Raw genomic sequence first — 121,115 nt, 5'->3', positions numbered from 1 at the left:
TAGAAGCAACTGTATTGCTACCCAGTCACTTAAAGCTGGAATAAAACTTTACTCTAAGGAGAGCAAATCACCCTCAGTGGCAGGCAGAACCACCACGGGCTGCTCCTCCAGCTAAGGGAAGGATTTTGAAAGGATGTTGTGGGTTTGAGGCTCAGGCCAGAGGGAGAGGACTGGTCCCCACAGGGCAGTGCTCAGGGTTGGGTGTTTGCTCAGCATCAGCCTCGAGAGGCCAAATACTGCCCTGAGGGAGGGCACTGGGCACTGCTCTGGGGCCAGGCTTCTCATGGGCATTGCGGCACCTTCCAGGCACAGCGTGGGGAAGGTGATCCATTAGCTCCTGTTTCTGTGGAAAACATCCCCAGGGAAATACTCCTGTTCACCTTCAGGCCAGCAAATCTCTGCAGGCTCAGCAAGGGCTGCTTGACAGTGTCCTTGGAATAAGGAATCAATGCCTTTATCTCACATTTTGCCACGGCGCGTGGATAATTTGATGCAATTGTGTAGCCGCCCACGCCTTTAATTAATCAAAGAGTTTTTCACACAGCACTGTGCAATATTTTATTTCCTAACATCCCTGCTACAGTGTACCAGGGTCTGTTGTAACATTTCTTACCCAATTCCAGCACTGAGGGCTATGCAGCCAAGAAGAAGATGGATCACATGTGTGGAAATCTCCAGCGTTGTCTCCAGAGGCAACTGCCAAGGAATCAGAAGCTGAATTAATCAGAGGCTCACAAAGAGATTTGGGAAAACAAAACAAAAATAAAAAAGAACCAGCCAACAAATGAAAACAACCTCAGGAAGAAAACAGGAAGAAGTCAGCAGATTTCCTGGGGTTTCACTTAGGAATCTCAGGAAAAACTGGAGGACATCAGAAGTTCTCCTAAAAAACTGGGAAACACTTTGCTAGAGTTCACTAAGGGGCCACCACAACACCTTCACCTTCACAGCTTCTTCTGCCCAGCTTCATGTTGGTGCTGCTGATGGGGAAAAGGGAAGTGCAGGTAAAGCCTGGAGATGGTTGGGCTGAATGCTGAACACCTGAACAGAAGTGTCTGAAAAACGCCTGTCCACACCTGAGAGCTGAGCAGCCTTCCCACACCTTTCAGTGCAAATGGGCACTTCTTGCCAGGCTCCCTGAAGACTGTGGTGACCCCAGCCAGGAAAACTGGGCTGGGACGTGGAGACCAAGGCTGGGGTGAGCAGTGGGGTTGACTTGCTGCAGAGCAGAGAGATGACCCCACAATGAGCAGTGCCCATGACTGCCAGCACAGCACCGCTCTCCACCTGCCAGCCAGGGTGGGGGCCATCCTCTCCATCCTCCCTGGGAGCTGCACACCGTCTCCATGGCACAGCCCCGAGCTGCAGCAGGTGCCTGCCCAGCTCTGGGGGCTCTTCTCACACTTGGCTTCCCCAGAGCAGGACCCAGGTGTGCCGGGGTGAGCTTTGACAGATGCACCATCGAACCGAGGCGCAGGCAGCTCACCCACAGCCTGCGAGCTGTGCCAGCAGCCCCCGGGAGAGCCCCTGGAGCAGCCCCTGGAGCCGCACAGGTGCACAGGGGGTGCCGGGCGGGGTGCCGGGCTCCCCACCCAGACTGGCTGAGCCGCCTGCCGTGGGAGCTGCGCCTGCCGCTGCTGCTGTGGGAGTTCCTGGCCGCGGCGTGCGCTCTCTGCAAAACACCCGGTGGTATTTTCTCAGCTGGAAGAAGCGATGTGTATCGTTCTGGCAGGGAACACTTGTGCAGCCAAGGCTCTGTGTGTGTGTGTGCGTGAAGGGAAGGTGGAGCATCCCTCCTGCCCTCGGGCAGGGCACGCAGGGCGCTGGGAGCTGCTGCACGATGGGTTTGGGTGTTGCAGCACGGGGCACCCATGCAGGGCTGCTGCCTCCAGGGTGCCTCCTGGGGTGGGTCGGCTCTGGCTCTAGAGGCATCTCTGGGCAGAGATTCACCAACGGAGGGCACAGCTTCAGGCTTCTTGCACCTAAGGCCTGCCTGCAGTGAGAGAAGTATCTCTCCTGATTTGGCAGCTGATGGGGTTTGATCTTCATCTTCTGAATTTCTCATTTGTGCTGGTTTGGGTTGGGATGGACACAACACTGCGGGATCCCCGGTGTGCACGGCAAAGGGCAGATCAGCAGCTTCCCCAAGAGGCGGCCGCGGGAAGATTTGTTTTGGAGCATCAACAAAAAACTCGCTTATTCCGCCCATGTAAAATAAACAAAGAGGAGTTGCTGCTGCCGCTCTCGCCCTCGGGGTGCAGGGGGTGAGCAGAGGACCCGGTGCCCGGCGGTGCCGGGGGGACAGGCGGGTCCCCGGGGCGGGAGCGGAGCCCGCACCCAGCCCCGCCTGCGGTGCCGCGCGGGACCGCCAGGGGGCAGTGGCTGCCCGGCAGCGCTTTGGGCGCTCCCCTCTTTTTTTTTTTTTTTGATTTGTGTCATTTTTGGTTCCCAAAATCCCCTCGACAGGGAACCCACGCGGCGGGAGACGATGGACACGGGAGAGTCCTGGCTTACGTGCAGCCAGATCTCACCTAGTCTCAATTATTTTTTTATTTTTTTTTAAATACAAGTTTGGATCTCTTCTCTCCCTCTCTCTTCCCTTCTCCCTCCTCCCCCCCCCCCGTCCCCTTTTTTTTTTTTTTTTTTTTTTTTTTTTTTAAGAATGCTCCAAGACACTCACTTTGAGGCTGCTGGCCGCTGACCAGAAGAGAAAAAGCACCATCTCTTCCCTAGGCCTGCTGATTTGTTTCATTGTTCCCCTTCAACCCACAGCAGTTTCTTTGCTGCACATGGCTGTGCCCTGCCGGTGCAGCCACAAGCTTTCAGAACTCAGCAAAGCTGATTGTACTGACAGAGATACCCTGCTAAATATTAATAAACAAGCTTAGTCTTCCCTTGGCCTTGATGCAGGCAATAACGAGACTTCATCTTCCAGGGCAGTGATGATTCAGAGTGGGAATCTAATATGCTCTGAATGGGTCCCCAGGGACTTTCTTGCCACTGATGATGCAGAGAGCCTAATCTCCTACCCTAGGCTGCTGGGAGACACAATGTAAGCATCTCCCTTGCATGCTGTAATGGTTGGTATCAGCCCAGCTGCTGGTGAGTAATTGCTGAGCGTGCCAGCAGGCACACCTCCTGTTGGAGCACGTATCCCCATCACCCAGGGAAGTGGCACAGCCAAAAGGCCACTGCTGTGCCCACAAAGGCACAGGGCAGTGCACTGCAACAGTGGTGAGAAAATCAGCTGAATGGTGCATGGAGACCCTCACCAAACAATCTTAAAGCACTCAAATTGAAATCCAGTTGTCCATGTGTCTCTTAGGGATATTGCTGTGGGAGCAGGTGGGGCATGGCACTGCTGTGACTGCAGTCACCAAGGCACAGTCAATGTCCTCAGGTGTAGTAGGGACCCTTCAGGCCTTGGCTTCATTGCTACAGGTACACAGCCACTGTATACCACTCTCAGTAAGGTCTCTCAGTGCTCATCCATGCCCTGGACCTGTAGCTGCAGGTCCTTTGTCCTGCCCCAGTTCCTGCATCTCCTGCCCCCTAATCCCACAAAGTCTTTCCTTCACTCACCTGCGGCCCCAGGCACCTGGTTTATCTCATGAAGGCAGAGCTGATGTTCCTAAGAAGAGAACATACACCACTTAGGAGTGCTTGCGAGGAAGTCAAAACATGTTAACAAAACCAGTTAATCCCCCAACCTCTCCCCCCCCCAAAAAAAATTACTTTGACCTGAGCCAAGGATGTCCATAGCAACACTCACCCAGCAGCAGGGCAGGGCTGCTGTGGGCAGCATCCACAGGCAGACAAATGGGGTGCAGAGGGGCTCTGACTCCTCACTGAATTAAAGGCACCTACTAACACTGACTAACTGCTGCTGCAGTGCACTTAAATGCAAATCTAAAATCGCCTGGCTTCACGGTGCTGATGTTAAGACCATTGGGAAGGAATCCATATACAGTTGGAGAGGTTGGGCATGTATCAGCTGATGGGGCTCAGATCAGGGTAGAAAATCTTAGCAAAAAGCAACTACCACACACCTCTGAATAAAATTTTGGCTCCTTCATCTTAGAGAAGCAAGCTGGGAGAAAGCCACAGCCAGTCCTTGCCAACAGAGCATAAAGATTATCTTCCTTCCTGTTTATTTGACCTTCATGGCCAGTGTATCCAAATATCAACAATAAGGCTCTGAAACTCCAGCCATCACCTTTTGCTATGCGCTCAGGAAGACAACTCTGCCATGGGTCACAGAGAGGCAAAACAACTCAGAACCCAGAAACCACCAGCTGGAGCCTGGCAGGCAGAGACAGATGTTTGCCAAATCTCCCCTGGCACGGGCTCAGCACAGGCACAGCCCACAGGGGGCCAGGCAGGGCAGCCCTGCAGGGCTCCCCACTAACCCCCACCCAGCAAATGACAAGAGGTACACATGCCACAGCTCAGTAAATCAGAAGGGCAAACAGCCCAAGCTCTGATTGGGTGCAGGGCTGGGCTGCCCACATGGTTTTTCCCATGGAGGAACAACTTGGGAAGAGGCAGAGTGGGAGGCCAGGTCCTGCAATCCTTCCCCCATGGCACAGGCAGCTGCTTTGCCATCAGGAAGGGGGTTTGCTAAGGCACACAGGACAAGAAGAACATGATGAGAAAGACACCCTCCACAGGCTCCACTGGGACACTTGCCAAGCTTTGTTGTGCCTGGCTAAGTTTCATTCCAGGGGACTGCTAGCCTCAGCACACTTAGGACTAACAGCAGAGAAGGGCATGCACGTCTTCAGAGGTCCACCCAGGCTTGCAGAACACAGCTGGAAGCTCCTAATGGATCCCTGCCCTGAAAACTTCGTGCTTGTATACGAAGCATCCCAATATCCAAAGATGAAATTCCAATGGGTATGGGTGGAGGGGGAAAGGGAGAGCAGCAGCTTGGGATTCCTCAGCACTGAAGCCTTTGCTGAAACCTAAGCAAAGTAGAGGTTCCCCACTTCAGCAGTGGATCACAGCAGTCAGAAATTACAATCATATTTGAAGCCTACCTGTTCAATGGAAACTGAAATTTTATTTGATCCAATTCACTCATCTAGAGGGATAGGATCCATCAGCTGAAACAGCAAATTCTCACAGCTGTTCTAGTAGCACTCCTCTCTTTTGAGAACAACATACCAATTTTCAATACCACATTCAGGCAATCCCCAGTGGCCACAGTGCAACCAGGGTGCTGTTACCTCTGGATATTGATATCTGGAGTGAATTACTTCTCTAATCATTTGGGAAAAGGGAAAAGCAACAGTGACCAGAACCAAAGAAATAAGGCAGGCATTCCCTACCCAAATTAAACCAGCTCCTAAAGGAGGTTGGGATGGCCTCTTCTTTTAAGACCGTTGTGGGGTTTTCTTTCCACTCTCCCCATTCCTAAGCATCCTCCCCCAACAATAACCCATGAAAACTGTAAGACAGAGCCATGGGGCCCCTGTCAGAAACCACTGAAGAAGCTGGGCTGTTAATGTGGTGGCTCGTGAACAGAATAAAGTCCCCAGCTGATGGAGGCCACTCCCACCTCCTTCAGGACAGCCACCCCACTGGCTCTGAGCTGTTTCTTACTTCAGATCCTTGGAAGCAAAAATTGAGATGCAAAGGAGAAGGAAATGGCTTTGCTAGGATGGATAGGGTGATGCACAAAGCCTTTGGTGTAAGGCTCTTTCCCAAGTGTGGATGTCAAAGGGCAGCACTGACCCTGCCTGCTCCAAACACATACTCCCTCTCTCCAGCAGAACATGGAACGTGGGGCACTAACTGGTGCCCTGCTCAGAGACAAAATAAGGAAATCTGATGAAAGGGCAAAAGAAGAGCCTTTCTAAAGGCTGAAGACTTCACAGTTCAGCAAGAGGCCTTTGGAGCTGACCTGCTGCACCTGTCAGAAAGGCAGTAGATGGATGGGTGGTTGCACCTTGGACCACACCCTCAAGACATAGATTCTGTGGGGACAGAAAACTGCACCCATGGGCAAAGGTGACACTGCCTCAGCTGCTCAGAGGAGGACATTTCTAAGAAGGCGCACAGGGAGGAAAATAAGTTGTTTCAGAATTCAGCATCATTTTCAGTTTTGGCTTTTATTTTCATTCACTTCAACAACAAGGTGTTCCAAAACACATCGAGGTCTTGGTGCAGGCAACACTGTCATTGCTACAAGCACTGGCAGATTCTCAGCTCAGTAAAGCCATAACACTTTGATGCATCAAAACAAAATCACAGCTCTACAGGGGAGGGCAAAAGCTACAGCAGTTCAGACTCTTGCAGATCCCAGTTATGCTCCATAGTGGAATACAGTTGAAAGGAGGTTTTCACAGCATATATTTTAATCATTAGTGATGCAGCAGAAAGCTCCATCTCGCTTCTGAGTTCAAAAGCAGATAGTCAAGTTCTTGTACCAACTCCGGGCACAGCATTAACTGCATTAACCTTTATAGTCAGAAGCTCCCTAGGATCCTAAAAATGACAATGTCTTTTGCATCAATGTATGTACACAATACTGAAGCAGCTCAGAAGGACTAAACAATGGAGATGCAAAACCTTGGAGGTGAGAAGGGCACAGCCTAATTCACCTCCAGGGATTTGTAAAGTATCTGCACTAACATTTTCCCCACACTAACATTGCCCTGCTGAATTAATCATTGCATCAAGTCAAGAGCAGAATGACTCGCTTCTTTTGTACAATATAGAAAAAAAAATAAAGAGATACATAGTAAGTTCTCACACTGAGCATGTTAAATACTTTGAAATCTAGGACACTGCTCTTTGAAGTGTTACAAAATAAAATGAATCCACAGGCTCTCAGTAACGTGCTCACTCCCCCCTCCACTGCAAAGTAACACAGTAATCTCAGTATGAAAAATACAAATATATTCATCCAGTGATTTGTTGTCTCCAGCATAAAAATAATAATTAAAAAACAGAAAAACAAACAACAACATTTTATTCTTGTTCTGTAAGACCTTGTAGCCCAAGAGGAAATAAAAATGTTCATGTTACACCATAGGAAAACAAAAAATTACACATACAAAAACATATTTATATACAGAATTGACAGTGTAGCCATCTGGCATTACCATTTACAGCTAACCAAAATAGGCTTGCACAGCTACCAAAAGGCAGTCTTTGAATGCAACACAGTCCTGGCATCAGGCACAGATCAGACATCTGGCACAACAGACAGATGGAGGATTGTAACCATATTGGACTTAAATGAAATATGTGACACAGAGCAGGGCCCACAAACAGCCACTGCATTGAGACAGGGATATTCAGCTGTAGCAAGGTAGGATAACAAGTAATTTAAGCTGCTTTTTTCATCTTTCCCCAGCCAAAAAAAAACCTCAAAAAGTCAGGCTTACTGTTAAAAAGAGCAAGCCAGCTTGAAAGCAGCTGTGCTGAGCCTTGCTCCTCAGCTTAAGTTAAGGCCTTAGAGTCACGGTATCTTGGCTAACAAAAATGTGAAAACACACATTGTTCAGTTATTGTCCACAGGACCACTGGCAGTCAGAGGAAATGCCTCAGAGCACAACTGTGGTAGAACCAGTAATGTAAAAAACCAGAGAAAAATCAATTTCTCATGTAAACATGGCTTACTGAAGTAACAACACCCATAGTACCAGGAAATGATCCTTGATTTAAGGCAGCTTGTGGTTATTTTTTTAGTATCCACTTCCAGTTGCTTGTCACTTAACTTACAGCAACAAACACAAGAGGTTCCAACCCATTACAGATATATCTAAAGACAAGTCTGGTTTCCTCCCAAGTAAAGTAATCTAGCATGGTCTAAACAAAAGGTTGTCCGAGTTTAGGATAGCTGAAGCCCTACAAACCAACGTGCAGCTCTCACTCCTCCATTTAACTGGAGGGCAAATCCTTATGCTAAACTAGCCAGGCTGCATGTGTGGCAAAGCCTAATTCTATAGCTTAAATGTCAGTAGTATTACGGCACGGTTAAAGGTTGGGTGGGGGCAGAATTCAAGAGTGACCAGTAGCTTTATTTACACATCCAAGCCTGAAAGGAGCAAACCAGGACATACATATGAATGCATATCCAAAACAAGAAGACAGCAGGCTTGGTTTTTCCAGAGAAGGCGAGGGAAAAGGAAAAAAGTAGGATGCAGGTGCTGTGAGCGCTGGCCTGCCCAGCAAAGTGCATGTGCCGTCTCCGCTGGAGAATATTACACATGAACAGAGCACTCAGCTCCATGGGAAGAGGCTGTTTAAGTGCAACGTTCAGCAGACTGATTCCCATTTATTTTTCCGATAAACTGTCAGTTCAGGGTTGGGTTGCTTTGGTTTTTTTGCATTTGGTTTTGTTGTTGGGGTACATTTGGTTGCTTGGGGTTTTTTTTCAGGGATTTTTTTTTGTTTGTTTGTTTGTTTTTTTAGAATTTTATTTTAACCTTCCTGCTTTTCAAAGTGGGATCGTCGGGTGAGAGAAACATGTTTGCAGGTCAGGGCAGCCACAAAGGTGTGTGAAGATTCAAAAGTCAAGAAAAGAAGCCCTCTCCCCAAAAGGAAAACTCAAAACAAGTCGGCCTTCTTAAGAAGGTCAACGGTTGTCAAGGAAATACCACCCACCTTCCCCACTTTGCTCAGCTCTCCCTTGCAAGAGCTGTGGTGGAGGCTGCAGTCCAGGAGCACAACCCAGACAGCACCCAGGGCATGACCTAGCAGGAGCACACAAGAAGGTTCCCTCCGCCCTCTGCCCGGGGGTGCAGTACCAAGCAGAAGGAAGACAAACGAAGGGCTGAGCAGTTCGTGGCCGGGGCGGGGTGGAGGGGGTAGCCCGGGGCTCTCACTCCCCCTCCTCTTTGATGCGTTGCTGTTTGTTGCGCCGGGCGTCCATGTCAAAGTTGAAGTCATTCCACTCGTCGCGCGGCGGGAAGGAGATGGTCTGGCGCAGCGTGAAGCGCACGGCGTCGATCACCCGCTCCCCGCGCGTCTCGCTCGAGCCCACGCTCACCGTGGAGGCGCCGCTGGGGGTGCGCAGCAGGTGGGGAGGGGAGGAGAAGTCATGGAGCTGCCGGTGGTCCAGGATGCCCTTCCAGATGGCATGGCGGAACTGCTCCGGGATCTTGAGGCTTACCAGATCCTGCAAGGCAAGGTGTGGGGCTTAGCAAGGGAATGCTGGGGCAAGCTGGGCTCCGGGAGTGAACGCAGCCTCTGGGCCACTGAGAGCCACCAAAGCTGATAAAACCCAGGTGGCCACGATGCACAGCAGAAGACAAATCACTACTCCTGGGAGTGGTGGTTCACTCTGGAACAGGCATGTGCAGCCATGAGGCAGCAAAGGCACAAAGTCTATCTTTAAGTTGCACAAAACACTTGTTCATGCATAAGATGTGGTGACCTAAAGCTAGAAGCTTAACTGGACTGCAAGACCTCCATGGCAACCTCAGGGAGATCTGCTGGCTGTCAGTGGTGGGGGATGCTGGGCTGCTGAAGGTCAATGGCTTTGAAAATGTCCATGTTTATTTCAAAGCCCGCAAAAGGGTTCTAGAGTCCAAGCCTGAGCTCCAATATTCAGAGCTCTCCGTGTGACTCTATAGGAACTGTCTTAATTACTGTAACATAACCAAATTTAGTAACAGACACATAGCCTTAGAAAACTTTTACTTTGAGGCCCCATCATTCCTGGTGCAAAACCTGAGGATTGCATTACCTAAACTCTGGGACACACAGTATCAGCTTCTGAAAAAATCAGCAACCAACTTCAGTTAATTTGGGTCAGCTTTTCTAATTAGAGCAGCAGCAGAAAGAAGGCAGCCCATCCTAGGGAGCAAAATCAACACAGTCTCCCAAAGTCTCCAAAGGGAAAATATATGGGACAGCCAGCTCAGAAGTGAGCAATGGCCCCAGAGAGGAAGCAGCAACCCTGCAGCTAAAGCCATGCAAAAGTAAAAAAGGGGAAAATAGCAAACAGGGATGAGATGCCAGTGACAAGGGAAAATGATTAAGCTAAGGCCAGAAAACAGAAGCAGGAAGGGGGAAATGCAGACCACTTCAGGAGAGCCTACTTGTCTGCAGGCAAGTGAGGTGTAAACTGAAACCGAGCCTTGCAGAATTAACAGGCACGTGGGCTGAGGCCACTTCGGGGGCTCAGACAGACAGAGGTGGGGAAGGGGAGATGCTCCTTCTCTGTGCCAGGCAAGGCAGTTACAGTGCTGGCCTTAAGTGCAGCCTCTCTTCACCTCACAACATCTCTTCTCTATGTGCAACAGCCTTAAATCAAACTAACCAGGTAAAAATAAAAGTATACTGAGTCTGATTTCTGACCTATTCCTAAAGCAGGGCCAAGAGTGCAAACAAAGGAAATGGTGAGGAGTTACTTACTTCCATGGAGTAATGCTCAATCTGATAGATGGTGGTCAGCCCCTGGGTCGTGAAATAATCCACACAGGATGAGCAGCCCAACCTCGCTAAGAAGCTGCAGAGGAGGAAGGAAGGAAGGAAAGAGAAAATAGGATCACCCTGGCTGCAACAGCCCAAACCACAGAAAAACCAAACACTCAGCCAATCTGCAGCAACAGGAAACAAAGCTTTCACCCTTGGCTTGACCTTGTCCAAGACATCCCAGGCCAGCAAGCCATATCACTGCCACATCAAACAAACGAGGGAGTCCTTCAGCTCAGCACCAGCAGACAGCCCTCATGGCAGCATCTGGCCTTAGTCAAGAGCTGGTGCTGCACAGCCTGGGTCTTGAGGCAGGAGGGCTCACACAGATCCTCCTGCCAGGTCACATCATCCAGAAGGTGGCTGAGCCCATGACAGCCTGGTGCATGCACAGAGGGCTTCAGCAAGGCATGGGGTCTAGGGCTCAGACACATCATGCACTGCCAATCAGCACATTCTTCCCTAAGTGAAAAGGATTCCTCATTTATGGGCAGCATCTTTCAACTGGTTTGACCTCACAAAGGGCAAAGGGGCTTCTGACCCCAGCCATAGCTTGTCAAGTGGCCAGAGGGGAAAAAAGAAAACCAAGAAATGTTTGCAAGACAGCCTGGCACCCTCAAACTCCACCAGTCCAACAGATGCTGCATCCCTCAGCTTTCTTGCAGTCCTAACATCCCTGTTTCTCTCAGCTGCTCAGAGGTGGGGATTTGAGGCTCGGTGCCCAGAGGGTGCCAGCCTCAGGACTGCCAAGGGCCCCATGGGATCCGAGGCTCCAGGACCATTCAGGCTCCTAGCCCAGGGTTCTGCTCCCCTGGTGTGGGCAGTGTGCTGGGCAGCCTGCTCTGCTCACCTGACGATGCTGCAGTCTGAGGGGTATGGAGGAGGGGGGGTGCAGTGGGACGTTGAAGGCATGGAGAGGGGAGGAGGCAGCGCCTGCGTGGGGCTGAGGCCATTCATGTCACCGGTCATGGCCATGTGGGTGCCCATCATGGGAACTGCAGGAGAGAAGGAGGAGCACATTGTTACCCAGGCATGCCTAGACCTCAGCTTTGCCCCCAGCACAGCACCCAAGGACAGCACCCACAGCAGAAGCAGCCTGAAATGCCCTGTAAAACCCTGCACAGGGCAAGCTCATGGGAAGTTTCAGAAAGGGGCAAGGACCAGATGATAGACAGTCCTTCTGGAGCTCTCCCCTCACAGGAGAAAGTGCCACCCTCATGTCACCTTCCCTCCCAGACAGCCTGGATAGAAACCCTGGCTTGCCCTGCCACAGGAGAGGAGCAGGACAGAGCCAGCAGAGTAACCTAATGCAGCAGCCAAACAGCTTTGTTTTCAGAGACAGCAAGAGCACCAGAAGGGGCTCAGCAACAGGTGTGGGCAAGAGTACAGCTGTTTTGAAATAAATTAAAAAACAAAATACAAACCAAAAAAGCCCCAACAAAACTCAGCCCCCACAACCATGTCTGTCATCCTGGATTTACAGGGCTGCTGAGCGCACAGCAGCAGCCAGGAGGAACAGAACTGTGAGACATTTCCTTTGAAATTAAGAACTGTCTTAATTGAACCGAGGGAAAAAAATGTTGCCAACGTTTGCATCTCCTCTGCTGGGAAAGGAAGAAGAAACAAGTCTTGAAAGCCAGAGGACAGTGAAGCCAGCTAGATCTGCAGCAAGAAGCAGCTCTGTTCACCCTGTGAGGCTCTGAGCAGGATGCTGAAGCCTTGCCCTGTGGCACACCAGTGAGCAATATTCATTTGGCTTTGTAGGTTTACAGCAAATGACTCCAGGCTCTCCAGCTTAACACCAGCCACGTGGAGATGCCAAGTCTCCTTGTCCAGACTAGCAGGAAGCAGGCAGGGAACAGGAGAAGGAATTAGAGTTTCTTACTGTTGGTTCCCATGCTGTCGGGGATGGTGGTTGGGGTCAGGGCATTGCGCTGCTGGGGGTTGATGAGCTGGCTGACCGAGGGCAGCTTGTTCATGCTGTTCATTTTGCTGAGTGGTGGAGAGTTGGAGCCATAGGAGGACTGTGACTGCATGGAGGTCCTGCAAACCAAGGAGATGTTAGGACAGGGATCACAGCAGCTGGTTGTTGAGAGTGTGCACCCAAGGGGCTACATGGCCAGTGGGATCACTGACAGTGTAGGAGCATCACAGATAAAGATCACTGGAGAATGAGTCAGCAGGAAATAATGGGTTTCCCAGATATTCTCACCACTTTAAAAGAGTGAAGTACCAAAAAAAGGAAAGCTTAACTTTTGGTTGAAACTTTTTATTTAAGGAGAAGTGTCTGTACAAGATTTTCAGTTGAAAAGAATATATGGAAAGCCAGCAAACACCTGCCAAGATTTGAAGAGTATTTTTAAGTTAAACTCTCCTTGAGGTCAAAGACTTTTTCATAGGAACAAGAACCGAGGAAACTATCTCAAACCATCCTACACACCCCTATTACCTGACTGCAGAAACAGTTTTCAGATTGGGTCATGCTTATCACCTTGTTTTTTCCAAAATTCCTAGTGATTCATATAATCAGGCCATTCTCAGGTGCATATGTAACAGCCAGAGGCTCCTTGCTCAAGACAGATTCCATGCACCATTCCAGGAACCACTACTGAGATGGTCAGAGCTGCCTGGGATGCCGACAGGCAGCTTTTCCTGGTGTTAAGGCAAATCTGGTATCCAAACTCTGCAGGCTGCTTGCAAAAAGGATCAGGTTCCTGCTACCACCTGACAACAGCACTAGCCTCCCTCAAGTCCATCCAGCATATTCATGGAGTGGGCCAGAGAGGCTTGCCAGAGCTCCCTGCTGCCCAGCCCCGAGGGTCCCAGCTGCACTCCTGCCATGTAAGTGATCCAGACTGCCAAGACTGGGCTGCTTCTGAATGCCAGCCCAGCTCCCAGATCGAGTTACGGCTGTGGCATCCCATCTGGAGTGGGGTCTTATGTGGGATATGCAGAAAATTATCATTAAAGCCCGTCCAACAGCACAATTGGCACAGCCCCACCATGCCACAAGGGAGCAGGTTTTTCTCTCTCTGACACCAGGGGCATTTGTAGGACTGAGCAAAGGTTTGGGAAATATGCCTGCTTTCCCAGGCACAAGTACCCTCTAGCCATGGTCACCCTGCAGAGCAGAGGTCGCCCAGCTTGCCACAGAGCCTGGCACTCATATCACACTGACCCCATGGTGAGTGTCCAAGGGCAAATTCCCATCTTATTTCCCACTGGGAAACTTGTTCCCATCTGGGTATAACTGGTTACACCAATTCCTGGGAACTAGCTTTTCTTCTATGCAAATAGAATAATTATTACTCCAAATAAGCAAAGTGTAAAAGGAAAGAAAAGGCTTATTCCTAGACAATTTATTAAAACCTTCAGCACTCAAGGTCAAGTTCCATACAATTACATTGTCTCCTGCTTCCTGCACTTTCAAGACTTGCAGTGTTGGGTGGAGAAAACATCTATGCTAACAGGCTAGAGTATCTAAGGCCCTGAAGAAATGTTACCTAATTACACAATTACAGGAGGTACAGAAGGGTGTGAACCGTCCTTTGGCAGTGAAGATGCAGGACAAGATCCAGCAAACTTCACAGACTCAAGGAAGTGGAAAGCACAAGAAGCTTCACAAATTAATATTAACAATGGCAGCAACTCCCAAGGGGAAGTGAAACCAAGCCATGAAGTTCAGACCCAACTTTTCAGAGTGAAGGGAATGATTCAGATCTGAGATTTCAGTTCCCCAATTATGAAAGTTGAGGCCAGCCATGAAATTCAAGTCGACATGGCCCTTTAGCCTAAAAGGCTTCTGGATTTAGGACCAATGAGTATTTCTGCTTCATGGGTTCAGGCACTTAACTGAGCTTCAGGTAAAATTAATACACACCTGAAGGGTTTCTTATGGCAAAATCTGCATGATCTGCAAGTCAGGAGGTCAATGAACACAGCAAAATTCCAAATCAAATCCACAACGGCTTCCCAAAAGACACTGAGTTGCATTGTTTGAGGGCAGCAGTGGGACCATCTTTGCCCCCTCCACCACCAAGAGTGATCTCAGCAGAGCTAATTAGGAGACTACAAAATACTTGGGGGGTAAAAGAAAAACAAAAAACAATCAAACACAAGCCAACCCAAAACTTTAGGAAACAAATGTATACTTTAACATATAGCTTAGGGACTCCACTCTTATCTCATTCACACTCATGACAGCCAAGACTAACACAATCAAGTTCAAGGGAATAAAACAAAAAACAAAAGCATTGTTCTTTGTACCTACACTAGTTTCAACTAAGCTATTCCATCATATGAACAGATGTTTAAAAGGCCTACAGAAAGCCATCTAGCCAAAGAGAAGTCGCAAGATAAACCAAGATGCAAAATTTTATTGAAAATTAATGTCACACATCAATATAGCAAGAGCCTTTGAAACACAAGAAAATGGTTTGGTATTAAGCACAAGGACTACATGGTATCTGAGGAGCCATTTAAAATATATTGCTTTTTTTCCTTGATTTTTTAAAACAGATATAAGAATGTCATGCACAGTGATTTTTGTTAAAATTGTACTTACGAAGTCTCAAGAAAGATTAGAAGTCAGAGCATTAACATTTCTTTGATATCCACGCCAATGAAATGCATTTTAATATCAAGGTAAGGACTTCAATTAAGAGACTATTATACTTCTTGGAACAGTCTGATACAAAAGGCACTGAGTCACATTCTGCAACTGAGTTTTCTCTCTTCAAGAGGCTATGTAATTATTTAGCAAATAACATTTGTAGTTATGCAAGCTCATACGAGGGCAATCAGTCTCTCATGCTTCAAGGCATATACTGATCATCTCAAGAGGTCAGGAAGGAACTTCCTTGTCCCATATATGAACAAAGTTCAGATCACAGGCTACCTCGTATAACTCTGCATTTTCCCAGCTCATTGGATACCAGCCCTTCACCAGAGGCAGCAAACTGCTGGGACAGACCAACTATCTGATTGAGCAGACCAGAATCCTCGAGGACTAGAGGAGCACACAGCCATGTAAGCAGCCTTAAATGACATCAAAGGGTCATTAAATGCAATTGGGCAGTTCAGGCTCAGAGTTAAAGATTTCCCCCAAGCCCCTGTGCCTACAGTTTGCTGACCCTGCAGACCCAGAGCCAGTCAGTACAGAGACACTCAAGTAGAAGCAGAGCTGTCCAATTCTGTGTCTGCCCTCCGTTTCAGAAGCCACACCAAGGATCACATTCCAGGTTCACACGAGGCCAGTGTGCCCATGGATAATGGTTTTTAAAGCAAGGTTTCCCAGAGGGCTGCATAACGCTGGGTGTCACTGATGCAGTCTAATAAACGCACACGAGTGACACAAGATGACAACCAGTTTCATCCATCTGCTTTGAAGGCCCATGGAGCAGAAGGATACTAAAAAGCAGATAGATGCCCTTGGATTCCCACATCCCAAAGTGCTGCTATTCTAAAGCTAACAACAGTGCATCTTTTCAATCACTCCTGTGGTTTGAAGGCTTGGTACCTCACTGGCAGCATGGAAAGGAGGAGCTCCAGTAGTTACTGGGCAGACAGGAACTACAGCACAGGGACAGGGGTGGCAATAATGACTCCCCTTAGATTTCAGGTATGGGAGTTTCTCAAGGCAGGCCATGGATGCAATCTGCTCTCCAGGGAATGGAGCTGTAATAAAGGGAGTGTATATATCTCAAGTAGTTGACACAGGCTGATATAATTTGACTACCTGATAAGACCCAATTAGTCCACTTGGTTATTCCTTGAAAGGAAAAGGCTTACATTCCTGAAGACACAGACATGGCAAAGAAACAATGAAGAGAGAGCTGGGAAAAAGTTTTCATTTTATCTGCAGAGGACAAACAACAAAGCAACTCAAATTGCTTTCAGCTCCAGGTATTTGATAAAAGAAAAACAGAATAGCACCTTCTAATATAACCACCTGGTAGTTGGAAAGCAAATCAAGTCACCACTAGGATCAGCATCACAATCATCATCCTCTTGTAGCCAAGTGGGACAAATCAGAAAGGTTTTCCAGAAAACAGCAGGATCCAAATAATTTACATTCTTGTTTAGAAGAAGTCTGAGATGTTGTATTGCCCATTACAGTACAAGGCATTTCCTAGAGGCCACATCAAACGATTAACTGGAATCTTCCAGTGCAGGCTGTGGATGCCTTCTATCTTCTGGTGGGCTGCCTCCTCAAACTTGCTGGTGGACAGGCCCAGGAGCAGTGCTCTAGATATAGATCAGTATTTCCCTGTTACAGTGCTTCCATATTGCCATCCAGAATCAGACAATGCAAAAATCCAGGAATAAACCTTCACTGGAAGAACAGAAAACAGTGCCAAACATAGTACTATGTCTGGGCTGCATCAACAGCTCAGGTTCCCACCTCTCACAGGGAAAGGAATCACACGGCCTTTCTTTTCCCAAATAAAAAGGCACAGAACAATAGTGACCTGCTTTGTGATCTCAAAGAACTTCCTGGAATTTCTAGGCAAGTAACAAGGCACTTGATTTTGATTAGCTCTACACAAGGAACAACGGTAGAGCTGCAACTGTATGAAACAGGCACTGCTAGTGTTTAATTAGCTGTTTATATACTTAACCCCAGTTTTGGGGGCTCTTTTCCATCAGCCCTCTTCCACACTACTATGGTAGAGCAAATCTTGCTAAGACATTGGAGACAGCCAGAGATGGGATACGGCTCCCAAAGGAGATATCAGTACGAGTCATCACCTGCTCAGATCCCTGCTCTGCTGCCTGGAAGCAGATGATGTGCTGGTCAGAGATAAGCATCTTCCCTGACTGCATCAGGCTTTTTTTCCTTGGTGGGTGGCCAGGAGGCCTGCTCCTTTGGGAGGCACCTTCTCTTCACACTGCTTAACCTCAAGTTTGTTGGAGCTGTGTATGCATCTGCCCTAAATAAATCCAGCAGACTGCACTGCAGGGCACACAGGTCCCCAGCAGGATTTATACAGCCTTCTGAGTTTTTCAGGAGCTGCTGATCACTTGCATTTGCAACCAATCTCTGCTCCCCAGCCATTGTTCCTGGTGTACCTTCAGTACATTCCTCACGTTTCTATGTCTTGCTGCTGTGAACATCGGAGGGTTCCTCAGAAGCAATGCCTGAGAGTGTGGGTTGGAGAACCCTTCTCTCCCAGCATCAGGGGTGCTCTTCATGTAAAGATGTTTGAGCACCTCTCAGCGGGCAAAATGTCCACCCTCAAATCTCTCTTCCCTCACTGGAAGTATCCACATCCACTGCCATGCTCAACGTGGCCAGCTTAACTCCATGGCATGTCATTTGCCTCTTGATTGTTCCTCTTTTGTGACAGTCTGGGCTTGACACAAACCCCTCCTAGCCAAGCCCTATATGAATAGCTTTCAGAGACAGAGTTTGATAAAAGCAGTGCAAGAATTTACAAGTCCTTGCTGAGAAAGAGTCTTCTGTGCAGGAGTTGCTAAACCCAGATGCACTTCATGGACACAAAGACCGTCTGGTCACAGGATTAATGGGCAAGGTGGACACAGTCTGAGGTCACTTGGCTGAGTCAACTGCAACATGTGATGGGACTGCTTTCCTTTGAACTATGAAGCTTGGAGAGAAGGGGCAAAAGACAGGGTTGATGAAAATGGTAAAGTAACATCTAATAACTTCTGAATATCTGTAAGGAAAGGGGAAAGCTCCAACCCCTTTTCACAGGCAGGGCACTAGGGATTTTTGGACCCTCTACCCTTTACACCCTGAACTGCAAAGGGACAGGGACACAGGGCACATGGATATTGTTACAACTCTACCACACGTTCAACCTGTGCAGTTCAGCCCAGCACTTGGATCGAGTCCACAGAGTCGGGAGGAACTCTCCAAGTTCAGTAAAGCTGGATCAATGCCAGCAGTGCTGGTGCAAAGTCAAAGTCATACAGCTTTCCTTACAATTTTGATGTACTTTACATCAGATTCTTTAAGGTTGGAAATAAGTGGAAACAACTCATGATGCCAAAGTCGAGGGCATTTCTACAGAAAAAAAAAATTGATTTCTTAGCAGTGCCAGTTCATATAATTATTACCTCTCCCTGTCCAGCAGTACAAATACATCAGCTACTTACACTATTTGTGCATAACCCGCACCGAAACAGGCCAAATTGACTATCAGAGACCATTTAAACACACATCCTCTGCTTCCAACGCCCCAGTCCATGGACACACTTTTTAACTTAAACAAGACAAAAGGCATTTTAAAATTGAGACCTGCTCAGAGAAACCCTGCCCAGTTTCACAAATACAGAAGTAAGAAGAAAAGAGTATCAACACATTACAAAAACAGGGGAAAAAAAAGTTACACCAAGACAGACGACATCATGGTTCCCGACCTCACAAAGCTATGGGCTACAGCTAAGAGGTCTGTAGAAGTGTCTGTTGTTTTTGCAAAGTTTGAGTCCCTTCAGAGGTTTACTCTCACTATTCATTCTGCTGCTATCAGGCTGTGTATTTGCCCCACTGTTCCTAGTCCTGTCAGCTGGGCAAAGTGACCCTGCCAGCTCGGTTTATGGATATACTGATGGGTTTGGGGGGCTGGAATGTTTTAGGATGGCATCGGTCTGTTTGGGAGGGTCTCTCCTTGAGTCCATGAGTTCACTCCTGAAGCAGGCCGAAAGGAGACTGTAAAGAAGGAACCAAAGAAAAGAAAAAGATGAATGTACAGGACCCTTTGCCAGCCACCAAGAGAGAAACAGTCACTTTCCACCTTCATGATCACAGTATGGGCTTTCAGAGAGGGAAAAAGCAAATGTCTTAGCACCTACAGTGAGGGCATGTAACGGAGATTTAGGAAGCTGGAAAGCCCCAGGCACAAGTGAGTGCTTGGCAAGGAAGGGAAAACAACAATTTGATAGGGAAATCTGATTCTGTCCTAGCCTCATGGGTACAAGTAAGGCCCTGATAATGTTTCCAGTGACAAATACAGGAAGAACAAAAGCATTCAACCAAAGGGGAAGAGGAGTAGCAGCTTCCATTGAGTCCATGTCTAACTACAATCACTTCAAAACCAGAAGCTGGTGCTAGAGAGGGAGAACAGTGACTATTGGCCATACTGATTACAGCTCAACTACTGCCCTTTGAAAAGCTGAGGGGTTCCTGGGGACACCAGCTGATGCAGAGGGCACCATATCCTCAGAGCCCACACAGCACTTCTACTTGGTTCTTTCATCTTGGCCATTCTGTAGTGAGAACACTATCCAGGTGCCTGGAGTTCACATGCAAGCACAGCACTACAAAACCAAACCAAATCATGCAAAAATCCACTATTAGCTTTCACACCAAAAGCGAGATTAATGAGGTAAAGGTACAAAGAATACCTTCCCCAGCAGCCCCTTCCCACAACAGCAAGCACTTGGCTCCTTGCAGCTCAGCTGGAGCACTCCAGGCACTGGATAGCTCAGTTCTCTCACAGGTTACTAATGAGTGTAATTCCCTTCTCATTTGGAATAGGAGTTGTGCTGCTCACTAGACTGAAAGACAGGCAGTGGGCTCGTAGCTGCAGCCCTGCTGATAAGAAAGAAATGTTTGCTGGGGTTCAAGATTCCACTTGGATGTAAGAGCTCTCTTCTTGGCAGCCTTTGAAAGACTTTGTGAAAACCCTTCGATCACAGGAGTTGGGCTTGATGAACCTTATGAACTTTATGGATCCCTTCCAACTTGAAATATTCTGTGATTCTCTGCTGTAGGAAAATTGCAATACAGATAGTTCTGAAAACAGTGCTCAGCAGGGTGAAACCCACAACATGAAAGTATTTTCTAGAGAAACCCTTAAAATTGTGCAGGTAGCTCCCTGGGAATATTGATGGTAAACATATTTCACAGCAGGGTAATGAGGAAACATTGCCTCCCCAAAGCATGAGCCACCTCTGATATCTCTTGCAGAAATAATCATCTGGCAAATCTATGTTTTACACAAACGGTAGCAGACTATGAACTCTCTAAAATAAATGTGTGTGCTGCAGTTCAAGTACAGGCCCCAGGAAAAAGGAAGAATAGAAACCAAATGAAAAAAAACCCAACAACTTCCCATCTATGATCATGAAGGTATTATCTTGGCATAACAGTAAATAAGAGAAAACCATGCATAAAGGAGCAAGCAGAGAGAGGAGATGAGACAGAGAAATATTGTAGTCTGGCATGATGTGGAGCATTGTAGTTTTAGAATTCTTGTGTGTTCCACTAGATGACCAATTGTCACCAGATTTGTCCTTTCTATTCCAGAACAGTCAGACAGCTGCATCTGCTGGCCTGCCAAAGGCAATGCTGGTCTGTATGTGCACTAGAGCCATTATGCAGCTGTTTTCCAAGATGATGTTTATATTTTTAAAACTACCTTTCACCATAATCATTTCAACCTTGCTTTTGCTACTCTTTGAAGCTTTCCACATTGTAGGAGTGACAAGGACACCTCTTTCCACACACCTGGACAGCTTTTCCATGTTAACCACTGCCCCGAAAAGTAAACTGAAGAATCCAGCATTCCTCCACCAAGGTGTGACTCTGGAGCACACGTGGATGCTGCTCCATTTTGAGAAGGAAGAGCAAAAGGCAACTTTCAAACATTCCATTCCCACAGAGCCCTGCTGGGACCTACAGCTTCCAACACATTCCACCTTGGTCACACCACACACACTTTCCCAGCTCCCACTTTTCACACATGCTTTGAACTAAAGGGGTGAACTGAGACCAACATTTTAAAATACATCTCTGCATACAAAGTGAAGGGTCAGAACAGATTCAAAAATGAGTCTCTGTGCTCCTGAGTTTGGCCAGTCTGACAAAGGAAGCAGTAGCAAGACATTTCCCAGTACCCTGCTTACGTGCAAGGCTGCCCTTATCCAAACCATTCCGTAAAAGCAGTTGCTCTCCCTATACTCACACTGAAGCTCCTTCTTTGGGATGCAATTGCATCTTAGAGTCTTTTCAGCGTAAACATCCCTTTGTTCTGAACACAATTCCTACAGATACTAAGTCATACCATGAATTATTGAGGAAAAAGCACCAAAACCCAAAGTGCACCTAAGAAACTGTTGTCTGAGTATGAATTCAGCACAGAGAACCCTGCTTGATGGCAGTCTGTTGGCAGAGACAACTGCAGCAGCTCTGGACAAACACTAGAAGTTATTTTTCTGCATACTCCTGGCACCTTTAAAAGCTCTTAATCTTTCTCCCCTGCATCTGAGCACACTAGGCAACAGAGAAAAATGAGTATATACCTGGACAAGTGCCAGGAGACATGCCAAAGGACGTTTCATTAAATTAAATGGCTGGACTCCTACATGCTGGTCTTAAAGGTAACACAAATACCAACCACATTTGCTAGGAACCCGTCCTACTGATATAGAAAGAATGAAAAAAGTAATTATGGCAAAGCCAACTGTCAGCACCAAGGGAAAGCTGTCATCTGCTGCTGTCCATTTCTGCTTACAAAACCATTTCTCAGCTGAAATGGCTGTGGTTCAGGTGAAGCTTTGAAGACAAGCAGTAGAGCACACAAAGGCCACAATGCCTAGGAGCTAGTAAATACAAGCTATACTATATACAAACAGTGCAGATGACTGATAAAAGTAAATAATAATAATTAGATTTTTAAGTGCCCCAAAAGAGTCCAGAGCCCCTGGATTCTCCAGACGTTTTGGCAGAAGGCTTTTTTTCACACCTCCACAAGACTCCAGCTGACACTAAAAACACACAGGTCGAAATGTGAACACATGCAGAGGTCTGGCAGAAAGCTGGGGTATTGCAGAAGTCCTGAGACAAGGCCAAGGCACTGAAATAAATCCCTACAGGCTCAAGTGGGACTTATGTGGTGCCTTGGCCCCATGCTAACCTCTGCAGAGGAATGAGTTATACCCACAGTCTCCTGACGTTAGAGCTTCCCAGCAGGAACGCTCGAGATCCGAAGCACTACCGCCGGCAGCCACCGACAGCCCGGGGCTATTTTCTGTCACCCGAGACAGCAGGTGAAGCAATGCCCATGAATGACACTGCTCACGGCCGTCTGGGAAGTCATTCTCTGTCCAAGCCTCTGATTGCAAAGCTTTGCAAACCCAGATACCTATTCAGCCTGCCTTCCCCCCATCCTCCTCACACTTACAGCACCCAGAGCAATCCCAGTGCAGCCCTGAGTTCAGAAGGGATGGAAAACTTCTCTTGAGCAATGCAAAGTGTCATCTGGCAAAGTGCAGTTTTTGACAAGACTTTAAAAGCATGTACAGAACCTTGCTCTGAAGTCCCCACTAGCCACAAAGGAAATTTTTTGTGTTTCAACTTTGCTCTCCACTTTCAGCTGCCTGTTTTACAGCTGAACAATCTGAAGTATTGTTGTACCACTGAGACACCAGCCCTCCAATGCATGAGAGATGCACTGCAGTGGGGCCCAAGCACTTGGCTGACTCCTAGCTTTCCATACTGTTAGCAAGATGGTCAGATGGATACTCTGGAGAAGGTTCCATGTTTGCTGCCATTCCCATGGACTGATGGGAAAGGAGTACACCCAGATTGTTCTCCCCACCTTGGATGGGCGCACACAGCAAGTTTCTGAGCATAGGCTGTCAATGGCTCTGCCTCACTGTGCTGTGGACTCTGGCTGGAAGTCAGAAATGAGGCACTGAGCCCATCCTCATTCACCCTTTAGGAACAAAAGTTGAAATATGTGGGATGAAAGACTAGAGAGGGACCTTGCAAGCAGCCAGGACATGCACCTGGGGAAGGAGGACTGCTTTGTCCCATTGCTCAGCCCTCAACTGAGCACCGTGTCCCAGTGAACAACTGTGCAGAAGCTTTCTGTGTCTCTCTCCTCTCTCCCCACTGCACTGACACTGCAGGCACACTGGTACTCACTGCTTCTGGAGCAAGTGCTGGTGCTGCTGCTGTTGCTGCTGCCGGTAGGTCTCAATCGTGTGCTGGGGAAGGTACTGCATCAGCTCCAGGGACTCCTTGATCTTCAGTAGCATTTCGTACGTCTCCCGGCCCCTCACCTGGATCATGGGAAAAGGAAAGGGGGTTGGGGGGGAAAGGAAAGCTTTAAAGGATTGCATTTATAGACTTCATTGATAGTCACCTTAGAAAGTTTTAGGTAATGTCAAGTAAACAACCAGAGCAGGATGCAAATACGCTGTTTATACACTATGCTCACACAATAAAACTGATAAGCCTTGTTCTAGAGGTGCAGCAAATAATGTTGAGGAGTGATAATCTCACACTGCAGGCTGATGAACATCTTGGTGTTGTCATATGGCTCAGTGTGAATCTATGCCAGCCAATAGCAACATTGGGATCCAACCTATTTAGACAGAAAATGTGTTTACTTGCTTCAGACATAAGCAGATCTAGTGCTGAATCTCACATGCCCTCAGAAAAGACAGCACATGAATCTAGGAGCTGTGTTTGGCTCTCCCTTCTCTTCCAAGCACACCATGATTTATGATTTATCCAACTAAACAAGGCTCATGGGAAGGAGCTAAATGGCCAATTAGAGATATTTCTTGCTCTTTCCAAGTCTGCACTTAACACAGTCTATTTCACTTCTACTTCTGCATTACAACTGCAACACATATAAAAGACACCGAAGCATCCACCTATTAGTAAGGCAACGCCCAGTTTTCTAGAGAGAGGTCATGTGCCACAGACCCAGAAATGACCTAGTTGAGATCTAACCTAGTTAGATCTCAAAGACAGTGTCTCTACAAGGACAGAAAGATCCCTTGAGATATTCTCATATCCATTGCATAAGCCATTCTTAGCACCAAGTGGGATTTTAAATATTTTTTTTATTTGGAGTATCTATTTTAAATCAGTAACTGATAGGATTAAAGAAAATAAAAATTATTCTTTCACACCCCAGCCCCTTCCTCAGTTCTCTCTGAAGTCTAGGTGAGCCTTGAGTCACCATCTAAGATACTAAACATAGGGCAAATAAAAAGATAGAGAGAACTCACTGGCAAGTACAAGAGCTCATCATCTGGGGAACGTCTTTTTTTGATAGATGTCATCTGTATGCCATGAGTTCCTTGTCGAAAAGCTGGAAGAGAAAGCCCAAAGATATCCCATTAAAAAAAATAAAGAGGGGGAGAGTGAGGGGAGGAGCATACAAAGAAGGAAAAGGCAAAAAGAGAGATACAAAAGAGATATGAAGTGCATGACCAGCTCAGATCTGTAGTGCTCTGAAGGGAACTCTTGCTGAGCCACTCCAGAACTGTCCTTGTAGCTCCTGGCTCTGTAAGACAGACACAACTGCAGATGCTGGCTGGCCATGTCACCTGGGGAAACACATCAGCCAAGGAGTGCTGGATGTATGACAAAACCCTGGCAAGCCACACTTAGAACAAGCATTGGCTCTTTACAGGAAAGTGTCAAAGTTTTGGTATTACAGGGCTCACAAGCTGTTGGTGAATCAGTGATCCATGAAGGTGAGACCATTGGCAGAGAGCAGAACTCACTGAAAAAAAGCCCCACTCCAGTCTGTCTCCTGTCATAACCTGTGCCCCACTGTTCAGCCTGCTGCCTTCACTGAGTACAGGGGAAACCAAAGGTGGATTTCCACATCCTGCATGTCCAGCGAGGACTTGGCTCTCTTCAGAGCACAGAGAGGCCGCTTGCCAGGGCATCTTTGATGCACAGCAGGGTTTGTGTGCAGCCTCAGCCTAGATCCCTGTGGCTGGAAGACACCTGCCACAGCACAGAACACTGGCTAGATGAAGCGAAGAATAACAGCATGACCCCAAACAAGCAATAAAGGTTCAGAAGGTCAGAGTTCCAGACATACAATTGGAAGGTGGCAAATAAACACCCCTTCCAACCACTGCTAGCAGGGCTAATCTAACACCAGCAATGCTGCAAGGGAGCCCACAAACCCAGACTGTCAAACACTGCTTTGTGAACACCAGCTCAATTTTTAGGCGGATTCACCCTGGGAGAACAGACATCTAATGCCCTCCTGCCTCCATGCACAGCACCACTGTGCCCCTGTGGCACAAGCACCCAGACAGCCCCATCTGCCCAGCTCTGCCAGCTACTTACGGCGCTTCGTACCATCACCATTCTTTGTGCTGTCGGACACTTGCTGCTTGCGGATGCTGTCCTCATCTGCCTTGCGGTCTCTGCCCGGGCAGGCACAAATACGGGCTTCGAAACACCGGCGGCCCAAGACCTGCCCACTGGAGAGAGAGAGAGGGGAGGAGAAACATCAGCTGGCATCATGGACACAGGCCAGCAGCTCCCCTCGACTTCACACCTCACTGTGTGTGTCCACCTTCCACTTCCCAGTCTGGATTTCCCGGATGCTGGGCAACTCCCACCTGCAAAGATCTAAAAAATATCCTATAGCCCCTGAAACTAAGCTGTCCCTAAGGATATGGAATGTGCCCTAAGTGGAAGGAGAGCCAGAAGGGTTACACTCATGATGCACAACTTACTCTCTGGTTTCCAGGGTCACAATGATGAGGATGGGGCGGCGGTTCATCCCTCCAACGCAGCTGCTGTTGCACATGAAGTTGTACAGGACTGTAGTGAACTCAGTACCAACCTGGGTGAGACAAAGGTGATGAGCAGAAGAGTTGGTGAATGGAAAGCTCTGCTTTTTCCAAGTTCTCCTTTTTTATTTCCCAAGCTGGGCTGCAATTGGACCAGCATAATATAGGTCCCCACTACAAAGTTTCTTTAAAAGAAATTAAGAACTCCTGCTCTCAACAGATAACGAGGGTTTTTCCACAGCTCATTTCTGACACAAAGGAAGAAGGGATTTATTGCGATGAGGATAAGGAAAGCCCAAAATCCCACCTCCTTTGACCAGGGTTACAAACCCCACCCCTTGCATGCCAGGATTCCACCAGCTGGAGCTCACAACATACCTGTGGTGGCTCGTAGGGGACCAGCACACTCTGCCTCCCTGTGATGGGGTCTTCTACATACTGGGCATGGCTGTTCCCTTCCACTCTGATCAGGTGGCTGGGAGGTGCAATCTGACCTGCAAGGGCAAAGAGGGAGAAAACAAGAGACTGTTCAGTGAAGTAAGGTCATGCACAAGGTGGCAAGATTTGCCATCAAAGGAAATGCACATGGCCCCAGAGGTCCATCAGAGCACACACAGGTGCCTCCCAGCCCTTGAACCATCTCTTCCCAAGATCCCTGCTGCCAGACACTAAAGGCAACAGGCTTTCTCAAGCTCACTCTGGATTCCTGTGGCTAAACCTGAAGAAGGGCTACCCAAGATCCCAGACTAAGTGAGCTGAAATGTGAACTGAATGGCAGCTCACAGCAGTTCTTCCAGCAAAGCACTCCTGCTGGATTTTCACACCAGCTGAAAGCCTTTATTTTCCTCCTCTAACACATATACAAAGCAAATTTCATCAAGTCTCAATTCCTACTCTTTTTCCTATCAATTGCTAGCCCTCTTCTGCTCCCTTCCATCAGTCTTGATCCTTAAAAAACAGATTCAAGGAGCAAGAGAATTATGCATTTAATTAATGGTCATCTTGAAAAATCATGCTTGCTTACAGCAGCAGCAGAAGGGAACATGATCTTCTTGGTCCCTAGGACACTTTCCAATAATTAAAAGCTTCCTTCCTACAAATTTTCTTCAGTGTTTCTACAACATACAACTAAATTCTGAGGAGAGGAGCCTACTAAGGGTTCATCTCAATAATTTGTTTTGTGTATTAACTGTTCATTTCTTACTCAAAATACAGCCTACTTCTGTAGAAATAGAATTAATTATTTAAAACAGAAGTAATTATTTCAGAATAAGAATTTATAGGGGTTTTTTTCCCTTTTTTTCTTATAAATAAGAAAGTTTTCCTTTCTTAAAACTCCATTGTTGAATGGTGTCAAACCTCAATAAATCCAGTCCTGTCAGAAAAGCACTTTTTAATATAAAAAACTGTTCTGAAGAATTAAAGTGGACTCTCACTCCACTCTGATTTTACACTCCCAAGTCTTTGCTTATTTCTGGGGCTTGTCTAGCTGGCTGCACTGTAACCAGCAATGGGATCCAGGCTCCTAAGACATCCTGCTAACTGACACCAACCAGGTTTTTTTTACAGTAGGAGATAAATAATGTACACAGAATAAAACAGATGCTCATCTGAACTTACGTGAACTTAAGTGGCCAAGACAAAATGGAACCCAGCCCATGAGCTTGCAGAAAACCAAAGGCCGTTTTAAAAACAGCTGCTACTTCACTAACATGAGGAGAAGCAAGTAAAAGATTAAAACATTAATACTGAACTGAGAGTGTTACATGTAAAAGAACATTGCCTGCAGTTGATGCTGGCACTTAGCATTACCCTGCCAGAGATAAACAGCCCCTCCGTCTTTGAGGCGTGGATTAAGGACTGGAGATGATATTGCATCCTGTTACTAGATCCCTGTCCCAGCGACATGGAAGCTCATTCCTGAGCACAAGAACAGCTGCTTCTCATTGCAGGAGCAAAAGCAGAGCAGAGAAAGGCTGCCAGAGGGGCAGTGCCTGCCATGAGGACAGACATCCATCCAACCTGGGCACGCAGGAGGTTTATTTCAGTGCTTTCCTCCCAAGGACGAGCTTGCACAGGGACAACTAAAGCACTGCATGATCCTTCCTGCCAAGCACGGGAAATAAAAAGCTGCATGAGATGTCACAGGGAGATCTGCTTCCAGAAGGTTTGCTCTGAAGCTGCTGTCACATCCCTCAGTGGCCTCTCATCAGCCAAGCAGCCCTGGAGAGGGATTGCCAGCACAGCACTGCCCTCCTTACCCTCGTTGAACTCCCGGCTCAGCTCGTGGTTCGGGCAGCGTTTGACCACTTCAGTGACGTGTTCAGCTTTCTTGTAGACTGGCATGGCCCTGATGACAGCGCCCTGGGGTGGTGGGGTCATCACTTTGATCTGGATGGGACACGTCTTGGCGATCTGGCAGTACAGCTTTTTCAGCTCGGTGGAATACTGAATGGGGAACAGACCAGGAGAGAGTCAGAAGTTCAGCCAGGGACGGAGGCACATCAGGAACATGGAAAGGGCCTTGCACATGTCACTGAAAGCACCAGAGCACCAGCCACTGCATGGGCACTGCGTTTGTTTGCACAACAGCCACGCTTCCAGAAAAGTGACAAAACCCCTAGACTTTACCTGTTGTAATATAACAAGAGCATAAATCTACATTCTAGTCCCAAAGGCAAAAATCTTCTGATAAAGAGCACTTCATTTACTCGAACAAATAAAGCCTTTATTTCTCTTGAGCACATACTCCCTCTTGCAAGGGACACCCATTACCCACCTAACAAAACAGATGGTATTCTTTTCACAGCATCCTGTAATCCTGGAAGCACTCAAAACCACAGACATAAAAGTGTTTCATCCTGTTTTCTAAGAAGCCCTCCTACTCTTGCAGAGGGGATTAAAAAAAAACATGAACCTTGGAACTGAACAATTCTTGAAAAGAAGACCTTGATAAATTTGGGAGTTATACCAAATCTGACATTTCAGCCATCTTTGCATTACATCCAAAAATGAGGTTAAAAAAAAAAAACAGATTTTTTTTTTTCTTTTTTTCAAATGCAGTGTTTTCATGGAGTGTGTTCACATCTGGAAACCTTTACTCAGCAAAACATCACCGTTGAAGTTGGTGGTTTCTTTCCAAAACCCCTCACCAAAATAAAGGCTTAGCAGGGAGGATGACAAGAGAAGTCCCAAGTGGTTCAGTACTGTACAACCTACACCCGTTTTCCTGGATATCTCACATGAAGGAGACTCTCCAGTCCCTCCTGCTCTACAAGGCTGTTCCAAAATACGTCAGGTTTTTTCAGTACCCCAGTCCAGAGGTATTCAGTTTTCTCCTAGTATTCAGACATTCATGAGTACAGAGCTCTCCCCACACACTCTAACCCACAGGAATTACTGGCACTTCCCCATCTCTGTGTCTTCAGTTCTTGCAGACAAAGAAAAGTGAAAGCCCCAGGGTGGCTGTTTCCTCACAAGAAAAGGTCTCCAGCAGCCACAGGCCAATAGAGCCCCACTGGCAGCTGTTCAAACACAGCAGTGACAGGATCATTCTGGTGAAGAGCACCCTGTGGCCATGGACCCCACGGGGACAGGGAGAGCCAGCGCGTGCACGGGTGGGTGGCAAATGACGCAGCAGCAAAAGGATTAGCTAGTGATAGTCAGGGATTATTTGCATTTCAGAGTGTACACACTGCTAACATAGGAAAAACCAAACTTGGGAGAGACACTGGGTAGAAGAGAGAGATTAAACATAAGCCAAGCCAGTCCCTTCCCTCCTCACTCAACACCATCCGGCCATGTGGCAGGGAAGATGCTACAGGTATTTAAGATACGAAAAAAAGATTTCTTTAAAATGCAAAGGCCAAATTGTGCAATGCATTTTATGTGCCTGCAGGCTAGAGATTAAACCCACAAAGGATTTACCCAGCCCGCGGAAACGGGGAACATGCCAAATAATTACAAAAAAAAAGTTGCGAAACAGATCTAGATGGTGATTTATATCGTACATCTTTTAAAGCTGAAACTCCTTATTGTTTTTTAAGAAAAAAGCCAATCCTTACTGAAGGTAAGAGTGAGCTCACCATGTTGTCTTTTCATCTCAAGAGGTAGAAAAAGAATCACTCCTATTTAAAAAGGAAGAAAACCTGTAAAGCATTGTTTCCTTCAACACATCAGTTTGCTCATAGCACTGTGAAGGTTTCAGGGACAGAAAGCCTCAAAAATCTCAAAAAGCCAGCTAATCACTTGGATGCCTTAACATCACTGAAGCATAAAGAAATTGGGCACCCAAAGGTGATGGGCTGAAATGCAAGCATAAATATTGAAGAGCAGTGGTGCACAGAGGGCATGGCACATGCCAGGAGGTAATGTGTCCAGTGTCTACAGACATCCAGAGAACTGAACAATGATTCAGTCATTGATCAGAACTCGTGGTGCTGACTGTAATTTTATGTATAGTATTTTCAAAGACAGAAAGCTGGGGTTACAAGAAAGGGGGAAAACAAAAAATCTCTGCTTTTGGAGGGACCGAGATGTACCCCAAACCAGCACAAATACTGAGGCTCATGATCAAACAGCACAGCCCCTCTGCAACCAGAGAAAGGATCTGCTCTTCATCCCACCCTTTGGCACCCCAACTGTTGGACCCCTTTGGCAACAAACAGCAAGGAAGGCATTGGTCCCACACTCTAAATTCACAGAAAACAAACAGTCAAGAGCTAATGGATTATGATGAACAAGCTTATCCAACAAAGAAACACATGGCAGACTCAAGAGCTGCAGGTTCTGCCCAACAACTCCAACTTGGCATGTCAGGAAAGGAGGGTAACCAGGAGCCCACCTCTGCTTCAGAGCACAGTCAGGATGTAGCAATATTTAGTGGCAGTGCCCAGCAGAGTCAAAAGAGACAACAAGGGGCTGAGATGCCTTTTTGTCACCTGATTGCAAGAGGAGTTCAAGCCTCACAGGCACTGCACAGGGCTTGGGGACATGGCGTATAGCCACGATTTCACATCTACCCCAGGCACAGCCGCCTGTGAGCGTGTAGTCACTGAAGGGACAGTCATTTAACACCGGTGTAAATCTGTCCACGGGGTACCTGCTGTCAGACAGAGAGGGGCTCGAGTTTCCCACCCCGCCAACTTTGCTGCAACCAGGAGTAACCTGATGCACAGCCATTTACTGGCATAAATAGATGCCAACAACTAGGTCATGGTGACTTCGTCCTGGATCAGCGATAATTGCTGTATCCACAGAGCAAGACAGGATATTGTATATAGATTTCAAAGCAAAGGCACTTCAGAAAGAAAACCCAAGGCAGGAGCTGTTTGTGCGCTCAGATAGTGCCTGTAAGCAAGGATCATCCTCTTGGCACAGGTGCTGCTCCTCAGTGGTCCCAAACCACCCCACCCTGCAGGAGGTGACAGTCCCCCTGCTCACCATTTTGCTGTGAACTGACGCTTGCTGTATGAGGGGTAAGATTGGGAGCAAATCCCAGAAATCCAAAGCACAACTATTAATCAACACACCTGAGGAGGAAAACTGAATTAATTAGTAGTATAAATATAAAAAATTAGTTTGACCAAAGTCTATCAGTTAACAAGATGACAACAACCATTATCTAGCTGTAGGAACAAAGGTTGTGCCAACAGCCTGGGGAGGGCAACACCACTTCCACCAGAGTACAGACCTGAAAGCCATTTAAAACAAAAGAGCTGAGCCTGGAAATGTGTTATCTGCTCAAGAGGAAGAAGAAAGAGCTTTGGTTCGGACTCTTATTTGGAGTTCAACTGCTGCCTGTCATGAATTTAGCTTTTTGCTTAATAATACATTTTAGAAAGAAAGATGAAAACACTCCAATGCCTGGAGCTCTGCTCTCCCCACCTGCCTGTGCAGACATACTGTATTACCCACTCTTGGCACCCTGGCTGGTAATTCAGTATCACAATACGCACACCAGCTACCATCAGGCAACACCTGTCTTGTTTTTCATTAAGCCCCTTCTACTGAAGGTGTGTCAACAAAGGGTTGAAAGGCAAAAACAAAACACTTCTTGACTCTCAAATGGAGAATTTTTTCTAGAAAGGACTGTAGTCTCCTGAAAGTAAGTGCTCAATGCAATACAAGCCACAATGGCTTTTTACTGAGTATTCAATTCCTCTGCAAAACTCTGATGCAGTGAAATCCCCCAAACACTACTTTCGAAATCTGCTCTAATATCTGTTTTACCATCTGATCCAGCAGAGGGATTATGGCTCCTAAATCTTTAAAAGGAGTGGGGTTCAGTCAGCTCTACAAATGCTGATGGATGTCAGCTTGAAGGTGATCCCAGAGGTTGGCTTAAGGCATTACAGCTCCCTGAGCCCCTCCTGCTCAGATCAACAGGTCTTTCAAATCTTTTGCAAGCTTCTTTCAAGTAGTCATGTTTTAGTTCAACTCAGTTAACTAGATTCATTTTACTTGATGTTTTCAAAGCTGTCAATCAGCTATGCTTTCTCCCCTACCAAACTAACTCCCTAAAAAGGAGGAAAAAAAGAACAGGTTAGAAGAGTGGAAATGCAATAACTACCTGCACCAAAGTATTCACAGGTGAAAGCAAGGAAAATCACAAAGAAATAGAAAATAATTTGAATGTGTTTTAATTATTTAGGAGAACAAAAGGCAGCGGGAAGAAAGGAAGCTACCAAGAACAAAAAAGTGAAATTTACACAAGCACCTTAAATATTTTTTGCTATGCTACACCATGATTTAACTTTTCACTTACAAAAAACCGCTGGGAGCGTGTGGGGGCACATCAGAAACACACGTGTGCACATGCACACACACTCTTAGGAACAACTTGTACCCAGAGGACACTCAAAGGAAGAGGAGCTGTACCAGGAGTGCTGCACACACAAACATCTCCTTCCAGATTTAACCTTCAGCTCAGCATAGGCTCAACCCCATGGCTCGTGAGCTGACTTGTTGCAGCATCAGTTTGAAGTTCTCTGTCTCACCAGGCTCCAGAGCAAAGTGGACAGACTGTTGATAGTGGGCATAGCTGGCATTCAAACCACGGGCACAGCCAACAAGTCCAGCGATACAGATCCACCAGGTGTGGCCACAAGCCCCATCCTCACAGCCTGGGGCACAGGACAGACAGACAGGCCTGTGAGCATCCTCCATCTGCAAGGGAAGCCACCGGGCGATGCCCGGGGGCATCGGAGTGGGAGGAGATGCTGATGCAGCCCCATCAGCGCTTTGCAGGCATTTACCAAATTTCTGCACCCCGGGGCAAAGGAAAAACCATGTCACACTGTTTTCCCTCTTGAGGAAGGGCAGTGAATCACCCAAGGACGTCCGCCTTCACAAAGACTTAAACTTCATTTTCCCCTGGGGCTCTTCTGCCCCTTCTCCGTCCCCACCGCCTCGCCAGGCGCTCACGAGTTATTAAAATCCTTCCTCCGAGCGCTTTTCCCCGGGAGCCGCAGCCAAAGGCCGCCTGTTGCCACCTGTCAGTCGCGGGGATTAATTACCTGCGCCGAGCGGGGAGCGGCACATTCCTGCCGGCCTCGCCCGCCGGGATGTTGACATCAGGCAGGTGGGCCCCGCGTCCCCCGGCCGCCCGCGCCGAGGCGGGACGGGACCCACGGCTGTGTGGGGACAGGGACACGGGGCACGGGGACACAACGGGACACAGCGGGACATGGGACTGCCCCGGGGAGGGCGGCGCCCCCAGCTGCTGCGCCCTGCAAGCCTTAGCGGAAAAAAATAAATACATGGGTGCGTGTGTGTGTGTTGACCTGCTTAGGTAAACGGGGAAGGGGAGGGGTGGCAGGGAGGAGAGCGGAGAAACGTAGCCTGCGGACAGGGATTCAGGGGCCGCTCCCCGGCCGGGGCACATCCCTCGGGCTCCTCCGCTGTGCCACCCCAGTGCAGGGGAACGAGGTGGGGAACAGCAGCTCTGCCCCTCCGGCTGAGGCACAGCCGCCCATGGCCCCGGCAGGCTGAGAGCCCCGCGTTCCGCCGCCCCGCAGCAGCCCCTGCCCGCCCCTGTGAGCGGCGCTCCCGCCGCCTGCACACACAGCCCGGCTCGGATGGAAACGGGACAAGGGACATCCACACGTGGCCGTGGTATAGGAGACCCCCTGAAATTCCCAAAAACACCGGAGTGAGAGCATCAGCTAGATTCTCACATCTTTATGGTAATAAAGGTAATTCCTTCCTATGACAATATTCAGCATCTCACTCGAGGCTCCCCAGGGCGGGTAGCTTTAATTCAAAGCTACCTCCATCAGGATGGATCATCTCCACTTGACACTGCCAGCAAAGCCACGATAATAACAGAAATAACACCGATAATTTCCCATACTGCTTTTGCACCATGAAAGTATTTTAACTGTGAAAACCTTACGCATGTGGGCTTTCACATTTCAGTTTCATATCACAGACTTACTTCATCAACAACTTAAGACCTCTTGAGGTTCAGCTTGAAAACCATTTTAAAAACAAACAACAACAACAAAAATCAACTGAAGAGTATCCTGTATCAAGAGGAAAAAACCTCAAATGGAAAACTTTGGAGGCAAGCTTTACACGTTTTTTGATACAAAGTATAAAGGAAGGCTCAATCTTTGGTTTTTTGAGTTAAGTTCTCTTCCCTTGCTAGTCTATTATTTAAATATTTTTGAAATTAATTTATTTAAAAACCAAAATCATAAAACTCCTGGAGTCAAATGGCCTTAGCTTGTGCAGCCAGCTCACACACTGCCTGTGTATTGTATCCAGTTTCTGACAGTTTCTAAACTGAAACTTTAGCAGTAGCAAACAGGTTTCAGATGCTAACAATGTCTAGTAGTTTACATTTCCAATAGATTGCTTTGCAGCAGAAATTTTGTAAGGTAGAAGTAAGAAATGAGAGCAAATCTGCTGAAAGGCAAGCTGATCTGATGCTGAACAACATCTTCCTTGATATCTACATCTGTCAGTGAATTCTCCACTATGAATGCACAACAAATAAGCAACCTATTTGCCTACCACAGAAAATATAACATTAAGAAACATACACTATAGAAGGTTCACCCTCATTCTACCCAAACTCATCTACAGGCTATGATGTGTTAAATTTCAGCAGACTGGTGAGGGCTGATCAACCTAGTCTAAATAATTAGTTAAAGTTGGATCTGGAAAACATATACTTCAATTATTAAGCATTAATTAGTAAGCCAACAAAATTCAACAGCAAAATTTTTTATCCTTATAATGACTGCCAAAGCAGCTTTGTGAATAACTCCACTGCATTTCTTCCCTCCTGCCACAGCCCTGCTACTCAAAGATACGCAGCTACTTCACATCCTCCTAGCAAGAGGGTAACCCACTGCTAATGAAACACTACTAATGAAAAACTGGAGTTACAAATATTTGCATCTCTATAAAATACACACCTGCTTGCAGGTAATGCAAGTGAGTGGACAGTACACAAATGACCACACGTTTGCTTACATGAAACTGAGTTGATTGTATGACCTCAAGGGTCAGAGCAGCTGAACACTGCAACAGTGACATAACCAGCAATAGTCCTTCCAGGCAATTCTACTCATTACATCAGAATGTACACTCCAATGCTGCAGGCAAAAGCCTTTAGGACTTGATTTAGCAAAAAAATCTTCAGCATACGCTTAATGTTTAGCAGCACTGTTAACCACCACCTGCTCAAGTCAGTGAGCCTCTGTGTAAGGGAATTTGTGAACTAAACCTGAATTTAAGATCTGATTCAACCTGTACTTTAAATGAAATCTGATTTCTGTTACAAAGGACTCCAGAAACGAACTGAAAAGAACATACTCAGGCCCCCGACAGCAAACCCACCCCACCACAAACTGCTCCTGACTCACGTGCCTTGGCCCTCTGATACTGAGCACCAGAACCTGTTCTGCTCATGGACTACTTTAAGTAAAGTCCAGGTTGACCATTTCAAACCTCCTTCTAGCTTGGTGTGAGGGATTCAACTTTCTTACAGTCACCTGTCCCAGACTCAGCAAAAGAGGAAAACTGTTGTGTGTTTCCTATTAGCCTCCCAGATCTCACTTGTTTCAAGTTCACATGCTGCAGCATGCTCCATCCTACCAGCCACACTCCAAAAACTGTACTCAGCTAGAGGAAACATCATCTGGAATAACCAGACACCAATTTTTAGTGCATTGCCCCATCATTTTTGTCCCCTGCTGAAAGCCAAAGGGTGATGAGCTCAACTCTTCCCTCTCATGAGGGAAGAAGCACAGCAATACATAAAGGATGCCCAAAATAAACAGCAAAGCAAAAATTCCAAAGCTCTCCAAAATTAGTCTGCTCCCACCAATTCTAACCTGGTTTCAAATACATGAGTCAGCAGTACAAGTCCCAAACAAGCAGGTCAAATCCTGCAGCCCCATAGAGAGATTTTGGGTCCTTTGCAACTTGTGACACAGCAACGGGTTCAGGTTGCTCCACACCAGCTAAAGATCAGGGGAAGAAGAATGTACAAGGAAACGACCAAAGTAAGACATTAGTACAAAACTCCTTTTAATTCCTGCATCTGCAAATAAGGGGATTTCATTAATAACTCAGAGGAAAGTGAATGAGTCATTCCTACAGTATCTGTTACACCAGACAGAAGCCAAGCTGGACTAGAGAACACATTAAAAAAAACAAAAACAACATAACAAAGTTGGTCTGGCAATGTAGTCTTATCAATCAGCAACATCCTAAGCCTGCATATTAGTGGCAGAGTCAGTCTCAGAACTATCAGGCACTCTGCCACAGACTGCACCAGCCATTCAACACCCTGGAAAGCAGGACACTTTACTAGATGGTGACAGATTTCCACCCAAATTCTGGCTCATGCCAAAGGATTGGCCTACTTGTAAAATACCACAGGGTCAGCACGTTGCAAGGGTGAGAGTATTTACGTCAAATACTGGCGCATCTTCCTAGCTGGGGCATGAAGAGGCTCACAGGAGATGCAAACCAGCCTCTGCACATTCATTCTGATACAGGAAATAAAGTTCAAGCTATTCAAAGCTAAAACCAGGTTTAATGTCTTGCGACCTCTCATATTAAACACCTTTTGCCCAGATACATTATCTATCCTGTTTGTCCTTTAGTGACTTAGGTTTCAGATTCAGTGGACCCTACAAAAAGGGCAAAATAATCCCCAAGGAACTTCACATATAAATCATTTGTATTTTTTTCTTTGCCTTCCTTCAGCACTACTGCTGTTGTGCTGTGACCAAGTGCAGGACTGCTCCCTGACTCTTTCTGGAGTGGGGAAAGAAACACAGGGCCAATGCACCCCATGGAGCAGGGCTGGTAGCTAACTGGCAGGCCAAGGGGCTCAGCTGTGAACTGAAATAAATCAAGGGGCCACCAACCAAGTCAGTAAATGAGCGCTCCTCTGGATGTGCACTCCCAACAAAGACCAAATGGCTCAGATGGACAAAGGTGGTCCCCCTTTCTCCTACTCACTTTGCTTCCCCTCCTGTTCATTCCACCTGAGGGAAGGTGCAGATACCTCTCACTTCATCCAACAGACTATTAATCACACCAACAGGAGGCGATGGAAGGGAAGACAGAAAGTATTAAATCTGACAGGCTCTTAAAGTGGCAGTGCCAGTGAAATGCATCATTAAAGTGAGTAATTTTCCTGTTTACTTCATAGGCTCTGAGCCCCCCCGCTCCTTCCTCCCTGCCTAGATGTGGGCAGGACCCATCAAGGCAAAGCTTTGGAAGCAAGCAGCAGCGTCCCCAATTTCTACATAAATGCTGCAGGCCAAAGAGCAAAGGCAAGTTCCAACTGAGTCCTTGACAGTAATCAAGCACTGCGGCGCCTCTGGTCTTGTCTTGTGCATACCTTGCAAGTAGCATCATGTCTTCCCAGGGAGATTTCACTGGCACAGCACGCAAGCGCCTTGTTCCTTGGCTTCTATCTCAGAAAAAGAAAGTCCTGAAAACACACACACACGCCCCTGCTTTTCTGCTCCAAGGCAGACCATTTCCCTCTAAATCTTCAGGTGTATTGTTAGAAGCCCTTTCAGAGCAAATTTATGAATTTGCCAGAAATTTCTTTTGTTCCCGTGCAGAAAGGATAGTGCCAGTACCTTGCCAAAGTGGCATTGAGTCTTCCCTGTTAACGTCCAGGAAACTATCCTGAGTCAGACCTTATTACATTTTAAACCAAGTGCAAGTACCGTCAAGTCTCTTCCATGATAACAGCCAGGGCCTGTCCCATTTCCTGATCACATTACGCTCAACTTCCAGAATTACATCTATGCAAATATTGTTCTCCTGCTTGCTGAGCATTTCATTGATAATTAAAGTGAAAAGCCAGCAAAGCTTTTCTGACCAGGATGGTGAGCATGGCGACAAACTCACACAGAGACACCAACCAGGGACAAATGTTCTGCCTCTCTATGAGGAGCACCAGAAAAGGGCCTTCTCCTTCTCCTAGACAATAGAGAATCCAAACTGAACTAAACCACTTCTGGAAACATCCCTCTGTTTTCTGGAATTACTGACCCAATGAGGCCACACTGTAGTTCTGAGTCACACTGAAAACATAAGGATTAGGAAAGACAAAAATTACACCTAACTGAGTAAGTCAATGTTTTACTGAGAACATAAAGATGCAGTAACTCAGATCTAAGTTAGATCAATAAAGCATGACAGCAGCTCCAGCATGCTTAGGATGAATGGTGATTAAGTCAAAACTTTAAACCTTTTATTGATACAATTAAGCTTAGGGGATAAATGGCGAGAAAGTCAGACAAAAGCACAGTCAACCACCTATTACCAGCATTTGCAGGGTTCTGGGATCTGTATTTTACCCAGACCCTCCCCCTTCCCTGCCTTCTCCTTCCATCCTCAATGACCTAGGCAAGCACAGTCCTTGAGTCAACTCATGTGGTTTCACCTGAGCCTACTTTCAAAGTCAAGACATGATTCAGCAAGGTGTTTAAGCAGATGCCTACCTTTAAGGTTGGGAGCAGCCTTGCTGACTCCAACAGAACCCAAGAGATTTCACTGGGAATATTCACGTGCTAGAGGTTATGCACTCACTCAAGTGCCTTACTGAACTGAGACCTTGATTTTCCTACGTACCGTGGGAAACAATTCATCAAGTTCCATGCTGAGGAACACAGCAGAGCTGCTGCTGCAGCCATCAGGACATTCCCTGCTCAAAAACACAGCACCTCACCCCCAGCCAGCCAGTGAGGTCAATGCTGTGGCATCTCTGCTGGGAAGATCAACAAGCCCATACCAGGTTTGGGGTACTCCTTCATTTTGTCTCATACTCCCTGGAGCTGTACAACCGCAGCAAAGGGAAGAAAGGTGTTCCACAGAGCAGCATTCAGAAAGGGAGGAGGGTTGCAATGATGACTTCATAAAATGTTAGCAGCAGTCCTTCCTATCCCTCAGAGAAATAGCAAATCTTCAGTTTTACATCTCCTGCCCCCTAAGAGCAGAATGTAAGCCCACATCCCAGTGGACATACAAGCCAAAGGGAATTGTGCAGTTACACGCCACAGAAAAAAAGGAAGGCTTATGGGCACAGCATAGTCCGGATCTCTGATTTTTGGGTTGCTTTGAAATTTCATCAAGAAAGCACAAACGTAATAAAGCGAGCTTGCAGGGACTGGACGCACTTCACAGGCAGATCTACAAAAGCCTGCTAGGTAAACTCAAAAGGAATGACTACTCAAATATTCCATGACATACTAACAGATCCATAAATTATTGGAAATAGATTACATCAAGTCTCTCAATACCTAGCAATTGATTTATTTCACTTGGTAGCAAAGATAATAATGTCATCTGCATGCTCTAACTGGAAACATAACAGGAATTAATGTGGACTTAGATGCAAATCCTTGCAACCACAACCTGAAGATGGCTTTCCAAGGAAAACACCAAACAACCCTTTGTCCCTGCAGACCTCACTATTCTGCACTGCTTCATTTGCAAACTGCAAGCTCTGAAGACCCCAAGCAACAGATGCCTTGTGAGAAGACCTAGCCCATTCAAAGCAAGACTGCTTTCCCAACCAAAAAGCAGTCTTTGTTACAGGATAACAGTGAGAACAGGAATAGTTCCCTGGGAAACATAATTTTAAAGTCAGATTTCCCAACTAACCACACCCAATTAATAAGTAATGCCATGTTTTTGACTGATTAAGGAATTCCAGCAGATTTTTACCAGTTTCAATTTTGGGATTTTCTCTATCGTCACAACAACAAAAAAAGAGAAACAAAACCCCCTCATGATCTTATACAGGTGTCAGGTAACAAAAGGCAAGCCTCTTCCTCACTAAAAAGGAGTAAAACAAAATGGAACAAAACAAGACAGAGTTGCAACATCAGAAGTTATTCACTCGCACTGTCTGGCACTCCCATTTTCCTTACAGCTCATACGTGGTGCATCAGAGAAAGGTGCAAAGTCTCCATGGGCAGAACAGACTGTTGTCCTGGACAATGCTGTGCAGATGAATTCCTGACCTAGCAGAAAGCAAGCTTTGTTCTGAGATAGCTACCATGAATCTCAAAAGCCTGCACCACTGCAAGGGCAGCACTTAAAAGCATCTTCTTAGCAGCTCTGAATGTAATGCTATCCAAACGAAAAGGCAGGAGAGGGCTGGGACTAACACCAGCAAGCCACTTGCAAGTGTAGTCCAGGGAAGACAATCAAGTGGAATCAAAGAAGTCAAGGACTTGGAACCTGCACAAGTTCACTGCCTCTCTAGAATTTCACCAGCCACTATGTAGAGGAAGACGCCATTAAACAATCAACTCTTTCCATCCACCAGCAAAAAAGTTCACAGAGGAGTAAATATTTAGCTCTCCAGCTGCAGACATCAAAGGACCAGGATGCAGAAAAACCCTAGATCAGAGATACTATGAAACACAGAAGGATATGACCATGCTACTGCTATGACAGACAGCAGTTCATTATTGTGTAAGGCAGAGTGCAAGGCTTCTTTGCACAAAGCAGTGGGTTAGAAGAAAAAAACCCACAATTTTATTAAGTGTGGAGGCAACAGACTGAAACACTCCAGAGGGAGGCATTTGGGAAGAAGGAACCTGGTGAGGGAGGAGAATCCCCAGCCACAGGACACCATCTACCTGACCCTGAAGGACACCAAGGAATAGAGGCCCAGCTAGACTGTAACTGTTGCCATGTATTTCTTATTTAAATGCAATTTGTTTAATCTCAAGTTGGATTCAACCATCAAAGGCTCTCTTCTGTAGCACACTGACAGTTCGCTCTAAATCTCTGCACCTTTAATCCTTTAATTAGGCAAGAAAAATGCAATCTCAACTCTTCCACCAACCTAAGCTAATTTTCTGCTTGAAGCTTCCAACTCCTGTAGGTTACAGGTTTTAGCTGTTCATGTAGCCAAGGGGAAAAATACAAAACAAAACACACACCCCCAACACCCCATTCCCACAGAAGCTGATGTGTTGCTCCTCCAAGGAGCAAGCTCCTTGAAAATTCCTTGCAGAAACAGGAGGGACCCATTTTCCCATTGCAGTAGTGGGCTGGGAGGCATAATTACATCACCCAATTCAGATAAAGAGCCAACAGAGGTTTCTGGGAACAAGGCAATGTTTGCACAGGACAGAGATAAAATGAGTGTTAAGCCAATGCTTGGCTAAGAGAGTGTCATTAGTGGCTTCAGCCATCTTTCTCAGTGATTTTGGGATGGGAGCTCCTAAGCAAGCAAACAGAACCCCAGATGGTCAATCACTTCAGAAAGCCTCTGCAAAAGAGGATTTCTCCAGAGAGAAGTCCTGCTATTACTCAAAAGTGTCACAGCAACCCAGTTCTGAAGGAAGAAATGGAAGACCGCACAAGCTACCAAAGCATTAGGACAGAGACCTATTTAGGCAGCCTAAAACACATATCAAATGCTTCATGCAGCCCCAGTAAGAGCAAACTCAGGAAAGACAAGAGGGCTACCCAAATTCTTCATGTCTGAGGCCCTAAGCAGGTTGGAATGAGGTATAATCTGCACCTGAACACAACCTTGACCATCTCTCTGGGTCAGGAGGATTTTTGCAGGGCAAGGCTAAAGCAAACAGTGCCTCTGCTCAAGGCATGGCCATGGAGCACCTACAGAGACTGCTGGCTGGCCACAGGCTCACCCTGTCTGATGTGCAGGAAGAGAAGTTCAGGCACAGCAAGCCATGTCTGCACAGCCCCTAAACCATCACATTCCAGCTGCAATGTGCCAGAGCCAATGACCCTGCCCACTGCTGCAGCAATACACAGGCACAGCACATCTCTTTCTAGGCACACCTTCATGTCCACACAATGCTGCATGGAGCCCAAGGCTGTGCCTCCCATGTGTGTTTATCTGCCAAGTGTGGACAAGCTCTAGGAGGCCTTTCCTGGTAGCTGGTCAGGGAACACATGTGAACAGCAGCACCAAGATTCATTAGGGGATTGACAAATGCATGAAGACTTGGGAGTAAGAATAACCTCCCCCTGAAGAGCCAGTGCACAGTGGAACAGCCCTGTCGACATCAAAGGCAGAGGACAGGCATCTGTGCATCTTGCAGTTCTTTAGTTTGCTTCTGTGTTGAGGTCTTGACAAAGATCAGCACATGATCAGGGCTGCCCCGCTTACACAAGCGCTTTTGGTGAAGTCACAGCAGGATTTGGTTTGAGAAAAGGGGAGAAGAAAACCCCAACAGTCTGCTGGTTTTAAGCACTAGCAAAATACTACCCAGGAAGTATTACAACCCATCTCTACCTAGAACAAAGCACTTGGAATGCATGCCCCTTTCCTCTGAAAGGATTTTAGAGGCACTGCCCACCTTACTCAGCCTGAATCAGTTCTGTGTCTCCTCAGCAAGGAATTCAGCCTATTATACAAGCAAAAAGATCTGAGTAACAGTTGCTACATTCCACTGACATCAAATCCCGGTCACACACAGTCTGCACCTTCAACACCCACATTAGCTACACGTGCAAACCAGAAATACAGCTGCATGTACATCTCCAGGGTTGTCTTACAAAAAAAAAAAAAAAAAAAAACAACCCAAAACAAAGCAGAGCTCAATATGATGATGAGAGCCACCAGCACAATGATAGGAGAACCTCAGCATGAGAGCCTCTGTTGCCAATCTCCAGCCACTCCTGAGTCATGTAACAGTTCTCCACTGCCACAGGCCTCCAGAACAAGGCATTTCAAGCGCACAATTAAAGGCAGGCAAATGAGCTCTGCAAGCTGCATTGCAAGACGTTCATGCTACATTCAGTTCCTACAGGACAAAGAGGATGGGAGCAGCTGGCAAGGAGCTTTGGAGTGGGAAGCTGCACTCTGGGGTCCAGGCAGCCAGCCTGGTAACTGAATCTCTGCACTGTCTTTGATCAAATGTGTTACAGAACATCCTTCCACCGGCAGTCCTCAGGCTGACTACAGAAAAGTAGAAAACAGCAGTCCTCAGGGTGAATACAGAAAAGTACCAAACAGTTAGCAGATTTGCTTCAGGTCACAAAGCAAGCTCATCTGACAGCACCAAGATGAGTAAAGTTTTTTCTCTTTTAAGAAAGAAGAAAAAAAAAAAAAGGAAAAATTGTACCGTGCTCTGAAAGCAGCTAATCAGATTATTAAAGTGCTTAAAAGTTTAATGAAGAAATCAAGGCTATTAAGCAAACATTCAGCTTGATGTCTCTTTTCCTTCTTACCCACCCTTCCTCAGTGCATTCAAAATCTCTTTTTGCTATGGTATAACATGTTTGAACAGGTACTGAGATACAAACAAGTCTTGGCCCCATCTCATACAGAATGGATTGGTTGCAGATGTTCTCCTGCAAGCTACATCTTGCCTCCTTGCAAGAGCATTCATCTCCAAAACACATCATTTCACCTAGTTTGCCTGAAGCCAAAACTCAAAGGTTATTTAATTTTTAATTTTTTTTTTTATTAACTCTAACATACCTACAGCTGTGCAAGCAAAACCCCATCTGGTTTTTCAAGGCACAAAGAGGCAAGCGACTAAGTTTAGACAAAAATAACCAAGTTGGGGTCTTCCTAACCATCTTCCTCCTCACCTCTGCAGGAGCCAACAGCAATGTCAGGGGTGCAATAAAACAAAAACCTGCTATATTTCAGAGAAGCCAAACATATTTCACTATCTTCCTAGGACAACTCAGACATGAGCTCATACAGAGGCAGGTGAGTCAGTGACGAGTCAGACGAGCTCCTTAATTAAGCTTTAGGGGCAGATGATCCCTCGAAGGTGTAATCAGATTGGTATGGCCAGTGGAAAAAGGGAAAAAAAAAAAAAGAAAAACATTTTAAAAAGCTGAGTGAACTGCTACACCCTTGCTGAGCCATGCTGGGCAGGCTGAAGGCAGCAAGCTACCCAGAGACTTCAGCATGCAGGAATATCTGCACCAATCCCTGGCAGCCAGCACCTGCCTGTGTGCTCAGTTCTGCTCCTCCAGGGAGCAGAGAAATGCTGACTTCCCCAGCAAGCAGGTCACACTGGGGTCACACTGTGGACACAGTGCCCTCTCAGGTGTCCAGTGTAAGCAGCACTCCAGGAGCACCTGATTCAGAGGCAAGGGCTGCCAACAGCTCTGACCTGTGTGGTGGAGAGGGAAGAAGTCACAAGTCAGTCATTCCCAATCATTAACAGAATCAATCTTGGCCTGGTGATTTATCAACATTTGAAATGCTACTAAGCCATCTCGCTTAAGAGAAAGGTCCCATGAATTCTGTGTTTTGAAAGCTTCTCTGAAATAAGCTGCAAAATGTGCATCAGAATATCAGCACACTGAAACAAAATAGCACCATTAAACAGATTGAGATCAGCAGGGTGACTAACAGCATCAGAGCATTTCTTTTTCTCTTGACACCAGACATGCAGCATGGAAATGGTTTTCTTCCAGCACGTGTCCCTGCAAATTCATTCTGGAACTCGTCTCGCCCATGTAGCTGCTCTTCCCGTGCTGCAGCGCTCCCTCTGAACGCCAGCAGCATCAGCACAACACAGCTCTCCCCATCTTTATCTTGCACACATCAGTCTGCTGAAAAACAAGCTCAGAAAGACGGACTCCAACCTCAAGAGACATGGCAAAGGAAATGGGCAAAAATGACTCATCAGAGAAGCCAGCACACAAAGGGAATGCCAAATAAAGGTCAAATTTATGAATTCCTTATAGAATTTGCTTTGTCTTTGTCAAACTTTAAAGAACTAATGATTCTGAAAAACACTTCTGAAGAAGTGTTTCCTAGGGCATCACCACTTTCTTTGTTAGTGCCAATACCATAAGAGGTTTTAGCAGGATATCTAGAAGTACATAGAGTCCTTTCTGTTCAAGTCCTGTTTGCTCATATGCCTACAAGAACTCACCAAGGATGGGTCTAAAAAATGACTAAGAATGAGTTGTAAGAGACGTTTGCAGGAGAAGAGATGGGAGACAAGGAACTCATTGCAAAACCAGCCACCACCCTGCTGATTAACGAAGAGGGATCATTCAGTGCTCAGACACTGGACAAACATCTCATGGGAAGGCTCCCTCTCCCACCCGTGGCGGTGCTGATGCTCAAACGCAGACAGAGCGGATGCGCTGCCTTTCCCCCTGCCGGCTCTGCAAACACCCTTCAGGCTGGGCACCAAGCCCAGCAGCACCACTCCCATCTCTTCCCCATGGGAATCCCTTCCAGCCCTGCCTTTTAAGGAGGGGGTCCGAGGAGCTCTGGGTGAAGGTCTGATAGGAAACCTGGGCTCACTTTTCTCCCACTGTAAGGTCAAAGAGGGAGGCAGGAGCTCCCAAGCACAGCTCACAGAGTTGAGCTAATGAGCCCTGACAAGTGCCAGGGTGAGTTTGTTAAGGCTCAGCACCACAGCTAACAGCACTGGGACAGCACTGTGCTCTTCCTACAGAACAGGAACAAGCCTTCCCTCTAGCCATAGCCCCCTAATGGCCTGTGTGTCAGGAATTTTCACACCTGGTAGGCTCAGTGCTGGTAAAGCTCAATATCTCAAGCAAGGGAAGCAATAACCCAAGCAGTACTCAGGCTTCAAGTTTTAGCCTGAAGACATGCTTCACTTGCCTCAAAAGTTAGTTTGCAGAAAGACTCTGATGTCCTGTAAACAAAGCAAAATAAGAGGACTGAAAGCTAAAGCCAGTGATAGGGCACACACAGCAAGCAGCAGTGTCCAGCTGCCGCCCTTGGGCGTCTCACATCAGGGCTCTAAGTGTTTTACAGCACGGGATCACAGTCCTGTATTTGAGGGCGGGTATGTGGAAAGGGGCAAGAGGGGGAGCGGGGGCAGAGGGAATGACTCACACAATGTTACCCAGATCTAAATCACAGGGCAGGAGCAGCTCCGAGGCTGGGCTGGGAGCCAAATGCAGGCAGTGCTGCACCTGAGCAGGGCATCTCCTCTCCCCAGGAGGAGAGTGTGGTGCACCTCAGGGTACAAAACATCCAGGGAGGAGAGCCCCAAGGCAGCGTGGCCATCATGGCTAATGGGGAAAACAACAAGCCACAAAATGTACACCCAAGTCTTGTCTCATTTGTTTAGGAAAGCCAGGTCAGCCTTCAGGTGCTGTTTTCCTGTTTCCTCTAGCACATTTTCCACCTTTCCACGAAGCTGAATTTAGATGGACTTCAGTAGCTAACATGTATCAGCAGACCATAAAACACTGCTTCTTATTTTGCCCTGTTAAGAAAACTCTCACAGAATATTTTTAAAAAGAAATGAAACAAATGAGGGAGAAGTAGCACTCTCCTCCCGTGGCTCCACCAAGGTTTGTTCCAATGTTTAAGTGTTATCTTGAACAACTGGAAATGGTAACGTTTGTATCAATACTCAGGTCTATTTGCAAGAGGATCTAAGCTCTTACTCGGGTAGTTATCCTGCTGTGTTTACAATAACAAATCTGACACACCTGCACAGAGCAAAACCTCATGAAAAGATTTCCATTGCATAATAAAGTTCATGCTCTTTCTACACAGAAGCCATCCCTACTCAGGACACTTTAAAACACAGTAGGAATTTCTTCACAGTATATGGCCTGCCAAGTACTGCAGCTAAACCCTCAGCACACACAGCACCACCAATGCAACACAGGAGAATTATTCTTGCTTAAGCACACCTCCAAACTGCTGTGTGCTCTGTATAGAGTTGGCAGGGATATAATATCTATGACAAATGCGGTATTTCAGCTGACTTAAAGAAAGGAATGATCATCTCCAAGGGCAGTCTTTGTCTACAGGATGAGCAATACCTCTTGCACCAGCCTCCCTGAAAAAATTTACCCAAAAGCAACTTATTCAACAGCCACTCAAATAGTTTTTGCACAACTTTTTTTTTTTTTTTTTTTTTTTTTTAAGGGTTGAAATATCTTCTAACCGTGCTCAGTTGATGCTGTTTAAGTTACAGAGATCAATGGTATGGGGGAAACTGGCAACCTCTTAGGAAACCCTCCTTGCCCTGGAGCTGCTGCTTCCCTTCTGGGCCAGCAGCCGTGACCTTTGGAAAGGTAAGGAGGCAACTGTGCCGATGCCTCTCTCAGCTCCGCCAGGCTGCTTTGCATGCACAGCACTTGTGAAATCCAGGAGAGCTCAGCAGCTTTTACACACCAGCCCAGAGGCAGTTCCACTGTTGAATGCTACCAAAAAAAAAAAATTAAAAATAAAATAATAAAAAACCAAACTCAAACCAAACACACACATACACAAAAAAAAAAAAAAAAAAAAAAAAAAAAAAAAAAAATTCCACTCCAAAAAGCTGCTGGCTCAGAAACTTTGGCACTTCTGGCACCTTGGTTTCCCTTCTCTAAAATGGCGACTCCACTCCTGATTTGCCTACCAAGCAAAGGTGTTTGCTGATTAGGGAAGTGCTGTTTGTGCAGCACTTTGAAGATTTAAAGTACTACATTAATCCTGTATGTTGCTCTTAGAAGAAGCCAGTTTTTACCTAAGAGAAGAAAAAAAAAGAAAAGCTGATTTAAATAGTGACCCTCCCCTACTTCAAGATGCTCACTCATCTCCCAACATCAGCTATTCTTATCTGTAAATGTTTTTTTAACCCTTCCTTCTCACAGTTCTCAGAAACCACAAGTCTCATTCAGCTTTTATTTGAAAAATGGCTTCTTTCCAGGCTGTGGCTGTTTCTTGTAAAGTTAATTCCCTTGGTAATACTGCTGGAGGCACATTGGTATGTTTGGTGTGTGTATGTACACATATATATTTTCCCCCTTTTCACACGGTGTTGTTTTTATATATGTGTAGTGAAAGATACCTAATCCAGGATTATGATTCTCTTTATTCCTTTCTCATGAAAGTAGGTGGGGCTTTTTTTGTGCAAGTTGCACTGATGAAAATTATATTTAATTATGCTTTTTCCTCTCCACATAGACAAAAAAACCTCTTTAAAAACAACAAAAAAATAATTCTTGCACCTAATTTTTCCCGAGTTTTCCTTCAAAAATAGCTAAAACCTTAAAACAAACCTGAAGAAGAAAAAAATTATGATGCCAGCAAAACTAGAAACTGCTTGTACAAAACAGCAGAAGGATGTTCTGCCCCAGTAGGGGACACAAGCCCTCCCCACCCTACGTTTTCATGCCTCAGGGTTTTTCCCTTGCAGATCCCAGGAGTAGTGTAGGACCCCTGTGAGCTCTAACCCATCTCCAGTTACAGTGAGAGGTAATCAGCCACAAACATTGCAACCCAGAAGCCAAATCCTAGTGGGGACAGGAGGTCATCCACACCAGCTGATGCTGCTGTCTCCCAGCAGGGCAAGTGTGCTAGGTGCCCCACACTGGCTGTGCTCTTTGAAGATCAGGGTACACACTCGAAGAAGGAGATCCAAACTTTCAGTTCCCAGTGCTGACAAATCCTAGCTCACACAGTAAATAAATAACTTCCCTTCTTATTCTTCCTGGCCACCAGTAAGTTGCACAGACTGTCCCTTACAGCGTGGTCCTGCACCACAGTTCAGCTCTGTCACCATGGAGGGCACTAACAGAGCACAGAGCAAAACTCCTGCTCACACAGAGAGGCTACACTGCCTCAGTAGGACTTACAAAACTATCTGGGACATAAAGGGAAAAAAATGCAAGACAGCTTACACCACAACGCATTTTCTAGAAACTGCTCCACAGGTCTGTGTAGCTGTTTGTAAGGAGTAACAGAACATGATAACTGGTAATAAAAACAAAATATACATGACAAAGATATTATGGGGAAAAAACGCAATTACATTCTAATGGGAACCTAATGCACTGAGATCTCATTTTACTCAAGCATAAAAACCCAAACAGAAGCCAGTAGTCCCCTCCTGACTCGTTCTCACAGGTGAACTGGTTCTTCCCAGCTCTGTGAGCTTGAAAACACCTCCCTGCCGTGAGAAAGGCACCTCCTTCAAAGACAATAAGCCTGGCTCCTCTCTTTCCAGGTAGATGACCTAGGACAAGTTACTTATGCCTGAGCAGCCTTGGTGTTAGGCTCTGTAATGTCACACAGAGGGAAACACGCCTCAGAAGCTCCTCAAGCAAGAAAACACAACTGCCACCTCTCCCTGCACGAGAGCGAAGGTGGCAATTGACACCCGCCCTTGCCTCCCCACCTGCCCTGTGCCAAGAGCCCACGCATGCTGCAGGCAGCCTCTTGAGGCAGGCACAGCTGCTTAGGGCTTAAGGAAGGCAAATCTGAGCCACTTTTCACCTGAGACAAATGGCCAAGTACAGCAGCATTGCTGATCTGCCATGAAGGCTCACAGCACTGTATCAGCCTGCAGCACCTGCATCCCAAACTGCAACCCCATCCCCTCCTCTGCTGCCTTCTCCTTCCAGGCTGCTTCTCCCCTTGGGATCACAGCATCTTTTCCCTTTCTCTCTGCCTTAAAAAGAGGGGCTATCAGCAGTGAAATAAACTTTGCTGGGTAACCTGCTGGGCTGAAGACATTTAGCACCAGGTAACCCTTTTGCCCATAGGTGACCAATCTGTCTGGTGGTGGAGGGCTGCAAACCCCCTGTACAAATGAGTCTCTTACACGGACCCTCCTCAGCTGCCCTGTGCAAACAGGCAAAGCCCACACCACTGCTGACTAGGAGCCTCTGAGGATAAGAAAACCCAAAATCCTGTACCAAGGCCACGTTCAATCCCCCTCTCCTGACAGCTTTAAATACAGTGTTAAAGGGTGAAACCGGAAAGCTCAGATTACACTGACCAACACACCACCAAGGAATCACAAAGCTAAGATTTCACAGGAACACTCAGCGCAGCCATACACACACATATTCACTGAGACAGTCACCAGCCTTTAAAAGAAGCTTTCACTGATGATACTGAGAGATAATCAGCAGTCAGGACATACTGAACACGAACAGAGTTACTAAAATGATGCACTACTTGAACAAATTATTTAAGAGAACACTGAACACGTAATTAGGAACGGCTGAGTCAAGGCAATGTACACATCTAATTGCCCTCTCACTGCTTCACTATGCTTATGCATAGTCCTCTAATTCATTTTATAGAGGCTGGCAAAAAATGTCCCAAATTTGCTACATGGATCAGAATACAGAATGTATTTAAAATAATAATGGAATGAATCAATCTGAAATAGAAATACTGAGATAGCCCAGCCAAGGAATCTGTTCTCTCAACCACAAAAACCTGTTATTGCTTGTGTGGACTAATTTAAGTGCATTCTTTTCAGCTTCCTTAAAATGCAGCTTTTCCAAATTCACTAACCTCAGCCAGCCCAATCCACTTAGTTGCTTTCATGCATGTTGCACACACTATTATCCAGCTTTGTGAGCAAAGAGTCTGAAATCTGAGCATTTTCTGATGGCTGTAGGTACAGCTGAGTTTACTGGGAACAGGAAAACCAGCGAGCCTGCCTGGAACATGGATTGCAGTTTTGGAGAGCTCCATGTTCCATAACAAACCCTGCAAGGACCAACCCAGCTCAGCTCCAGCCTACTGCAGGGCATGAGAATAAACTGCTAAACTCAGGTATTGCCAACACCTGAATTATGCAAGTCTTGCAGGGCTTGGTGTCTTTCTTCAGCAGAATCAAAAATTTGCAAATAAATCTCAATTTTCATTTAAAAACTTAAAGCAATTTCTGCCTTCTTGTGACTATCAAAAAAAGTTTTAAAATATTTAGCAGATGCACCCTAAAGGCTCAAAAACCTGGGAGAAAATAAGATGAACCTGTTTGTCTTTTAAAAGAGTCTCATGACTTATAAGGTGGTATCTTGCTTTTGGGGATGGGCGGACCAGATCCATTTTTTGATAGCTTGCATTTGGCAGTAATGTTAACTTTTACTTACCTTGACATACAATTTAAATTTTTTACTTTCCTACTGCAATCATGCTTTCCCCCATTTAACAGGTTCTGCTAGTGGCAGGTGATTGCCAAATAATTTTTAGGGGGAAGAGGGAGTGCAGTTGTTTATTTATTTATTTGAGCTCCGAGTGGGTGGGGAAGGTCGGCATGCAACTTCCACAAAGAAAAAAAAAATCTGAGGTGGCACACTTTTGAAATGCCTTGTTATCTTCTGCTGCAGAAACAGGAGGAGATACTGCAGTGCATGGGCATATGGGAATTCTCCCACAATAAATGAGACACTACTCTGCTTAAGTTCTTCCTTCACCCAATTCAGAGAGCTTCTCCCTCAACCACCTAACTCTGTCCCATCACTACAAACAATAACTGCTTGTTCCTTTGCAGCATGGTTTTCAAGAAGGTTTTATTGTATGAGGGTGCATGCGAGAAACTTTGCTCAATTTAGACCATAAAGGCTTTTGTTTTCAAACACTTCAATAGAGTTTCAATTGCTGAAGACTTTCCTTCTGAAAAGGCTGATTAACCTGCTTATATTCTTACTTGCGTTCTGAGGTCATTAATTAAAAAAAATAATCAAGGATGCTTATAAAGTCCTCTGCAATCCAATCTCAATTTGTCATCATTAATTAGATCAACATTGCATACAAATGAGACCTAACCTGATTAGACAGCATGTTTTACTGGAATTCCTACTTAAGGTCATGAAAGACTTCAGAGAGAAAATTTGCAATATTTTCAAAGTGAACTGCTCATACATATGGAATCACCCTGTCACCTAGCATCAGCTAGTATTTCTCTTTGTAATTTTGTCCTTTTTTTCCTTCCCCCCCCACCTTTAATTAGGAGCCCATCACAACACTGAGCAGAGAAGTTGTCACACTCATCTCCCTCCCAGCCTATATGACACAAATACTGCTGATTTTGCAAAGGATGTCCATTGTCCTAGGACAATAAACCTCCCCCTCTGCACAATTTGGAGGAGAAAAAACAATAACAAAAAGTTTTGAGAAAAAAAATGGTTCCAGGTCTGTTTTCAGAAACATGCCATTTAAGCAACCAGCAAGTACTCTCTCTACACTTTCCCCTACCTCCAACAGAATCCTTGGGATCTAAATGCACAAAGTGGATTAGAAACCTGAAGCACCTTCACAGGTGCTTCACTCCAGGAAAGCAGCTCTCGCTTTTTGGAGAAATAACCCATTCCTGTTACCCAGCCCACTGCCATTGCTCCCATGACCTAATCTGACATGACTCAGCCCAGTAGCTCAGAGGAGCTCTGGTGAAGCATGTTGTCAGCCAGGACACCAGACCCTCTGCCTGGCACCACCAACCCCTCCCCAGAAGGACAAGGTGGGTCAGACTGGCTCATCCCCCCCATAAAGGGGCAAAGTGCAACACAATGGATTTCCTGACTTAATATTGTTATCAGAGAAACTGCAAGAGGGAAAACAGGGAAAAAGAAATAGAAAACTAAACCCAACAAACTAAGAAACAAGGCTTTCAAGTTTTGGACTCTTAATAAGGGTGGGGCCATCAAGTAATTAAACTTTTAATAGGTCACTGCAGTGGAAGAAACTCTTCCAGTTGGGTAAGTTCCTAATCCATCATTAAAAAAGACGACAGGCATTAATCAAAGTGCATGAAGTCACACGTGGGGGGGAGCAACTCCAAGAACTTGCTCTTGCTGAGAGGATGGGGCAATCACTCCTTTCATCAACATTTCATGCGTGTTTCCACACTTCTCAGGACGACAGTGGGAAGGAGAGCCTTCACGTCCTTCCCCACCCACCCCACTGATAAAGCTGTCGAACTCAGATTACCAACTGCTCAAGAGCTCATGTGAAATGAGTTGGTGGATTAATTAGCAAAGGGCAGAGCTCCGAAGATGGATAGATGCTCCACTTTGCAAGGCGTATTGATTGAAGGTCCCCAGCCAGCACCACATATTCCACTGTGAACATACAGCACACACTGCCAGCCCCTGCACCAGCAGCTAAATCTGGGTCACTTGGCTCAGTGCAGGGACACCTGGACCACACTCCCTCCTCTCTAACCAGACAGCTCTTTAAGAGTCCATTACTCTAGTAAAACACATAGACTTGGACCTGAACAGACTGCAACATGCATGGGGAATACACCTTCATCTGCTGGTCCACATAAGGGCAATGAAAAAGGAGTGAAGGCTAAATGAGCCTTTTCCCCAGGCTGCACATATCTGATGACTGTAGTCACTAAACAGTAATTTTATTTCTTTTTCAAAGTCAGCATGTAATCTGAGCTTTGACCACTACCTATGTCCACATTAAAATTCAGCCCTCACTTCCACCCCAAAAAGCCACTATCACTGAGGTGAAATATCTCACTTAAGCGTGCTAGTAGCTCTCTTGCCTTCATCTCTGCTGGAATAACCTACTACATACGTTCAAACCTTGTTTCAAAAGACTGCTTTTGTAGTTGAAAGGACAGCATCAAACACTCTGGCTCCTTGCAGCTGCGTTAGATAATTCTTTGTACCGTACGTATCAAAAGAGAACGTCTTTTCATATCTCCTTCAAAGGACCCTCTCCAGAACAGCTAGCAAAAATCCAACCCAGCATTTTCTCGCCCTGAGAAATGCAAAGTAGAACTGACCAAGAGTTTCCTTTCCTAATGGGAATTGAAAATAAATATTGTGTGTAGTGTAATAGGAGAAACAAGGACATGAAAACAAGTGCAAACTACAGCAGAGCGTCATTCCCCAGGCTGATGAGTAAAAAATGTAATTTCAATCTTGCTTAAAAATACCTCACCCTTTAATGCATAAACAAATGAAAATTTGGTTGTGACTGGACTGACATTTTAACATCATTTAACATGATTTTCTGAATAAAGTTTTAATGTCAGTTCTAAAAAATTTTACCAGAAAAGGCTTTTAAAATATAAGGGATGTAACCTTACAGTGATCTGAGGTTATATGGCATCTTTTTCCAGACGAGAGCACAAGAGCTCGGCTGCTTTGCTGGCAGCAGTAGCTGGGAGCTTGTTTTTTAGTTGCATTTGCAGCTAGATTGTATCTGAGATCAAAGCAGTTCCTCAGATTAAAAAGAAAAATAAAAAGACCACACTATTTTAATGCTCTTAGTTTTTTGTAAAAAGTCTATCTTTTTTTGCTTAAAAAAAAAAAAAAAAGTCCTTGCTTTTATTTGGGTAGTGTGGGGCAGGACATGATTCACTACACCTACTCCAAGTGCCTGCAGGAGAGGAAGGCAAATATTGAACATCTTTAAGATAGCAATAATCTGCACTGTAAACATTTCTACTCTAGAGCCCTAAACCACAACAGCTGGACTTACAGCTCCAGCAGTAAGTACTGTGTCCTGAGCCATGAAGTCTTTAGAGCTTGAACAATCAAGCCAGCACCAACAAGGATCAAGAGCTGCACTTCAGGTTTCAAGCTTCTGCATTTTTTTGGTAAGAAAAGCAGTGTCTTAATAGCAAAGTGTTAAATAAAAAACCCAAAACACCAAACCAGCAACAGAACTCCGCAATAAAACAATCCCATCCCCTTCAATAAACCCTCAAACAACACACAGGACTGACTTGAACTGGTGACACACTGGGGTTCCCAAACCAGCTGCAAGAGGAGAAGGACACAGAAAATGACAGCCTCACACTCTGAGGTCTGAGCAAGGAGCATCACCTCCATCCTGCTGGCATGGCCCTGAGTGCCAAACCTCGTACAAACCCACACATGTTGAAGAAAGCCAAGGGAAGCACTGAGGCAATGTTAATGCCCACCTCAGGTTTTACTCCAGTGCTCCTGCTAGGCCCAAAAAGAGAGCCACTTGTTCATCATGCATGGGCTCTACATGACTGGCTTTTTGTAAGACATTTTAGTCTCCTGGGATTTAGTGATATTATTGAGGGTTAAATTCCCACCACACCCTCTCAGAGCAACCAAGATAAATGTCTCCCTTCTGTGTGACACATCACGCTCTGCAGAGGACTCAGGTCACTTTGTCTTGCACAAGCCTGGGTATGTATTACGTGAATAAAGTCAGTATGGGCAAAGGGACCAAAGCCAGTGAAGAGGTGAAGGGATGCTGTGTCCTTACCGTCCATGTTGCTGACTTTGCTGTGCTGGACTGTTGAAATGATACATCGAAGCTGTGAGGTCCTGGGTAGTCTGTGTTGGAAGGGATGGCTGGGGAGGGAGAGAGGGCGTCAAAAGTGGAGCTGGGCTGGGCGTAGGGCGAGGGGGCCGTGACGCTGTTCTGCGCGTGCTCCGTGTTGTAAGGGCTGGTGGAGGAAGAGCCATTCTGGATCTGCTGGTCCATGCTGTTCAGGAGCCCCAGGTTCGTGTACTGCGGCTGCAGGCAAAGAGAGGATGCACAGGAGTGTTAGAGGAGCTGCATCAGTACGGGCTGGCCAGGCATAGCACAGCCTCCGCCATGCAGGATGCACAGCAACATCTCAGCACTGCTGTTCCTGTCACACCAGGAGGGAGATTTGCAAAAAATATCCCCCTCTTTATATTGGTGACTGAAACAGAAAGGACCACAGCTTCTCAGAGTCACACACTGGATCAACAGCAGAGCTGGGAAAAGAGCCTGTGCATAACCAGGAGGTGATGTGCAGGGCAGAAAGCCATCACAGGGAGACAGGCTTGCTATGTCTAGTGACACACAGTCAGACCTTTTCAGAGGCACCGCTGTAACCTGATAAAAATCAGCAGGTTCACTACAGTGTAACTGGCTCTAACTTGTACAAGGCTACACCATCTTTAACAGCCTGATGCTCTGCACAAAGGTTGTGGATCTGATCCCACTACACAGGATGGCATTAGGACCTCCAACTCAGGTAGCAACTGTGCTGAAATGTGACTCACTGGAAAAATGGTTATGTGCCACCAGCCTATCTGCACCATGTATTCAACTCCCAGTGACCAATACAGAGGGTGGTAGAGAACTGAAGTTCTGATCAAATAAGAGTGAAAACAGACAGCATGGAAGGCTTCTTCTCATACTTAAGAACTATCAGTTGTACAGTTAGGTGTAGTTAACTAGCAGTAGTCAAGTGCTACATAGCACTTAAGTGGCCTTCAAGTACAAACAATATATGAAACAACTGGAAGACTGGGCACCAAAACCCTTTGGGAATAGAGTACAGAAAAGGAAAAGGTTAGATTAAAGAGAGGTTAACAGAAAAAAATAAATCTAATATCCTAAATTCAATGTTTAGCTGTGGTCCCCTACCTCAAAGAGATGAGAGGGGAACACAATTTAGAAGGTGACAAGAATAAGCAAATCCTTTTAATGCCACACTGTAATGTAGCAGTAGATGACAACTTTTCAGCCTAGAAAAAAGACTATGAGGAGAAAGGTGAAACTCAGTATGACAGAAGGGGATAGATTCCTAGACAACATGGAAAAAGAGTAAATACAAAATTAATTTTCATGTTCTGTTAAAAAAAAAAGGAGTTGGGGAATAAGCAAACATCTTGAGCAGAATTTTGGCTTAAACACAGTTATTCTTCACAAGACCCACAAATAAGCATGGATTCTTTTCTTGCCACAAAATGTCACAATACTAAAAGCCTAAGTTCAAAAAGGCAGGAGACAAGTTCTGCTTGAGAAAAATCCATCAAGACAAGTGTATCTGATTTTAAAATTCTGAACTACCAACACTTGGAAGCCGGGAAAGTATTCTGGAGAGAGTTACACAACTGCCATGCTTTTTTAATCCTCCAAAGGACACGGCACTAGCCAGAGTGACAGGGCAGCAGGCAAGTGGGGTTCAGTCTGGTACACTGGGCTCACAGCCTCATTGCTGTGTGTGTCCAGAGGGCACTAACTGTGCTCACCTAACCCAAAGGTTTGTTGTGCCCATTCCCAGCTGTGGGTTCAGCCAAGAACAGGCAGTAATAAAGGCACCTGGTTTTGCTGTTAGCTGCTGACACAGCAGAAGGGACTCAGGCTTTTTCTCTCATCCAAGGCTCCAAGCAGCTCATGTCCCTCAACACCCTATAGCTCCTGTTCCACTCAGAGTGATAAAGCTCACCTGTCAATATTTCAGCTAGTCTGCTCACAACTTCCCTCATCTTTCCAGCAGTTATTCCTCTTCTTATCAGCCACGAAGCAAAGGCTCCCTGAGTCAGAGCACCAACCACAAAGATCAATAACAAAAAGCTTTCTCAATACTGGGAAACCCAGCAGCCCTACTGAAACTCCGAGTAGCACATCACTCCTCCAAATACCTGAAAGGGAAGGGCATAACCTCTCTGCTGAGCTCTCCTGGAACTCTAGACAAGCCATTCAACACCCAGCATTACCAGTCATTTTAGCCACAGAGGAAAACAGGACGGTCCCTTTGTAAGGATGAAGTGTCTTCCACATGCCCAAAGATTTCACACTCTCAGCTGTACTTCCAGAATGGAAGTAGAGAAATTTAAACCACCCATTGTAGCTTTTCCTTAGGTTTTTGATTCACTGGAAAAAGCAAATATTTTCTGGGGGTTTTATTAAACAAAAGGTGAGGCTGGTGCTCTGGGATCTTCAGTGAGGCACATGGGACCTTCCAGAGATGGATCAGCTTGCTACTAGGAGCTGTGCTGTGAAGGTCTGAGCAGGGAGAAGCAACACAGAAAACTTCCCTTTGATAGCTGGGACAGGCTGCAGAGAGAAGAGAGAGTTGGTTTCCTCCCTTGCTCTGTCAGTGACTTGCTGTGTCCTTGGGCAAGGCACCTTTCCTCCCCCTCCACCCTCACCCTACTGCAGGCAGCAAGGTCTGCAGGGCAGGGATTGCTCCTCACCATGTAAAAAGCCCTGCACTTAATGGGCCTCCTTTGTCTCAGGCCTTCAGGCAGCAGAGTAATAAAAGCAATTACATATTGAGTTCTAATCCTGGGTGAACCAGTGACTCAGGTTAGTCATTTGCCCTCCTTGCCTCAGTTTCCCCCTCTGGAGCAGTGAGGATGCTATTACTGCCCAGTACCCCTGTTAGATGGGAGAGTTTGTATTTAATTGGACTCAAAGCTACATAGTCGACAGAGGAGAGAGAGATCCAGACTGGTTCTTCTTCTCCAAAAGGAGATTGCAGCTTTGGCAACACAGATGACAGTTATGTCTCATCTCCTGCAGGCTATTCACTCAACCAGGACCTATTTAACGGACTTTTGGTACACTTCTTCCCTCGAGGCTAATTCCATACGGAAAGAGCCAGAATTCTGACATACTGTACCAGGAAGAGTCTTCTACCTGCTCAATAATTCTGTACTTCATCAAAAAACAACCTTCCTGCCCCAGAATACCCTACTGAGACTGAAGACTTCTCAAAAATGTAAAAGTATCACTCAATTGTTTCATTCCTCATGGAGATTATAATCAGACACACTCCCTAACCAGCAAATGATGAGAAGACAGCTGTGATGAAAACAGTCTCCTACACCAGCTCAGACATACAGACAGCAGAACAATAGTGTTTCAGCTTTCACTTAAAAACTATTTCTCTAATCCCAGGCCACTTAAGCTAATGTGGAAAGATGGCCAAACGAGTGGTCAGTGTTAACAAGACAGCACAGCCTGGAAATGCTGAAGGTGCTGCCTGGGATCCAATCAAACCAAAATAATAAAATAAGTGCCCCATTAAAATGCAAGATATCCTTAGGATATTCCAGGATCCTTTTCATTCCTTTCAGTCCAGAGACCATCTGTCTAAATGTTATCAGCAGAGCAGCCATTCCACCGCATTTATACACTCACATGCCACAGCCGAATGCTGTGTCCCCATTTGCTCTTTAAATAACTATTAATCTCCTTGCACTTATCCTCATGCTGACACAAGCAGCTGTTGGACTCCCCTGCGAGTCCCGCCAGCCTCCCAGCTCCCCCAGCCCCCGGGTCCCCTCCTCAGGCAGGTGCTCCATCCCGGTGACAAAGCCACCAGGTCTGCACACACCAGCACCAAGCCCGGTCTCGCTGCTCTGCCCCAAGGCAGGCGCGGAGTTGTTTGTGCTCAGGGGGTCAACACCTGAACTGCCTGCAAGGTTTTGGAGGAATCTGATAAGGCTTCGGGAGGCACACGCCTTCTGACAACAGGACAATTAGAGGGGCAGCCGGCCCGGGGAAGGCACACGCAGGAATTCACCCCCCTGGCCCCAGCAGCGCTGGGATGGGGAGAACAAAGAGAGGCTGCAGACTGTCTGCAAGGTATCGCCCCTCAGGAGGGGGCTGCAGGGCGTGTGTTTGCACACACACCGCCTCCTTTCACCATCAGCAGAAAGGAACACAACAGCATTTAATCCAGAAATTAATTCTTGGCAGGTTGGGAGCCCAGACTTTAACACTCATATTTTGCTGTGGGGTCGTTCTGAATGACTGAAATGTAGCCCGACCACTGATTCCTGATATAAAGAGAAAGCTATTTGGTGGAAAGAAATGAATTGCATATAAAGCTGAAAGAACAGATTATCTAATTTTCAGTGCCTTTGTTTGCTATTTTGTTCCCTCCACCAAGTTTCTGAAACTATTAGTACCACTGAACCATTACAAAAACCTTCGGGCAAGCCTAACTGCAAATAATTAGAGAGCTACAACCAGCTCTTAGACTACATTTTTCAGAACATCATATCAATAATGCATCTTGAACTATCAGTTTCGCTTCCTATATCCCATCAGCTTCACTTTCAGGTTCTCATGCTAACTCATGCTTGTGGATTAGGAGAAACAGGGTTCTGCTGGAGGGGTTGCTGAATTAAAACCAGACCGAAAAGTGGAGATGGTTTAGGCAGGGCTGTGCAGCCGGAGGGCGGCTGTCCCCGGGCACAGGAGCCTGCAGCCAGCGGCTCCGGGGCACTTGCCAGCAGAGGGCAATGCAAAAGCTGCAGCTCGGCAGAGCTGGGGAAGATGCCCCAGCCCACCCAAACCGCGGCCCTTCTCACCCTGCTCTGCGGCCAGAACCCACCCCGGGCTCTCCGCTTTAAAGCCCGCTTTGTTCATTAATAAGGTTATGAGAAAGCTCTGCAAAAAGACCCTCCGTTGGAAAGGAAGTAACTAGTGCAAGTCATGAAAAGCTCTGAAGGGGACTTCCACACCAAAAATCCCCTAAAATACACAACTCCAGTTAGCTGTGTATTTTATTAACTACCCAGTTAGCCGCATTTCTAAGTTTTGAGAGTTTTTCCACTCGAGAAAACAGACAAAAAGTTACCATCTTCAGGTGTAGACCACTTAGATGCCTCCACCTCCATCAAAACCCTTCTCCCTAATACCAAAAGAAGTAGCATTACCATACACATCTACTGACTGAATTTTAATTTTCACCACTGGCTCTGTGCAGCTCAAGAGCAGTGTCCAACTACTCAAAAGCCTTGCAAAACACCTGGTGCTTATTCTCCAAAGATATGAGATGATGAAACCAATAAACTACCACGGTTATTAGCAACAAGATTTGCACAGCACTTTGGAAATTCTGTGTTTTGTCCTTAACTGCACCACAATGATGCACTAGGGCTAACTCTTGTAGGACTAGCAAGTAACTTACAGCAATATTTCAGTGCTGGCCCAGGGAAGCCGGATTGCTGTTGGAGAACAGCTATCTTAGACACAGCAGGATAAATATTTCCTATCCAAATCAGATGACAGACACCTCAAATATATCCAGAAATATTTAAATCCACCTAAGTTTTCAAACCTTCCTAGCAAAGGGTTTTAGTAGGTGGCAATAAGTCCCTTAAGCTCAAAAGAAGGGCTTCTATCACAATTATTAACCAAGATATTGCTGACTGCCAGTTGCTCAGATGGCAGCTGATACAATAGCCCATGTCAGCGCTCTGCCTGTGCCGTGACAGAGCAGTGCCAAGAAATAAAAGGCTCCACCCATGGCCCTCAGCTAAGATCAGGGCTGAGGCAGAGAGAGCTCAGCTCACTCATCGCAATGAAAGCTGTGATTTGGTTTGCCTCTAGTCTGTTTCCTCATATAAAAAAACTCAAACAAAACAAAGGAAAAAAAAATCAAAAAAATCAAACAGAAAAAAAAAAGGAGAGAAAGACTGGAAAATTTGTTTATGAGGAACAAACTCAGTTTGGACACTGCTCTGGTCCCCTCCAAGCAAAGAGGGGAAGATGCACACAACTCGTTTCTACACCAGCTCGGCCACACCCCCTCCAGCTCCAGTTCTAAAATGAAAACAAATCCTGTGGGTCTGTTTTGCAGAGGTTTTTCCACAGAGCAACTCTGCACCTGAAAACACCAAGCACTTGGAAGCCCTCAGATAAAATGATAATGTGCACCATATACTCAATGCGAAAAGCAAGGGAAGAAATAACTTCGGTTGAACCAAAGATATCAACAGTTACCAAGATTGATTTGTTCTAGTATAGTGCCTGGAAACCTATCTGATTTGAGTAATCCTGCTATTGGGTCATTGCTTTTTCCAGGAAGAGAGGAGGCTATTTCCCATCCCAGTGGTATAACAGGTTCCCAGTGCAATGGAGGGCATTGCATTAAAAGAAGCTCTGGAGTCAATCACTCCCATCCTGGATATCAGACCTGCTGCAGCACAACCAAACATCCTCTCTGCAGCTCAATCCCACCTGTAAGCAGGGAGCTCAAATATTTCTGCACATTTTCTCCTCTAATGCTGAGAAAGGAATCTATTTGAGCTCTCCAGGGCTGTGCAATATGTATAACCACTGTAATTTTAAGAAACTAAACACAAGAGTAATGAAGAAAAAAGTTATTTTTTCAAGAAGAACAAAAACCAAAACCTCATTAGTTGACACACACAATCCTCCTGCACAGGTGTTTCATGTTAAGTAGTTAGATAACCCCAGGAGTTGCCTGGACAGCTTCCAACACCACCTAAATACATACGGAAAGGCTAAGGAAGACACTCCATTTCAATCAACTGGGGAAGAGAAAAAACCAAACCAAACCCAACCCCCAAAACTACTCTCTTCCCCTCAAAAAACCTACCATTAAATGACCAACCCAAATCATACCGCTATGTTTCAAGCTTATACCTTGACTGCTCTGCCCACTTTACCAGAGCATCCCTTCCATCCCAGCCATCCCAAACAGCCCTGCAGCCCATTTGGTGAGCAACACACCACAGGAGCTGAACAGGAGAAATCAGTGCACATCAGTAATTTGCAAACACACACAGACTCACACATGAAAAACAATTTGGCTTGTCTGGTGGAGGAAGCAGAAAAGTCTTTGCCATTTTCACTGGGATGAGCTATTCCAGCAGGCACACAGTGCCACATCTACACCCTTTGGGTTCACAGAAGCAGCACAATTTTAAGAGCCATACCCTGTAAAGCTGTAGGTCACATTTCACTGAGCCACAGTACTGCGGAACATAGCAGAACTTCATGTTCAAGTTAAAGTCCACATATGCAAGTATTTGTGGGCTCAGAGAATGAGACAAATTAATAAAAAGCAATGTGAGGGCCCGTTTCTGCCCACCCACAAGGCCTCTAAGCTTTGGAATTGTCTTTTTCCCCTCAGCTGTAATAGTTTTCTGTTTCAGCAAAACTTTGAGTTTTGCCCCTTGGTTCATTCATTTAACTGAGGAAGAAGTGTTTTTCAGCCAGGAGCAGGGTGTCTTAAAACAAGCACAGCCCAAAGCAGGAATGCCTGTAATTCCTGACTCCTACCACCTGCCACAGGTTCACATAAAAGACCTTGTCTAATTCGAGGGTTTTCAGAATGACAGTGCATCCCACTTCACAGAAATATTAAGGCTGAACACTCGACACTGTGTAAGTACTTCTAAATATTTTCCAATGCATATAAAAATATCCCTGACTTCCCCAGAGCAGCATTTTAGGCCCTGTAAAAAAAAAATTCTAAACTGGGCTCTTGAAAAAAGTTCTACTTGCATAGAAAGCAACGAGTCTCTGAAAGTCAGACCATTTTAGGATTTTTAGACTATAAAGCTTTCATAAAAAGCTTTCAAATTTTTTTTCAAAAAAAAAATCCCTTTCATAAACATAAACCACTTTCATTAGAGTATCTCAGCTATGCTCAGTTATTTTGAAAATTCCGACAGTTTAAAACAGGAAAGTCCAAGATCCACCCCCACTGCACACAGTCATTTCTTGACCCTGAGCTTGTGCTCAGCAATTCATTTGACGTGTAATTTGAAAACATATAAACAAAAAAGAGAGGAAGGCAGAAAACCAAAAAAGAATTCATACGATATCACCTCTATGAAATGCATGAAATCACAAGACATTAGAACTCCATGAACTTAAAAGAAATTGATTAATAACCCAAACACTCAGCTTCCTAAAACTGAAAGAGAGGCCAAGAGTTTCCTACGTTCTCCTATTACCAGCTGGACAGCACAATGTCAACAAAGATCTGAAGAGCCATAAAGTACAGACAAATAGGAAAAACACCCCCTCACGCTCCCAGGAGATGTAAACATAATTGAAGACAAAGACCTGCATCAGAATAACCAGAAAAAGACTGCAAGATCTCAGCAAGGCTTTTTTTGCCCAATTTCAGTGACTGAGAACAACTGTAAGATCCCAGCTCAGTCAGCCGCCCAGAAATCCTGTGTGCTGGGTTTGTACAACAATGCTGAAAAGCTGGATAAAAAAAAAATAAAAACAGAACTTTAAAAATTAAGAGAAACCAAATAAAATACAAATGGGGAAGTGGGGAGGAGAAGCAGGGGCTGGAGAGGAAAACTCCAGTAGTTGATTAAAGCTCTCTTGTTTCTTAAACTCTTTACTGGACGGTAACCATTGATGTTATCAGTCATTTCAGACATGCAGCATTTTATTGTGTTGAAAGGGCAGCTTAGGCTGGACAGGATATCTGTGTGTCATCCACAGTGAAAGGCTGCAGGCACAGTAACCACCAAAGTATGGCCAAAGGGCACAAGGACAGTGAATAACCAGGGTTGAATAGAACCAGGAATTGAAGTTAGCTCCCAAATTCTTCATTATGCTCAATAAAATCTAAATGCATCATCTTTTAGACACAAAAGTAAAATACTCAAGCTAGGTAGCATTATAGTCAGAACAAGAAATTCAGATGATCTGCAAGTCAAGCAGTTAAACACATAGAAAAAAAAAAAAAAAGAAAAAAAGCCACACGCAAACCCCCCACGCCCACTCTTTGAAGCATGGTGCAACTATGGAATATAAGAATTCATAAGAAGAGTTATAGGAGGGCAAAGGGCAGATTAAAACAAGTTAGAGCAAGCAGAGGAAAAGGGTTACATGGCAGCATCAGAGCCCTTATAGATTAAAAGGAAGATGTACTGGATTTTCTAATGTATTTGGCCATTTCTTCTGTCCAAATCAAGCAAGAAAACTTCTGGATGGAGCTCCCAAAAGCCTGGACACCAAACAGCAGACTGAAAAGCTTTCAAGACTGAGGGGGGAGTCAAGTGGACTGGACGCCAAATTCTGATTAGATCCCAACTGCAGAGAACAAAAGGAGGCAGGGCTTTGCCTTCCAACATTATTTTTTGTATGAAAGCAGCTCCTGGCCTGCACCAAGCTGGCTTTGCCTGAGCCCAAGGATCTGCTGGGATTCAGTACAGCAGGATAGACACAGCCAGGAGACCCCCTACCCACCCTGCCTCTGTAGTTCACATCACTACTGCAGCCTACTCAGAGGTGAGCAGGAACTTTTATATGGTGTTTTCCAAAGATGCCAGGCTGTGCATACATGAAACCCAAAAACTGGTGTTTGAGAGACAGGGGTGTGAGTACACAGACAAAGAAGCAAAGGCATTGCTTCTTCCACAGTGACTTCGCTCCATCAGCTTTACAAACATCAAGAATATTCTCCCCAACTATTTAAATCACTTCACCACATATTCTGCACATGCAGGATTTCCAATGGACCCTCTGACACGGGGTCTCCAATGTCTAACAGCAAAACTAAACCCAGTTTTCAGTACTTCCTTCCATGTCCAATACTACTGACTTCAGCAAACACCAGGAAACTCGGTGCCATGGTCACTTATGCAAGGCACAGCTTCAGAGATTTACATTTGAGGTATTCAGCTGCATAGACCTTTCCCTGTGCAGACAGAAAGGTGTTCTTCCACATTTTTGAGTAACAATATACCTACTAATTTCCATCTGATACCACATTAAACTCCCTACCCCTCCAACCTGAACATTCACAATTTCTTTCAGACACAAAACACAGGACTGACCGAGGCTCATCTCAACAACTTTCCCACCTTAGTATCAAGCAGTAGTTTTCTGTTTCCAAAGTATTGGTGACACCAAGCCGGAGCACATTCTGGTTTCCTTATAAAGAACTTCTTGCACACTTTCCAGCTGCTGAAAGGAGGTGGAGGGAAATATACTCATCTATTCAGTTCTAGGCAGTCACCACCAGCACTCCTGAGGGAGCCAATTCTTTAACTATGGATGAAATGCAGAGTAAAACTGCAGCAGTGAGAAATCACAGTGGAGGCTTGCAGAGGCTACTGAAAATCTCAGAGACATAAATTAAATCTGCAGAATCCAAATTTTACAGGGCACTCAGTCAGACCTTTATTAATTTTTTTGAGCCATCACTCTCCAAAAAACACTTCTGTGATTCCCAAAGACACCATGACATTACCTAAAAAAGCCAAAACAAACAAGCAAAATGACTAAATATACTTTTCAATCATTTCCCATACAGCAGAGAGATCCAGCTGCTGACTCAACACTTCTGTTGGCATCCACCTATTCCTATTGTTCTGTTCCCCTTGGCTCCTGAGCCACCACGCTCCAGCCCTGTGCATCATCCCCTGACACAGCTGGACGACGACTCCGCAGCACAGCAATTTCTGCCTCAGCAGCACAGCCCAAAAGCCCAGCACCTCCTCCCCTCTCCCTGAAGTTGGCAAGATTCTTTGTATTTACTTCCTAGATGTGGATTAAAACTGAAAGATTCATATCTGCTGAGACACAATCCATCCCTTTCATTCCCAGACACTACCCCACCATAAAATATTTCCCCTTCCCTCCCTAAACTGGGCGTTTCCTCCCACTTTCTTGCCCTTGGTTAAAACATTCATCTTCTTGCCATCTTGAGGAAGTTGGACTCATCTCAAATTTCACCAGGTCCCCTTGTATACCACTTCCCAAAATCCTTGGGGGGAAGTTTAATCCGGATCCAAACTCTGGAATCAACCCCAAGAGGCTGCTGGGCTCCAATCAATGCATTAATTTTCAGCATGCTCAGCCTTGCCACTTGGGTCCACTTCCAAAGTGAGCGGACGACTGAGCACGAGCCCAGAAATACATCACATCTCGAGCCATCCACTCAAGATACGAACACGCACATCCTGGTTAAAACACTGCTCCTTTAGTTGTTCCACTAAGACCCCAGGTGAAACAGCAGTGGCAGGGGATTTGCAAAAATAGAAGATATCATTGAGCATTCTTGGATCAACTCCCAACTGACTCAATCCTTGCACAAATTAAAAAACAAAATCCAACAGGCACCCCCCCCCCCCAAAAAAAAAAAAAAAAAAAAAAGCAACCACCGAAAAGCTCCCCCGCACACCTCCCATGTTTTTGTTGCTTGTTTGTGCATGGAGCTGATAACAATGGCCAGTAATTCCAAACAAAATCACCAAATTTAGATTCAAGTTCCCAAAGAGGGTCCAAGTTTACTTTGCCAATGCCAAGGACTTAAACCTTTCTTATATCTTATCTGAGACTTCCTAAACAGCTGTTTCTTACTGGGTTTGCTCCTTATATTACTGGCCTTACAGAAACAAAAACTCCCATCACCTTAAATGTCATCCTGCTCTTTGTTCCTTGCTCAAGCAGCTCAGCTAACCTTGGAAAGCCTCTCACAGGCTCTCCTTTAGAAGAGAGCCCAGATTCTCACCCAGGACCCATTGTGTTTATAAGAAATTGTGCAGAGAAACACAGAGGTGAACCTTCCTTGTCAGTAGCTCACAGCCAAATCATCATTTGCAAAGCCTTGTATGTTCTGGGCTGCTACACAAAAAGCTTTATGCCACGGTCTGCTCCAACTGAAAAGCAGCTCTCTAATCCATCTGACAATTACTTCTTCTCCCAGCACAGCGAAATTCTGATGGGAAGCTCTGGGAGACTGAAGACTGGAAGATTTCTCAGAAATCATCTACTACGGTAACTGAAGAAGCCAAAACGTAACAGGGAGATTTTTAAGAACAGCAAGTTTATTCATTGGAGAGACCCACCCGCACGCCAGACCACGGCTGAGCTCATGTGTCACTCTAAAGATCATGGCCTTGGAGAGTTGAAAAGGAACTGCAAGGATTATGGCACTGAGACAGCAGAGAATCCAGAAAACGTGTGCAAGGGAAAAAAAAAGTTGAACCTTAACACCCTTGGAGAGAAATTATTTTCCTCTTAATTCTACTTGATACCAAAAGTGACTTAACACTAATCCAGGCCAAGTGGCACAAAGAGCTTTGAGCTCACTTCTGTGCTGGAGAGGATGGAGTGCTGCTGTTAGACTACAAGAAGCTCCTCTCCTTTCTGATGATTTATGCAACCTTGCTTTAAAAGAGTTGCATTCATTTTATTGCCTACTCTGCACATTCTCAAGAGGCGTTGGAGGCAGTGCCAGAAAAATAACAGGGTTTAACAATGTCTAGAACAAATCCATCGGTGCAAGAGCTCCTTTCTGAAGCGTTTCCAGATTTTTTTTTTTTTCAGTGGGAACATTTTGTAAATAGAATTTAAAATTTGCCTTGAGCCAGGCAACACCCGCTTTTATTCAGCCCTTCACGATAATGAAATAAGTAGTTTCTCCACTAGTTATAACTAATGCCTTCCAGAGGAAAAAGTGCAAAGCAAATGGTTTACACCCTCTCACATCCCACATCCACAGCTTCCCTGCTGCAGATGCCATGTCTTCTTCACAGAATGACTGAAGCCTCTGTCTCACAGTAAACAGAGCTGCAACTGGAAATAAACCCTTCCACAAGGCATAACTTGACAAATGCAAACCAAAAGGTTACCACCAGATGGGCTGAGACACAAGGCAGAAGCAGCTCCTTTCTGGTGTTTCTCTATGCCCAGGGAGAAAAAAAGAAAGCAATTTCTCTCAACTTAAAGCCATTAGTTTGTTATTTAAAACAAACCAGGTAAAAAGAAAGAAAAATAGCTCCTAAGGGAGCTAGGTAATAGCATCACTAGGCTCATGTTGGAAGAAATCAGAGAAATCAGATGTTGGTGAAACTGTTGAAGATTCAAACCATCAGACCAATAAAAATAACTGGTCAAAGCAGCAGTTCTAGTGCCTAAGGGAAAAACATTTCCAGACTTTGTACATATATAGATATATACATAAATATACATGGATAATTTCATCCTGTCATAACCAAGGTCAACTTACAGCAAATAAAATGGATCATCAGTTGCAACTACTCTAAGATGTAAAACAACCTGACCATACTGCAGTGGCAGCTCTTTTTCATCTCTCAGACTAAAAAACTTTATTTTCATACTAGAAAATATTTCACTTTTTTTTTTTTTTTTTTTTTTGCCAAATGGAACAAGAAACTGAGAAGATCATCTGTCCCTGATTTCATACCGCTTATTACCCTTCCTTTTGACCACGGAAAATCGCAAAATGGAGCTGAAACTTCCAATCTGATGTCAAGTGTAGTTACATGACTGCACAAACCCCTGAGCATGTACTTCACACCCAGAGCTACTTCACACACAGCCAGACTGTCCTGATTTCTGCACAAGTACTGCACAGTTAAAGCCGTGCAGATGGTCCAACGTCATCAGGTTTCATTTTTGTGTGATAAAGCACACATTTCATTCTTTCCACCCACATGCAGGTTACAATCACTTGTTTCTGGGCTACACCCATAGCCTTAGACTGCTGAGGTCCCATATCTCCACATAAACAAGAGAGGATTTCTCCAGGCAAAATCCCGAATTCAACTGCTCAACATGGGGGGTCACATTATCTGTACTAACCACAAAAAAATTTTTGGTACCTTACGACAGAACAAAAGGCCATCCATGGCACGACAAACCTGCTGCAGTGAGGGGTTGGCTCTTTACTGGAAGCATACTCAACTCTTGCCCTTCCTCTGTTTCTCCTGCAGCATGATCCCCTTGTTTCAGCTTGGAGGGAAACGAGCACACGGCAAGAGGCAGCTTCCCACTACCCATCTCTCCGGTCTATTTAACCCTCTTCACTGGCAAACACAAACAGGGCAGCAGCATCCACTTAGTTTCTCCAAACAGAAGATCAACACATTTCCGACCTTAGGCTTTCCTACCTCAGATTAAACCTTTGCAACTGGATTGCAGTTTGAAAACCTCTTGGAAAAAAAGAACCTGGTTATATAGGGCCTCTACAGTCTTGCAGAAGACCTTTGCAGACCAAGGATAAGACACATGCCTCTCATGCCTGCACAGATGTCATCACATGACAAAAACTTCAATCCCATAAGTGCAATTACTGCAAAATTGAAGGAAGAATGCACAAGAAGCGTAGCTGGAATTGCAGGGATACCATCAGGGAACACAACCTCCAATGCATCTCCCTATTTCTTGCTACTAATGTCAGACTGTGCCCAAACATGTGCAGTGTTGATACCATTTAAATAAAGAGAGGCCACTGGAAGGCATGGAACTCACATCTGAATCCTGCACAGCTCAGGGAGAGGCTTCCTTACCCAGGGATTGGGAATTGTTTGCCTGCTCAGAGCCAGCAGAACTCCAAGACTGCATCAAAAGGAGAGAAGGTCAGGTTTAGACAAACTTTCTTCATTGAGAAAAAACCCTGAGCTTTATATAGCACCTATCCAAGTGTTTTCATCTTGGGGTAGGACAAGATGTGGGATTCAGAGGGTATTGCACAGATAAAACTTTCTTCCTGGTACCTCCAGGAAGGAAGCAGGTGGGCTGCCCTCCTGGGCAGTGACCAGGCAACATCCCTCAGCTTCCTTTATCCCAGGTTTGGCTGAGGGCCACAGAGAAGAGGCAGCAAGAGGGAAAGAGCCTTTGTCAAATGCAGTCATGATGACTATGCCATGTGGCAAAATCAGCCAAGGAAAGCCGAGCTTTGTCCTCTGGTAGTTCTCAGCCAAATCCTGGCTGACAGCAAGGATAACAAGCCCTGGACACACTTTTATTGCACACCAATGAAGCAGGTGCTCAATATATCAGTGATATCTCAACCCCCAGATTCTTTAACCTTAAACTAAGGTTTGCTGAACCAATATCCCAGACAAGCACAGGAAATGTTTCTCTCACTGAGGAGATCCAGCTCCCTCAGGACATCCTTCCAGGCCACCCCAGAGCCCCCACATGCCTGCTCCTACAAAGAACTCACACCCAAAGCACTACAACTCAGACACGCACATCTGAATTATTGCTTAAAAGCTAAGAAGGAAAAGAAAAACAAAACCAAAAATGCATGCTTTTGAAGAGGCTATACAAACCCTCAAAGATATTTGCAGACTTATGTATGTATACAGCTTTTCTTAATTTTCAGCGGGAAGGAATGCTGCCAAAAACCCACAAAGCAGTGCACAGGTTCTTTTAGTATAAAACTAGTTTCCCCCTCCCCCCCAAAACTACGATAAAAATCTTAACGGAAAGAGATTCTTTAATTTGTCTCCCACAAAGAGCAGGAAGATCTTTAGGATGACAGATATAATCAAAAGTCATGGCACATATTTCTTATCAGTGTTTGAACAAGATGTGTTTATTCTTTTGGCAATGATTTAATTTGATTTTAGCAAGCACTCCAAAACCTACATCATCACTCAGCCAAACTGCAGAGGAACCCAGAGTCCCTAAAGGGAATCTCTGTTGCTCTCATCTCCCTCCACAGAGGGGAGAAATGCAGGAAACTTCGACATGACCAGATAAACTTGCAGGCACTCTCCTTCACACCCAATTTTGTGCATGCTTCCTCACAAACGTTTGTACACAACACAAAATTCCACATGTGGAGATGAGCAGGAAGACACAATGACATTCAAAGGGTTCCTGTTCATGAGCACCTCATCATCCTATTAATAAACACCCAAAGTCTCTCTCCTTTTCACATCTCCTACTCATAAACACACAAGAACAGATCTCCAGGGTCATCAAGTCCAGCGCTCTACCAACAAAGAGCTTAATTGTTCTCACAGCTGACCCAGACCAAATGCTGGGATAGATTAAGCTGAAAAAGTGGTTGAAACAGGTTCCACCTCCAGCCTCTCAAGGCTGTGATTCACTTCAACACCCCTCTCCTCTCTCTCAGCTTTTCCCAAGCAGATCTGACCCTGACCCATTCGGGAGGAACCCATCTGACGGTGGTGTTGGGCACCACGCTCGCAGGCAGGGGCGGCCCAGGGCCGTGGGCGATGGTGCGAGCTCGCCGCCCTGACCACACAGCCTGCACGGGGCTTGTGCAACGGCCCGTTCCCAGGCTGGGAATGCATTCCCAGGGCGGAACACACCGCTCAGACGGCCTGTGAGGATGGCAGAGCTTGGCATCCACCAGCATGCAGCCAACATCCTCGGGTGGCACGGCAAAACACCCCAAGAAATGGGTTTTGGAAGAGCACTCCCTGCTCTTCATTTTAAAACTTGATTTTAATGGAATTACTTGAATTACTTCTGCCCGCTTAAATAAGGTCCATTTCTAAACCCAGAAGCTAGTCTGGACTAAGTTTTTCACAAGTTGGTATGTCTGCCCTGTGACAAACCCAGCAACAGCTCTAAAATCTGAAGTGCAATTACTAGTGACAACAAAGTGCTGCTTCTATTTGCACATTGAGAGCTTTTTTTTTTTCTTCTTTTCTAAGGAAATCATGCCAAAGTCTACGTCTTGTTTGCAAACTTAAGATGAGTGAGGTTCATCATCACCAATATATTTTAACTGAGCATTAACAAGTCTCCCTCTCTTTTGAGACAAGTCATTAGTGAGGCTGCTCTTCCTCAGAAACGAAGCCAAGTCAATGCTAATCGGGTTTTCCTTCCCCAGAGTACAATGCTTTGCTCAATGAACAAAGCCAGTGCACCTTGTTCAAATCCAAGGAGGTAAGGGAGAGAGTGTGGAGGGGGGGGGGGGAGAAATCAGAGCTAAAGCCTTTTAAAAACCTCCCCTGACAGCAACAGTGACGAGTGGCATTTAAGCGGAGCAAGAACGCTCCTGAGCGCATCGCTTCTGTCAGGTGAGCCCAGCCAGTCAACCATAGGGACTCCACAGCCCCTCTGCTGCTATTCAGCGAAAGTTGATCAGATAGCAGCAGACAAATAACACCAAGCAAACACTCTCTCCACATTTAAGAGTTTATAATTAACCTAGAGAAAAAAAAAAGTCGCCCATTTGTGTCTCCTGCGTGGAGGCAGCAGAGGAGCCACGCGCACAGGGGGGTTTGGGCTCCCTGCAGACAGGGACGGGGAGAGCACGCTGGTTTCAGGATACCTCTCGCTCTCCCCGAGTCACAGACCCGCCATCCCAGGTGTGCAAGCCTCCAGTAAACCTTCAACACTTTTCCTCGCCACCTGTCTCATCTCTTAGCTATGCTTTTGGCCTTTCAATTTCTATTTTGTTTTCTCTTCCAAGTGGGTGAGCTTCTGTCTGCTTTGGGGCTCGTACCCCATGCCCTCCACTTGAAGCCTTTTCTCCAGGAATACACACACGCGCACACACACAGAGCTTTGGCTGCTTTGCCACTCTGGCAAGTGTCAACACAGCTGCTGTCTCCGCTGGAATGTAAACCAATATTGTCGTTAGATCTCCCTCAACCCCTCGTAACTTCCTCCAAGATTTGCACAGCGTGTGGCAATCCTCTCCACTGCCACCTTACAAAAAGCATTGACCCAGCTGGTTAAAAGCAATTAAATAAATAATTTAAAAAAATGAAATCAAAGCTGCACCTGAAGTTTGCGTCCCACTCACGCCCATGAAGTGGAAAGGGCTGTGGAAGGCAAAATGCATCCATTGTACACACATTTATTCTCATATAATATGCCTATACAAACACCCTGTGTAAAATACGTTGCTGCTGCAAGTTATGGGGCGAGGTATTAACAGCACTGAGTAAAAGAGGTATTGGTGTGGACGCTAATGCAGCATTTGCAGCGGAGAACCTTTGTTTGCATATTTTGTTACTTAAAGTAACCTAAGAAGGGATTTATAACACATTTTTAGTTATTTCCTAGATATCATCCACTTTAAACCACAAGCAGCAATTCTGGCAATAAAAGACTCGTAAAAGAGTTATAATGCAGACAACACAGCTAGTATTCAGACTGCTACAGGAATGCTATCCGTGTGCATTGCCCACCATAAACTGCCTTGCCTTGCTTCTCCAATGAAAGAAAATTACGTTGGCTGATCAGGGTTCCCAAAACAAATTCTCTGTCCCGAACAAAGATTCGAAGTTCGCTCTCATTCAGATATTTAGCCCAACAAACTCTGCTTCCCACTGTAAAATGCGAAAGTCTCACAAAAACAAGTGTATATTCCACACCTAATGTCAGGGGTGAAGAAATCGCAAGTACCCACTAAAAATAAAAATACATTAGTGATATCATAGCTCAAACCTAGAGTCCTTACCTCACTATACTGGGACTGGGCATTGTTTTCCAGGTACAACATGTTAGCAGTCAAATTGATCAACGCTGCTGTTCTTTCTTCTGGCTCCAGGATTTTGACAAACACCTCCCACCCCCTAGAAGACCCTAAAAATATGTGATGGTACTGTGGAGATAACAGGACTCAGAGTGTGCCTCTCTGCATAATTGAAGTTTCCCTTATATACCTAACTATAGGCAAGGAGGAGGAGGTGGGGCTCTCCTGCCTTACCTGTCCAATCTGTCAAAGTGCCACCTGGAGTCCTCCACTCCAATGGAGAGAGGCCTCTCCCAGCTCATTAAGTAGTTAGAATTCCTTATCACCAATCTCTAAAAAGCAAAGGGAAGGGAAGGGGGGGGAAAATGGCCAAAAAAAGAGAAAAGAAAAAAAAAAAGAGAGACAGGCAGGGAGAAGAAAGGAAACAATAACTTTCCCCTGTCAACTTTTCTACAAGTTTGGGAACTCAAAAGAGAGTTATGGAACTGCTCTAAAGGAGCCGCTCCAAGAAACTTCTATTTATTTTCTACAAAGATTTCAGGGCTGGATTTTTTCAGGGACAGGCTTTGCTGCTACCAAGGGATCGAGATGCAGCACTCGACACCAGTGGTACAGTAATGCAGCCAACTATTTATTTGGCTGCTGCTGTGTGCAGATTTGGGACAAAACCCCCAAGGAGCTTTCTGAGAATCAGTCACTGGTTCCACGCACCATAATCCAGCTACATTCTCTGTCACCTGTGTGCTCCCATCCACACTCACAGCCAACAGGTCCTGTGTTTGCAGGGCATCACTCCAGCTACATTTTTACCCCTCCTTTGCAGTTGCTTTGAACTCATGATTAAAAAACTTTGCATCACGATTAAAAAAACAAGTAAAAAAACCCCAACTCGTCCGAAGGAACTCACGGTGTTGAGTTAATATATGGGAGAAGTTTTTGTGCGCTGCTCAGTAAAAACCACCTGGACAGGATGCCCACGGCAAACTTTTCAAAAGATAGGAAGAGCACTTAGCCGAGATCTGCAGGAGAGATCCCCGCTGTGATTTCACTCCGGACAAGCAGACAAAGCCCCTGTCCTGTCCTGGTGTCCCCGGGGAGGGTGCCGGGGGAGCGAGGTCAGCGCAGCGCCGGCGGCACCCGGGCCCCCCCAGGACGCGCCGCCCGCCGGGCCAGCGGGATGGATGCACGGCAGAACAAAGGGCAGCTGCTCCCGAAGCGCCGCCGAGACAGGAGAAACAGAACACCTTTCCAAAGGGCCGGGGAGGGGGGGAGAGAGGAAACCAAACATCCAGATCAGAGCGCGGCCCAGCCCGCCCAGCCGACTGACAGCGCTCCGAACTTTATTTGAGGAGCTGTCGTCAAGCAGGGCTCTGCCGAAATGCAGAGCACGGACTGTCAGCGAACACCGAGCCTCCCACTGCCGGGGGCGAGACACCGACCACAGGGGCTCTGCAGGGAGGGACCAGGGTCCTGGGCAGGGCTGCCACCCACCCTCGGCCTCAGCACCTCCCCACAGCTGCTGCTGCCCCTGCCACGCCTCGCCGCGGGCATCATTTAACCCCAGGAGGGCACCCAGGGAGGGAGCCGGGCTCACGGGGATATGGAAGAGGGCAGACTGTGCTGCTCAGGGGCCGCCGGCTCCCGGTGCCTTCCTGGCACACGGCAGCTCTGCAAATTAAAGGACACTGCGAGCTCACCAGCCTATTCCCGGCTGGAGCAGGCAGCGCATTCCTAAGGCTGCCACTAATGAGACGCGGCAAAACCATCTTCAGGCAGGAAACGAAACAAGAACAGAGAGCAGAGGACTGCATTGCCCCCCTTCCCCTGCAGGAGCCCCTTGCCACAAGAGGGGTCTGATGTGGCTCTCACCCCGCAAGCACAGCTCACCGGAGCTGAGGGGCGCAAGCAAAAGGTTTGGAAGCATTTCCAGTGCACCTTCCCGAATCCTCCTCGCCGAGCACAGTGCAAGGGAGGCATTTCCGAGAGCAGGCTGCAGAGAGGTGCACGGAGCCCTCCCCACTTACCACCACCAGCAATATCCCAGCTCAGGTCAGGACCATGCACACCTTCAGTGCTCCTGAGCTACCAGCAAGAGCTGCTGAGCCCACAGCCAGTTTGCCACATCACAGAACAACTCAACACACCACTGCCACAGCCCCTTGCCCTGCTCTCCATGTTCCCCAGCACCACCTCAGACCAGGCCTGTGCCCGATGTACTTATCTGATCTCACCCGATATGGGCACAAGCCAAAAAGCCACACCAGGGCTAATCTAGAGATGCAGGTGAAGTTTGCAGGAGCAGCCACAGCACCGTTACCCAAACAGGGCTTACACAGAGCTGGACATGGAGCAAGGATTCATGTCACCCATGGATTTTCTGTTGTCTAACAGTGAGGAAAAGTTATGCTGTGCTCAGATGACCATTTTTAAAAACTATGGAGGGGAAGAAGAGAGCAGGAGAAGGTACATACACAAATCTCCCAATCTCAGCAGGTCATTGCAAAAACCTCTCTCATAGCTATGCTATGAAACTCAGAAGATCCTTCTTTTCCAGGTTATTAATGCAGCATTGTTGTGAGTGGTATCTGCCATCTTCTGCCCCACAGGTGGCTGGAGGTGGCTGTGGGTGAAGCAACACCCAGATACAGAGAGATACCTGGAAGTTTATCCAAAGAGATCTGCATGTCAAACACAAGGAGAGGTGTATATAGCATGAATAAATTGACATGTCAGCACAAATCCCTGCCCTCTGTACACACAGACCCGACCTGGCTCAGAGTTTCAGATGCATTACCCTGTGCAGTCCTCTTGAAGCAGATGCTGGACAAGTGGCTTTTTGCAAATCCATCATCCACAAGGGACACAAAGGAGGACACCACCATGCCAGCAGGGGTGGCAGGAGGTATCAGAGTAGGCACAAGTGTACAGCCCAGGCACAAGTGTGTCCTCTTCATCACCCCAGGGACCCAAATTTTGTTTCACTGGCTTCAGATCTAAATGCACTCTCCTCACAAGATGCTCTCCTGTCTCACAGGCTGGGGCCATGCCTTGGATATTCACACTGGCACCAGTGGCAGAAACGAAAAGTAAAGATTGAACCTTTCTACCTTACCATGAGGAAGAGAAGTCCCCAGACCCTCATTTGATTCTCTCCTTTTGCAGGTACAAAACTTTCACACAGATGAGCCTCCAGTAACCTAATGCCAGCCAGGCAGCATCTCTTTGGGGTTCTCAGAAGAAAACTCGATTTCCTGAAATATCATATGCTTAAATGGCTGAGTCATAAAAGCAGAAGGACACCCCCACTCTCCTCACACTGCACACTCACTTTTCAGCTGTGGGACAGTGATAGTTATAATTCATCTGAGCCTTCTGGACAGGACTCCAAGGGAATCAACAACTGTAATGGTCTAAAGTCATAGCAAGACAATCTTTGTAAACAGAGATTATGCCTTATCATACCAATTAGCCTAATCAGAAAAAGCAAACTGATTCAAGCAAAGGCCCTCCTTTCACACATTAATAAGAATTACTACATGCTGAGGCCAGATGAACAAGGTTTAAAACTTTATTTTTAGAGTCCAACAGGCTCTCGCCCACCTCAAACAGAAAAAGAATAAAGTAGAAAACAAAGCATCAAGAGAAAAGCTTGGCACTTATGCTCTGGATGCTTAGTTGGATTGAAATTAAAAATGTAGCTCTGCCTCAGGAAAGGAAGTCTCCTTAAAGTAATTTACCTCCAATACTGTAGGAAACTAAAAATAATAATTGCTAGTTAGATTTGAAAGTTTCAGCTGCAACCCTCCCAGGTCTGACTCAGATATTCTAGAAAGCTTCTGGCAATGCTTTGTGGCTCCTGCTGGTATGCCGGAGAACAAAATAAAAAGCAAACAAGACCCCTAAATTTCCAAAATGAGCTGTCAGCCAAGCCAAACTGCTGATTCAGAGTCCTTGTTTGAATGCTCTTTCCCCGTGTTCTTACGTGGTTCATCTCAGCTCCTCTCACCAGTACCACGGGCAAGTTCTCAATAACCCTCCCTGGTCGCAAGGCAAGTGCGCAAGTGTGACGATTAAAAATGTCATTACCACAACTGCAGTGTTAATTGGAGATTGTGTAATTTCTTCTAAAGGGGGGTGCGTGCATGCACACCTGCCTGCCTGTTAGGCAGTTCATGCAGAATTTCCTGCAGATCAAATTTTAAAAAAATCTGCTCAGACCTCTCCACTCATATAAAAATAGCATCTGGATTGACTGCGTCACCACAGACTGTGACATTCACTCAACTCAGAAATGTTTACAAATTAGGACTGAGATAACAGGAGGAGGAGGGAAAAAATAGAACATAGTTTTTGGTGGATTTTTTTTTCTGTTACCTCTGAATAACTGCCGAATGCTCAGAAAACAAGCCTCTGCCAATTGGCTTTGACAGTCTTCCCAGTGCAAATCTTAACAGGGATGGATGTGTACTCTGTGATAGCAGGAAGCCAGGTTAAAGAGCAAAAAGAAAACACTTAAAAAAAAGGAAAAAAATCAACCTGCCTTCTTGAAAAGTCATGAAGAGATGATCTTCATTGTTCAAACCACAAGGAAGAGGGAAAAACAACGTGGTCCCTGAAACAGGGACTTTCCTCTTTTTTTGTTTTTAATCCAACCATATATGGCAAGACAGAACAAATAAAGAGATGAGGTATGAAAGGCAGCATCCTACTTGCTGCTGACTGGCTACAGCCTTGTGTGCATCCCAGCACCACAGGGAACTGCAGCTGATCCATACACAAGAGAGGGACCAGGCACCTCCAGCTCTTAGAGTAACCTCTCTGCTGCACCTGGGAGCACAAATTTGAACCTCCTGGTTTCCTCACCACTGACCCAGGGACAGGTCTGAAGCCCAGAAATTCCTCTGAAATGCACTCAAATGTATGAACCTTCACATTAGAAACATGCCCTATCTGCAAGTGTTTAGTACTGAGGATCAATCCCTTCTTCCAAGGACTCCTAACTCCATTTCTTTCCACATTTTGAAAGTGATGGGTAAATAGCTGGACTAGCCAAAGGCATGAGGAGAGCAGAGCTCCCAGCTCTGCTCATGATGCAGGTCGGCCTCTCCTTCCCAAGGCAATCGCCTGTCACAACAGCCCTGCCCTCCGACCCTGGGTAAACATCTGCGCACGCTGCTTATTTGAGCTCCTACAGTCTCCTTATCTCCCCCAGAACACCCCGAGGGCTAATTAGAGAGTTAATGGCATCATGTCAAGAGATAACGCTACATGGTGGGGGAGCAGGGAGAGGGAAGGTGGAAAGGAATTGTGAAACAAAACCAGTTCCCTTCACAACCGCTGTGCAATATTGGTTTAGGAAGGGCGCACGCAGCCCCTGGGGCCTCTGCCCTCCGGCTGCTGAGCTCCATTTAATGAGAGCAAGACACTCCTCCGGAGAGATTCAGCTCTCCAGCCAGGGTGATGCAAGGTCTCCACACCTTCCCCACTGTCTCACAACCAAAAACCCTGCAATCCCATCACGGGTCATTCCCACCGAAGCACCAGCAGTGACTCACCTCCCAAAGCTGGTGTATGACATAGGAGGCAGACAAAGCATACAGATCTTTTATGAAAAAGTGTTTCTGCTTATCCCTGGTTCTCCTTTTATCTATTTTTCCCACTTTTACTGTGCCCTAGAGATCCTTTTTAAAGAAAATTGCTTTCACTATGAAAGCTTAGAGGTAAAACCATCTGGACAAAGGTATCTTGGCAAGGCAGCACATAAGCCTGCAAAACTACCAGCCAGCAGACACTTCTGCACTGATGAATGCAAACCCACAGATCAGTAGACACTCATGCATGTAGATGTGTCCAGGGGACTCTGGGAGTTCAAACCAGGGCAGCTCTTTGGTTGGAGTAACAACCCTCAACATTCAAACTACCTTTTTTGCCTCATGAGGATCTTCGGATGCTCAGCACAGCATGATTGCTCACTCCCAAACCCCTATATTTTTTGAAAGTTAAGAGAGAGGAAGTTACATAATAAAATTCATGAAAATTGCTCCTAATTGGCATAAACAGTCCCATCCCTCCAGCTGGAGACAGGACAGGGTCATGGCACAAACCTGCATCCCCAAGACCAAGCACTCTAGCCAGGGAAAGGAGAAGGAGATAGCAACAGATTACAGAGCTTTTGTTTTCAGTTAGAGAAAGGAGTAACTGTTGACAGACCAGGGCTGCTCTTGCACAAGCAGCTGAGGAGAAAGTGTTGTTCTTTCCTTATCTTATATAAACTACAGACTGGCCTCATGAAATGCACAACTGTTTATAGATGCACAATCACAACTGTTTATAGATGCACAATCACAGCAGCTCTTTCCAACCGGCCTCTGCTCTGCTGCCAACTCCCTCCCACCCAAGCCCTTTTACAATAATCCAGTATTTAAAAGAAAAGTTACCAGTTTGCAATAATTGGAGAAGAGTCTTCCAAATGCCTGGTTACACCTTGACCCTGCAACCCATGGCCATTCACACTTCTCCTATTAACACATCACTGTTATCCAATATTGCCCAGGCAGGAAGCTTGGATGCCTGTTTATGCCCTTTTTCCTATCAAGAAATGCTGCACTTTGCAGTGCTGATTTTCCCCAGAAGACTGATCACTTTTGTTTCAGACTTGTGTAATTTTAATCCAGTCTGGACATCACCATGAGGTCCACCATACCCATCCATGCTCTCAAGGAGAAATAAAAGTGCTTCAGGCTATCTTTTCCTTCTATTTAAACAGGCTGGAGATAGAAGTCCATGCTTTTAGAGTGACAGTTATATTTGTTACTGAAAACTCCTTTGATCTTTCATTAATCTTTGCAAATTCAGCTGCTGATTAGAGAGAGTTCAGTCAGCAGTGAGCAAATGAACCCAGGCCACAAACCACTCCTTAAATCTACACTTCACAGAGGCAGATTTAATTTTTTGTGACTGCCTGACAATTCACTCCCTGATTCATTTCAGTGCTATCAAATCAGCAACAGTGAGGTGGAAAGCAGATGGTAGAGACATTCAGTAGAAAACATTCCCTAGTCCAGAAGTCTCCTCATGAAATATTGAAGGAAAAAAATAATAGTCATTAAGAGGACTGTGGGCAGGATCTGCAGAACCACAAAGCAACATATATAGTGAGACTTTGGATGCCTAAAACTCTCTTCAAAGCAGGAATCCCAATTAATTCAAGAGAGAACTTTTAAAACAAAAGCTACACCCCACAGCTGGCTGCAGCACAGACACTTTGGCTGTGCTGGACAAGGAAGGGGAGCAGGACACTCCCAGGGCTGCACTCCAGGTCTGTCTTAGCCTGGAAGGAGAAACCCCTCCCTGGCATGGTCAGTTCTACAGCTTGAAACAGCACTCTGAGGTGCTTCCCATCCTCTACTCACCTCACCCCACAAACAGGTGTACCATAATGCTCCACAAAGTTTTCATTTGGATGGATATAGACAGCTCAATTCATCACCCTTCCAGCTAACAAGAGAAAAGGACTTTATCTTCTTTCTTCAAACAATTTAATTTAGAATTAAAAAACAACAACCCACAAAAACTAACAACCCAAACCAAACAAAACATCCAGAGGAGCGCGAATTTCAGGGAAAAAAGAGGATCCTATCAACTAGATAGAAACAATGAGTGAAGTTCCCATCAAGACAGCATAAGCCTTAAACCTTGCTCCAGAGGCAAAAGTGTCTACAATCTATTGTTTCAAGATCAAGATGCTTTTTAATTAAGTGTTTGTGCAGACCTTTTAAAGATGTAAAATAAGCACTAATGCATTATTGCTCCATACTTGCTTAAGGATCATGTGTAGCACCTTGGAAACCTTTGGAGGCAGACCTAGCTGCTTGAGGCAGATGTCTTCTGAAGTTTCTTTTGTTTGGAGGCATTTGCATAAAGGCAGAGGACAGGACTCCAATTACCGCACTCTTCCATGGCAGGTGCTCATAGTCATAGAGTTGGGGAGTTAAAGCCACACCTCCTGAAACACCCCATTTCACTGCTCTCCCTGCAGGTTTATGCTTCTCAGCTAAAAATTAGTTTATTCCTTCCCAAGATGAATGTACAGCAAGATGCTGAAAGGGAAGAAATATTTACAGGATTTTAAAATATGCTTCCAAAATGATCACACAGTGGACAGATCACCCATTAATTTTCTTCAATAGCATTGAGAATACTGGGAAGTGACATTAAAAACAAAACACTCAGTGTAAGGATACTACTCATCAACTGGCTGCATTCCTATGAGAAATGCAGCCACCCCTGGTCTGCAGCCAGAACTAGAGCCAAATAGCACAAGAAAGGGAGCTAGGGAAAAATTATTTTAAAGAAACATAAATATGTCTTTAGAGACCTGCTACACACAAGACAAGTCTTCAGACTTTGATTTGAACATACAGATACATTCTTTACATTCATTCTTATCTGAAAGAACTGACCATTTCTAGATCTGGATCTGCAGCCCTAAATGTGATGATTAGATCTTTTGGAGGGACCTACACGGCAGAAGATTAAACATCCAGCAGGTTTACAAAGCCAAGCCTAAATTAAGAGAGCTTCTGAGTTCAACTGCAAACAGGAGAGGTGCTGGAGGGAAGCTTCCAATAGAATAATGCCTTTGCTCATTATGGAAATGTCTTTGCATAATCTCAACTTTCTTTGCACAGCTATGGAACGAATAAATAACCACAAAGAAGAGAAACTTGGCAAGCCTCAAACTCTCTCAAACAAAAACCAGACAGTAATAAAAGCTTTGATCACATCCCTGTCCTGTACAAAGTCCTTCCTTCCTTCTTTTCTATGGTCAGACTGGGAATACTTAGGCATGGAAACGGATGGCCACACAAGCCACTTTGCTGCATCTCCTTGTCAAATCGGCCTCATCCTCCAGGTGCAAAACCATTTCCCAACAAAATGCAGGGTTGTGGCAGCTGCCAGAGCCTGTGGCAGCACACACCACATGTTAGTCAGTCCCTGCACAGAGGCACTATTCCTGCACTGCTCACCACATCAGCTCCCCACCACAGGGACAGCCTTCCCATCCCACAGTTCCACCATCCTATAGCCAGCTTTCATCTGCTTCTTCAGCCCTTTCCTTGCAACAAGCAGAGCTCTCTTCTCCTGACCCAGAAAAGCACTTTTAAGAAGCAATTAAAATTAACAGAGTTCACAGCCTGTGCTTTAATATTAAGGCTTTGGATAGGATGCAACAGTCGTGCAGAACTGGAGGGAGGGAGCTTTTTGTGTCTGTCCATCAGATGCACAGCTGATCCTGACCACAGCTCCTACATGGTGTGGATCAGGAATTCAGTGCATGGCCATCAAATATGAATTACTGATTTACATGGTGCTAATGCTGAGAGCACACATAAGAGAGCCAGCAGCCACCTTGGGCCAGAGCAGCTCCTCTACAGCCTGCTGGGCTGCAGCCTTGAAATGAATCCTGTATGAGGTGGTTTGGTGGCTGCTTCTTGAGCCAACGGTAGATTAAATATGGGAAAGGTTTCTTGTTTCCATTGGGAAGCATCAAATACCAACTCTGAGATGTGTCATTGGTAAAAGGACTGAGGCTGAGAGCCTCAACATCTCCATTTCCTACACAAGATATACACAGTCTATCTATCCTACAGCCTACTGTTACCTCCACCTCTATGCAGAAAGGAGAACAGCAGAGCCACAGAGCTGAAGCTCTCAGTTTTAAAACTATGAAACACATGTTGCACTTCCAAAATTTCTGTAGCTACCAGGCTTGGGACACCCACAGCCCACAAAGCTGTATATCCAAACACAGCCCTACACCATCCCCAGGGCAGAAACCCACCCCACAGGTTGCTCAGCACTGCCTGATCAAGACACACTCAGAGCAAATCCCTATGATTATCTGCAGCAGAAGAGGGAGAACATAAATTTTAAAAATTAAAAAAACACCACAACAAACTCCAACAACAACAACAAAAAAAGGCAAGGAATTCTCTCTGCCTTTTATAGGGAGGGATGGATCCAGGTTAAGAAAACTCTGACCAGGCAGTGTCTGGGGAGCAGGCATTCCGCTGAACTGGTTAGGCAAGGGGCTGCGGGAGGACGGCTCCCTCAGGGGCATGACAGGAAGGTATGTACAGGGGGAGGGGGATGGAGGCTGCTCCATCCCTGGGGACAGCACTCCAGCTCCTGTCAACAAGGTCCCCGGGGCCATGGCCACACTGCTGGGATGGTGGTGGCAGAAGACTTACAGGCTCTGCAAATCCCCTCAAATAACACTTCTACCAGGACGCTCTTGCTGAGATCCTTAGCCCAAAGCAGCTTTGTCTGGGTCCAGACCATCATCTCCTAGTGTCAGTGAGCAGTTTACAGGACTTTGGAGAGATGGTAAAAGAAAGCAATCTTGCACCTGGTAGAGCAGGCTGACAGCGCCAAGAGGGCTCCAGGACAATGCAGGGGTTTTATTGCACTGCCACACACCCACTCCTAGAGAGAGATCTCCAGACCTCTCCTCCCTGATGCCCCAGGGCATTTAACTAGTCAGACACAAATATAAAATTGCTGTAACATTACCTGATTTCTAGCACTGCAGGATACAGGCTTTGCAATCAGTGTTCATCCTGAATGCAGGGAACTAGAGATCACCTCACCACACCCCACTGCTGCTGGCTACATCCTTGATCACAGGGGAGGCTGAGGACCTTCTCTGGCACACTTAACGAATGTCAGGAGGCCCACAAGGACACACATGCAGCTTACCTTCCTGGCCATCCGCAGCTCCTTCCCACACCAGAGCCATGGTAAGTGTTCTCCACACCCACAGGGACCACCAGCCCTTCTCTCCAGTTATGCAAAAAAGGCAGATCTTTGCTGGGGTTTCCCAGTCTGCCTGTGGTTCACACCAGGGGAAAGGAAGGGCCACAGCCCAGCCAGGACAGGCCACCCAGGACGTTGTGAAAGAGCCGGTCACAAGGCACATGGCTGGGGAAGGCTGCAGACTGCCCAATGTTATACTAGACCCAGAAACCTCTTCCGGGCCCTCTCCAGATCTTTTCAAGCTAAGACAGTTCAGATCATCAGTTTCTCTTACCCCTTTCTCACACAGGCACAGGAAGATTATTTCTTCCTTAAAACAAGTGTGTGAGAACTGCAAGGTCTCAGCAAGAGACAGGGCTATAGCCCAGACAAGAGGCGTTTCTGTGTCACCCAATCTTCTTCCCCAGATTTCTCCCCCAAAGAGTTGCATTTTCAAGGCAATGAACACAACTGATGGGTGTTCAGCAGAGCAGGACTTGTGCTCATTTTCCAGCCCACTTGTGGGACAGTTTCTTCAGAAACTGCAGCTCCTTCACCATCACTAGTTCTGTTGTGAACAAGCACTTGTACCCCAAAAAGTCAAAAAATAGTAGTAAAATAAATAAAACCCACAACTTTCACCAATACAACTCTTAGGCTCAAGGATGGACACCTTTTAAGACTGTAAGTTTCATTTTTCAGCCATAAATTGCAAGAAGGTGCAAAGCTTATTTTAAAAGCTGATTGGAACTGCTTTTAAGTCCACACAAGGACAATTGCTTTAAATAAACCACTCTTAATTGCTCTGCACCCATTTAAATCTCACATGGTGATGCATTTTGGAGAAAAACTGGCCTTGCTCTTCTCCTAAGACAAATGTAATACTATAAAGCACTCTGCCTTGATCTCAGTGCTCATCTCCCAGGGCCCCTCTGTTTCTGCTGCATTCCTTTGTGTTTATCTGCCCTCTTCAACCCTTTGCTGCAATCAGCTGCGTGCAGCACCTCGTGTCTAGAAGTGACATGGCTGAGGTTACAGGAGAGACAGGTGCAAGGGAAGCTCGTGCCCCGAAGCCATCCAAAGGAAAAGAGAAGCTGGAGGGGAAGAGAGTTGTAAGGTATTTCAGATTAAAGCAAACACCTTGCCTCAGGCTACACATTCTCTGCCAATGAAAGCTGCAGCCGCTGCGAGCCCCAGAAACAGCAAAGCAAACACAGACTTCTCTGCAAGGGGAGTTGTCACCTGTCAGGGATGTTTGCAAATTTATAGGGAGGTGGTGGTGGTGGTAAGGGGAGTAAAAAGAGCTTTCCTCATTTTAAAAGACTGGCTGTTTGCACAGGTTTGCAATGCATATTTTGCTTTGTGAAGGCTTTTGTCCAGCATTCAACTGAGAGAAGGTGCTGTCTTCCACTGAAGACAAACTGGAACATTTATTAATGTACATACATTAATGTACTCCAAGCTGCTGCCTTTACAGTAAGGGTGAGGATGGGATGGAATTTCCCCGCTCCCCCTTCAGCTTGTCACGTCAGTGAAAAACACTTCTTAAAAAGAAGTCACCCTGCAGCCTGGGCTCTCCAGAAATGCCTCCTGCAAGGCTGGGCTCAAGCCATCATCAGCAAGAAGTAATTGCATAGAGAAAGCTTCGTCTCCTTCCCAAGCAGCAGTGCTCACCCCAGCAGTGCTCAGAGAGAACAAGGGGAAGGGACTTTCCATTCATGTTTCACTGCACCACTGATGGGAGAGGGAGACTCTGAACAGGCCCTCAGTGAGCCCAACAGCCACCACAGTGCTCTGCAGACAGCTTGGAGGAACAGGAGATGGGGAGGTGAGCTTGTGCTCAATGCCACAAATCCAGATTTGAGCATGGAAGGAGAAAAGTTACTGTTAATGACCTATAAACTGTTCAGGATTGTTTTTTAGCAGGACATAGCTCAAACAGACTGTTACAGTCAACACTGAAAAACAAAATGCCCTGTAAACATAGAGAATCTTTTGGACTATTGAAGAGACACCATTTCACTGGAGCTGTGCTACAATGGTGGAAAACGCCAAGATCTAGATGCTGATGGAAAGCTTGCACCCCATCCCTCAAGCCCCACAAAATGCTGAATCAAAAAATAACCAGACACGATGTAGGCCATCTCTCCTTGTGCACTTGGATCAGTGCACCACATTAGCCAGGCACACACCCAACCTCATTTGCAACCTTCATGGAAATGGCAGCCTCCCCACCAGTCACACCGTGCAGCACTGACAGGCCAAACCTCCTGTCACCAGGGACTGCAACCAGAAGGACCCAGGAGCTCCTTCCATGCAGACACAATCCTCCAGGTCACCAACACTCCCAGGAATGACAACTCCAACGCTCCCAGACTGCCAACACACCATCACTGGGCACATCAAAAATTGTGGTTGATTAGCCAGGGAATTAAATGACAACAGGTTCTCAATATGGAAACAGTACAACAAGGAGATTTACAGATACCAACACAAATTTCAAACTGCACTTGTTTTTTTGACCCTGACGTATACAAAACCCAGAAAGGACATGAGCAACTCAAACTCCTGAAATACCTCCTGCTCCAGGCTGCAAGAGAAGCACCTGGCTTCTTCGGAAGAGCTATTGCTAAGAAAGAGCCAGGCTGTTAGTGCCAAAGGCAATGAACCAGCAACCACCAGTGCCTCATCTGCATTCCAGTCTTGAGCCATATCCCTGAGACACCCATGGCCAACACTCATCACAAACACTGTCTGGTCTGAAGAAACAGGAGGGGAAAAGAACCCAACCACAGTCTGAAAACAAGTTTTCATCCACATATGACCCTCAAGAGAAGACAAACCAGTGAAGAACCTCTGGCTTTGGTCAGCAAAATTGCTACTGTGCCCAGAATCCAAATTATTTTAACCATGAGGTCAAACTAGCTCTAAAGCAGGGAGAGTGCAGGGATGGTTGGGTAGCCTTTGTAAGAGGCTCTTCAGCTCTCCTGCCAGTTTAGCTGCCTCATCCCTCCCTCCAGCCATTGCTGCTGCAGGAGAAGAGCAGGTAAGGAGCCAGCCAAAGTGGGAAGATGGCCCTGGGGCAATGCAGCTGGAATAGCTCCTGCAAAAACACCCCTTCTGTCCCCAAAGGTTGAGGAAGTTTCTCATTACTCACCCACATTGGGTCACTCAGCTCAGTGTCCTGCACCCGGACACAATCCATGCTGATCTCAATTTTGTTTGTGGAGCCATCTTCAGATGGGCCATCAATGAAGTTTAAATCGATTGGCTGAACCGAGCATATTGGCCTGGAAAGAACACAGTAATGAGGTTAAAACTGGCCAAGTTCTGTTTTCCACCACCCCACCTTCCTTCCCTTCCCCTGTGCCCAGGACTTCAGCATTACCACAATCCAGTCTCACAACAAAGTAAGGAATTACTGAGGAACAACTATCTCCTCACCACTGTACTACAGCAGCCCCTGAACAGGACAGGGCCCAGAGGGACATTTCAATTACTCTGAGACAGGAGCAGAAAAGTCAAAGCATTGAAAGCCAGAACTCATGGAGGATTTATAGCAGCAATTGTTTCAGCATCAGTCTTGGCAAGTCAGGAATGGGAACAGAGTCAGTTTTCTTTCAGTCAATGGACCTGACATGGTGAACTCTGTGTCATCTCCACCTCCTCTCCTTCCCTGGCATCAGCAAGGGGAAACCATGCAGCCTGAGCAGCCTGGACACAGAGTGATTTCATGAGGGGAAGTGCCAGCCATGAGCCTTAGGAGCAGCCAGCTCAGCCACCAGAGGTCTGGAGAGAATCAGTGTCACTGCTGATTGCTGCACTTGGTCCCCACAGCCTGTGGAGGACCCCTGGAGAGCTCAAGAACTGTCAGTCAGCACAGACTGACACAACCAATCATCACATTCATATCCACTCAACAAGTACAGAAGATTCTAAACTCCCCAGCACCAATCCCCTGAGCAGTTTATTATAGAGACATCCTGTCCTAAAACACCTTCCATATGTTCCACGTAAGGGCTACTTACTGTTCCAGGAAGTCCCAGATATGCTGGATTACCTCTGGGCTGAGGAATTCCCTGGGCTGAGAGCTCTGGGACATGGCTGATCGGTAGTAACTCTCCTTCCAGGAGAAGGGGCTCGGAGTTTCTACAAACCTTAAAAAACAAAAGCAAAAAAACCAAACCAAACCAAACCAAAAAAAAAAAAAAAAAAAAAAAAAAAAAAAAAAAAAAAAGAAAAACACACACAAAGATATGTTGAGTGCATGAGCCCAGCTTGATGAAAACCCATAAATAGAAGCTATTGTGTGAAAAAGGAGACACGCTGAATGCCTGAGACATTCACAGCTGTACAACACACATTCCACACTGCTGCAGATGCTGTATTTAGATGGGAGGGAATTTGGCCACCCTTCCCGTAAAATGAAATACCTCTCAGAGTCCACTGGGATGCTGTGTAGTAAGAATCCCAGAGTGGGGGGGAAAAAAACTCAAATCACTTTCTATTTTCCCCTAAATAATTAATGCCCCATATGGGGCAGGTAGTCTTTGCAGTGGGTGAAGCAGTTAAACAATGTGGGATTCCACTGTCCCAGGCTGTTGCCTGTCTAAATGACATACCTTTGAATGATTTAGGTGACTTCTACACCCAGCCACTGCAGCTGAGGTCCTGAACTAGGTTTTGGGTTGTTTTTTTCATTTGTTTTGGGGGTTTTGGTTGTATTTTTATTTTTTAAATTTGAATAATAATAATAATAATTTTTTTTTTTCTCTATGGAAATAAATTCAATCACATCAGATTTTGTCTACTTGTCTACTGCCTTCTCACCTCCACCAATTTCTGAGCCAGACCAACTGATTTCCATCAGATCTGCTAATTACCTTGGCCATTTTTATCCCCTTAAGCTCCCACAAGCCTCACAGAAATAGGTGGGCCCAAGAGGAGCAGTGACAGAGCTGGAGCACTCGTGCCTTCCACAGCTGCACATTCTCATCCCACTGGCCAATTTCTAAATTCAAACACAGCAGCTTTTACACCCATGTCAAAATACTTGACGGCTGTAGGGATGTAAAGAGGGTGGGAGAAATTTCTCCAGTATATTTGCAGTTGACAAAAATTCTCAGTTCGACTTCAGTGTATGAGGCAGGTGACCATCTTTCTTGATACAGGGTTGAGGGTGTCCTGCAAAATTTCCATATGGGAGGTATTTCAGCAAAATAAAAGTAAATAACCACATTCTCTGCCGGGGGAATGGCCACGGCAGGAGCCAAGGTTATAACTGGATTCCAAAGGGAATTGAACTAATATTTGGTTTGGCACACATTGGTCCTGATTAACACAATGGTCCAAACAAATTGCATGGAAGACCCTAATTTATTAAGCTGCCAAAAATAAGAACGAGTGCTTCTGAGGGAGGATCACACTATAGTGCTTTTACTCCACTTTTCCTGAAGTATTTACCTCTGGCTGCTTGTCAGAGCGGTATCTAGCTCTCTTTACTGATTTTTGTATAGCCTCTTTCATTTTGAGGATGACTCTGGTCTGCAAAAAGCTGGGCTTTCCTCACCTCTGCTGACCACAGAACTGCATGCTTTTAGAAAAGAGCAGACTCTTATTCTACGCTAAAGGAAATCAAAGTGGCTTAAATGCTCCCTGGAGCCAGTGCCTTGAAATAGGCAAAAGCATCACTTCAGTTTCTCATCCTTTTTGTGATTAGGAAAAAAACCTCCAGCATAATTTAAAAGTTCATGAACAGCCAGAAACAAAAATAAAGTGCAGAAGTGCATGGGTAATAGCTCTGCCTCACAGATGGGAGCACTACGTGTGAAAAAAGTAATCACAAATCCTCTGAGAACAGCAGTTATCCCACAAAGTACCCGAAATTACTCCTTTCAGGCTTTCAGTCAAGTAAGACATTTTCAAAAATGCCATACTGAAACCCAGAAGAGCAGATTTGGCCTAAAGCCTGTCACATAAACTGCAGGTCAATGCCACCACGAGCCTTGGAGAACAGTGGGAAGCTCTGCAACCTCCTCTGCTGCTAAACTCAGACAGACCACAGGCATTGCTCAATACCCTGTACCCAGTCCTGACCACCAGGAACAGGCAGAGAAACCCCACAATGGGTTCTCTCAAGCCATCAAAGTGCTCATTTTTAACAATTATTTGTCACTTACCACAACTGCTCTTGACTTGTACACTAAAAATCACTTTTCATTACTACACAGACAGAAACTAACTTCAATGAAGAAAGAGTCATAACAAACTAGACCCTTCTCAGAGACCTTTACTTCAAAAGGTCTCAGTGCATCAAGGTTCCTGCATGCCATGGCATGCCCCAGCTTTGGTTCACTGCTGGACAAAGTTCTCAATCTCAAAAAAGGGCAAAGTGTCCCAGTTCACCCTGCCTGCTCTGGTCCTGTTGCTCCTGTTCAGGTGCAATTCCACAAACTTGCCCTGACCAAGCAGTGCAGGAGCAATCAGCTGCACAGACTGATAAAGCCAGGTTGGTTAGTCTTCACCTTTGCAGCTCACAGAGCGGTTGGAAAGCACTGCACCAGTTAAGGACACAGCTGGTGCATCCCTCTACTAAACACAACTCCAAACTTCTCCAGAGAGGGAGAAATTTTCCAGCTGCATCATCTTTATCCCTGTAGCCAGACAAGTTCCTAGCTTACTATTTCTAGGAAAAGCATTACCAGATTTTACCTGATGGCCAAAAAGGCACATTTCCCCATACCAAGCACAAAGAGTCTCCTGGTTAAGGTTTTCACAGAGACTCCTTCAATACTCTCTGCAACACCTTTATGACCTGTACAGCTCTATTTTCAAAGGAGGCAGCAAGATTGGGCAGTCAGCCTTGGCAAGGCAGCTGTGACAAGGCCACAGCATTACAGAGGTGGTCCAAGCATTACAGTAAACACTGGTTTTTACTCAGTTTGGTGCACCCTGTTCTCAGGTGGGAAAGAGCTGTCAAAAGGCAAGAAAACCAACTTCAGGTCAGCCCAAAGCTGCATGCAACATAAACTGTCTCCTTCCCCGTGGTCTCAATAGAATCTAAACCTAGAGCTATTCTCTTTAACAGCCTTCAACATAGAGGAGAAGCACAAACACATACTTAAGTGTCTGAATTTCCACTAGAAAATAACAGATAAAGCCTCAGTAAAATGTGTGCATAAATTTCACTACTTTAGTTAACTGTCTCTTTCCACACCAACAAATGCTCTACTTCAGTAAAATAATTGCTGAGTGCCTAAAGTTGATCACAGGATTGCATTGCTTAAATTGCTTCTATGAACCAGATGCTTTTTTTATTAACAGACATTTAAACAACACCCCTTTTACACATCTGCTCATCCCAAAGGCCACTGCAGGAAATGGCACTACTGAACAACAGCCTCTTATACCAAAATACTGACTCCAGCAGAAGAAGGCATGGCAGTAAGTCTTGTCTAGGTTGTCTCTGTTGAAAGTCTACAAGGTAATTCCCTGCACCAACTGCTGAACTATCTGGCAGGATGATTTTCACAAACAGAGAGCACTAACTGCACCAGGAACCAGAGGGGGATTTACAGCCCCCATCAAACTGCAAGCTGAATAGGCCATCGCATGCACAAGCCCCTCCTTTAGAAACCACCGGGGATTATTAATAGCGAGTTCAGTCTTCTCACAGAAGCAGCACCTCACCAAGAGCAGTGTTCCTTTGTGCAGCGCCGGGACACTGCTCCTGAGCCACCGAATCCCAGGACAGGTTGGGGCAGCCGTGCCCTCCCACCGAGCTCCTATTTATCCGCCTGAAACAAGAGCAGCCCCGAGCCCAGGTGAAGGCCCTTCTCCGAATTCCCTCGGTGGGCTGGAGCCTCGGGCACAGCGATTGCTGGGCTGCCTCCGAGCACTCCCCCAGAGGAGCTGTGTTGTTACAGCCCAGGAGAGGGGATGTGTCTGATCCCCTCTGCCACCCCACTGAGGAGTGACCCCTCTGCAGGGCACAGCAGGGACAGACCTGCCCCTGTGCCTGTGCCCACACAGCAGGGACAGACCTGCCCCTGTGCCCGTGTGCCCACACAGCAGGGACAGACCTGCCCCTGCCCCTGTGCCCACACAGCAGGGACAGACCTGCCCCTGTGCCCACACAGCAGGGACAGACCTGCCCCCGTGCCCGTGCCCACACGGAGCGCCATTTCACGGGCTTAGGGAACGCTGGGAATGTTAGACTTTTAAAAAGAAAACAAACAAACAAACAACAAAACCCAACCAACCAAACCAAAAAGTAACTTGCCCTTCCAAAAACCAATGAGCAAAGCAGAGCATTTCCTTCCCAAAAGCTGTGGCCACACTGCTATTGCCCTTCCCTGGAGCCGAGGGCCCATCACAGGAGGAAATGAAGCCCCACTGCTTGGCCCAGCATGGCAGAAAAGTGGTGGCGAGAGAAAACAAGGCCATTTCTGCTCCCACTGCTCACTCTAAGCACATCTTTCCAGTCTTCACCACATTACCCCCTTTCCTACCTTCCTACCAAAGAGATTAAAGATAAAGGGAAAAACGAACCACTCTCCACCCCAGGAAACAATGACAGAAAGCTTTTAAACTCAACTACGGCAAATACAGCAACACTTCTCACCCCACATTACCACCTTTCACAGCAAACAGTCTTTCTTAGAAAGGTTTGACTTACCACTGGGGACAAGCCACGAGCTCCCGAGGAAAGCCAGGGCCAGGTTTGGTACTGAGCATGCACAGCCCTGCCCCTCCTCTGCAGCTTTGGACCTTAAAGGCAGATGCCACCTGCTTGTGCTGATAGGGACAGGGTCAGATGTGACACGGGGTGAGCCCAGCGCTGCTGGCACATGTGCCAGTCCGGCCACCTCCTCCTGAAAATATAGACTGGTCACAGCCAGGAGCTTTCCTTTGTTTTTTCATCCAAAACGGGCTAGGGGCTTCAACACTATGAACAACTCCAGGTTGATAATAGCATGGTTCATGAGGAAAGCAGAGATGAATGAGGTATTTCAGTGAAGCTGCTGTGTTGGGTTTCAAGAGGTCCCAAACTCATCCATTTCTCCATAATTCTCCTCCTCCCTGGAGCTCTGGTTTGGTTTGTGTTTGTCCTGCAAGTTCTCAGAAATTCTCAGTATGGTTTATAGGTGCAGAACTTTGTGGCTTGATGCTGGTGTAAAGCCACACTGTAAAATTTCGTAACATAAAATCTTTCACGGCAGGGATGAGCAAAATTATTCTGAGCTTTCTTTCTGCTTGTGGCCAAAACTGCAGGGTGCTGCTTTCTGCTTCTCACCATGAGATGTCTATCAATGGTGTGCAGTTTCTTATCACTGAGCCTGTAGTTCTCAGTCAGTGGACATGCAGATGGGGCCAGAGCAGTCTCTCTCTGTAAACTATAAATTTGCTCTTTTTTCACAAGTTATGGTCCCTTAAAGAATATGCTAGTGGAGTACTCAGGAAACCTTGATGCAGAGAGAACATTTGTTCTTATGAAGAAAGCACTTCCACGTTATACAAATGCACCCAACAAATGATTAATAATGTTTAAATAATGACATCTAATATGCCTCATTTTATTAATAGTTCTCAAAGTGCTCTACAAAGGAAGATAGTGTGATTACTCCCATATTACCTGTGAGGAAACTAAGACTCCAAGAGGTCATAGAATTACTTAATATTAGTCAGCAAGCCATAAATACAACCTTGGTCACCCGAGTCCCAGCCTGGTGCTTGCTCTAAAAGGAACTTGTGATTTTGGGTGTTTCGATAGAGAAATTCAGAAAGGCCTTAATTTTTTCAGGTAGAGTATACACTGTACCCCCTACACTAAGAAACTCCCAAAATTCATTTATCTTCAGGCACTAAAAGGCTGATGCCCAGGAATGAGAATCAAGGGGCTGCAGAAATGCTGTGATCAGCTTTAAGACACACACAGAGTTCAGGCTGGAAGGAGAATTCCAATCCAGACTTAAACCTAATCTTTCTTCCTGAATTTATACAGCATTTAACCCCTTAAAATCCCTTAATTCATGTGCATATTAATAAATTAGCCGTCAGCCACCACAGGGTGTGAGCTGGATAGAGATTTAAATCACAGAGGAGTCGGCAGCTTCAGCTCCATCAATCCCAATCCACGTGCTCGTCCCTGCCTTCTCCAGTTACACCTTGAAGCGCATCAAAAGCCACGGTAAACAAACGGTTTAAAGTTCACGAGCATTACGCCTAAATGCCTGAATCTTGGTGTCAGTTGTATTTTTAGTTTTTGCGTGGGGAGGGGGCTCCTTTTCAGATCGCGCCGTTAAAACTGGAGGAACTTGGCAGCCCTGGTCCTGCCGGAATTCCCCCTGCTCTGCGTTGTAACACTGCAGTGATTTGCAGCCCTCGGTACCTAATGGAGCTCACAGCTGTGCAAGAGGAGAAGGATGCGGGGTCTGGCAGCACGGGACAAGCGTGCGCCTGGCAGGCGATGTCATCTGGAATTCCCCGGCTCGAGGAGCGATCTTGTCCCCCGTGCCTGGAGCAGCCACCCTCGGCCAGCAGAGCACACCCTGGAGCACCGCCTTGGAACTCTTTTCCAAAGGTTAGAGACCTTTGAAAATCAAACAGGTTCGTTGCTACCCCCTAAACAGGGAGGCAAAATGAAAGCCAAATGGGAGCCAGGCAGGCTCTCCACCCCCCAGGAGAAGATCGCAGTCCAGTTTCATCAACCTCTATTGCACCTCTTTCTATGTCTGCTTCATCAACAAGGAGCCTCTCCTCTCAGCATGAATTGCACTGTAGAATGTATTTTTCTGCTTCTTTCTTTGCCTGATGCCATATTCCAAGGCCTTAGCTCACACGAGCCCAAAAGAGACTGACTCCCATCCTGGCAGAGGCAGGGCTGTGCCAAATTGAGCTCACAAGTGTTATTCTCCTTTCGATTTTAAGCCAAGCTTTCAGGTTTAGCATTTTAAAATTTAGACTTCCAGCAAGCTCTTTAAACCCTTCAGATTGTCTTTGCACATAGTGCTGCTCCTATGTGTCAGTCCTAGAAAATGACTCTGAAAAAATACTGACACATGCATGGGTTAGAAAGAACAAATGTAACAAATAACAAACACCAGCACAGGATTCTTTTGAGACAGAATATAACTTCCACCTATGGTTCAATTCTTTTCCCAGTTCTCACATTTGTCAGATGTTTCACAGATCTGGTCTCTCACAAAAAAAAAATGTGGACAGCAGCATCGGTTATGAGGAGGGGCAGCAGTGAGAAAAGCGGTCGAGTCACACAGGGATATGCATTAGAAAATGAAAGAAGCTGACTGCCAGAAGGGTAAAGCCTGATCTCAGTAGCCAACAGCCAAGGAGATGTGGAGAACACACAGAGGAACAGGGAGTGGCAGCAGCAAAGGGCTCTGTGACACTGCTGGTGTCCTACAGCATCTGCCAAGGACAGAGCAGGGAGGATTGTTGGCTTCTCGTGTTCTCTAGGCAAAGGGTGCTTGTCCTGCACACACCCTGTTTCAACTGTGTGTGTATGGTGTGATCTACTAGGGTCTACTCTAATAGTGCATCCTGATCTCCCTGTGACTTAGATTTGCCTTTTGGAAGCATATGTGTGTGAGATGAATAGAAAGGGGTAGGAAGAGATGGTTTAGCTTCCTGGTTGCTCTTTACTCAAGTCTTCAGTGCACAGGCAACACTGACCTATATCAAAGAAAGTGAAACTGGGTGTACAGAGTAATCCTCCAAATTCACCATGCTGCAAAACACAAGGGGGATTTTTCTCCTTTCATCATCTCCTTTCAGTTAGAGTCATCTTGAGTAAGACTGCCTGCAGTGAATGCAACATTTGCAGCTTTGTGATAGCCCCTCAAAGCACATCATATCACTGCAGCCCTATGCTCCACACCAGTGCCCTGCTCCAGTGCTGCCTGCACAGCTCCTCTGGGAGGAAAAGACTCCCTCCACATCCCCACTAGGGTTGCCAGAATAAGCACTGCATGGCCTGTTCCTTGCAGACTGCTAGGAATGGCCTCTTGAAGCTGAACAATTTCAGTACCTCCACAGCCCAGGAACCCATTGCATCTCCTATCAACAGTTCATCTAATCAGCTATCTACATTGTCAGCCTGGCAACAGTGACCATTTTTGCATAACAGAGATTTCATCCTCAGGGCTTCAGGCAGCTCAGTACTCCACCAGCACTTGAGACACTCTCCCCCAACTGTAACCCCTAATTTTTATTTTTTTTTTCCCTTCAAGGTTTCTTTCAGCATCTTGTGAACTTTCCCAGACGTCTCTTATCTCCCACTCAACTTTTGACACCCCCTTCTTACCCTTCCTCAGAAGCTCAGCCACAGACATCCCCTCCTTTCTGCTCAGCCCTGACACCCACTCCCTTTCTCAGCCCTGGCCAAGGTGAAGCACTGCCACAGCAATTCCTCCACTTGCCCACTGCAATTGGTGCTTTCTAGACTGGAGTACAAACTCACAATCTGCAGAAGACCGCCCAACCTGTGTGAAAAAGCCCAGAGTTAGAATGCAAACCTGGAGCTGAGGACAGTCAAGCTCAAGCCCCAGCCCCTGGGTGATCTGTCCAGCTTTGTTCTTCCATTCCTAAGGTATAACAGTATCCCTAAATTGGTAATGCACATAGAAACCTGTTAACAGTCAGTGCATCTCCAGGGAAACATGGTCCCAAGACTTTCCAAATTTAGATAATAAAAGAAAATGTAAATAATCAATTTTAAGAAAACCTTGAACCCAAAACCAATTAAAAGCATTTGCATTATTTTGTAACTCACTTTTCCAGTCAATCCCTTTCCCAAACCTATTGTAGTGGTGGTCAGAAGCAGTGCCCATCTGGAGAAGGAAGAATCAGAGCTGCTGGACAGAGATGAGATCTTTTACTGCAGTAAGTGAGAAAGTCTTCTCAAAAGCAGCACAAGTGGAAAATCCAGGCCCAACCCTCAAAATTCTGAGGTATTTTTGGTCGAAGTCCAAAAATAAGTGTTGTAAGAAAAACTTTACAGGCAAACTGTAAGAAGAAGCCACAAAGCATTTGCAAGCCCCTTTAAAAAACAATAAATCTCTTTGGTCTAAGTAGTAGATATAACTTGCTCTATTTCAAATACTCAGCTGTGAACATGAATTTGGGGCTAATTTTTGAAGTTTATACAGGAGTTTTTGTAGCCAGACAGCCCTGGGAGTTTCACAGCAGGATGAACAGAGTGATGTGTCCTCTCCTCAGGGGAGGAGAGCACAAGCACAGCTCTGCTGAGGCATCTCCTGATGGGTCAGTGCTGCCTCCAGTCCTGCTGCCACATGCCAGCCTCTGCTGTCCAGCTGCAGCTGCAACTGAAGACAATAGAGACGATTTTTTGTCTCTCTGGGGTCAGTGCCTACCCCAAAATCCCTGCATGGCCCACTCGTCCACCATCAATAATCTGCAGCAGGTGCCTGGGGGCAAGTGGGGAAGTAGGAACTCAGACATCTCTGCTATTGCATTCTGTGGCACAGAATGGGGAGACACCTCATCTTTCTTGGAGGAGCAGTGTTAAATGCCCAAAGCTGCCTAAACCAGTTAACCTTATCCTTGCAGATACTCAGATCTCTGCAATGTCAGGGCATATTAAAGGAAATAAAGCAACAGACCCAGAAATAAAAGCCGGCAAGGTAATTTTCAAGAGGTGTCAGTCATGAGAAAAATACAGCTATTACAGGTCTTCATCACTACTCTAGTGATTTTAGATATTTAATAAGGAAAATTGCAAAGTTGTGGAGAGGCAATGGTGAGAAGTCTCATCTTCCTGAGGTTTGCAAAATCAAATTCCCCTCTTTTGAGATTTGGTCATCAGTATCTTTCCTGCTATCACATCATTTACCCATAAAAATATCTACCTCACGTCACTGCTATTTTTTACAAGGAGCTTTCAGTATTTCCCACAGGAAATGGGACTGTCTTAACTTTTGCAGTGTTGAGTGCATCCAGCATGTCTAAGTTTTTATTGGTCTACCTCCATCACACCAATACAGAGACCACAACACAGAATGAAAAATTACTTTATTTATTACAGATAGTAAAATAATTCAGCCAAGCAGATCAGAGCTTCAGAAAGGCAGGGTGTCAGAAACTGGTTCTGGTTCTACAAGGCTCTGAAAGAGGCCAGAGCCAAGGGAAAAAAAATATCCAAACCTAATAGAAAAGTTTCACTTGTAGCAGGGGTAGAGTGGCAAGGAAAGACCTCAGCTACATCCACATTGTTGCTCTGGCCAGAGTTCAAGGTCTGGTTTGTGTACTACTCCCTGCCTACATACAAACAGGTTTTTGAGACATGGCCTCGGCCTGAGCTCTGGGCTGTCTGGAGGGGAAATGCCCATGAACACAGTTTACCCAAACCTCTCATTTTATGTAGCATAGACAAGTTAGGCACAGTCTCATCTCAACTTCCCACAGTCCACCCCCAAATGTCCTGAGCTCATCTCTTCCTAAGGACTGTGCACCCTCAGAGCAAGTGCCAGCTGCAGGCAGTATCTGACCACGAGAACCTGAGAGAAACCCCCTGATCAAGGGTTTACCACATGTATGGCTGGGCCCCCAAACCGGGGAACTGCTCTGAAACCCCTGATCAAGGGTTTACCACATGTATGGCTGGGCCCCCAAACCAGAGACCTGCTCTGTGCTGGGTAACTGCAAGGGAGATCTCTGAGTTCCTGGCTGCCCTGCTTGGTAACACAAGTGGAGACCATGTGGTGCAAAGAGCAAAATCCTGTGTCCCCCATGGCTCATGATGGGGTCTTAGCCCTGCAACATGCTCTGAGCCCTGTTCAAAGTCTGGCATGTTGCCTGCAGCCTCTTCCCTGCTTGCATCATATCACTATCAGTAGCATTAAGGGCATATGGTCCCCAGGGCAATAGCACACTCTGCCAAGAGTGGAACTTCTTTTAAATTTGCTGAGATTTGAACTTTTTTGAGAGTCAGATTGTGCCTCTGCCAGGGTTGCCCAAACAGCTCCTGGATTTTTTTTCCCCAAGTTATACACCCAAGTGCTTGGTGTGCTGCAGCTCCAACCTCCAGGAAGGTGCTTGACACCCCTGCACACTGAGCAGCAGGTGCTGAGCTGCTGTTGTCCCAGTGCATGCAGGACAGGCATTTCCCAAATTTGGCCACTGTGAGGAGGCAGCAGGGAGAGGATATGGACTCAGCATGGTGCCCCCCACCAAGAGGAAGCAAAGCAAGAGAAATCATGCAGCCCACACTGATTTTCAGCCCTGGGAAACTATGCATTGCAGGGCATTTAGTCATATAAATATAGTGAGAGGAGAGAGGGACAGTCAGGGAGCATGAAACATGTGCTTCTTTTTTAGAACAGGAGTGTTCTCAGACTGCCTACTGCAAAAGCCTTGTGACATTTTGCGTTGAGTCAGGTAAGACACTTGGCTCCCTAAGGTACCTGCTCTTACAAAAGCTGCTTCTGTCTTTAGTTACAAATAATCCTTATGAACTGGTTGGGGGACTTATAAAATCCTTCTCACAAGCTTTCTTTCAAAGGTTGAATTTTTAAAAAATACAGAAAGTCCCCAGAACTCTTTAGAAGCAGGAAACTGTAAACAGCAACATCCTGAGTTTCAGTAAATAATTAAAATGCAAAACAGAAATACCAGCAAAGCAGATGTTAGGTGCAGATTCCTGTAATATGAATTCTGTTGAAGCTCCCTAAACTTGTTACCCTCCCAGCCAACCAGTGAAATTTGGTGTGTTTTGGATACTAAACATTAACTCCCACTCCTCACCCTTGCCACCAGTGGTACTCCTACAGGAAAAGGAGCTCTCCTGCTAAATACCATGCGGGCTGTGTTTTTCAATGTGTAGCAACTCTGTGGCAAGGCAGGCAATTCCTAAGCCCAAGGGCAGAGAATCCTTCTCTCAAAAATAAGAGCACTTGCAAAAACCTTTTTGGGTGTCACAAAATAGCTCCAAGACAGGGCAGATGAAGGACAAAGAATTCAGAGCAGATTATAGTCCTGGAAGACAGGAACAAATGAACTGTTTGTCAGGAGCACTGCTGGTGTGTAAGGGAATGCTACCTGGAGCGCTCACAGGATCTTTGCTTTTGTAACTACGCCGGGTGCTAAGAAATTACAGGGTTGGCTCCCTATAATTTTATCAATACATTGCCACACCTAATGTGATTTATGATTTTTGCTTGTGATAATCTTAAAGCTGTAGTTGCTGTAGTGCTATGAATACATTTAGCATCACCCTTTTCATCAAAGATGAAAATTTATAAATATGAACAACCAAACTTGGAAAACTGTGTAAAGAAATGTTGTTTTACATGGAAAGTTTTAACCCTGTAATATTTGCCCACCTAATGCCCATGTTAACTCTCAGGGCCAGCTGAACTACAGTTTCACGCCTGTCACAGCCACCTCATATACCCCACTGACAGGCATTCCAGTCATCCCATTGTTGTTCCCCCCCAGCTCCTGCTCCCCAGACACTGCAGGCAATACACAGCTGAGCCACTGCTGCTTGCAGCATCCAGCTCACCAGCACAGTTCAAGCTTCTTTCCATGCACTTGTTCAGCCTGCAGTGACTTTTGTGCCTATCAACATTACTAAACCACACAGGCACTGAATCTCCTAGGGCAAGGTTTTGTAAGCAGGCTTATTTTTATGTTGCAAAGAACCTACTGAAGCCCTGATCACTTACTGCAGGGTTTCCCCCTTCTCACTTGGGGAGGTGGCTGTTCTCTTTATAGCTCCATGCACTAAACTGAATTCCCCTTGCTTATGTGTACTGGTATTTATCACATCAGACCACCTGTGGCATTTAAACACCTGATTGGAAATGACTCAGCAGCAAAATCCTGTGGGGAGGTGATCTGTACAGGAGTGATTGTAAACAGGCACCAAAAACTCCCAAGTAAGGGCTCAGAACAGATACAGATGTTTTCATGAAGCTATCTGAGAAGATGTTATCTATCATCAGCAGAGCTAGTCAAACCTCAGAAATCTATTAGAGCAAAACATTTTCCTTCTGATTATTTCAATTTGAGCATAGGCTACAAAATTTTGAGGTGAAGTCAAAATTTGTATGGCAGTATAACCACTGGCTCCCACCACCACGCCCATGTTCCCAGGAAGGTTTTCACCTAAGTGCAAAACTAGCTTAAAGCCAGGCACCAAACTGAAAGCCAAGTTTCCTTGATCTTCCTCATCCAAGAACCTCCTTCCTTCCCCATAACTTATTACTCCTACTGATTTTTTTTTTTTAATAAGGAAGGCTTCAATATTGTTTTGGACATGTGTTGAAGAGCACAGGGTTTTATTTTTCCTCAAATCGAAACTGAGCCCTTTTGCTTTGTATCAGGCCAGAAATCCTGGTGTTGAGAGGAGCTTTTGCAAATTAGCTTGTAGCAGAAGGTAAAAAGTAAATCAGCATGGAATTATAACTCATAACATGTACCATGAGCACTCTAAACACCTCTGAACAGATGAACTATTAAGAACTTGCTTCTTTAATTTCTTCAGGATTTTTGGAAGTTGGGCAAGGCACTATGAATCAGGTATCCTCTCCTTACAGTACAAAGGACGCTATGAAAGATTTCACATATTCTCCTTGCATTCCTTTGGGATCTGAGGAGAGAAATGGTTGGTTTGTTTCCACTTTAATCTTTTAAGCAGCACTAAAAGGACCTCCAAGCACACAAATATTTTCTTGAGAAGCCTATACTGTTTTGAAGAGGAAAAAGTGCTGTCCCTGTCAGTGACTGTGGAGTAAAGAGGTCCAGCAGGGACAGAATGGAGGAGGGCAGCAGGGATAAGAAACTTCAGGGGCTCTGCCAGGAAGAGAGAACTGGAGAGGGATTAATGTGCAACTCTTGAGCATTGTTTTGCAAAGATTCTATCTTTTAAACCCTGATCTCTTCTGATGAGGTTGCAGTACAAGAACAGGACAATGACCAAAGAACATCAAATATGAGATAAATACCCTCCCCTCCTCACTACCAGCTGCACACATCCCTGATGAGGTGCTGGAGGCAGCTGGGAGGTCCCATGCTGGCAGCATGTCCATTGCAGAGCTGCCCTGCAAAGCTCTCCTGCCAAGGAGGCCACTGTGCAGGAGTTGTTTTGGCACATGGAATGCTGTCCTCTCACATGCATCTGGCTCCAGCTGTGGTCATTCCCCCATGGAATTTTTACCAGGGGAGGCAGCATAGCTGTGAATGTGACTAGCACCCCACAGGAGAGCTCACAAAGGCCAGAAACAAAAGCACCTTCCCACCTCTCCTTCCTGCATGGAGGCAATTCTGCTCCTTCAGGAGTCACCAGCTGCTCAGGACAATTTCACAGCCTTCTCTGAGTCTCTGGAAAGTACCTGCACTATCACTGGCTGCAAATAGATCTATACCAAGTCATGTGTCTTTACTTGACTTCAGGTCTTTCTGCCAACACAGCGAATCTGGGCTCTCATTGCATAAGTGAAGGCAACTGAAATTTGTCCACTCTGTCATAGCAGGAGTCCAGTTATTCCTCAGCAAAGCATGAGGAAAAAGTATGAGGAAAGAGAAAATACGTGCAGTTGTCCAAATGCAAGGATTCTGCAGAACCTACATGTAGGATGAGATGCTCCTGTAGGACAGGACCCTGTGACAGCTTAAGCAAATCTCTGTCACAATGTCACCCAGTTCATACCCCAGTGAAAGGAGAGCTGATTATTCCAGCATTGATTCACAGCCATGAGGGACACAGCACTCTGCTGCCTGCAGCCAGCATGTTTTGTATGGATGTGTCCCCTCCCAAGCCAAGGGAGAGAAGCCTGCAGTCAGTCTCATTAGTGCTGTTGGCAGTGATGAGCACGGGGTACAGGGAGTCTCCACCTTTGTGCTGTATTGCAGCACTGACCTTGGCCAGACTCCTATCTGATAACTGCAGTCCGTTCACCAGCCCTGTTTGATACGTGTGGGAACCCATGAGGGAAGGTGAAGTGACACATGCAAGGCTTCTGATGAAAGATCTCTTTTCTTTGAACCTGGGAGCTCTGGCTGGCTGGAACTAGGCCCTGCTCATCAAAATCCATCCAGATACAGCACCCAATAGATGATGTTTCCATGGCCCAAACACTCTCCTCCTTTCCAAATAATTTCTAATACCCTCCTTAAGTAATTTCTTACTGTTTTCCTCATTATTTCCTAAAAATAGATTTCTTTTTTCTACATACCTGGCTGGGGGGGGGGGGGTGTTGTTGTTTTGTTTGTTTGTTTTAGCAACCTTCTCAAAACCCAGGACATGTCTGAGAATTCAGGTTTCCAGCACAGATGCTGCAGAGACCAGAGGATTTCAGGGTTGTTCCTCTGTTATTAGTGAGAATTGGGAGGGTGGACTGTATCACATTGTGCCGAGAATACAAAGTGAGAAATGAAAGGAGAAAGAGCAGCTTGTGTGAGAGCCCTTTCATTCAAGAGGGAGGAGTGAGCCACGGTGAACACCTTCAACACAGCAACGATGTGAAATCCTGAGGCCACCAATTAGCCTGGGCATGGGGAGAGGGAGGAGCAGAGCAGGCAGGACTACAGTCCAGTGCATCAGCAGGTGCATTCCCAACAGCCCCCAAAGAAGAGGGCTCCTGGGTAAAACACAGCCTAATAACCATTATTTCCAAGAACACCAGTAACTTATCTGTAAACATCACTCCCCCAACCAGGCATTAGCTGAAAAAAAAAAAAGCAGCTTTGGAGAGAGATACTAATTACATAGCTCTCAACAGCTGGACTTTGATCATAATTACAGTGCCTTCTTCATCTTACATTAGTGGCTTTCAGCTGCAGCTAGGTGGGCTCTTCTTGGAAGGTGGAAATCCCGCCTGTTTCAGATAATCAGCTCTTTTTATGACTCAGAGCTGACCTGGGTTTTCTGCAGCACAGGATGAGCTCCCACGGTACCATCCAAGCCAGTAATTCATGGGGGTCAGTGGCCTGGCACTTCAGTGCAGGTGCTTCTGCCATTACAGCAGCACTTCCCAAGTCCCAGGAACCAAAGCACTGAGTGTGCATATCCCTGATTTTCAATTATTTCCCTTTACAAGGGAAGTAAAAGGAGAAAGACTTTGAGGTCTGCTGAATTTTAGCATCTCTCAGCTCTTTCTGTTTAAGAAGAAAGATGGGCAGACTCAGGATACACCTGTCCAAACAACCTCACTTCAGTCAAGTCATATTTGCATCCTTCACTTCTGCAAAAGGATGTACATCCCCATCAGCACACACTGTTCCTCTGCCCCTCTGTCAGCTGGGCTGCAGCTCCAGCATAGCAATGAGTGGGCTTGTGAGGGAGGAGGCTGCTGCCCAGCCGAGCTCCCTATGATTTTTTTGTGATACTCACATTTACAAAGAATTTGATAGCATAAATGGGGGAGCTGGGCTGCTCAGATGGAGGCTGGAGTGGCCTAAACAATCATACATGGCACAGAGTCTGGGCACTCAGCTACTTTTCCTCATCTGTGGCACTGAATTACTGTGTTGTTTGGATATATCATTTTGCAGTGGCCCGTGAAATGACAGGCATAAAGCATATGAGAAACATAAAGGCACATTAGCTAATGCTCCTCCATGTGCTCTCTGTTCACCTCTTGACAGAGGAAATGTTTTAGCTGCCTCCCACATGTCCTGCCTGCTAGATACCCCCAAACTGAAGAGGTAAGTAGATGAAGCAACAGCAGAGGGTAAATCAAAGCCACAAATCTTAGAGTTAACTGGGATTTATAACTGCTTCCCCCTCCACGCTAAACTACAGGGAAATCTGTGTGACATGCATACCCTCCCACCAGTTTAACAGGGCTTAAAACACTTTCCACTATTGGTTTTTTGCCAGCATACCTCAGCTCAACATTATCAGTTTGCTGGTTAGATAATTACTAGATGTAATTTTCAGGTTGCAAAGAAGCACACTGGTATTAGCTAAATAAAGTATTTTGACCACATCAAAGCAGAAGTGTTTCAAACTGTGTAAAATAAATGCAATTCTGAAACTATTGAATTTTGTTAAAACAGTCAGAGAAATGCCACATAACACATCATGAATATGCAACAATTGGAGCTTATAGATGAAGACTATCAATGTCTCAAACTGAGAAAAGTATCTTTGAGCTGATTTTGACCTGTGGCAAAGTAGAGTCACTAATAATTGAACAAATGCCACTCTTGGCTCATGTAAACAGACATGCATAACAGCTGAGACATGTTGTTACTCTAAGCTTCATCTCAAACAGGTTTTATGACTGAGGAGTGTCACAAATTCTATCTGTCCTGAGGCTTCCCACACTGCAGTGGTCACTTAAAAACTCATCATGCTGCTAAGGCATGTGGTGAGGAACAGTATTTCTACTGAGTAAGGCCTGACTCGCTGGATGAGGCAGATTTGAAAGGCTTATTTTAAAAGTTTTACCAAATACAGCAAATGGATTATTTTTCTCTATAATTCGTGCTCCAGCTTTATTTTTTGCCTGAGCCACAGCACCAATTTATGGAAGGTGTTATTTGACATGAGATAGGATACAAACTGGCAGGAGTTCACAGGCTGGGAAGCTGTCCCAGAGCTCAGGTACACTTCCCAGTGCATCTTCATGCTTTCCAATGTCAGGTTTTTTCCCTTTTTTTCTTTTTCTTCATTTTCAGTTTTGGAATTTGCCTGGCTGGGGCTTCCAGCCTTGGAAACACTAATGTGCTAAAGACTGCCCTTCTGCCAGCCCAAATCCACCTTGCTGGGCAGGCACTGCTCTTGTACTCAGGGTCAGCGGCGCTGGGTGGCTTTGCAGGAGATCAGAGCGTGGCTGCATGTGCCTGGCCAGCCCTGGGCTCGTGTTGTGGAAGGTCTCCTTGGGGAATCCAATACCCCGGGCTTCATTCCACCTTCCTGTGCCACAGCAGCGCGGCCAAGGACCGTGCGCTATTTCCCGCCTCTCTCCTTTCCCTCTGCTGGCCCCAAACGCGGCCCCTCCTCGCTGCCAGGTCTCCACTCTCCTCCCCAGGACCTTCACACAGCAGTGGCACCAAACACCCAGATTAAGGGGGGGGGGGGGGGGGGGGGGGGGTAAAAGCCCCCACAAACCTTGTAACAAAGCAAAACAGTGGGGGGAAAAACCAGAGATCACAAAGCTGCCTGCAATGCCAGGGGCTGGGTGATGGTGGCCAAGCCCTTTCTCCAACACAGAGCTATGCAGCAGGGTAGTCTTGCCCAGTGCCCTGCAGAGGATGCAGAGTTAATAGTTAACTCTTCCGGGGATTAATGCCTCTGTGAGACACCAGCCAGGGCTTTTACAAAACACAGACAGAAACCAGTCTTATAAAGGAGCTCAACAAGTGACTGTGCCCAGAGGATTTCACCTCTCCGAACTTTACGACTGGAAAAATACCATCTACATGTCATTTGCATGCTTAAATATAGTATCTTCTATTGGGAGAAACAAACAAACCGACAATGTGATACTGTGACACCTCGTGTGGACATGCTCTTTTATCTGCTGGAAAGTTATAAAACTCGGTATAACAACAAAGCTAAAATAAGAGTGGTTGTCAGGCTCTGACGCTGGCTGTTAGACAGAAGGAAAAAATATTCCTGGAAAACTGCTCTCTCTTAGAAGGCAGTCTTTTCTTCTCTGAATCTTTTAAATTAATTATTTATCCTTTAAATTCCAAAATCTCAGGGCTTAATAGTTTAGCTTATATTATTCCTAGGAGTTTATTCACTTAAAGAAAGAAACACACACACAAGAGAAAGCTAAAGCCATTCCTCTACTACCCAAAGCACAGTGTAACCTTCTCCAAAGCATCAGGAGAAAGATACTATCAGCTTTTGTCTTATTTATCATATATTTTTTCCCCTCTAATGCCAAAGAGGAAAAAGGGGATATCTTAAACGGATGCCTATAATTAAACAGTAACCTGTTAGAAAGCCAAAAATAATAATAAGCTCCACTGAGCGTGAAGAGAGCGGCACATTTTTTCCGCGTGCAGCCCAGCTGCCAGCGGCCGATAGCAGGGAAGTTAACAATTACACAGGAGGCTCTGATCACACCTGAGATAGGAGGGTTACGTCACGCTCACACTCACCGCTGGATGCAGGGATCAGGGTAGTACGGCAAGGTGGTGAAAGGTGCTGCTTCAAAATTCATTTCCTTCGAGCCCCTCCTCGGGGACAAACCGAAATAAAATAAATAAATAGATATAAAGCCAGCAGGCTAAAAGCAATAAGGTCAAGTGGTACACGAGGTACAACTTTAGAGATTTATTTTACACTTGTGGATGGGTGGGATCTGCCCGGGACTTGGCCAATGGGATTCATCCAGTTACCCGAGCATCACCACCACTCCCTCCTCGCCAGCTGGGCATCTTCTGCACAGATATTTTCCCCTCCTCTCAACATCCTTAATAAACTTTGGTGTGCGCTGGCCACACTTGTTGTTGGGAGCTCATCTGGGGCTTCTCTGAACTTCTGATCTCGCCAGTCATTGGTTGCCTTCCCGCCTGACTTCACAGTTTAATTTTGGCAGCTCTTGCAATTTTACAGAGCGCTGTGGCCGCTGGTCATCCTCGTCTCCAGATGGCCGGAGTTTCCTCTGCTGGGTGCAGTGCCCGTGCTGAATTTCATCGTACTTTAAGATCTTTCCTTGTCAACTCTGGCGTTGGTACCTGCTTATAGTTGCCTGGGGAATTTTTCAGTCTCTCTCACACCACAGTTCAAACAGTCTGTTGTGGTCACAGTTTCAAAACCTGAATGACAAAATATGGGGAAATTCCTCAATTAAAATTAACTCTGAACTTTTGCTCCTCTGCCTCCCCTTCCTGCCCTCCTCCCTGCAAGAAAACTATCAGATATATTTAATGTTTCCCTTTATAGCTTTTCACCATTTTTTTTTCCAAAACAATTGAGATTATACAGAAATTTTGCATTATTCTGGTGTTCTGTAAATAACATATACATTTTCTGCATTAAATAAAACACAGTCTTTTCAATTATCTCGAGAAGAAAGTAAAAGTAAGAAAATAGAAATCACATCTTTTTCATACACTAAAGCCTAGAGAAACAAGAGAGAAGTCCACCAAAACAAACTACCAAAGATGAAAAGCAGATCTGATTTTCCTGAGGTAACATGAAAGCAAGAAAGGATGGCTTTAATTCTCTCCCCACCACTTCTTTTTGGTTTTTTCTTCTCTCTTTTGAGTCACACAGAAAATCATTCAGGACAGCAACCTGTTCTGTCCCCCTGTTTTTTTTCCCCCTCCATGATTTATCCAAATAGTACAGGCTGTAAACCTATCCTGGTTTTGTGGGTTTGGAGAATGAATGAAATATGAATCAGGAGCTAAATTAAAATGGATTCCAGCAGGAAAAAAATAGCACCCACATATCTGTGCACCAGAGGGACTGCATCTTCAAGCAGACCTATATGTTTGTGTGGATGAGGAGAAGTGTAAGGGACTGTCTTATAGCTCACCTATAGTGCATATTCTGTGCCAATGTCAGCACTAATTCCAGCCACCCCTGAGCAAAAGTCAGGAGACCTCTGAGATGGCAGCAACTGCCTCTTATTTTTCCCCTCTGTGTTTTCCTTGTAGGAAATGTTGGTTCGAAGAATGTCACGTGGAAAGATTTTCTTTGCTGCCTGTGCCAGGGTGGCAGGAGAGCTATTTCAGACTTGACATTCTCCACCCACACTCAGCCTGATAGTTCCTAACATCTGTGAATTGTGAATCCTGTAAACTCGCAGGGCTGATCCCCAGCCAAGTCCAAGCAGCCTTCACTAAGTGGCACTCACTAAGGAAGAGAGGCTGGAAGTGAAGGATGTGTTTATTAACTGGACTTAAGGGCTCCCCACTGCTGGACGCTGCTTCCCCTGCCTGGCCCATGGAAGAACAGTAACATCAAACACCTTTTCTCACTTAGGCTGAACCCTGGAGTAAACATCAAACCTTGTAGCTTGTGTTATTAGGGAAGAGATGTGGGAATCTCCAAATCTGCTAGGGAGCAGAGAGGAAGATTCACAGCAGGGTTTGCACACACACAAAGCAGCACAGAGAGAGCTTCAGAGTGGCTGCATCCTCTTCTGCTGAAATCAGGGCTGTGGATGAATACCTCCAGGGAGTGAGCAAGGAGGGCCATACCAACTCCTGGTCCACACTGCCAGCCTGGCTCTGGTCTAGGCCTTGAGCATCCACCCTTAACCAAAGACACAGCAAGGAAGTGCTCTCCCTGCCCAGACCATTAGCAAGAGCTTGGGTTTGTGCTCTTTTCCTTCAGGACATGGTTTCAATCTGCACCCATGCATGTGGGTATGGATAACCAACCATGCACAAAGGCACCAGGCTGGGCTCTGGGCACACTGCTGAGACCTTGTGCCTGCTCCTGGCGAAACACCAGAAGCTGGTTGGATTTGATCTACCATGCCCATGGTGGGATTATTTGTTACCTCCTCAAGCCTGACTTCATGGAAGAGTGGTCATTCATTGTGTGCTCTCCAAACAGCCTGGAAAGGTTTTTCTTTCCTCATAGATTTCAACCTAAAAGGCAAAAGAAATGTCATGAGAACAGTGCTGTTCTTATGAAACCCTGCTCTACCTACTTCTTCGTGGGAGCTGGAGAAGAGTCTTTCCCAGAATGTCCTGGGTGCAATGGCCAATGCACTGGGAGCAGGGAATTACTCCCACTGGAAGACAGACCCTCTCCTGGTTTTGGCCAGTGTCCTCACCTGGCACATGCCCAGATTACAAATCCCAAGGGCTTTGTGAAGTAAAACTGGCAGTTGCTGACATTGCTGCTGCTGGGCTGAGGGTGAACCTGGCCTCTGGTTTTACACTGCCTTAGCTCTGGACAGCCTTGGTACCCCGGGCACAGTAAATACAAGTCTGTTACAGCCCAAACCCCCAATCCTGTGGTTCCTGTTTGTAGTGCTGCAGTTAAGAAGTGGTAGTCTCCAGCTAGCAATTCACACCAAAAGAATAACTTCTCCTGAAAAAAAAAATTAAATTAAAAAAGCAGCACCATGTAATTCCGATGAGAAATAGTGGCTTGTAGCAGGGCTCTCTTCTCACTCACAAGGTACTGATGAGAGATGTTTCTAGCAAGGACATTTCCACAAAAACTTCAAAAGGGGCCAATGACTGCCTAAGACCTGTACCACCCTTCATGCCGTGTTGGGTAAATGCAAATTGCTCATGGTTTGGTTTCCTTTGGCAGCGCACACAGCAGCTGCCTGCTCTTCCCAGAGAACTGGACATTTTCAGCCTCCCAGAGAGATCTGGACATGTTCTGAGGTAGCTCAGAATGTCTATCTATTGCTTTTCCCAGCTGGAAAACAGAGCCATGGAAACCCACTGGCAGTAGTGTACAAAAGCCCCCTGAAAAAGCCAGCAAGTGTCCTGATTTCTCTCCTGCAACTCAAACTTCCTCCCTCCTGCTCACAGCCAACACTTAGCTATGGGTTGATCGACCAGGAATTTGGGCAGAGGTATTCACCAGTGCAGTGAGGTTGCATCCAGCTCCTCTCAGCTGCAAGGCATGTTGCATAGCACAGGGCAATGGAAACACAAGCACAGGGTGTGTGCCTGTGTGAATTGCCAGTGCCCCATGCATAGCTGGGAGGCTCTCAGGGCTCGGTGGTATTTGGCCAAGTTCATCTGCACTGCCTTAAAGGAAACTATTGAGAGATGGAGCCCAAGACTTTAGAGAGTTGGGGATTTCAGAGAGGGGTCTGAGCGAGTACATGAGGACTAGTAAATTTCATTTAGGAAGAAATTCTTTATTTAGGGAGAAATTCTTTACTTTAAGAAGAAATTCTTTGCTGTCAGGGTGGTGAGGCAGTGGAACAGGTTACCCAGAGAAGTGTGGACAGCCCATCCCTGCAAGTGTCCAAGGCCAGGCAGGATGGAGCTCTGAGCAACCTGTTCTAGAGGAAGGTGCCTCCTCCCCACAACAAGGGGCTTGGATCTGGATGATCTTTAATATCCCTTCCAACCCAAACCACTCCATAATTCTGTGCTCCTGGGAGAAACTTCCAGCGGCAGATCCCAAGAGGAAAAGCAGCTAGTGACCCCCGCAGCGCTCACCGCCCTTGGCAGGAGGTTTCGCTGCGGGTGCCGAGCGCGGGGCTGCTCTGGCTGCAGGCACGTGTCCCGCAGGAAGCCGGGCTGTCGGGGCCGTGTCTGGACAGCGGATTTACAGCGAGCCCGCGGTGCTGGCGGCAGGCGGGCAGCGCGGGGAGAGAAGCATTTGTGTGTGTGTAGGTGGGCAGGAATGCGGCGCTGCGCTCAGCCCGCCGCTTCCACGTCTGCGGGAGACAAACAGCCCGGAGACAGCTGTGCAAAACTCTCCCGTTACCCCTCCGTGCACCCTCTCTCGACTTAAGCTGTCGCTGAAACGACCGGGAGATTATCTTTTAGCAGAGGCAAACATTTATATCCCCGGGAGGAGACTGCTGGGGATTTATAATGGTCCCCGCACCGGCACCCGAGGTCAGGGCCAGGATGCCTGTGAGCAGCCCCACTCCTGAAAAGGGCACAAGGGAGAGGCAGTGACATCTCTGTGCCTCCAGTCCTGCTCCGGGGCTCCGGGCACCTCTGAACCACTCGGAGCTGGAGGAGACAGGAAGATGCCGGCTTTGCTCTGAGCCACCTTTGCCGGCTCCAGGATTTGACTGAAATCAGACCCACCCTTTGTGCCAGGGGATGAAACGTTTCATTCTCATCTCGGGGTTTCCAGGGGAGTGGTTGTGGTCGTTTGTTGGTTTGTTGGGTTTTTTTTAAGTTAAAATTAATTTCTTTTAAGAGCAAGGAGTCTGTGGGATATTTGGGGATTTTTTTTTTGTTAGAAAAAGTTAACGAGAAGGAAATAATTCCCTCCCACCAGCAACAAAATGTTTTTAGCTTGGCTATCCAAGGGAACAGAAAGCCATATCAGCATACCTTTTGAGCACATTTTTCAATTTTAACTAAATATTAGGGATGTTTAGAGGTTTCAAAGGAATTAAGGTTTTAGGAGTTTCTGTATGAGCAGAAGTAAGCAAAGACAACTCTTCAGTAACTCCAGTGAAGGGAAAGAGGAAACAGGAGTATGACCCTCACAGGATTTGGAGTATCTACCCAAATGCTGTGATGGTGGGGAAAGCTTCCTTAAGACTTCAGATTTTGCCTTCAGCCAATTTCTGATCTCACTGCTCCAGAAGTGTCAATTTTCTGGCTTTTGGTTCATCCAAGCCTTCGCCCCTGCACCTTCCATATTGAGAGACAAGGGACAGGGAGGAGAGCGAAGTTTAAAAAAAAAATTAATAAATAAACCCACCACAATTCTACACATGATCTTCCCCATTCCCCGCAGCACCTTTTGTCCCTAGTGCAAGCACAAAGCATTAAAGAAGGGCACTCATACCCCAGGCCCCCCATGCTGTCACTGCCCTACCTGGGTTAGCACAGACCTGCTGGTGGGGCCTGAGGCAGCATCTCCCCACATCTGTGCAACATCTGTGCAGGTCATGTTTGGTCACTGATGGCCAAGTGTGGGCCCAGGACTGATGACAATTCAGTGAGCAAGCAGTCCAGCACAACCCTACAGGCACATCTGGAGAGAAGGTGGCAAAGGTGTCTTAATGTGCCACTCCCCACATCCTTCTCCAGCTAAACCTGAACATCTCAGTGCCAACAACTGAGGATTTTAAAGTACACACCAGCTTCAGGCTGCCATCTCCATGTGAATACCACACACCTGGAGCTCTGCACAATCCTCATGCTGGCCATCAACTGCTTAGGCAGAGTTAGGAGGAAACAAAGACAGGGCACTGTTCCAGCCCTGCTCAACAAGACAGTGGGAACTGCTTTCAGAGCTGCCTGGTTGCCTTTGGTGTCTCCTGTATCACATCTGTAGTGTCAGAGACACTCACAGCAAAGGTCAGTATAGTTTGGTGTTTTCCTTTTCAGGGATAACAGATGTTTTCATGAGGCACAAACCACTTCTTGGGTGTTTGTCCCCAGGATCTTGTCTCAGCAGGAACTCAGATGACAGGGACTGGAAGACTGACTGCTTCAGAGGAGAAAAGCTGGAGTCTTCCATGTTCTCATCCCTCACTATCACTTACTTGGTAGTTTTTCAGGGCATGCCATAATTCTCTGCTTGAGCAACCCTGAAACTATTAATATTTTCAAGTAACTCAGAACAGCTACAACAGGAGTTTCCCACTGCCTCCCTTTCTGCTCCAACCCCACAGCTTCCAGCAAAGCACTTTCTACTCTTTTCCTGTTCTCCCACATGCTTATGGAGACTTCCAGCTCCCACGGGGCACTTAGTGGCGTCCTTTGTTTGCTCTAGGCTTTCCCATCTTCCAACTCCCAGGACAGAGACTGGTTCTAGGAGAAAGCCCAAAGCATCCATCTCAGCAGGTTAATTGAGTTGTGCTCTGGGCTTCCCATGAGTGCCAACTCCTTGTGTTTCCATGGGATCAGGCCAAGTCAAAAAGCTTGCCTGAGGCTGGCTTCACTTCTAATCCATCAGCCTCTTTGTCTCACTGATGCCCCCATCAATATCCTCAGAGTTGTAGTTTCCTATGTCACAGTCTGTTGATTAAGCCTCAGTGCAGCTATGGATGTCCCCTCTCCTGCAGACCTTCCCACCACTGAGGGCCACTCTGTGTCTTCTTTCTCCAAAAGTAGGGGCAGCAGGAAGTTTTGACCCTTGCTTTCCAGTAGCTGGAAAGAGATGGTGTAGGAGCAGACTTGAAGCTGAACGTGTTTTGGTAACTGCAGTCTCCATTGTCTCCTTTGAGGAGTCATTAAACAAAACTAACTATAAGGTTAGTGGTAAGGGTAGTACCATCAGTGAAGAGCCTATATGAGCACTGGAGAGGTTTCTTCCCACTGTCACTAATAAACAGGGCACTTCTCTCTATGAAGAGGGACCAAAAGGAAGCAGGTCTGAGAGACCAAATTTGTAATCTTGCTCCATGTCCCTTGCCAAGCCTTATGGTTATTCAGGCACAAGTGAAGAAGGTAAGACACAGAGCAGCGACTATAGTGATAAGTCAGAAACAAGGCCAAAAGGAGGCTCTGGCCCCAGGAGAGCCTGCCCTGTCCTCGAGAGCTGGCAGGCCACTGTGTAACACCCACGGGGAACTCCTGCCACCAGAGGCAGGGAGGGAGGGAATTTCCCTCCCTGACATCAGTGCAGCTGCACCACGTCTCCAGGCGTTCCCGAGACATAGCAGGGCCAAGCCCGGCCCAAAGTGGGTCTGGAGGCCAGAGCAGCCCAGGACAGGTGGCAACCCCCTGCCATGGGGTCAGGATTGCATATCAAAGGGGTGGCAGGAGCTGTGTAGGTGGAAGGCTTGGTCTCCCCATTCAGCTGCCACACAACATGTCTGGCATTCTGGCAAGAACCGTGCCACAAATACACAGAGTGTCGTCACACCCCGTAGGGTCAAGCCCAGGTTGGGGACAGGAACCTCAGTGACCACATCCCTTGTGGGTGAAGGTCTGCCCCAGCCCTGCTGTGCAGTGGAGGGGGTGGTGAAGGAGGGCAGGACCCAGAGCTCCCTGCAATTTCCCATCAGTTTTCTAGCACAGGCTCACACTCATCCTCTCACCACAGACCCATCCCAGAGTTTTCTCACGCTCTGCTCATATCATCCAGGTGTTCACAACAGAACAGAGGAGAGGCTGGCTCACAGAATTCCAGGATATCAGCTACTGAAGTGCTGGTGACAGGCAGCAGCACCAGCCCAGCAGCAAATGAAAGAAGAGGCTTCCTCTACGTGAAGCAGAGCAAAAGATTTGCTGAATCAAGTTGTCTGTGTGGAGAGACTGACTCAGAGAGAAAGCTCCTAACAAGAGAGCATTTACTGTCAGCCCCGATGGAAGACACAGAAATGCAGTAAACTGAGTTTATTGCTGCATCACTCATCTTTCACAGCCTCTGACTCTTCCTTGTGAGTCAGAGCTGAGCTGAATTGTAGCAATGTCATGTTGCTGCTATCAACCTTGCTCTTCCTGCACTTTCCCATCTCCTGGCTGCTCTGCAAAAGTAGAAACCTCTCTGGCCTTTTGGCAGCTTCAGAAAATAAATCCTCAATGCAAAAGCATTGGTCTCAAAAGAATTTCTCATTTCCAAACAGGATACAACAAAAAATGACTGCTTGGCTGGCAGAGCTCTAGTTCCCAGCATTAAGGCTACGTCTCTCCTGCAATCCAAGGTGCAAGCACAGCTCCTGCAGGCATACCTGAACTAATGGGATTAAAGCCAGTTCAAGAACAGTAGCAATTAAAACAAAAATCCCTAAAGCATTAACCACTAGCTATGGAAGCCCTGGTTGCAAACCTGCACATCCTCTGCTAAAGCCTGCACTTCCACACCTCCCCAGCCAGCAGTACCCAGCTCACCATTAAGGTGGGTGTGTTCACATAGGTAGTAGTAATTTCCCTCCTGTCTGTGCTGGAGATGGAGCCCAAGAATGCCTGCAGTTAGGGGCACAGGTCCTTTTTCCAGGCATACAGTTTGAAAAACACTACAGATGGGGTATGCTTAACTCAGCTAAGTTGGTCCATCCTCCTCAGGATGGAGTGCAAAATCCACTTCATCAGTGACAGAACAGTACATGGGCATAAAATAAGAGTTTGGCGTCACTTAAGTTGATAAAACCTTTTTTCTTGTCTCAGAGCAAAGCTGAGGAAAGCTGAAGAGCCAGTGTTTCATGTCTTTGTGGAGAAGATAACAACTAAAAGAGAGTCTCTTGCATTACCCCCGTCCTTGTGCTTTGATGTTAATAACCATACATGCATCCCTGAAAAAAAGCAAAGCCTCACATGTGATATGATCAAATCTTCGCACCTCACTTTTTCCAAAGTGAAACAATTTCTGCTGTGACTCAGCCTAAGCACGTCATATATTGTACCCTTGAAGGAGGCAAAAGATAACTCCCTGTCCCAAAATCCCAACTCAGCCTTCAGCTTTTCAAACCAGGGTAATTTTCCCACGGCCGCGGGATGCAGAAGCCAGAATTGCTCATCCTTGGGAGGTGAGGCTGCCAGAAGTGACACCATCAGTAACACAGCTGAAACAAGAGGTACCCAACACACAGGTAATGCTACATTTTTAGGAGCCCAGTCCCTCCTTCTGAGGGGATCAAATCTCCCCCAGGCAACAACGCTGTGGGCAGACTGAGAACCAATAGCTGGTTTCCAACAATCAGCCTCTTTAAAACCTCGGCAAAGCTGCCTGTTCCGAGGCAGCGCCGTGCGGGAAAGGGAGTTATTGCGAGTGCGCGTAACAGTGCCATCTGGTGATCCCTGTCACCGGGGATCCCTGTCACCGGGGATCCCTGCCCTATGGTGATCCCTGCCACCGGGGATCCCTGTCACTGGGGATCCCTGTCACCGGGGATCCCTGCCATCTGGTGATCCCTGCCATCTGGTGATCCCTGTCACCGGGGATCCCTGCCACCGGGGATCCCTGCCATCTGGTGATCCCTGTCACCGGGGATCCCTGTCACTGGGGATCCCTGCCATCTGGTGATCCCTGCCATCTGGTGATCCCTGTCACCGGGGATCCCTGTCACCGGGGATCCCTGCCATCTGGTGATCCCTGCCACCGGGGATCCCTGCTGTCTGGTGATCCTTGTCACTGGGAATCCCTGTCACTGGGAATCCCTGTCACTGGGAGATCCCTGTTACCAAGGATCTCTGTCATCTGGTGATCCCTGCCATCTGGTGATCCCTGTCACTGGGGGATCCCTGCCCTCTGGTAATCCCTGCCACCAAGGATCCCTGCCAGGCATTATTGGCAGCTGGGCAATGGCACCCCAAACTCCTGGTACCAGTGGGACTGGCTCCAAGGTGCTCCACAGACCCTTTACTGCCAAGTCTCACTGCTGTTGTCTTATGAGGTCAGAGACACTCCAGAGCAGGGATAAGGGTGAAGGAGGGTGCCTTTTGTTCTCTCTGCATATTAGCTTTCCTGAAAAGTCCTGCAGGCATGAGTTTTAGTGAAACTGATCTAGGTCCCTCTATTCCCCATCGTATTGCCATCCATCAAAAGGCTGCATGAGCCAAATCCTGCCTTTTGTGGTGGCCATTAAATTTCCTTACCTTTTTCCAGGGGTCTGCTCCAGATTGACTTAGAGATCATGGTCTGTGTGGGTGTGAAAGCAGAGGTGAGCTCTGTCTTACAGGAGTGCTCTAGCTCTGAAGAGCAAGGGTATTTTAGCCCCTAGGTCCATATTTGAGACAAGTACAGAGATGGAAAATATTCCTGGTCTTTTTGTTGGTGGTGGTTTTGTTTGATATTTTTTTTCCAAAGTCACCCTTCTTAAGGGTAGGGCTCCAAAGCATGGCACAAGTTGCTCAAGCATCAGTTCAGACACCTTAACACCACCTGCCTCCTGCTAAGAGATTCCCAGCATTAACTTCACTAAATGTAGAATCTTTTAAAGTCCTGTGGAGCCCAGAGAGAATGCACACAACTCCTGCACCAAAATCTGCTGTAGCTTAAGACAGTGCTGAGGGACAATCAAAATGCAAGGGATGCTGAATAGCCACTGAGTAGTTATGGGCTGTCTGCATGCCCATAATCCACAGTAAATATCAAGTAACTGGCATTCCTTGTTCCCTTCATGCTCACTATGAAAGAGATGCCACCCAGGTCCTCCTGGAACAGGTTCTGAAAGAGCAGTGGCCACTCAAGGCTGATGACAGCTTTGAGAAAAACCTGTCACTTAACACTGCTCTTTCCAGCCTGCTGCAAAGGGAGATGGGGACACCTCTCAAACCTCTCAGGCAGCTGTAGCCCCAGCAAGTGCATCATTACTGTACCAATGGATGTCCCCATATCCCAAGTAGATACAGGTGAATCTTTCCAGTAAGTCTTCTCAGAAGATGAGGAAGGGGAAGGACTTTTTTCTGATGTTTCCTCCAGTCTCCAGGAATGGTCCAGAACTGTTCATGTTCGCCTTCTGGGACAGCTGGCTTCACATACCTCTGGCAGGATGTATTATACACCTCCCTCTGCTCTAATAAGACTAGGGTGCAAAAAACCAACCCCAAACATATAAAACATTTCCAGAGTCTGCAAAGCTCACAGTTACACCACTCCATGTTTCTTTGCCTGATGCTAACTCCTAATCTGGTCTCCTGCCTCTCAGGAAATGAGAAGCTTGTTCAATTGCTTCCAGTTCTCATGCCATGAGGTCTCTACTGGAAAGTGGTGTTAAATATGATTTAAATGATATTTCTGAAAGCTCCTTTTAAAACAGATTCATAAATAAAATATGTTCCTGTCTAAGGGCACCTAATTAATGGCTCTTTCCAAATACCTTAACCTGAAGCATTGGCAATCAATGACTAGGCAGACAGGTTTTAAGAAAGTCTCTTCTAATATGGATTGCAACATACAGATTCTGTGTTATTAAAACAATTCACATGCCTTTTTCACACATGATTTCCAGTTACTTAGGTAGGCAAGACCACACAATATAACTTAATACATAGCAATCAAAAATTTCCACACCATCCTTTAATATAAAGCCATGTCCCTATGTAATAAGTGATGCAACAGACTTTCCCTGAAGTCCCAATTCCTACAATTGAAGCTTAAGCCCGGTGAAGAAAGAATTAAAATTCTTTGGTTGCTGCTGAATCACCGGCTGCATTGGGTTATTTTCCTGTGCATTAGACTTTAATTATAACTAAGCTTTAGCCATCTGCTCTACTCCCTAATTACAGATGCAACAAATATTTCACAATTCCAACCGTTAAAGAGATCTAAGAAAGCTCCATCTATGGTGTGCAAGGTTGGCTTCACTGGGGTCCTTTGCACTCCTTTTAAAGCACTAGGGAAGAGGACAGGATCCTCTGCACATGAAGCAGATCCTGTTATTAATTTCAGGAGGCCTTTGCTGTGTCACACCTCTTGGAAGGACTGTAAACTTCCCTGTGCCAGGGCCACAGCAGTGCTACCTGCTGGTGGCCTCTAACCCAGATGTTCCTGTCCCACAAGGACTTGAAAGAAAGATGAGCAATTCAGAGCACCTGATGCATCAGCAGCTACAGCATTGGGAAAGGACTCTGACATAAATTCTGGGCTTTTTTGGTGTGGATGCTAAAGGCACTTAAACCCCAGCTGCCCACCTGGCTTCTCTTGCTGTGGGTGTTCTCACACCACACACATCCTACTAGGGTAAGTCCCTGTGAGTGTTTCAGCTTTATCATTTCATGGGCCAGTTCCTGATCCACATGGAGAAAGGTGAGACCTCAGACATCCTACTGTGGTCAGCAGCATCTGAAGGCAAAGCCCCCATTGTGTTCCCTGCCTGCTGCAACACTAATTATCTCAGCAGAGAAAAGGGTTGGATTAAGGCATGATAGTGCCCCAACCATCCAGAGCAGCACATCTGGCCTAGCTGGGAGCACAGTAAACTCTCCCTGCACAGCTGGGGCTGGCTGTCCTTGCCCACAGGCTGTTGGATAGCCCAGGAGGAGAAGCTTGCTGCAGACTCTGGAGCCTCTCAGTCACCTTCCCCACAGCTCTGCTCACTGTCACGAGACACAGCTGCAGTTGCCTGAGCTGCCACCACCACACTCCCCTGTCCTGAACCCTGCCCTGTCCAGAGCCTCAAGCACACTTGTAGCTGTAGGGCTGTGCTTGTGCCTCCACCAACCACCTGGACAACTGCCCAGTGTTTTGTAATTGCACACGCCGCCACTGACCTCAGCAATCCCTTCACCAGTCATAGTCAGATGCCTGGTGAGCTCCAGAGCTGTTATTCATCACAAAAAGATTTGGTTTCACAGCAGCTGCCTGCAACTGTGTCCGTGCCCAGTTGTGGAGAGGAGGGCACGTCCTCTCCAGGTACATGCCGTGGGCTATTTTGTGTTTGTGTGCGTGTCTGGGGAAAGCACAGACACAGAGGATAGGAGAAGAAAAGGTTAAATTCACAAAGCTGAAGTGTAAATGTTTGTATTTGCTAGTGTCCCAGAAAGAATAGAGCTTTTTAGACAAAAGAGAAAGCTAAGAAAGGGTAGAGTAATCCAGAAGCACATACAGTTTCCATGGTGGGATTTCACATGGTTATATTTAAATTATCTCATCTCCTGCATCCAGTAAGTTTTCAAATGATATCCAGTGGTTTCTCACCACAATTATATGTAAGACCCTCTTTACATTTCTAACATTTAGGTATACGCCCAGACTCTCACTCTGAACGTAATGTTAAAATGAATTTTTAAAAAGTAATCAACCAACACTCTTCTGCTGTGCTTTGACAAAGACCCAAAACCACCACGTTTCTTGTGGTTTTCTTCTAAAATCATTATGACAGGGCTGAGTGGAATCACGAGGCAGGTTTGCTGAGTGGTTTGGTTCTGAGAATATAATAGAGTCCAGAGTCAAAGTATGTATCTCTGGCATCAGAGCAAGGGATCTCAGTGTTTCTGTGGGTATTCATAACCATGTGC

The 121,115-nt window shown here is 46.2% G+C and overlaps 1 protein-coding gene across 7 annotated transcripts; it reads right to left on the bottom strand.

Annotated features, from left to right (window-relative positions):
- Positions 1 to 8,833: 8,833 nt before the first annotated feature.
- On the bottom strand, positions 8,834 to 107,803 carry TP63 (tumor protein p63; the record flags this gene model as incomplete). 7 transcript variants are annotated; one of them, XM_083869073.1, is made up of 14 exons in its annotated part: positions 8,834 to 9,130; positions 10,372 to 10,465; positions 11,282 to 11,426; positions 12,317 to 12,474; positions 23,327 to 23,463; positions 24,424 to 24,506; positions 25,505 to 25,641; positions 25,900 to 26,009; positions 26,335 to 26,450; positions 28,218 to 28,404; positions 55,391 to 55,645; positions 87,802 to 87,934; positions 88,673 to 88,801; positions 107,742 to 107,803. In XM_083869073.1, the coding sequence occupies 14 exons, from the start codon at positions 107,801 to 107,803 to the stop codon at positions 8,834 to 8,836; spliced, it is 2,043 nt and encodes a 680-aa protein (XP_083725199.1). The 7 variants fall into 7 exon arrangements, with proteins under 7 accessions (XP_083725199.1, XP_083725198.1, XP_083725201.1 ...); XM_083869072.1 differs by having other exon boundaries at positions 25,517 to 25,641; XM_083869075.1 differs by lacking the exons at positions 87,802 to 87,934; positions 88,673 to 88,801; positions 107,742 to 107,803 and adding an exon at positions 73,833 to 73,983.
- Positions 107,804 to 121,115: the final 13,312 nt, after the last annotated feature.

This window comes from Zosterops lateralis, assembly GCF_965231275.1.
Source record: "Zosterops lateralis genome assembly, chromosome: 10".
Lineage (NCBI taxonomy): Eukaryota > Metazoa > Chordata > Aves > Passeriformes > Zosteropidae > Zosterops > Zosterops lateralis.
Note: the sequence above shows the minus strand (reverse complement) of the source record. Positions and strands in the feature narration are given on the sequence as shown.